The sequence below is a fragment of the Heloderma suspectum genome, chromosome 5 (assembly GCF_057233095.1).
Source record: "Heloderma suspectum isolate Gila_16-S chromosome 5, 16-S_ref, whole genome shotgun sequence".
NCBI lineage: Eukaryota > Metazoa > Chordata > Lepidosauria > Squamata > Helodermatidae > Heloderma > Heloderma suspectum.
This window is the reverse complement of record NC_139462.1, coordinates 123,881,773-124,014,099: the sequence shown is the minus strand read 5'-3', so window position 1 is coordinate 124,014,099 and position 132,327 is coordinate 123,881,773. Positions and strand designations below refer to the sequence as shown.

General features: G+C 44.0%; 2 protein-coding genes and 1 long non-coding RNA gene across 4 annotated transcripts; 2 read left to right on the top strand and 1 right to left on the bottom strand.

Moving 5' to 3' along the window:
• The first annotated feature begins 36,636 nt into the window (after window positions 1-36,636).
• On the top strand, window positions 36,637-103,291 carry FOXM1 (forkhead box M1). Of its 2 annotated transcripts, XM_084857151.1 has the most exons (8): window positions 36,637-36,714; window positions 38,235-38,818; window positions 50,928-51,076; window positions 51,502-51,702; window positions 54,160-54,288; window positions 83,739-83,817; window positions 85,839-86,008; window positions 99,005-103,291. In XM_084857151.1, exons 2-8 carry the CDS (start codon window positions 38,281-38,283, stop codon window positions 100,073-100,075), a joined length of 2,337 nt encoding a protein of 778 aa, XP_084713277.1. In that variant the 5' UTR covers window positions 36,637-36,714; window positions 38,235-38,280; the 3' UTR covers window positions 100,076-103,291. The 2 variants fall into 2 exon arrangements, with proteins under 2 accessions (XP_084713277.1, XP_084713278.1); XM_084857152.1 differs by lacking the exon at window positions 36,637-36,714 and having other exon boundaries at window positions 38,626-39,267; window positions 50,932-51,076.
• LOC146344365 (uncharacterized) lies at window positions 43,576-49,073 on the bottom strand. The gene is made up of 2 exons (XR_014792203.1): window positions 48,756-49,073; window positions 43,576-44,688 (listed from the first exon to the last, which is right to left on the bottom strand). It is a non-coding gene; the product is annotated as an uncharacterized LOC146344365 (long non-coding RNA).
• Window positions 103,292-118,860: 15,569 nt separating the features above from the next.
• Window positions 118,861-125,127, top strand: TEX52 (testis expressed 52). The gene is made up of 2 exons (XM_084859785.1): window positions 118,861-119,378; window positions 124,875-125,127. The coding sequence occupies exons 1-2, from the start codon at window positions 118,861-118,863 to the stop codon at window positions 125,125-125,127; spliced, it is 771 nt and encodes a 256-aa protein (XP_084715911.1).
• The last annotated feature ends 7,200 nt before the right edge of the window (window positions 125,128-132,327 follow it).

Genomic DNA, 132,327 nt, shown 5'->3' with positions numbered 1-132,327 from the left:
AAGGACCAGCTAATCTTTTGCCTTGCCCCCCTGCAACTCCTACATTTCTCTGAATTGCACTTCAAAGGAAGACTTTTCTTCCATTTGGTAACCACAGGCATAAGCCCTGAAACGAAGCCTGAGCCACATACCCACTGTGAGTTAGCTTCCACTTCTTCCTGGCGTTAGCAGCTTTCTTGCCGGTGCCCCCCAGCTACAATGGTAAAAAGTGGATTTCTCCCCGCCACCACTTCGGTCAAACTAAAATGGCCATCCCTGTGCCCCATCTCTACTCTGCACATGTTCAGATGCAAGCATCCCCAATGCATGAATCCAGCCCAGCCCACTGAGCCTCCTTCCTCCTAGGGGTAGCATCTCCCAACCCTTAGGCAAGTTCCACGCTGCACATGGTTGGAGGCACAGCTCCATGGGAAGAACATGGAGTGGTAAACTAACATACTCACACTGTATTCTGGGCATATGTGGTTAAAACTACAAGACAGGAGGGGAGGGAATATGATCATCTTATTCTCTCAGAGTCCCACATTCAGCCTTTATCTTCACAACACAGCTTCCACAGCCTGCCCCCTACAAATTTGTTTGGTTTGGTTTCCTTTTGGCTCTATGAAGTTCACAGGGAAAATAAGGTGTGTTATACTTATTTACACTGATTAACATCCACAAATGTTTCTGCCAACTATGGTTGAAAATACAATCCTATATAGATTCCAGAGGAGCAGGCATGTTAATCAAGTGGCTTGTGGCATATTAAAGACTAATGAATTTATTCTGGCACAAGCTTTCTTAAACACTGTCCACTTCATCAGATACTTTGACATGCATCTGATGACGTGGACAATGCCGCAAGACTCTTTGTTGTTAACCAGTGTTGCAGTGTTACCTAGGACTAAGTCCCATTTGAGAAAATGGGTTTACTTCTGAGTAGCAATGTATAGCCTTGCACTGTAGAAGTGGGAGGGAGGGAGGGAGGGGAAGTGTACTCAAAATCTGAATATTTTTTGTTTAATGGATGGTGTTTGAATAGGGATAACAGCACAGTTCAGGATTTGGGGGGGATCTCTAGTTTGAGGGGAGCATACTGAATGAAGGCATGCATTAACAGTGGTAGTAAACTGAACATTAGAAAAGAGCAGCTGGTGACATCTGGTAGGATAACTTTAAAAAATTGAATTTGTTCTATAGACATAGAGGGGAAGGATGGAATGCTGAAGGAATGAATTATGGGATACCATGCAGGGTTTGGGAGGAGCATATGGGCTTTTCCATACATGATTGTGATTGGTCTTTGGAAAGGAAACATGGCAATAAGTTATTGATCTGACTGCCGAGGCACATATAATTGAGGGAATCACACAAGGGGGATTGATACTGATGAAACTTACAGAAAACACATTTTCCTTATCATTTAGATTACCCCTGATACACAAAACTGTGAAAACCATGAAGAACTCCAATAAGGAAAGGACAGGCAAACATAAGAAACCATGGGAATAGTGTAAAAGCCGGAATGGAACAGACCAGAACAGCCCCTTTATTAAAAAAAAATCATATGAAGTGCTGGAGACACTTGAGAACCCTATTTTAGGACAAAAACTCTTGCAATAGTATACTATTATTGCCCTTAATGCCCAGAGCACATTCGGAACACAACAGAATGGCCTGGAACGGTCAGTTCCAAATGAACTCAACCAAAATTTCCAGTCGCACATAACTACATGGGACTGATGTAATAAGCCAGAAAACGCACACTGAAACCACGTTACTGTAAGAAGATGGCTCCCTCCTACTAACAAACAGGCATGGATCAACTCTAACAATAGAGTAAGGCTCAGATAAGTCAATACAGGACAATATGGGACATCTTTGTTAGTCCCAGACACTCCATCCTCCTTGTGTGCATTTGGGCCTGAAAGACCTAGGAGAAATGTGGATGCATAGAGGGTAAGCTGTAAGCAAGCATAATTCATGACATTGTACATCATCATCAATGAACATGGGGCACATCACTTAACAGACCAGCCTTAGCTTCCACTTAAGCCAACATGAGATAGCCTTCCTGACTGTTAGAGCAATACAACAATGGAACCAATTACCTAGGGAGGTGGTGGGCACACTGCCTCCACACTGGAGGCATTCAAGACGAGGCTGACGGCCATCTGTCAGGGATGCTTTGACTTGGATTCCTGCATTGAGCAGGGGGTTGGACTCGATGGTATTGTAGGACCCCTTCCAACCCTTCTATGATCCTATGATTCTAACTCTGGTCTTAAACCAGCAGGATTTTTTGGATCACTGAATATATATTACACTGGTTTAACAATAGCCAAATTTAATTTGATGATGTTAACATTACTCGGTAGGGCTAAAAGTTAAAGGCACACATCAGTAATTTTTGAGACAGTTTTGATTCTGTAATATTATTATACATTGAAGATGGCTTTTAATTCCAATATTGAATGGTGGTGTTTGCTTATGGGTTATTGCATCACTCCCATCTAGTCATGTGTGACTGGTGAGTTGGGTTAATTTGTCTCACTTGGAAGTTTCCATTCCGTCATTTTACAAAATACAGACTGTTGCCTGAAACCAAAACAATGCCAGAACATGGTTTTATGGCAGTTTTGTTTTGAAGTTTATTTCTTCAATCCCATGCAGTTATGTCTGGCTGATTAATTTAGTTGAGTTGGCTCACTTGGAAGTTGCAGTTCTGGGCCATTTTTCCAGAATATGTAATATGGGTATCCAAACATGGTTTCGGTGGACATTTTGTGCGTTACTGCATCCCTCCCATGTAGTTATGTGTGTGACTGGTGAATTTGGTTGATTTTGCTTATTTTGAAGTTGCCTTTCTGGGCCATTTTCCAGAATTTATTTATTTATGTCATTTCTATACTGCCCGATAGTTATAGCTCTCTGGGCAGTTCACAAAAATTAAAACCACAAAGAGCAGAATAAAACAATATGAAATAGGAAAGCTTGAAACCACAATATAACAGTACAACCAGAATAAAACCTAGCAGCAATGCAGAGGTTTAAAATACAGATTTAAAACATTAGAGCTAAAAGATTAGGAAGTAGAGGGAGCAATCCTATGGCCGCTACACAGTGGCTAGACGGCCATAGGATGTCTGGTTCTCCTGGAACCGACCTCAGAACCTGCACTCCGAGGTCGGTTCCCAGCGAACTGACCGCCCCCACTTCCGCACTGCCTCTGAGGCAGCGCGGAACAGCCCTGTCCTCCGCGTTTGGAAGAGCGCGGAGCGGCCAAAAAGGGGCATTCTGGGGCAGGAAGGGTAGAAATGCCAGTACAACACATCCAGTGTCATACAGCAGCCTCCTCTGCCCTTCCATGGTTAGCCGCAATCGGCTGTCTAGCTGAAAATGCAGGGCAGGAGAAGCGTGGAGGAAACAATCGCCTCTGTGCTTCTCCTGCCCTGCAATGGTTAGGTGGTCACCTCTGAGTTCAGAGGCGGCCACCTATCTGAATAGGTTGGCACCCTTAAATGCTAAAATACTGGGAGACTAAAAAGATCTTCACTTGGCACGGGAAGTACAATGTAAGCACCAGGTGAACCTCTCTAGGGAGTTCATTCCACAGTCAGGGTGCCACACCAGAAAAGGCCCTCTTCCTGGTAGCCACCCACCTCACTAGACTAAAAAATATGGACTTTTGTCCAGAACAGGTATCTGAATGTGGTTTCTGTGGATGCTTTGTAGCTTATGGCATCTGTCCAAATGTATTTTTGTGTGACTGGTGAATTTGGTTGCTTTGGCTCCCCTGGAAGTTGCCGTTCCTGGTCATTTTTCGGGAATATGGACTATTGTGTAGAATGGGTATCAGAATGTATTTTTTGTGGTATTTTTGTGGCTCACTGCATCCCTCCCATACAGTCATGCGTGATGGTGAATTTAGTTGATTTGGAAGTTGCTGTTCATAGAATCATAGAATAGTAGGGTTGGAGGGGGCCTACAAGGCCATCAAGTCCAACCCCCTGCTCAATGCAGGAATCCAAGTCAGAGCATCCCTGACAGATGGCTGTCCAGCCTCGTCTTGAACGCCTCCAGTGTGGGAGAGCCCACCACCTCCCTACGTAATTGGTTCCATTCCTGGTCATTTTTCTGGAATATGGACTATTGCCTAGAATGAGTATCGGGACGTAGTTTTTGTGGATGTTTTGTGGTTCATTACATCCCTCCCATACATGTTTGACTAGTGAAATGGTCACTTGGAAGTGGCCATTTCAGGCCACTTTTCAATAATGTGGACTATTGTCTGGAATGGTTACCCAAACGTGGTTTCTGTGGAAGTTTTGTTACTTACTGCATCAGCCCCATGTAGTTTTGTGTGACTTGTGAATTTTATTGATTTAGCTCATTTGGAAGTGGCCGTTCCAGGCCATTCTATTTTGTCCCGGATGTGTTCTGAGCATTAAGGGGTTAATAATAATGTACTATTGCAAAGGTTTCTGTCCTAAAATATTGTTCTCAGGTGTCTCTAATACATGCCATATTGTTTGGCATTTTTTTTAGAAGGGGACATTCCAACCCAAAACTATGGCAGGGCCAGAAGTTATACCCGCGGCCCCTCAAGTAATGGAGCGTCATCTACTGCTTCGAGAAAGGTCTGGCAGCACAATCCTACACCTGTTTTCTGAGAAGCCGGCTTCAGTGTGCGTCAGCGGCGCCTCCTCCCAGTGAGCCCATTCCCAGCCTCAAGCTGCCCTCCTGTGCGTGCCTATGTTAGAGCGGCCTCGGGGAACCGCGCGAGGCTTTTTCCGGAGCACACGTACGCGGGGCTGTGCTGTTAACCCCACGAAAAGGAAGGAGGCGAACGGAAAGCACAGCTCGGAGCCGGCGCGCGCCCTCAATGCTAGCAACGGGCTCCATCAGGTTCCGCCGAAGATGCGCAGCGACGACGCAGCCCTGCTCCCGCCGGCCTCCCGGCCCACGGTCGGGGCTACACGGCTCGGCTCCTGCAGTCGGGGCTCGGCGGCAGAAGGCGGCGCCGCGGCCTCCTTCCCGCCCCTTCGCCCGTTCCTGGAGCGCCGGCCGCCCCTTCGAGGGCTGCGGGGCTTCCCGGGCCCGTCCTCGGCAGGGAGCGTTCCGCTCCGAAGCCTCGTCCCCATTGGCCACAGCGCAGCCATGTGACGCCGAGCGAGCCTGCTGGGCGCCAAATTCAAACAGCCGGAAAGCAGTGGAAGAAGCCGCCACTGGCCCGAGGGGAGGCCACGGCCGGTTCGGCGGGCAGCGCGGCCCCCCTTCCTCTGCTCCCCCGCAGCTGGGAGCGAGCACGGCTTGTGGCGAGACCTCCACCGGTGCTTCGCCGGGCTGTCGCCGCAGGACGAACCGGTAAGAGGCGCAGAGGGGGCGCCGCGGATAAGCCGTTTGCAAAGGCTACGCTCAAGGGGACGCTGCGTGCGCGCAAGTGTAGCGGGCTAGAGAGGAGACGCGAGTCCTGAAAAAGAGCGAGCCGTCCACCCGGTTTACTTATAAAGCTTCCGATTTTAACCTTTGCAGCTACGTCCTGTGCACAATTAGCAGAGAAGCATTTCCGCACGGACAGCACACCGAGGTGCACATATTGCACTCCGGTAAGCAGCAAGTCCCGCGGGGTGCACAGGGCCTTCCTCTCCACTAGCGTGCGTTAGATTGCCTTATAGGTAGCATGCCATCTGTCTTGGTGCAGTCAAATCATTTTAGACTTGGGGCACCATCCTGTGTGGGTTAAGACAAGAAGACAAGCCTGGCTGGCCACAGAATGCTGGGAGTTGTAGGACTGTTTCCTGTTTAGACCCACACAGGATGGTGCCTTCAGTGGTCGTATGGAGGTCCCTCTTTAGACATCCTTTCAATTGTGAAGCACGGGTAACATTTTTTTCTTTCCCCTCTCCAACCACCGTTCCATGTTTTAAAACTGTTTTTATAGCTTTAAACAAAACTGATTTTAAAAAAAAACAAGACAAAAATAACAGTGTGCGTGCAGATATGCATTTTAAACTCATTTAAATCATAGCACCATCATGGCTACAGGAATAAAATGGAATTTGCTTCTGATACCCTCATCACTTGTTCTCAGTGGTTATTTGGGCTCAGTTGTGTGGCCCTGAACTTTGTCCCAAAGGTCCAGTGCTAGTTGCACTGGAGAGGAGAATGCCCGGCTGCTGATTTGCATAAACTGACTATGCAAATTTAAGTCAATATCCTATTATGTTTGCCTATATGCCTATAACAACACTAAATAAGTATATTGTAGCCTATTAGGAAACCAACCTTGGTCAGTCCTGCTGGGCTCTAAAAGGAAGAATCTGGTGGACGTGGTTGATGGTGAAGCAACAGCACTAGATGCCTAGCACAGGTCACAAAGGGCTATTAAGAATTCTCCTTTGCTAACATTACCCATCCCTAATATGGTGAAACATTGCAATCTAAGCCCCTAGAAAGGAGAGGTTATTTTATCTTCTATATATATATATATATATATATATATATATAAAAGTCAAACGTTGTGTGTGGGTTTGTGTGTTTGTGGCTGGCTGCAGGGTTGTCTGTAACGCAGGGAATAACGGGGAGCTGCCCTGGGTGTAATCACACTGTAGGGGCCCACTGAGCCTGCCATTTAGGCTCTACAGTTGCTGCCCCTTTTACTTCACATTCTCACTTGCCAGAGTGTATGACAGGAGTCACTGGGTTACATTATTACTTTGTTTATACTTTCCCTTACTAACAAGCACACCCTCTCAATCATGGTACAGGCCAGGCTTCTGATTTCAGCTGTCATCCTATTGGCCATCTTTCATTCTCTTGGTCTCTCTCCCATTCACTCTGACTTCCTTCACCTTGGATTGGCTGGCCGTCGTTCGTTCCCTTTACTCATGGTTTCTTTTCTGACTGTGCAGAGCATTTAGTTTCTCTCCCCTCTTCCTGCAATATCCAGCGAGCAAGCAAGTGTTAAATATCTTTACCCCTTTCAGTGCCAGATGTATCTGTTAGTAGTGTGTGATTAACACTAATGTGAAATGTGGTGTGGTGTGTGCTCGCCTGTCTGAGGGGCTGGGATGACACAGTGGAGTGGAGACGTAGGGCTTTATTCATAAAAGAGTGAACTGGGGGGAATTGAGAAGGCAATTGCAAAATGAAGGGCAAAATAGCGGAGTTTTACATGTAGCTGAATTGAAGATTTTTGGGTTTGTGGCTGGCTGCAGGGCCATCTGTAAGACAGGGCATAAGGGGGAGCTGCCCTGGGCCTAATCACACTGCAGGGGCCACTGAGCCTGCCGTTTGGGCCCTAGAGTTCCTGCCGCTTGTAGTTCACATTCTCACTTGCCGGAGTGTATGACAGGAGTCACTGGGTTGCATTATTACTTTGTTTATACTTTCCCTTACTAACAAGTACACCCTCTCAATCATGGTACAGGCCAGGTTTCTGATTTCAGCTACCAGTCATCCTATTGGCCATCTTTCATTCTCTTGGTCTCTCTCCCATTCACTCTGACTTCCTTCACCTTGGATTGGCTGGCTGCCTTTACTCCCCTTTACTCATGGTTTCTTTTCTGACTGTGGGGAGCATTTAGTTTCTCTCCCCTGCTCCTGCAATATCCAGCAAGGAGGCCTCTGTTGAACATTTTAATAGTGGTATGAGATTCAGTGTGGATTATATTGTAGTAGTGCTTACAGATTCAGTCTCTTGCATTTTTAGTAGTGTTTTTTATTCAATCTGCTCATTATTGTTGTGCTTTTTAAATCAAGCCTGGTGGATTCAACTTTTCTCCTTTCTTACCGGGCCTGTCCAAGAAGCGTAAACCTACCTTAATGTGTTTCTAACCAATAGGGCCTATGACAAAGTTACATCCCGGGCAATGCAAGGAATATCAGCTAGTTTGCTTATAAAAGAATATAGGCACCTGGCAAAGCAAGGCACAGGTACTTGCTATTGACCAGTATTTTGAAAGGCAGGAATAGATAGCAGCTTGCCAGAGATGGCATCTGTAGAGGCTTTTATGTATCTCTTAAAGTGGGCAACCCTATTTTGTAGCAGCATGATTGATACAAATTCAGTATCCCTGTAATAAGTACTTCAGTTTTCCTTCTGGCTACTCAGCTGTACTTTATTCCACAAAGAGAAGTACTGGGTCTTAAGCACTTCTGAAACAGTAAGGATAATAAATAAATCACTTTGAGGCGACAATCCTATGCACACTTACTTGGGAGTAAGTCCTACTGAATTTAGTGGGATTTATTTCTGAGCATACATGCATAGGATCAACTGCATGAGTGTTCAATAAGATTCACATGCATTATCTCAGTAAGCCATACAGCATCCATGTAAGGTAGACAAGTAGTTCTCCCTTATCAGAGATGGGAGAGCTGAGAAATGGTCAATTGCCTAAGGCCCCTAAATTAGCTTATATCTGAGGTAAGGGTGAACTGGGGACTCCCCCTGTCATATGATTAGCCACTACTAGAGTTGTGGAGGCTCGAAAAAAAAACCTGGAAAAATTTGGAAAAAAAGTTTTCCCTGTTCTTTTTCTAAGGACCATTTTTGTGTTTTTTTCCAAAAATTTGGAGAAATTGAACAGTTTTGGATTATGAAATATTTTCTTTTAGAATTTAAGACCGGGTGTTTATATACTGTTACCCAGCCTTTACTCCTCCCATAATGATTTCTAAAAACTATGTAATAAGATTTTATACAAAAGACTAGAGATGTACATTTTCTGGAAATAATGAAGCCATGTGGAAAAATATTTTTAATCCTCTCTGTAAGATTCCCAGCATAGTTATTTCTTCCATTCTTTATTAAAGTGATTGATCTAATGTATCTTTTAGTGATAGACAGTTAGGGATACTAAGTCATGCTTAGTCTCCCCAACATGTGAGTAGAGTCGCTATATCATAATATAAAAGAAAATGTGCATTCTTGACCATTTGGGTTTTGTTCTACAGAGTCCTGTGTTTCTGGGCTTGTCCTGGTTAGATGCTGTAGCAGTCAAGTAATGTAGTTCTAGTCTAAAACCCAAATGTGAAAGGAACACTGTAGGATATCCCACCACTGCCATCAGATATGATGGAAAAGCATGTGGGTTCTCCCACCTATGTATCTTTTTTTTTTTTTTTTAATTAACTTGGGTCTATAGAACTCACTGCCACAGTGTTTAATAAAGTTCTCAATTAGGCCTCACCAGTAGGGAATGCTGCCTTACCTATAAAACCTTTTAACTGCTGCTATTAGAAACTACTTAATAGCAGCACTTAAAAAAACCCTCAATAGACTGGTTCCTCTGGTGTAGGCATGGGATTGGCACTACCTCTAGAGACAACTTTTCAAAATGAACAAAAAAATGGAAATAATTGAAAAAAATGAATAAAAAAATCTCATTAGTCAAATAATAGATTGAGACTGGTTAAAGTTTCATAAAATAAATATGAGTGTTTACCATTTCTAAATTGAGTCTTTCCCAGATAAATAAATTCTCAATAGCTTTTCCTTCAGTTCAGATTTCCCTAAGCTCCACTCCACAAACAGGAACAGATTTAGGAAATCCCCAACACTTCCTTATAAACAGGATAGATGGTATACACCAGTCTTTCTCTGCCTTCAATTCTCCCTGCTTTTTCTGGCTTTTCGGATGATTCAGATATTTCAGGGACTACTTGATGAAGTTCCCTTTCATCAGACATAAAACAGGAACCTAAAATATGATATTTGGTTTGCTCATAAAATTATTATTCTAAATTTAAAAATATAGTTTATTCAGACAGTAGTTACAAATTTACTAACAATGGGCAGTATCCAGTTGGGGCCTTGCATGCATGCCCAGCCCTGCCGGGCCCTGGTCTGCACATGGCTGCAATGTCCTGCTTCCAAGGGCAAGCCCCCAAATGTGCATAAATATTCCTTGGTGGAAGGGGTGCAACCTGCGTTTTTGCTCGTTTCAGTGCTTGCCCCCAGAAGCAGTACACTGTGGCCATGCATGGACCCGGTCATTGGGGCTGTCCACATGCACAAGACCCCAAATGGATACTACCCAATGTATACATAATAGAACTGCAGGGACATAAAGCAGCCTTTATGTTCATAAAGCAGCCCTCTCCAACCTGGTGCCCTCCGGATGTTTTGGACTACAGTGCCCAGCATTCCTAACCATTACACATGTTGCCTGAGGCTGATAGGAGTTGAATTCCAAAATATCTGGAGAGCACGAGGTTGGGGAAGGCTGTCTTAAAGCAACAAAGTGACTTTAGATACGTAATGAGCGTTTAAAAAAAAAAAAAGTATAGCTTATTTTTCCGTTTTTACCAAAATTTCTGTTTTTTCCCCCAAAAGAAAAATAGAAAAAAAACTGGCGTTTTTTCATGGCTTCAAATTTTTTGGACATTTTACATCAGAATCCACTACCAGGAAATTACACCATGTTGTAAAAGTCATTCTTCCTAAGACCTGATCATCATTCTGTATAGAGGATGTTTCTCTGCACATGCTAAGAAAAGTTTGGTTGTTATTTCATGTCCCAGGGCTAGGTTCTAGTGCCGAAAATAGATTCTGTGCCTTGCTGGCACAAATTAATACCTCTTTCTTGGCATTTATTCACCTCTAATTTTCAGCCTATTCTATCTATTATCCATTTGCTCTAGGTGATCCTCAGAATATACAGACCTATTTCTACAATGGCGACACATACCTCATTTCTTTTCATCTGTCTTCGCTACTGAAGATATAGGACAGATATCTGTGCCTGAACTGATGTTTTCAGGAAGGGAGTCTGAGGAACTGAGGCAAATAGAAGTAACAAAAGATGAAATTCTCAACCTTATTAATAAATTGAAAGCAAATAAATCACTGGGCCCAGATGGTATCCATCCTAGAGTTCTCAAAGAACTCAAATATGAAATTGCTGATCTTCTAACCAAACTATGCAACATGTCCCTAAGATCAGCCTTTATACCTCTAAACTTAGCAGTCATGGAATAAGAGGACAGGTCTTATCATACTGATCTTATGGATCAGTAAATGGTTAAAGAACAGAAAGCAGAGAGTAGGAATAAATGGTAAAGTCTCCTAATGGAGGGAAGTGGGGTCCCACAGGGATCTGGATTAGGACCAATGCTTTTCAACCTGTTCATAAATGATCCGGAATTAGGAGTGAGTAGTGAAGTGGCCAAGTTTGCTGATGACACCAAATTATTTAGGATGGTTAAAACAAAAAGGGATTGTGAAGAGCTCCAAAAGGATCTCTCCAAACTGGGAGAATGGGCATCTAAATGGCAAATGCAGTTCAATGTAAGCAAGTGTAAAGTGATTCGGGATGTACGAAAATTCCGCCACGGAACTTGGGGAGGCCGAATGCCAGCGCATTCGGCCCCCCGAAATTGGTGGCGGAACGGCCTGCGCTCCCCCCCGGGACGAGACTTACTTTGCGCGGATCTTCCTGGCGGCGGCGGCTCCGGCTGCCAGTCTTCCGACCGGCAGCCACCGCCATTTCCAGTTAAAAAAAAAAAAACGTGATAGGCTACGTAAATGTTTACGTAGCCTATCATGTCTGATTAAAAAAAAAAAATCACGTTTGCGTCCCTGCAGTCAGCCGTGATAGGCTACGTAAATGTTTACGTAGCCTATCATGTCTGATAAAAAAAAAAATCACATTTGCGTCCCTGCAGTCAGCCGTGATAGGCTACGTAAATGTTTACGTAGCTTATTACGGCTGACTGCAGGGACGCAAACGGCGGCGGCTACAGCCGCCGCCATTTGTGTCCCTGCTAGCCAGCAGCCGGATGTCCAGCTGCTGGCGGAGCTGGCCGGCGGCTCCGCAGAATCCCTGCGGAGCACAGCCAGCCAGGATTCTGGGGGGGGAGGAATGGAGCACCTCCCCCCCAGCGAGGATTCCAGGGGGAGGGACGGAACGCCTCCCCCCCAACCATAAACATAATCCACGAAAGGTAAGTGCCTTTCGTACATCCCTAAAAGTGATGCAAACTGGGGCAAAAAATCCCAACTTCAAGTATGGCCTGATGGGATCTGCGCTAGCAGTGACTGACCAGGAAAGAGATGTTGGGGTTGTGGTGGACAGCTCAGTGAAGATGTCAACCCAGTGCACAGCTGCTGTAAAAAAGGCAAACTCCATGTTAGGCATAATTAGAAAAGGAATTGAGAATAAAACTGCCAATATCATACTGCCTTTATACAAATCTACGGTGCAGCCATGCTTAGAATACTGTGTAAAGTTCTGGTCACCACACCTAAAAAATGATATTGTAGAGCTGGAAAAAGTGCAGAAAAGAGCAACTAAAATGATCAAGGGGCCGGAGCATCCTCCCTATGAAGGAAGGTTACAACAGCTGGGCTTGTTTAGCTTGGAAAAAAGGAGGGTAAGGGGAGACACGATAGAGGTGTACAAAATTATGCATGGTGTGAAGAAAGTGGACAGGGAGACATTTTCTCCCTCTCTCAACATGCTAGAACCCGGGGTCATCCCATGAAGTTGATTGGTGGGAGATTCAGGACAGATAAAAGGAAGTACTTCTTCACACAGCGCATAGCTAAACTATGGAATTTGCTACGACAGTATGTAGTGATGGCCACCAATTTGGATGGCTTTATAAGAGGGTTATACAAATTCCTGGAGGAGAAGGCTGTCAATGGCTACTTGTCCTGATGGCTCTGTGCTACCTCCAGTACTTGAGGTGGTGGGCCTAGGTACACCAGTTGCTGGGGGCCATGGGTGGGAGGTGCTGTTGCACTCATGTCCTGCTTGTGGGTCGACAGCTGGTTGGCCACTGTGTGAGTAGAATGCTGGACTGGATGGACCCTTGGTCTGATCCAGCAGGGCTCTTATGTTCTGATTTAGTTCTAAGGAGGCTTGTGGGACTGAGGCACCATGAGGGCCATTTTAGCACATGTGAAGGGTGGGAGGAAATCCACCTTTTACATAGTTGTAGCGGGGGGCACTGACAACAGAGCTGCTAACCCAAATGGGAGGCACAATGGGTGCTTTAGAGAAGTATATCTCTGAACATGTACAGAGTCATAATGGGGCACCTAGATGGCCCCCAAGGAGTTGGAAAATCCACCTTTTCCCCTCTTGTAGCTGAGGGCCACTGACAAAAAAGCTGCACCCAGTTCTACTCCTATACTAACCGATACACCACCTTGGAAAACCATTAATTTCCTATATGTTTTCTTCTTGGTGGTCAAGAGAAAAACAGCTATTGGATCCATCACCCTTATTGATCCCTATTGCTCTGCAGGCTTCACTGATAACAAGACCCAGGGGAAATAAGCCAGCACTGAAACCAAGCCTGAGTCCCATACCTTCCCAGAGTTAGTTCTGTCTCTCCCCTGGTGGTAGCAGCTTTGTTGTTAATTCCCCCCCCCTCCCCCCGTGTGTCCAATGAACTCCACAATGAAATAAATTTTACACTTATGCTGTCTGGCTTCAAAATTAATTATGCCAGTCAAAAGGTAAATTGCTTGCTTTCCAGAAAAAAAGAAAGTAAAGATCACAAGCATACATATGCTTTCTGCTAAGCAGATATTGCTCATAAACGTGGAAGTGGAAGTAGACATTGGTATCTGAAAATGAATGCTAACGGTTCTAATGCTGCTGCTTAGGTACTACGCCCCTACACTGAATGCTGGTAATCCAGAGCCACCTGTATTTCTTTATGAAGTGCTTCCTGGGAAATGGGGTGGGGAGGTTCTGAATAACCAGCTAATCTTCTGCCCACCTCCCCCAAATCCTACAGCCCCCTGAATTGCACTTTAAAAGAGGACTTTTCCTCCATCTGTAACCAATCAAGAGACATGAAAATAAGCCCTGAGACCAAGCTTGAGCCATGTACCCGCCATGGATTAGCTCCCTTTTCCTCCTGGGGTTAGCAGCTTTCTTACCAGCGCCCCCCCAGATTCAACTGGGTAAAAGGTGGATTTCCCACCACCACTTTGATCAAGCTAAAATGGCACCCCAATCCTTCTCGGCTCATGTTCAGAGGTAAGCCTCCCTCAGGCACACATCCAACCTCCCCCATTGACCCTCCCCCTCCCAGGAGTAGCATCCTCTCAGGCAAGCTCCACTCTGCACATGTTCAGAGGCACAACTCCATGGGAAGAACATGGTGTGGTAAACTAATATTCTCACACTCTATTCTGGGCGTATGTGGTTAAAACTACAAGAGAGGAGGAGAGGGAATATGATCTTCTTGTTCTCAAGTCCCCCATTCAGGCTTTATCCATCATGACACAACCTACATAACAGGGGTCCCACTTGTTTTGGACCTGTGGGCACATTTGGGAATTTGAGAAGCTGCTGTAGATGCCACCAGAAAATGGCTCCCATGGAGGATGTGGCTAGTCACATAATGGCTACTGTGTGGGCCTGACAAGATAGAAGAGGTGGTGGGTGGGAGAAATAGCAAGGAAAAGGGGGAGAGGGGAGAAAAAGAGCGAGGCTGGAAGTGGAGAGAAACAGCAATATAGAGGGGGAGTGGGATAGAGCAAAAGCAAGGCTAGGGCTAGGAAGGGAGAGAAGGCAACTAGGGACAGGGAAGGAAAAGAAATGGGGAGGAAAGGTGTTGGGTGGAGAAAAAGAGCAAGGCTAGAGGGCGGGAGCGGAGAGGAAGAGCCAAGGGAAAAGGGCTGTGTGGATGGAAAAGATTGGGTGCAGCCAGGAAGCAACTCTTTCCTTCTCTTCCTGCCCACTGAACAGCTGATCAGTGGCAAGTTCAGAAACAAGAAAGAGAACCTGGTACTCTAACATTTTCCCATTTTTTAAAATTAAAAATATATTTTTGAAGGTGGCAGGGAGAGCTTTGCAGGTGTCGTTGTAGGTCCCTGCAGGTGCTCTGTTGAGGACCCCCGCTCCACGATATATCTCCGCCCTACGGATTTCTTTGGTTTCCTTTTGGGTCTATGAAGTTCATAAGGAAAATAGGATGTGTTATACTTATGCAGATTTAACTTCCAAACATTTCTGTAATTGGAACTACGGTTGAGACAGCAATCCTATACAGATACCAGAGGGATAGTTTTTTCATCTTTTCTTTTGAACTTAATCAAAATACAGATTTCAATTAATCTGAACATTTGAAGGGTTCCTTTACTTTGATGCATTTTTATTCTCGCATGCTCCCCCAATCATTTATCAAAAATAGAATTTATGATCTCCCACTGATCTTTGTGTTTTAGCCATTACTGCTACTACTCGCTGCATAGCTCAAACAATAACATACAGCAATCCCCCTTTTTAGTATTATACCAGTTTACTAATCTATCAAATTTGACATGTCCCTCTCCAAACATCTCTTAATGATAAGATAGCCTTTGCCAATATGAGAAAAATCTATAGGAAAACAAATTTGATCTTTGCCTATATTAGCAGCAAAAATAGTTGTAAGCAGTGGTGAACATCTTTCTGTAAACACCAAGCAAGATACATGTCCTATTACTGCTAAACACTGTTAGCCAATAATACACAGGTTTTTTATGTGTATTTGATGTTAGCATCAAAACTATATTTGGCAGTAGTATCCCTCCAATAGTAATAAGAATAAATTACTCAAAAACTCCACAAAAACTTATTGGGTTTGATCCAGAATTTACTGCTTCTGGACAGAAAGAACCCTTTTGTCCACAGAAAGAATGCTTCTGATCTAGAAGAGGAATTCTGCTGGTGGGGTGAGGGAAAAGGCGAGTTTAGTCTCTTCCCCCTGAAAGTGCTCCAGAGGTTGGGGAGTTGCTCCGAGCAGCTATGAGTTGCAAGGGGAAGGCGGAATCAACAAAAATAATCTTCTCTCTCTCTCCCCACCCTGTCTACTACTCTGAGAATTGTGAGTGAGCTCCACTCAGGGAGTGCTCTCAACCAGGGGAGGAAACCCTGAATCCATTCTACTGACACTAACATAATTCACCAGAAAGTGAAGACAGCTTTGTTGGCCAAAAAAAGAATTCCAAAAGAAAAATAGTAAAATCCATATAAGCGTAATAATTTTATTAGGCCAACTAAAACGTCATAAAATGCTCAAAAACTTGCACAGTGTTTTGTGACCTTTGTTTTGGCCTAATAGACCCTGGTTTGCTTTTTGGACTGACTAGCTGTCAGTGCAGGTGTTAAGTATTTTACTGTTGAAAATGGTCTTCTGGATGAGTTCTTGGTGTTTTTAGGATCTCAACCTTAACTTAAGAAAAAGTTGCTTGTTACTCTTTCATGGCATTTTTGTTGACCAAATTCAGGGTTGTGACTCCCTCAGAAATCCTGTTCACAACATTTGGTAAGATTTTCAGGGAGCAATCCTACCAGGGAGGAGCACGGGGCCATTCCATGCTGCCTACGAGGCAGTGCGGGACAGGGTGAAAGTCAGTTCTCGGAACCAACCTATCCACTGGCCGTCTAGCTGCTGACTAGCAGCCATAGGATTGCACCCTCAAGGTATTTTTGAGGAGGTGGGGGTGGGTTGTACAGCTACAAACCTAAAACCAAACAGTGCAATTTATCAGGAAGTTCTTCTGTCCAAGGCCTGTTGAAATGAATGGGAGCAGCTGCTTCTACCATTTCAATGGGAATTGAATAGGAGGCCTTCTATGGGATTGCAGTCTTATTCCTTAATAATAATATTTTATTATTATTGTTATTTATTTGATTTATACCCTGCTTTTCCACAAGAACAATGGCAGTCAGTGGGTGGGATCCAGACTTTAGAGACAGGCCACTGAAATTACTTGGACATGGAAGATGACTAACTTATGTCCTATTAATTTCAATGGTTCTACTCTATGTATGACTAAGACAGCAATCCTATGATCCCTGGGCAAGTGACCTCAGATTCCCCCTTCCAAGGTTGGAGGTGGCATGCCAACTTTGGAAGGTGGAGTCAGAGATCTGACCCTTATTCTCCGCCCCCTCACAGCCAACATGGAAAGAACTGTGCTGGCTGCCCTCCAAAGTCAGAAAAGCTACCTCAGAGGAGGAGGAAAAGGTATGTTCTGGTAGGCAGGGAGAGAAGAGAGGCCAGGATACGATTTATCCTGAGCCGCCTACCCTCCCCCTCCAAAGCTCCCTTGCTAGATGGGCTTAAAAAAGCCCATCTAGCACAATCTGAAGGGCAGGAGGACAGGGAGGTGAAGATTGCCTCCTCCACTCCTCCTCATTGGATGATCGGATACTTTTGAATTTGGGAGCTTCCGATCACTGAGGGTGCAATCGATAGGAGTGCACCCTAAAACTGCATCCAACCCAATGCCTTCATCATAAATATTTCAATTAAGATTTTCAAACAAACTTTGAAAATCTACAACATTTGTAATTAAATCATGAATGGACAGTTTTGAAAAAATGCTCATGTGTAAATAAACGAATTGGGAATAAAATCCTATGGTGATTACTACCCAGCACTCTTGCTTTCATTACCAAGAGGCCAACGCATAGTCTATGTCAGTAGTAACTGGGGTTTATGAAGCCACCAACTCCTCCCCAATAAATTTCTACAACGTGAGGGAATTATAATGGCTATAATTTTTAAGGGGAAGAGAGTTAGCCAGATTTTGAGGATTGTTCTGTTTGATACTACGGAAACCTGCTGCTGCCCTCCAAGCTAGTGCAGAATGGAGAGTAACTATAACCTCCATGGAATGTTGGGAATTCTTACTAGTTGGCTTCTGTAACGGCCACAGAGAGGCTATAGCTGGACATGTTTATCAGATAGGATCTTGAGATCGGGATTCATCTGTAAGGTTTTTGTTTGTTTTGTCTGGTGAGAGGCCTGCCTGGCTCCAAAAGCGCCAGTTTAAGACCGTCCTCTACTCTAGGCATTTGGCAGCATATGATAAGGTTTTTAGTTTGGGTCCTAAATTTCTTAATGTTGATTGTTAAAATTGTTGGGGGGGGGTATGCTGTCTTTATGTTTGTATGTAAATGGTTTTTATATTATGTACAATATTGTCTTTTTAAGATTTTTAATCTTTGTGAACCACCCAGAGAGTTTTAGCTATTGGGGAGTACAAAAATGTAATAAATGAAATGAGAGAATGATATTACTAATTACCCCATTGTCAGCAACTTGTTGGGCTGACTCCTTTGGGGAATATCTTATTTGGGCCTTATTTCTGTCCTTGGGGACAAGGCAGCCATGGGAGAAAACACTACTGATTTCAAGAGGGAGTTGCACACAGTTTTGAAAAGTGGCCTGTGTTTTCTCTAAAGCCTCAGCTAGGATTCATTGGACTCAGGAAGAGGCCAATCTTCCCCTCCGTAGAATATTTCAAGGTGGATCTCCCCCACTTCCCCCTGTCACACACACACACATTTGTCTGGAGCAATGATTTTCCAACTGTGGTATGGAAAATTCTAGGGTTTGTAAGAAGACCTGTAATGGCTGAATTTTCTACTGCTGGATCTTCCCCTTCCATGTTGTAGTTACAGGAAAGTGTTGGGTGCATTTTGAGGTGCATTCTCAGTTCACATGGGAAAATTGCAAGGCATGATGGGAAAAACTAAAATGGGAAAAACTAAAATGATACACTAGTGAAAATAACTGAATCAGATTTTGAAATTTGGTAATATTTTTGCAGCAAGAAGCCATGCTGTTAACAGTAAAGAAAACGAAAGAGCTGAAGCTGCTGCATTGTATTGTTTTGGTTGCCTCAGAAGAAAACTGAAAATGAACTTCTGAGTTAGCGAATTGTTTATTTAGCAGTGCAAATAATCAGAGCAAAAAAGGGGGAATTCCCAGATTTACTTCAAGTTCCTTTTCTCCTAATCTGGTGGACTGGAGTTGAACTCAAGCAAGTGAAGTTAATAAGTACAGTGAAGCAAGTCAAAGACTTTCTTTTTCAGTGTAAGCAATGATGAGTGAAAGACGTATTTAAAGAGAATTTGTGTATTTTATGTATATATTTATTTATTTTTACTTAAAACCCTGCCCCATCCAAAGGAAATACTCAAAACTTGCACAGTGTTTTGTGACCTTTGTTTTGGCCTAATAAAGATATTGTGCTAATATTATTTAGATTTTTCTTTTGGAATAATTCACCAGCTTGATTCAATGTTTTCCATTATTTAAAATGGGAACTTCCAATCTGGTCAGATTCAGTGCTCACTGTTTTTGATGAAAGCAGTATCACATTAATTAGAATAAACAATAGCCATTGATAAAACATCATGACGGTGCCTTTCCGGTGGCATGCGACTTGGTGTGGATTGTTGCTTTATAAAGTGACCTCAATGCTTCTCAGTCCACCCAGCAAAACATGGCCCCTAGACAGCATCTTGGGGGGCATAGGATATTTCAGATTCCTGGATCTGAGGTCAGAGAGAATGCTCTGACTTTGGACCAGGAATCCATGTTCCCCTCCCCCTTGAAGCTGGTGCAGAGAGAACTGTGTGAGCTGCCTCTGAGGTTGCAAAAGCAACTCTAGGGAGGACGTAAAGGGGGTATTTCCGGGGGGGGGGGGAACTGGAGCGGTTGGTTTGCGTAGTATCCACAGGCCTCTCCAGCTTCCTTCCCTCCCCCTCTGCAGCGCCCCAGCTAGAGTGGCAAAAAGGCCCATCTAACTAAATGTAAAGCAGGAGACATGGTGGAGGTGACGATTGCCTCTGCATGCCTCCCACTCTGCAGTGGTATACAGAAGAGAATTAAATCAGTCTTAAAGGTCATGATGGAGGTGGTCTCATAAGTCCATTTGTCTTTCTTTCTTTCTTTCTTTCTTTCTAGAACGCCTTTCAGGGTGACCCCTTCCAAGGCAGCTCACAACAAATTAAAGCACAAAATTATTAGGACCATAAAATAATAAAATCAGCTGTGGAATTAAAACCGTGGGTCTGAAAAGATGTAAGTAGAAGTCTTGAACCAAGGGCCTTCAGCAGCTAGTCTCCAGTGCCCTACCTCCTGTGCTTCTAGCTCTCTTGGGTCCTCAGGAGGTCAAGCCAATTTGGTCTTAAGGAAAAGGATGCCCTCTAGGATGTCCTTTCAGCCTGAAGAGAGTCAGCTGATGTCCCAATTTGAATATTATTGTCAGCTGACCCTTTGCAACAATCAGGCCAAACCAGGCACCACAAAACCCTTGCAGCCAAACCAGTTTATCAATCTGAACAACTTGTTTTGAGTGTGAGGCCTCTGCCTAATCTCCTGCTGCCTCTTCCTGACTACTGCCTCAAGCTTGTGATGCCTGCCTACCTTTGACCTTCCATCTGTCTCTGGCTCCTTCAGCAATCTATTGCTGCCTTGGAACGCGACCTCTAGTCCATCTGTGACCACATCTGCTGCTCTTATCCTTGTCTGCCTGCACCCAAACTGCAGCCCATCCTGGAGCTAGGGCAATAACAGTGGGCCCCATGAAAGCATCCCTGGGCAGAGCATTCCATAGATGGGACATCACAATGAAAAAGGCCCTTGTTCTTGTTGCCATGTGCCTAATATCCAAAGATGGAGGCACCTGGATCACAGTAAATGTGCAGAAACATTCATGTGGGAATAGGTTGTCCTTCAGATACTCTGGTCTTAAGCTGTAGAGTTTTAAAGGTAAGCATCAGCACTTTGCATTGTTCTTAGAATGGACTGAAGGCCATGATACTATTTAAGATATGTTCCATTTGGCCAAAGCCTATCAACTGTCTACCAGCAATATTTTGCACTAACTAAAATTTCCGAGAAGTCTCGAAGGTAACGCCATGTACAGTGCATTAAAGCAGTCTAATCTGGATTTTACCAGAGCATGGATAACAGTGATTAGGCTGTCTGAGAGGGACTGCAGCTGGTGGTAGGCATTAAATGCCACAGATGCCACTCAGGCATCAAGAGTTAGGGCTGGATCTAACAGTACCCTCAAGCTGTGGACTCAGTCATTTAAGGAGAGTGCAACCCAATCCAGAACAGGTTGAACACCACCTCCTTGAACCACTGACTCACCCACCAAAACTACAGTGCCTTGCATAACTATCCCCCCCCCTTTGACTTTTCTACATTTTGTTTTGTTACAACCTGGAATTAAAATGGATTTAATTAGGAGTTCTTGTCACTGATCTACACACAATAGTGCATAATGTCGAAGTGGGGGGAAAATCTCCATATTTTACAAAATGCTTTACAAATAAAAAACTGAAAAGTCTGGATTTCATAAGTGTTCACCCCCTTTGCTGTGACACCCCCAAATAAGCTCTGGTGCAACCAACTGCCTTCAGAAGACACATAATTAGTTGAATGGAGTCTGGCTGTGTGCAATTCAAGTGTCACATGATCTCAGATTAAATACACCTGTTTCTGGAAGGCCTCAGAGTTTGTTGGGGAGCATATCTAAACAAACAGCATCATGAAGACGAAGGAGCTATCAAAGCAAGTCTGAGATAAAGTTCTGGAAAAGCACCAATCAGGGTTGGGTTATAAAAAATAAATAAATCCCAAACTATGAACATCCCCCAGAGCACCATTAAATCCATTATTACAAAATGGAAAGAATATGGCACAACCGCGACTCTGCCTAGAGAAGGCTGTCCATCAAAACTCAGTGACTGGGTAAGGAGGGCATTAGTCAGAGAAACAACCAAGAAGGCAATGGTAACTCTGAAGGAGCTGGAGAGATCCACAGCTGAGATGGGAGAAACCTTCCATGGGACAACTATCACCTGGATGCTCCACAAAGCTGGGCTTTATGGAAGAGTGGCAAGAAGAAAGCCATTGCTCAAAAAAAAAATCCCACACCATATCAAATCCCATTTGGATTTTGACAAAAGGCATGTGGGAGACACAGCAAACATGTGGGAAAGGGTTCTCTCGTCTGATGAGACCAAAACTGAACTTTTTGGCTTTACTGCAAAATGCTATGTGTGGCACAAAGCCAACAGTGCTCATCACCCTGAGAACACCATCCCCATGGTGAAGCATGGCGGTGCAAGCATCATGTTGATGCTTTTCATTGACAGGGATTGGGAAACTGGTCAGGATTGAGGGAAAGATGGATGGAGCCAAATACAGGGCAATTCTAGAGGAAAACCTGTTTCAGTCTGCAAGGGACCTGGGACTGGAGCAGAGGTTCACCTTCCAGCAGGACAATGGCCCTAAACACTCAGCCAAAGTTACACTGGAGTGGTTTAAAAACCTGAATGTCGTAGAATGGCCCAGTCAAAGCCCAGACCTCAATCCGACAGAGAATCTGCAGCAAGACTTGAAAATTACTGTTCACCAACAATCCCCATCCAACCTGACAGCAATGTTGCCACGAAGAATGGGCAAAAATTGCAGGATCCACATGCGCAAAGCTGGTAGAGAGTTACCCACAAACACTCATAACCTGCCAAAGGTGCTTCTACCAAGTATTGACTGGGGGGGGGGGGGTGAATACTTATACAGCCAACAAATGCCAGTTTGTTTTTGTTTAATTAACTTTTGTGGCACAATAAAAATATTTTGCACCTTCAAAGTGTTAAGTATGTTCTGTAAATCAAATGGTAAAAATGCTAATTAGATCCATTTTAATTCCAGGTTGTAACACAACAAAATGTGGAAAAGTAAAAGGAGAGTTAATACTTATGCAAGGCACTGTATCTCTGTCTTGTCTGGATTGATCGTCAATTTGTTTGCCCCCATTCTGTCCATTACTGACATCAGAACCTGTATTCAGGAAATCTACAAGCCTCATCTGAATCTGATGAAAAGGAGAAATAGATCTTGGTGTTGTTGGCATGCTGATGATCTCATCCAGCAGTTTCATGGAGATGTAAAACACTATAGGAGGCAAAATAGAGGCTTGTGAATCCCCATAGTGCAAATGCCATGAGACAGAACAGTAACCTCCTGCACAACGAGACATCCAGGTAGGAAGAAACCACTGGAGCACAGCATCCCCAATCTCCATCCTAGATAGTAAATCCAGAAAGATACCATGATCCAAGGATTAAAAGCTGGGAGTCCCTGGAGAATTAGTAGTAAGGTCCTTGTTGTTGTTGTTGTAGTTGTTGTTGTTCAGTCGTTAAGTCATGTCCGACTCTTTGTGACCTCATGGACCATAGCACGCCAGGCCTTCCTGCCCTCCGGTCTCTCCCAGTGTGCTCAAGTTCATATTCATTGCATCGGTGATGCTATCTAGCCATCTCATCCTCTGCCGTCCCCTTCTCCTTTTGCCTTCAATCTTTCCTAGCATCGGGGTCTTTTCCAGGGAGTTTTCTCTGGAAAAATATTTTTCTCTGGCCAAAATATTTGAGCTTCAGCTTCAGTATCTGTCCTTCCAATGAGCAGTCAGGGTTGATTTCCTTTAGGATTGACTGATTTGACCTCCTTGCAGTACAGGGGACTCGTAAGAGTTTATTTCTACAAGTTGGAAGAGAGCTTGTTAATTCTTTTTTCCTGGATGCTGCTATTGTTAGCTGTGCTGCTATTCACATAAATGTTGTAATTAATTTTTATTGTGAGTTTTAACAAAACAAGCAAGTAACAAAACCAAAAAATTAAAAATATAAAGCATATTCTAAAATCCTCAGTTTCAAATATTACAGTATTCTAGGGAGAAAAAAAGAGGAAAAGATAGATTGCACATAAACTTCAGTAAAAGCAGACCATATATCCAAATATGAGTCCATTTGCAGTTACACCTATATACCACTCTTTCACATGTTGCTAGTGGAGTTAAGTCTTCAACCCATTGCATTATAAGCAGTGAGCTTTTATCCTTCTAGTATTATAGTATCAGACTTTTAGCAACCAAAAGGACACGGAAGATCCATTTACACCAACCATGTGTTACTTTCCAACAAGCAGGTAAGTAACTTAGCCTCTGCTAAAGAATATCTGTCACATGCAGCAGGACAGAGAGGAGAGCTTTGGTGGGGGCCAGCCAGTGATAAGATTATGCTAATTCCTGATTAAACTAAAGAAATTGCTGATAGGAGACAATTTACCAAGGTGAGAAACCTGGCAAAGCAAATCAATTTGCAATACCACATCAAATATCCTGCCACATTTTGCATTTTTTTGGAAGGCCAGATTAAGTTTTTAACTTGTGACGCTGCAGAATCATTTCTCCCTGGCATGAAAATTAAAACTAAAGATCTGTCTTCCTCAGCTCCCTGAATTTGGACTTCAGCTACATTTTTTTGGTTGCTAGTCAGTATTTTCATGTCTTCTTTGGCTTTGCACTGATACCAAGTCTGGGTGATATGCCAGACCTAACTGCATCACATTCTATTGCTTTTTCCTCCCCGCCTTTTTCTATTCTCCCCCCCTTCTTTTTGCGTATGCATAACCACATATATATAATTTGTGTTCCAGAGAGAGCAATCCTGTGGCCCACTAGACATTGTCTAGTGGGCCATAGAATATGCTCTATTCCAGGAACCGACCTCAGAGACTGTGCTCTGAGGTTGGTTCCCAGAAATCCGACCTCCCCCCTCGTCCATGCTGCCTCCGAGGCAGCACGGAGAAGCCCTGTTCTCCATGCTTGCAAAACAAGCGCAGAGCGACTGAAAGGGGGCAGGGCTGGGGGGCATTCTGGGGAGGGGAAAGCAGAGCTGCACGTACGGCACATCCTATGATGTTTGAAATGGTTAGTTCTAAATGTAAACTAAGGATGTATTTGTCATACCACTTATGTTATACAAATTTAGTTATTTTTTGTAAATCTGGAAAGATGTGTTTGGGTGGAGGGGCACATTTACTTTTGCTTTTTCAATCCGTAATGTGACTTTATGGAACATCAGGGGGCTCCGAAATGTAAACAAGCGGGAAAGAGTTCTTTCTAAGTTAATATAGCTTAATGTTGACATGGCCTTCTTACAAGAAACCCATTTGATGGCTGTAGATGGACAGATGTTGTAAAAAGGACTGGGTTGATGAAGCTTATGTCACAGATACTTCAAGATGGTATAAAGGGGTTGCAATTTTAATTCATAAGCGACTTCCTATTTCAGTTCAACAGGTGATTCTTGACACTGAGGGGCACTTTTTGATTCTGGTAGGGAAGTATACAAGTAAGTTAATTGCTGTGATAGATGTATATGGGCCAAATATTGATTCTTCTGCTATGTCTGGTACTCCAGGCTTACATGATAGAATATGGTTTAACTGATGCTTGGAGAATCTTACATCCTGCCGACAGAGAGTATAATTTTATTTCATCAGTTTACCATAACTGCTTTATATTAGACTATTTTTTGATCTCTACATCTTTAGTATGTCAAATTAAAGACTGCAAGATTGACACATTGGTAGTGTCAGATCACACCCCAGTATGTTTGGAATTGCAATTTTCTGACACTGGGCCCAAAGGACACTCCCACAGGAGTACATCCAGAGGAAGGGTTCATTGTAGGTGGCGCACCCACTCTTGCTCTCGCTTGCGCTCTCACTCCTCCAGTTCCAGGGATGATGGACACAGCAGACCACATTCTAGATAGGGACGCATCTGCACCTCCACTCCTCAGGCCTGCTCCAAGAGAAGCAAACAGAGAGGGAGAGGGGCATTTCCCAGAAGAAGTGCACCAGGTCCCCATCTTTATCCAAAAGAGGAGGCCAAAGAGGTGAAAGGAGGAGGGATGGGAGGTCAGAACTCCTTCATCTCCCGCCTACTGCTCTGATTCCCAGAGCTCTCGATCCCCTTCCCTTAGGGATTTGAGGACATCGGAGATGGAGGAGGAGGAGGAAACCTCGGAAGGAGGCCAACACAGGGAAAAGCCCTCCCAAGGCCACCTTTCCCCCCCCCCAGATGCCTTTACCAAGATGATATCAGACTCAACATTATTTATTTTATTTATTTATTACATTTATATCCCGCCTTTTTTCCTCTTTAAGGAACCTGAGGCGGTGTACATAATCCTCCTCCTCTCCATTTTATCCTCACAACAACAGCCCTGTGAGGTAGGTTGGGCTGGGAGGCAGTGACTAGCCCAAAGTCACCCAGTGAGCTTCCATGGCCGAGTGGGGACTAGAACCCGGATCTCCCTACTCCCAGTCCAGCACTCTAGCCACTACACCACACTGGCTCTTGGAGCTGATGGATCAGGAAGAGACTCTGCCACCCAGCCAGCCTTGAATGAAGAGAGTGGGAATAGCGACGGCCTTCCCAGCAGTCCACCCTTCACATCCAGGTGTACCACTCCTGCTGAGCCTCCAAGAAATCCTTCAGAAGGAATGGTCAAAGCTGGCAAAAATAAAGATGAACCACCACCACTGGGAAAGGTTCTACAGTCTACAGGAGGGCATCATGCAAGACCTGGTCACCCCAAGGGTGGATGACCCTGTCGCCATGCCACTTCTCACTTGAGAACACGATGAGCTCCCTGCGGACCAGCATGACCAGAGGGCCAAGTCAGCACTCTGCAGAGGCTTCAAGGCCACAGCCACGTCCATGTGAGCAGCAACCACATCAGCAATTGTCGCTTGTGGGATCTTCATGAAGGCAAATGGCTTACTTCAAGAAAGATCCTTGGGAAAAGAGGTGCATGAGACCATATAGGAAATAGCCACAGCAGCAGCATTCCTGGCCAATGCCTCATTGGACTCCTTTCAACTGGGGCGAAGAGCCACAGTGGCAAAGATCATGGCAAGAAGAAATATTTGGTACACAGCGTGGGAGTTGATGCCAAGATGAAGTCTAACCTGGCGAGCATTCCGTTCTCAGGAAAGTTCCTGTTTGGGGAGGGCTTGGACAAGATCCTTGTGGAGACAAAGGGTAAGAAGAAGGTATTGCCAAACTCAGTGAAGAAGGAAACAAAGTGTTTCCCGTTAAAGCCCAAGTCCTTTCATTCCTACAGGCCATCCTTCCCCTCCGGTTACATACCCAGAAAGGGCAAACCCAAACGGCAGCAAAATTCCAGGCTCAACCCAGGAAACCACAGAGGGCAACACCAGCAGGCGAAGAACACTTTTCCTGTGGGAGGGCGGCTGTGAGACTTCTCAGATGATTGGAGGCAGGTCTCTGTGGACAGCTGGGTATTGGAGACTGTGGGAAAGGGCTACTCCATACAGTTCCAGCAGACACCCAGCGAACACTTCTTCAGATCTCCCCACCTGGGGAACCTCGCCAAGCATTTGAAGACTCCTTCAACAATTCAACACTTATGACAGATTTGGGCCGTTGAAAACATACCCGGAAGAGAGAGGAGACAGGGTGTCTTCTCTGTCTTCTTCAAAGTCCCAAAGAGGAACGGAGGACCAGACCCATTCGGGATTTTAAAAGACTCAATTGCTGTCTGAGGAAACAGAAGTTCCAAATGGAGACACTCAAATCCACAAAAGAGAGTCTCAGGCAAGGGGACTTCCTAGCATTGGTGGATTTGTCAGAAGCCTACCTATACATCCCCATCCAAACCTCTCACCGCACATTTCTGTGCTTCACTTATAGAACAAAACAGTTGCAGTTTAGGGCCATCTCCTTCGGCCTAGTCTCAGCACCCAGAGTATTCACAAAGATTCTTCTGGCCCCAGTGGCCCATCAGTTGCATTCCAATCTGGACGACATTCTAATTCGTTCCTCATCAAGGGAACAATGCATCCAGGACACCAACGAGACTCTAGCAACCATACGATCCTTGAGATTTGTCACCAACGAGAGAAAGAGCTCCCTTTTACCCTCACGGTCCCTGCTCCACCTGGGAGTGACTCTGGACACCACCAAGGACACCATGACTCCTATCACCAGACAAACAGACTGGTGAGCAGACTGGCAACCCTGATTCAAGGAGGGTCTGTCTCCAGGAGTTGGCAAAACTGATGGGCATGGTGGTAATGCCAAGACTCTGTCCAGTAGGTAAGATTCCATTCAAGGCCTCTACAATCCTTCCTACTGGCCTTCCAGACAGAGATAGCATGCAATCACAACCCATCAGTGAGGCTCCTAATGGAGGTCACTCGCTCCCTGCCCTGGTGGTCCCACCCAGCCAATTTTGCAAGGGGCATCCTCATACAGATGCTGACATTCACCACACTAACTACTGATGCTTGCCTGATGGGATGGGGCATTATCTGCATATCCAGGACCTATGGACCAACGAGGAGTCTCAGCTCAGCATAAGCCTGCTGGAACTGAGGGCAATCTGGCTGGCACTGAGACACCTGGCCCAACAGCTGGAGACACAAGATGTTCTGATGAGAATGGACAGTGTCATGGCCAAGCCCTACATGACTAAACATGGAGTGACACGGTCCAGGACCCAACAGAGAGAGACCATGAAGCTATTCAGGTGGGTGCAAACACATCACGGCTCCAAAAAGGTGGAACATCCCAAAGGTGTGTTAAACGTCTAGGGCGACTGGCTCAGCGTGACCTCCGTGGACCTAAGGGAATGGTCCCTCCACCCAGACTCCTTCAAGTGGCAGACAAGCCAACTAGGCCTGCCCTGCTTAGACCTTTTTGCCTCTCAACACAATGCCAAACTGCCCAGGTTTGCCTCCCGCTATCTCAGGAAAGGCGCCGAGCTCATGGATGCCCCGACCAGCAGGTGGCCCAGGGGGGCTCCTATATACTTCCCCGCCCCTTGCCTCTCATCCCCAAAGTGGTCTGGAGGGCAAAAGACCAGCGGGTGGAACTAATCCTAATAGTGCTCAACTGGCCAAGACAACCGTGGTACACTGACTTAGTAAACCTGTTGACGGCCAGCCCAGTACTTCTCCCTTTTTGGCATGACCTGCTGACCCAGGGTCCGATCATACGCCAAGACCCAGCCTTCCTAAAACTGACCATCTGGAGATTTAGCGGGACCTACTAGATGGCCGAGGCTCCTCGACCAGGGTGGTCTCCACCCTTCTCACCACCAGGAGGACCTCCACTAACAGGTTGTATGAGCACACCTGGAGGGCCTTCCTCAGCTGGGCTCAGTCATCGGGGAGGGATCTGCTATCCACTAACATAGGGGATATCCTGGATTTCCTCCAAGAGGGCCTGTCTGTGGGCCTCAAAGCCAATACCTTGAGTAGACAGGTTTCTGCCCTGGGGTCCATCCTCAGGGAATTGGACAGGGGGCCCATAGGGTCCCACCCCCACGTTAGGAGATTTCTCAGGGCAGCCTCCCTGATCGATCCTCCCCCCGGTCAGAAGGTTCCCCATGTGGCGCCTCAACATCGTCCTCAGGGGATTGACCAAGGCTTCATTCAAACCTCTGGGGGCAGCTACCCTTAAGGTGTTACCCTTCAAAACCGCCTTCCTCCTGGCCATCACCTCCGCCAAGAGGGTCTCCAAGTTGGGGGTTGTGTCCACAGAAAAGGAGCTTTGTGTCTTCCATAGAGACAAAGTGATCCTCTATCTTCATCCCTCCATAGGGCCCAGGAATTAGTCATCCCATCCAACCCTCAAGAAAGGGAGTGGCACACCTTGGATGCCAGGCGGGCTCTCAAGTTCTAACTCAACAGAACCAAGCCCCACAGGCAGCATAGCACCCTGTTTGTGTTCTTTAGACCATTCTCCAAGGGCAAGAATGTTTCTGTAGCCTCCCTTGCCCACTGGTTATGTGAGTGCATCACACTGGCATATTCCTCCAGCAGTTTAACAGTTCCAGAGGGAATATTAACCCACTCACTGAGAGGGATGTCCACCTCAGCGGCCTTCTGGGGGAGGGCCCCTATGGAGAAGTTCTGCAAAGTAGCCACATGGTTTTCAGTGCACACATTCACACAACGCTATAAGATCAACTTATTTGCCTCAGCAGAGGGTGCCTTTGGCAGGTATGTCCTACAGAGAGTGCTACAATCCTAGCAAGAGGCCAGCTAGAGCAGGGATCCCCAACACTTTTCAGCCTGTGGGCGCATTTGGAATCCTGACAAAGTGCCATGGACACCAGTGACAACATGGCTGCCATGCGGGGGGCATAGCCACTCACAAAATGGCCATCATGGAGTGTGTGGCTACTCACAAAATAGCCACTGTGGGGGTGTGGCTACCCACAAATGGGCTGCCATGTGGGGATCAGGTCAGAAAGGAATCAGGTGGGCAAACAAGCAGGGAAAGGCTCTAGCTTCCCCCCTCCCCCATAAAAGGCCTCTGCTGCTGCACACAGCAAAAAACCAAATGGGGCTGTGTGGGGCAGCCAGCAAGCCCTGAAATCTAGCATGCACAATGAACAAAAGTAGCTCAGGGGTGTGAGGAAGCATGTGGCAAAATCCTTAACTTTGCACGTGCTCCTCACATGCACCAAACAACATCCAGAGTGCCATGGCAAGCACAAGGCGGGCAGCCATGGGAGAGAATGGGAAATGCCCCTGCATCACCACCACACCAAACATAAAAGCCTAGAGGTAAAGCAATGCAGGCATATGAATGAACTGGCTGAAAATTCCATTGCTTTACCCACCCACCCCCAACAAACAAACAGAAAGGCACAGAGGACAAGCACCACACCTCCCAACACACAACAATAACAGGTTGGAGACTAAGCACTATCCCCCTCCTCTGCAAAAATGCAGATAGGAGGGTGAGCAAGCAGGCAGATAATGCCCTCCCTTTGCTCCCCTCTCAGATGGAAAAGACCCTAGCCCACTTGGTCCCATCCCATATTGCCAGTTTGCATTCAAGGGGAATACTTTCCTTTCCAACAGTCACCCACCACTCACGCCCACTTGTAACAGGCACAGAATGGGAGTAAGGACACCGGTTTGTAATGTATTACTTTGGCCAATCAGAGAGTAAGGGGGTATATAGAGAAATCAGATCTATAGACTTAAAAATATAGAGCAATCAGGAAGTTAGCACACATGCCTTGCATACATAGGGCTCAATTTAAGGCTTTGAGGGTACACCTGTGCCCTTGGAAGCTCTGTTAGGGACCCCTGGGCTAGAGGGTCTGATGGCCCACCCAGGGATGAATTGCTTTTTTACATCCCCAAGCTCTCTGGCTTCCTGCACTCAAAATTAGTGAGAAATGAGAAATTTGTTTGTTTGTTTGTTTATTTATTTATTTATTTATTGCATTTATACCCCGCCTTTTTTCCTCTTGGAAGGAACCCAAGGCGGCTTACATTCTCCTCCTCCTCTCCATTTTATCCTCACAACAACAACCCTGTGAGGTGGGTTGGGCTGAGAGTCTGTGACTGGCCCAAAGTCACCCAGTGAGCTTCCATGGCCGAGTGGGGCTAGAACCCGGATCTCCCAGCTCCTAGTCCAACACTCTTGCCCAGTGAATTTCTGTTCTACTCAAGTGAAGGAGGCCAGCTAGGCCTACCTGGGCCGGCCTCCTTCTAGGTGACTTACAGGCTAGGCAGGCTTCACTAACTTTTCTTTCACAACCTGATAGTCAATCAAAGTACTGACCGAGAGTTGACAGGACCAGTGGCTACTGATGTGAGGCAGCGGCTGGAAGACTCAACTGGCGAGCCGGGGGAAGGCCCAGACGCCGCCAGAAGACCAAATTCGGAGACTGCCTTCCCGGCTCTGGAGGCGGGACCTTCCCCATGCTAGTTGGCCTCCTTCACTCAAGTAGAACAGAAATTCACCAGTGAGTAAAGAATGTCCTTTTACCAGCAGTGATTTGGGGTGATATATTTACTTCATAGTTCGTCAGCTTTTCTGAACCACATTTTCTTAAGTTCCCCAAACAGGATACCACCTGGTTTTCTTTCTTAAGTTTGATCTATTTCTCACAATATTTTATGTTCACTTATTTATATCATAAATACATGTAAACAGACATGTGGACAATATGGTCCACAATTCACATGGTCTAGTAAGCAGTTACTATTCCTTTTCCAAACTTTTATCCGAAACACATGCCGGCCTTTCATGAGTTCAGCTGGGAAAATATCATCCTTCCCATAGCAGGCTAAGAGGTCAGTAAGAAGTTACAGCATGTCAGCACAAATAAGAAGAGTTATGCTGGATCAGACCAAGGGTCCATCTAGTCCAGTGTTCTGTTTACACAGTGGTCAACCAGCTGTCAACGGGAAACCCACAAACAGGACATGAGTTCAGCATCCTCTATTTGCCCATGTTCCCCAGCAACTGGTATGCATAGGCTTACTGCCTCTGATCCTGGAGGTAGCATTGAGTCATCAGGACTAGTAGCCATTGATAGCCTTCTATTCCAGGAGTTTGTCTAACCACCTTTTAAAGCCATCCAAATTGGTGGCCATCACTATGTCTTGTGTTAACATAGTTTGACTATGCACTGTGAGAAGAAGTGCTTCCTTTTATCTGGCCTGAATCTCCCACCAATCAGCTTCATGGGTGACCCCGGGTTCTAGTATTATGACAGAGAGAGAAAAATGTCTCCCTATCCACTTTCTTCACACCATGCTTAATTTTGTACACTTCTATCATGTCTCCCCTTACTCGCCTTTTTTCCAAGTTAAACAATCCCAGCTGTTGTAACCTTCCCTCATAGGGGAGATGCTCCAGCCCCTTGATTATTTTAGTTGCCCTTTTCTGCACTTTTTCCAGCTCTGCAATCACTTTTTTTAGGTGTGGTGACCAGAACACTACACAGTATTCTTAAGTGTGGTCACACCAGAGATTTATATAAGGGCAGTATGATGTTGGCAGTTTTAATTTCAATTCTTTTCCTAATTATGCCTAATGTGGCGTTTGCCTTTTTTTTTTTTTTTTAAGCAGCCGCATACTAGGTTGAGATTTTTATCAAACTGTCCACCAAGGTCTCTTTCCTGGTCGGTCACCGCTAGCTCAAATCCCATCAGGTTATATCTGAAGCTGGGGTTTTTTTGCCGCACCATGCATTACTTTACACTTGCTTACATTGAACCACATTTGCCCCTTAGGTGCCCATTCTCCCAGTTCGGAGAGATCCTTTTGGAGCTCTTCATAATCCCTTTTTCTTTTAACCACACTAAATAATTTGGTGTCACTGGCAAACCTGGCCACTTCACTGCTCATTCCTAATTAATTTATGAGCAAGTAGGAAAGCATTGGTCCCAATACAGATCCCTATTTACATCCTTCCATTTGGAGACTTTACCATTTATTCCTACTCCCTGCTTTCGGTTCTTTAACCAGTTACTGATCCATAAGAGGACCTGTCCTCTTATTCCATGACTGCTAAATTGCTCCGGAGTCTTTGGTGGGGGACTTTGTCAAAAGCCTTTTGGAAGTACAAGTAAACAACATCTACTGGATCACCCCTGTCTATATGTTTATTGACACTCTCAAAGAATTCTAAATGGTTAGTAAGATGGGACTTAACTTTATGGAAGCTATGTTGATGCTTTTTCAGCAGGACTTTTCGTTATATATGCTTACTAATTTTATCTTTAATAATGCTTTCAACCAATTTACCCGAAACAGTCTTTAAACTAACTGGCTTGTAATTTCCTGGATCCCCCCTGGATCCCTTTTTAAAATGCATATTACATTGGCCATTCTCCAATCCTGTGGTACAGAGGCTGATCTTTGGGACACGTTGCGTATTTTTCTTAGACGATCAGCAGTTTCTTATTTGAGTTCTTTAAAAACTGTAGGATACATACCATCTGGGTCCAGTGATTTATTTAGTTTAAATTTGTCAATAAGGTTGAGAACTTGGTCCTTTGTCAGCACTATTTGCCTCAGTTCCTCAGACCTTCTTCCTGAAAATGTCAGTTCAGGCACAGGTATCTGTCCTATATCTTCTGCAGTGAAGACAGATGAGAAGAATTCGTTCAGTTTTTCTGCACTCTCTTTGTCCTCCTTTAACTCCATTGTCATCCAACGGTCCACCTGCCTCCCTAGCTGGTTTCCTACTTCTCATACATTTAAAGAATTCTTTATTGTTGGCCTTGATGTTGTTAGTGATATGCTCCTCAAAATGTTTTTTTGCATCTCTTATTTGCTTGCATCTCCTTTGTGCAAGCTTGTGCTCCCTTTTGTTTTCTTCGTTTGGGGAAACTTCCATTTTCTGAAGGAAGGCCTCTTTTCTCTAATAGCTTCCTGACATTGTTTGTTAACCATTTTGGTGGACTTGGTACTACCTTTACTAACCTGTGCTATACATTCTACCTGAGCTTTTATTATTTTGGTTTTGAGTAATCTCCAAGCATTTTGAAGGGATTTAACCCTCTTGACTCCCCTTTTTAACTTCCTTTTAACCAGCTCCCTCATTTTAGAGAAGTTCCATCTTTTGAAGTCAAATGTGACTGTGTTGGACTTCCTTGGTAATTTTCCACTTAAATATATATTACATCTGCTAGCACTGTGGTCACTGTTTCCAGTTGGTTCAACAACATTTACATCTTGTACTTGGTCCTAGGCAACATCACTTAGGATTAAACACAGGGTCGCCTCCCCTCTTGTTACTTCCATGACCGACTGTTCTAGGGCACAGTAATTTAAGGCATCAAGAATTTTAACCTCTTTGTCATGACTGGAACATGCATTTATCCAGTCAATCTGGGGATAATTGAAGTCACCTATTATTACAACACTTGGTCATTTCGAGACCTCCCTGATTTTGTTTTCCGTCTCAAAGTCACCCTGAGCCTTCTGGTATGGGGGACAATAGCATGCTCCTAGCATGAAATTAGTTTTGGAGCCTGTTATTGTCACCCACAGTGCTTCTGTGGAAGAGTCTGCCCGTTTTAGGTGTTCTCTCCACACTATGCCCTCTTTGATGTACAAAACAACAGCTCCTCCAGTACACCTTCCTGTAGAGTTTATATCCAGGGATGATGGTATCCTACTGGTTCTCTCCATTCCACCAGGATTCCACAATGCCAACTATATCTAGGTTCTTGTTTAAAACCAGGCACTCCAACTCTCCCATTTTGGCTTGGTGGCTTCTAGCATTTGCATACAAACATGGTGTCCCTCCCCAGATGCCTCTGGCATGTACATCTTTTGCTATGGCACTTAGGCCTCGATTGGGTATTATGTTTCACCATATGATCATGGTCTATTTTCTCCCCTTCTACATTTGGGCAATTGAAAATATTTTTATTTTCATCCCCTATAGATGATTTAACCCGAACCGGATGCTTCCTCAGCAAAGCTTTCGACAAAGTGCCCCATGATATCCTGATGAACGTACTAGCTAAAAGTGGGCTAGATGAAACAACTATCAGGTGGATCCACAATTGGCTACACAAAGAGTGCTTATCAATGGGATCTTCTCCAACTGGGGAGAGGTAACAAGCAGGGTACCACAGGGCTCAGTCCTGGGCCCAGGGCTCTTCAACATTTGTATTAATGACTTGGAGGAGGAGGTGCAGGGAATGCTGATCAAATGTGCAGATGACACAAAATGGGGCGGGATAGCTAATACCTTGGAAGACAGAAACAAAATGCAAAGTGATCTTGATAGGCTGGAGCGCTGGGCTGAAAACAATAGAATGATATTTAATAGGGATAAATGCCAAGTTCTGCACCTAGGAAAAAGAAACCAAATGCACCGTTACAAGATGGGGGATACGTGGCTCAACAATACTACAAGCGAGAAGGATCTTGAAATTGTTGTTGATCACAAGCTGAATATGAGCCAACAAAGTGATGTGGCTTCAAAAAAAGGCCAATGCTATTTTGGGCTGCATTAATAAAAGCATAGATTCCAAATCCCGGGAAGTACTAGTTCCCCTCAGCACTGGTTATGCCTCATCTGGAGTACTGTGTCCAGTTCCGGGCACCACACTTTAAGTAGGATGCAGACCAGCTGGAAAAGGTTCAGAGGAGGGCAACAAAGATGATCAGGTGACTGGAAACAAAGCCCTGTGAGGAGAGACTGAAAGAACTGGGCATGTTTAGCCTTGAGAAGAAAAGACTGAGGGGAGATATGATAGCACTCTTCAAGTACTTGAAAGGCTGTCCCAGAGAGGACAGCCAGGATCTCTTCTCGATCATCCCAGAGTGCAGGACACAGAATAATGAGCTCAAGTTACAGGAAGCCAGATTCCGGCTGAACATCAGAAAAAAACTTCCTGACTGTTAGGGCAGTATGGCAATGGAACCAATTCTGTAGGGAGGTGCTGGGGTCTCCCACACTGGAGGCATTCATGACGAGGATGCTGTGACTTGGATTCCTGCATTGAGCATTGAGTCTTATAGTCCTCTTCCAACCCTACTATTCTATGATTCTGTGATTCTCAGCTCCTGTTGGCTTTTCCCCAGGGTTTAGTTTAAAAGCTGCTGTGCCACCCTTTTTATGTTTAGCGGATGCAGTCTGGTTGCATTTTCATTCAAGTGGAGCCCATCCTTCTTTTACTGGCCTGGGTTTTCCCAAAATGTTGCCCAGTGCCTAACAAATCTGAACCCTCCTCCATGCACAACTGTCTCATCCACACGTTGAGACTGCTCAGCTTCGCCTGTCTAACTGGCCCTGCCCATGGAACAGGTAGCATTTCAGAGAAAGCCACCTTGGTGGTCCTGGATTTCAACTTCCTACATAGCAACCTAAATTTGGCTTCCAGGACTTTAAAACTAAGTTTGCCTACATCATTGGTACCAACGTGGACCATGACCACTGACTCCACCCCAGCGCTATCTGGCTGTCTAGATGGCATGTGATATCCACAACCTTCACATCAGGAGGCAGTTCACCATGCGGTATATATACCCATCGCACACCCAGCTGTCTACATGTCTAATGATCAAATCTCCCACTACCGCAATCCCCCCCTCAACTCCAGAGGCACCTCCTTGGTGTGAGAGGATACTTGCTCGTCTTCTGAGGAATGGATCCCTTGTAAAGGCTCATTTCTCTCCTCAGAAAGATGCCATCCTTCTCCAAAATCCCCATTCTCTGTGACAGTAGAGGAGCTGTCACCCTGGAAGTGGGACACCGCTATTAGGTCCTTGAAGGTCTCATCCACCAACCTTTCTGCATCTCTTTGCTTCTCCAGGTCAGCAACCTTGGCTTCAGGGGAATGAATTTGTTTCCTGAGATCCAGGAGCTCATTACACTAAGCTCATAGCCATGACTTTTGTCCAGCTGGCAGATAGTAATACATGTGGTACTCAGGGCAATACACTGGATAGTCTCCACACCCCTGCTGGTTTTCTACCTTCATAACTGGTGGTTGTGATGATGGTGATGATGATGATGATGATGATGACTATTATTATTGCTATTATTGGGTGTGTTTACCCTGAAAACTAAGTTGTTAGTAGGAGGAGGTGGGGAATTCATAGTTATTTACAGTTACTATGAGTATGGAGAAAAGGGTCAACTGCCCTGGCTTCCTCGCCCTGTTGCTAAGGTCGCAGAGGTGCTTAACTTGCACAGGTTGTGTGCTGGCGCTTTGTCACTGGAGCTCCAGTGATGAAGCGTGGGTCTCAGTGATGAAGTCCTAGTGATGGACCATGGGGCTCAGACACTTCCTCACTGGAGCTCCTCGCACTCGGACAGCTGGCTCATTCACAAGCATGCCTCCTTATATAGATAGGCCCAACTGTTGTTGCAGTGAATCAGAGTGGATAGCCTCATTTGGAAAGCAAGGGAGGCTGTGTGTGTGAAGTCCTGGCCAGCACTAGCTTCCAGTGGCTGGGAATGTAGGTCAACTGCCCCCCACACCTGCTACCCCCAGAATGCAGATTCCTGTTTAGGAAGGAGGACTATAGAGACTAGTGAATGGGAGACCTTTTAAGGGGAGATCCTCTATTCAATCAATTGTCGGATGGGACAGAAGACTACGGGTAGGTGATTTGGGAAGGGATGTGGTTTGCAAGGACTGAGTGTGTTTGTGTTTTTCTCTGTGTGTTTTTTAAAACTAAATGTTAAGCTGAACTCCTAAACTTGGGCCGCGTTCTCTATCCTGTGTGTTTTTTAAAAAACTAAATGATAAGCTGAACTCTCGGACTTGGGATGAATATTTTTCTGTGTGTTACTTAATGAACTGCTCTTTAAGGCCTAAAACCTGAGCCTACACTGATCCCAACCTGAAGCTAGTCTGCACTTTTTTTGGTTTCTAATCAGACTTTTCCACTGGTTAATCCTGTAGAGTGGCTGTTGTCAATATAGAGTTGGGAACTGCTTTTATTGTCCCTTTCTAAGCTTGGGATCAGTTTCAATATGTGGCTTCAACCACTCAGGAATCTCTGTTAGAACAAGACTGCAAGACCTGTTAGTCCTTGCTGGATTCCCCCACTGGGATTTAGCTCCCTTTGCTATGCCTTGTTTTGGCTTCAGCTGATAACTTATGAGTTGTAAATGATTATCTGAGGTAATTTAATATATAATTAAGTAATCACACTTACCTTCTCCTTGCACAGATGTTTAACTTCCTTGTGTGCTGATGCTTTGTCATGGGGCTCCTCACACTCAGAGATGGTATTGGAAACTAAGCTTACTTTCAAGAGGCTCTCTTGCAATATATCATATGTGCTCATAGCTGTAGTGAAATTCTGTTATTTGTGCTTGCAGGATCCTTTATTTTGTCCTCAATGGATATCAACTGCATTGGTCAAGGATGAAGAACAGCCCTCACAGGCCCCTTATTCTCAAGAGACGGAAACTGTCTCTCCCACATAGTGAAGCATTTAACACCCTGGTAAGAAATGAACCAAATGGACAGAGTGCTGGATCTTCTAAGCAGGAACAAGCAAGAACAGATGAGCCTGACACAAACAGAAAGGAACCTGGCATTCAGGAAGTCTCTGCAAGAATTAAGATAATTGACCACCCCACTATACCAAATGCACAGGTGGTGGCTGTTCCTACCAACGCAGACATCCGAAGCATCCTTGAGGTTCTGACAGCCAAAGGCAAAGAATCTGGTAGTAGTGGTCCTAACAAGTTTATTCTCATCAGTAGTGGGAGCAGCTCTTCCAGCATGAAGTCAAGCGCATTTCAGAATCTTTTCAAATCTGAAGATGAGCAAATTATTGCCATTAACAGGGCACAGAAAGAAGAAACATGCATTGGGCAAAGCTCTGGGACAATAGAAGAGTCAACCTTTTGGACCTCAGAGTTGCTGTCTATGGGAAGACAAGAGCAGGAAGAAAACAGTATGTAGATCTTTTCATTATGAAACATGAAAATTTTGCACTTGTGGACAATGGCAAGCACCTTTCCTAGGAGTATCTTTCAGAGCAGAAAACCCCAGTGGTTGAAACCTGAAGTTCTTCAATAGACCATTGCAAAACTCTGATACATGTGACAGGAAACAATTGCTAAACAGTAATTCTTAAACTGTGTGCCTTGGCACACTAGTGTGCGTCAAAAACTGTTAGTGGGCCACAGGAAATAGTTAAATGCTCATGTGAGCCCAAAGCACCCATACACAAAAGGAGCTACCCACTGTGTCTCTGTGTGAATCCACAGGTCTGGGTTTGCCTTCTTCTAACCAGGAGTCATGCCCAAATCAGCATAAGCGTACATGGAGAAACACGGGACAGTCTCCTCCAAGGGCTGGTAATTCTTACCCTTCCACATTCTAAGGACAAGCCTTTTGGGTGTAAGAGTGCATGTGCCTCCTGTTTTAATTTTTAAAAAAGTGTGTCTCAGCTAACAGAAGTTTGGGAAATACTGCTATAGCAACACAGTCGTTGGTCAAAGATGGCACTTCCTGCTTCTACAAGTTGGCATAAGTAGCACAGTGAGGTTTTGGTTTCCCTAAGGGGAGGTTGTTTAAGCTGGAGCCTGAACATAAGCATGTCTACTTGGACATAAGTCCCACTGATTTAAATAGGACTTAATTCCAAGTAAGTAGGCTACATGTAAATATGTAAACTACATATCTTCTGTAGTTTCTGGCTGTACACTTGTATATTGTGTGTGTGTGTAAATGTCAGTTATTAATTGCTTTAATATTCATTTGAGTTTTCTTTTTATGAAGATTCCATTATAAAAAAACATTCCTATGCAACCAGTACAATTTGTATTCCAATAGGAAGTGAAATTATATATTACTTACTTATTTTTTATCTGTTAGTTTCCCATTGTAACAGTGTTGATTTATGGGATCCTGATTTATTAGGTCCCAGTTAATCCCGATTCATATATCCACCAAAGTGAAACAAATCACAAATGGATCAGTTTAACAGTTTATTGATTACAAAACAATGATATATGGAGACAGAAAGATAGCTCACATCCCTTTCAGTTGACAAAACAGGCACCTTTGTTGCAGCTGATAATGTATATCTGAGTCCCCAAGATATATGAGATGTTTTCAAGGTGCTTTCCCAGGACTGACAAAAGTTCTCCAGGCTGGCAGCACTATTCCCCCTTGGAGCGAGACCAAATTGGATTGCTTTGTTCTCCAGCTTATGTAGCCCTCTCCCATATTCTCAAAGGTTCTCAAAGCATCCTAGCCTGGGAAAATGTCTTTCCATAGTGGGAGAGGCCGCAACGTTGCATCCTAGGAGGGAGAGCCTCCCAGCTCATGAGTGAGATAAGACACTACTCCCTATTTCAAATAGGTAAGGTAACCAGGCATATGTACGGTTGTTCACATATGGAGTTGCACTTGGTACCAATTAAAAGTATGTGGGAGGCCCCATCAGGAGCCTACCTTTTGGTTAGCTAAAATCTGCTCACTATGCTAGCCTACACAGGTCTCTGTGCATTTAACACACTCACTATACAGGAGCTCTGTGGGAGCTCACTAAAACTCCTTACCAGCAGTTCTGGTATCAAATCCACTACCATTCTGTGACTGTTGGAGTTGATGTAGATTTCCAGTGCTGGACTAACAGCATCTTAGCTGCTACCAGAAGGTTTAGAAAATTTAATGAACATTTAATTAAATGTAAGTGTTCCAAGGAAATCTAAATTCAAATTACTGAGGGTGCAGTCGAATGACTATATGAGGCAGAAAAAAAAATCTTACCACTCCCAGCATGCTGTGTTGTAGGAGTTTTTCTCTTGTCTAAAATTGCATAGGATTGTACCCTAAGTGCAATAAACACCTTGAAAAATAACTTGAAAAATAGCCTCACTTTTAAGATAGATAGGATTGAATGCGGTGACAACCCAACCACTAATAATTACCAACAATACAAATCTGCATGGTCAGCACATTTCCAGCATTTAAATGTGTTTAATATGAAAAACCTTGTTTAACCTCTCCAGCATCGTGTACCAGCAAAAAATCACTTTCTATTGTGTTTTTCTTAATGAAGAACATAACAATTGTCTAAACACAAAAAATGTGCTCCATCTGAACTACTAATTTCCATTTTCCTGGCCTATAGATACTTTTACATTCTGAAATTATTTTATAAAGTGTAGATAACATCTCTTTCATCTCAGACTTTTTCTCCATCAGTTCTTCTCTTGTCCAGGAAGCCATAATTTCTGCAACACAAAATATAAAGCAGAAGTATTTTGAAAAGCAAAGTTTAGGGATTTTTCAGCTACATATATATCTTTGAAGTCTAATAACTTTTCCTAAATATTCATTTATTCCAACAATCCCTCTTTTAAATTTTCCTTATGTTAGTTTTCTAATTCATGTATTTTCATAAGGATCTCAGTCCTGTTTCTCAGTCTTTGTGAAGGTTATTTATTTATGGTGTGTGCTTTTTATTCATTTAGTACCATGTAATATAACCATATAACTCTTGTAATTGGGTGGACTGAAATATAATTAGTAAACAATATATAAGATTAGATATTCCTATATAGCAACCTCATATATTGGCATTTGCCATGTCCCATGAATTTGCCCATGGTATGTCTTATACACATTTAAGTTGGGAAAGGGATGTCAATTCATGTATTATATATGGGTTTATTTCCACAATTTTTAAAGGAAAATTTCTGGCGTGAAATAAGAGTGGTCATTGTCTTCTGCCAGCAGTCCTATGGCTAAAGTAACTGCAGGGATAAAATATATTTTCTTAATTTTTGCAAGATAATTTACTATGTTTGTCTGGTTTTCCACCTTAGAATGCTTTTGTCTGAGATATGCCAAAGACTTTTCCAGCTTTAAGAGTATCCATTAAATCTAGGGGGGGTATGCTACCACTGGCTAATTATGTTAATTGTAAATGATATGATTTATGCTTCTTTTCTATGGATGCAATCCCATACTTAAACTATGCTGGTTGAGGGGCTGGAAACCCCACTATGCTGGCTCAACACCAGATACATCACCAGCGTCAGATACAACAGTGGCACACCTCAGATAAGCTGGTACTGGTATTGGTACATCAGTGCAGCTTCAGTACTGATGGAAATGCTCTATAGTAGAGATGTGAAGGCCCTAGAAAAATTAGGACAAAAAAAACTTTTTTTTTTCCCTGAGGACTGTTTTCCTCCGCCAAAAAAGGTGAACAGCTTTGAATTATGAAATATTTTCTAATAGAATTTAAGACAAAGTATTTATATATTGTTACCCAGCCTTTATTCCACCCAAAATTATTTCTAAAAACTATGTAATAAGAACACTTTTATAGAAAGACCAGATATATAAAATGTCTGGAAATAATGAAGCCATGGGGGAGAATGTTATTTAATCCTCTCTGTAAGATTCCAAGCATAGTTATTTCATTCCTTATTAAAATTATTGATTGAAAGTATATTTTACTGATAGACATTTATGCTCAGTTTCTCAGCATGTGAGTAGAGTCACCATTGTGCATCCTCAACAGCGTGCGTTTTATTTAGAGTCCTGTGTTTCTGATGCTGTAGGCATCATGTCGTCCTAATCTAGTCAGACAATAATTACAAATGCACTGTGTTTATTTTTAAAAGTTTTAAAATATCATGATAATTTTATGAGCAAATTAAGTTATACATAAAATAACTTTAGGAACAGAAAGGCTGCTTTATGTTCCTAAAGCAGCCCTCCCCAACTTGGTGCCCTCCAGATGTTTTGGACTACAGTGCCCAGCATTCCTGACCATTGTCCATGCTGCCTGAGGCTGATGGCAGTTGAAGTCCAAAACATCTGGAGGGCACAAGGTCTCTGACTCTCTCAGCATTTGGGGTATCAGGTTTTCCTAAGTGCCCAGAGTTGAACGCCAAAAGATCCCTCAGGTATGTGTTTGGTTTACATGTATGTGATATACATGCCCATGTAAATTAAAGCATACTTCGTAACATTATATTAAGTCTGCTAAATAAGTATAATCTGGAGAATAAGTTTAAACATATAATAGAGGCCATAAGCTTAGCCATAAGCCAAGGTCCATCCGAAGCCTCATGTTAAAAGGGATGCACTTTTGCTGTTGCCATGCAGAAAAGGACTTTTGACATACTCTGTATCCAGTCCAGGAACTGGCTTCAGCCCATGATCTAACAAAAGGTATACTTCAACCCCCAGCTAGTCTTTGGTCTATCTGCACCCCCACTTGTGTGTGTGTGTGTATGAATTGGCTCTGTCTTTAATACTGATTTGGTTGGATCCTGGGCCACTTGTGTGCCGCCTGCCCTGGTATTTCAGGGGCAAGGATCAATACTCCTGTTCTCTTTGAACTGGTCCCCATTGTTTCCTCTTCAGACCATTGCCACCAAGACAAATTCTCAGAGAAACTGCCTTCATACACCATGTCTTTTGATCCCCTTCTGCACTACAAATGTTTAGAAGAGGAAACAAGAAGTGTACAAAGCACTTAAGAACAACTGTGTTTACAAGTCCAACTCTGGATAGACTCCTCTTCCCTCCTTTCTAGTCACAGTGGTTGTGTCTCGGTGACCAGCCCGATCACACCCCTGCACCTCAACCTATAAACCCCTTCGCCTGTTCCTTGTTTTTTGATCCCAGTGTTAGAAAAAGTTCTTGCTTCTGGTCAAATGAGAGGCCAGGCAGGCGACAGTGGAGCCAACAAAGTTTTATTGATCGTTTTGCAAAACGGGTGCAGAGCAGTCTGGACCCAGAGTGTGGCACGCCCAACCCTTTTATAGCCACCCATAACGGCTCAGTATTTTTCCATCAGCTCTCTCTCTCTGCGCATGCTCTCGGCTTAAGCTGACTCATTGGTCATGTGGCATGCCTGCGTGACCCAGTCGCTAGCAACTTATGGCATCTTTTCTTTTTTATCTAACACTCCCCCCTTTAAGTCTTTACTCATGGCAATGCGTATCCCCCCAAGTGTTGGGATGATGAAATAGACGCAATGTACAATTAAAGTGCTCAGGGCTGTCCCATCCCAATGGGAAGGGCAACACCTTAGCTATGGAACGGCCAGCTGCACACACAAAACAATCGGATTTATTTAAGGATTTTGCGGTATACTTGACCTCAACGGTATACGGTGAGCCACATATTAGCCACATATTATCTACTTCGGTGCTTACTCTATGCCCGTATCGAGGTTTCTGAGGATGCTTTTTTACTTCAGGAATCTCTACTAGAGGGGGTGAACGGGGTGTGGCATCTTGGCGTTTTATTTTAAAGCTATCAAGCTTAAACTCTTGAGGTATTACCATCCATGTTAATGTGTGTGTGTTTTTAACTAGCATTATTAACATTACCCATAACACCTGCTTTATATTACAAGGGGTTTTTTTGGTCTCTGTTTTTAGACTGTAACAATTCAAACTTGAGCTTTTTCCAGATGTTGAGACTTGTATATTACAGGTGATTGTGGCTCCTGGTTGATCTCTTCACCTGTGTTCCTGACAGCTTCCGGGTGGGTGTCAGGAAGCAGAGGGCTGTTGTCTCTGCCCGTGTCCCCCTGTTCTTTCCGGGCAACAGGAGGAGGCAGGGGTCTCCAGAAAGGTTTTATTTGACTACAGTGAGTCCACTTACTTGATTTTACAAGTTTTATACATGAGTGACTAGTAGGTCCCACTAAGTAAGGCCCTTCCCACCCTTCTTTAGAGCTTCTTTCTTCCACTTTTTCAGCAGCACCTCATCCCCTGGTTGGAATTGGTGGATTGATGCATCGAACGGTAGCCTCTGGAACGGCACAGAGTAAGCTCGTAGCTGCGAGAGAACAGACTGCAGAGTAGTTAATTGCCCTCTCAACATCTGATCAATTTCCATTTAACTTCTTCCCTTCTCCCACAATGCACCCAGGGGGGGGAAACCCAAACATTAATTTAAAGAGAGAAAGTTTATCCCCTTCCTGGGCATTCTTGAACTTTTGTCAGAGCGACAGGCAAGGCCTCAACCCACGTGAGCTTAACCCCTCTCTGGAGCTTAGTTAAAGTTTCCTTGAGGCTACGGTTGGCCCTTTTAACTTGGCCACTCGCCTGGGGTCTCCAGGGGCAATGAGATGCCAATCTATCCCCAGAGCTTGGGCCAACCCTTGGGTAACGGTGGAAGTAAAGTGCGAACCTTGGTCTGACTCAATAGTTTCGGGCAAAGAAAATTGTGGTATTACCTTTTGCAATAATTTGGAGACTACAGTTTTTGCCTGGCAATTTTTACATGGGAATGCCTCTATCCATCCTGTCATTTGACACACAATGACGAGCAGATGTCTGTAACCCCTGCAAGGTGGCATTTCAGCAAAATCAGTCTGGACCCTTTGGAAGGGATAATATGCCTAAGGTCCTCCCCCCCCCCCCTTTGGGAGGAGGAGGCGATCTTGCAGGATTAGTTTTCTGGCAGATTTCACAAGTTGATGCTAGCCGATGGGCACGGACTGTCAAACTTGGGGAAACAAACAGTCTTTCAGAGTACTCAATTATGGCTGAGGCTCTTGGATGTCCGAGGGAGTGATGCACTTGCCTTAAGACGGCCTTCTGCAGGGTCTGTGGTAGGAGTAACTTTTCATCTGTCATCTGGATCTATCCATCGGCCTGAGGATGTACTCCATGTTCTCACGCCATCTGCAGCTCAGAGGAGGAATATGTGGGTGGGTCCTCCTGCTCCGGTAGGACTAGGAACACCCCTTGAGCTCCCTCTTGGGCTGCTCTCTTCGCCGCCTCATCTGCTTTTTGATTACCTTTCCTCCATTTGTCCTCTTTCTCTTTTCTTTGGACTCGGACGTGGATGACGGCTACTTGTAGGGGCAGTTGAAATGCATCAAGGAGATTTACTATTAGGCCCCCGTTGGCCACCAAGGACCCGTTAGCCGTGAGGAAACCTCTTTCCTTTTACAACTGCCCATGGGCGTGTACGATGGCAAAGGCGTTTTTGCTATCAGTGTAGATATTAACTCCCTTCCCTTTTCCAGCTTGAAGCGCTTTTGTTAGGGCCACCAATTCGGTGGATTGGGCGGAGAAATGTGGCGGTAGCTGTTCTTTATGTATGCTCTTGTCTTGAGTGACGACTGCCGCCCCTGTGTACCGTTTTCCGTTTAGCATGTAACTGGACCCGTCAACAAATAAATCCTTAGCTCCTTCGATTGGCTCGTTCATGATCGGGTGGTCCGGGCTTATCTGGGCCCTGGAGTATTGGTAGTAGTGCAGCGATGTTAAAGCTGGAACAAGCTTTAAAAGTGAGGTTCTCATTCAGGAGCAGGCTTATCTAGTATCTGGAGTGCCTGGCAGGGTTGAGGAATTTGCTTCCTCCTCCGGATCCCAGGATTTGCGGCACACCGTGGGGGACCCATATTTCAGTGGGTCCTCTCATCGTCATGGCTGTGGCAGTCACAGCTCCAAGGCAGCTTGGCCAACCCCCCGCTACAACGTCTAGGACCCTGGAACAGCATCCCACGGCCTCTAGGCCGGTGTACATAGGGCCTAAAGGGTCGGTTGGGGTTCGCTATAGCCAGAGTGGGTGGAGTTACAAGGGCAGCTTTGAGACTGAGAAAAGCCATATCTATTTCATTTGTCCATTTCCAGTGGACGATATTTTCCTTTGACAAAGCTCCATACAGGGGCTTCACCTTCTCTTTATAATCAGGTATCTACATTTTATAAAACCCGGTGAGCCCAAGGAGGGCTTGCAACTCTCGAGGGTCTTTAGGCCTCGGTGTCTTCTGTATGATGTCCAACCAAGCAGAGCTCAGGTCTCTGGTTCCCTTTCGAATCAGGTAGCCCAAGAAAGTGACATGGGTCTGGCAAATCCAAGCCTTTTCCTTTTATGGCCACCATCGCCCCCCTCTTCTCTTTTTGCTTTGGGCAGTCTTTTTACTAATGTCCCTTCTCTTTATAGTAAGCACATTCATCACTTTTTAAACACGGCTTTCTCCGAGTTTCAAAATCTTTCTTTAAACCTTTGTCCGCTTAATCAGGGACTTGCCCTGTGACTGCCATTGCAATCAAAGCTGCATTCTGTTTGACCTTCTTATCTACTTCCTTCTTCTCTACTTTCTCACGATTCATAAACACCTTATAAGCAATCTCCATCAACTGAGGCAGAGGCATCGCTGCTGCCCCATCAGTCTTTTGCAACTTTCTCTTAATGTCTGTTGCTGCTTGAGCAATAAACATCATGTTAACTATCCTTAAATACTTTTGAGCGTCAGGGTTAATATCACTATACTGATGGAATGCATCAAACAACCTCTGAAGATATGCACTAGGGTCTTCAGTCAGTCCTTGCTGGACTTTATATAATTTGCTTCTTTTTTTCTGCCTTTTCTGCTTCACAGTATTGAAATCTAACAGCATGACTGAAAAACATTTTTTTCATCGTAGGGCATGGTGGAGCAGATCTAGCAATCATACTGTTCCTCCGGCTGCATAGTTAGGGCCCATCAAGATCAAGGGAAGGGCATTTTTATATATGCAAAAAGTTTCAAGGCACCATTTTTGCATCGGCAACTCCACACTTCATGAATTTTGACAGAGTGTTACGCTTGCCTCTGAGCATATAGAGTGTCTAGACAGTTCAGATTTTGAGAAAGAGCTGGAATACGTGGGGCAGGAACTTTTTCAGGCTTTAGAAGCACAGCTGGGCTTAGAGGCGCCGCAGGAGAAGGGGGGGGGATTTTTCTTTCTCACTTTTTAAGAGAATTTATTGCCCCCCTTTTTTAAATGGAAACTAACTTTTGTAGTTTCTCTTTGAACTTTTTGAAGGCTGTTTCCTTTGTAGTCTGTGAATCTCTAGCAATTTGCATCTGTATGCTTCATTAGGGTAAACAAAATTAAAGCCTTGGAAATACAGCTTTTTATCTGAGTGTTGAAGTTACAAATTAAACTGTGCACTGATCTGATCACAAACACACAATCTACAACAACGGGAGTTTAAGGCTATGACAAGCCTTACAGTACTGTTTCTGGCAAGTCTTTAACAGTCTAAAGTTTTAATCTATGTGCAGAGTGCCTCTTAAAAGTTTAAACAATAATGGATCCAAACAAAAAGGCTTTGGGCAATAAAAACGGGATGCTTTTGGTAAAGGCTTTCTGTCTCTTCATTAGTTCAAAAGGGGAAGGTGTAACCTTACACCTCTTTTAGATTTTTCGACAGATAAGAGCAAGGACTGCTCAGCTTTCTAGCTGTGATGCTTTAACTTGAGCAATTCTTTTGCAAATCTTACTGTTTCTATTAGGTCCTTACAGACATCTTCTAGCAGGGCCAGGCAACCCCCCCCCCCCTTTAGCTCTGCTCTCAGTAGACTGGCAGAGATAAGCTCACCCAGACCCAGACATTGCTGTCTTTGTTCTTTTAATTTTGCCACAGTCTTTAAGACTTCCAACAAATCTCTTTCTTTAGAGTTTACAACTTTTTTTTTTTTTTAGCTGTTCTCCATGGTTATCAACAATCACTTTATTATATATCTTGGACACAACATTTTTTCAGCTTCCCCCAGTTGGCCAGCCAACATGAAATGTCACCCACTCCCCATTACAAAACTTTATGAGCTCGTCTTTTGTCATCTTGACACCATAATCTAACTTAAACTTATTTCAATTGCGCAAACAACATCCCAAGGGTGTCTGAGACTTTTCTTCAGGCCTAGAGTGGGACCCGCCCATGACAGCAGTGGTTTTAGCTAACAATTAGTACGCTTTGCCCTCCTCTGGCCCAGCCTGTCGCTGGGGTAGGGAAATGCAGATCGGGGCTCCTCACTCGCTTCGCCCTGAGGCGTCTCACACAAATCTTGACACACACACACTACTGTCCCGCGAATTCCCCGAATGTAAGTTGTCACTTACCCTGAAGTTTTAGTACTCCACCCGCAGCTGCGTCCAGCTGCCTCATGGATCCACTGTCGGTACCTTAAAAGAGTGCTCTCGGTCTCCCTTACAATGGCGTTGGTCCCCGAGCGTCTCCCCGCCGCCAGGGAGGGGAAGGCAGTATAAGTTAACCGCCTGTGGCCACTTCCCCACCGCAGCCCCTCGGCTTGATGCACGAGAACATGCCGCAGAAGGCACAATCCAAGTCACGGCACCAAATTGTTAGAAAAAGATCTTGCTTCTGGTCAAATGAGAGGCCAGGCAGGCGACAGTGGAGCCAACAAAGTTTTATTGACCCAGAGCGTGGCACGCCCAACCCTTTTATAGCCACCCATAACGGCTCAGTATTTTTCCATCAGCTCTCTCTCTCTCTGCGCATGCTCTTGGCTTAAGCTGACTCATTGGTCAAGTGGCATGCCTGCGTGACCGAGTCGCTAGCTACTTATGGCGTCTTTTCTTTTTTATCTAACACCAGCACTCAACCCTGACCTCTTCCTTTCTCTTTCCTCAGAGTGTTAGAGACTCACAATTTACTTAATCTCCTCCTTCTACTCTCTAATCCCAGCAAACCCTTCCCACAGCAAACTTATACAAATAGCACATGTCTGTGGCCTAGTTTAATCTCTGGAGCAAACCTCCATGAGAACTCAACTAATTTCTCCAATACATCAGTTCTAATTATAGGCTTGAAGGTTCATTATTCTTGTGTTTTTAATTTGAATTGCTCTACCAAGTTAATTTTCCCAAATCACGCAGTGAATTTTAAACTTTTGTCTGTAATCAATAAATGTACCAAGTGGCTTTCTCTTAAGCTTGTGTGTGTATCGGGATCATTTTGAGTGCTCTCCCTCGCTATAGACATCCTATGACCAAAGTCAGAAGGTCCTTTCTGGAACAAATGTGGGTTTCCTGAAACGTGTGCAAGTTTGTACACGTGTTTAGGTGAGCACATTCGGTCACAAGGTTGGAAGTTATTCTGAAAGAGTGCTTTGGGGTGGGTGATTCTCAGAAAAAGTATGTATATATGTGTGTGTGCGTGCATGTGTGTGTGTGTTCAGATGTTAATTCTGGGAGAGGGAGACTTCAGGCAAAATGTCAGGCAGCACCGGGGTGGGCTGGCTAGCAGAGAGAGAAAGAGATTGCCGGAGGGGAAGGGGGAGTAGTTGAGCTGGCTGCCAGAAGGAGAAAGGGGTGTGTGGCAGAAGCAAATGAGTGGATTGAGATTTCAACGAAGAGGAATTGATCTGGGGGCTGATTTTTCTATTAATTTGTGGAAATAAATTTGTGGAAATTTTAGAGGCATTTATTTAGCAGTGATTTGGCCTTCTGTGAAATGGGTGTTTTGTTGTGCTATGTGGGGTCAACTATGTGATATGGTATTTGCAGCTCTGACCCCACTTTTGCCTTGCACTCAGTTTCTCGGGCAAGTTACTTCTCTCTGCCTCACCAGCTTACCTTCTGTGAAAGTATTTTGTTGTGCTATGAATGTTGATTTAGGTTTAAGTTCCATGCAAGAAAAGAAAGGTACTCAGCATCTGGGTCACTAGTGGTACTCCTTTGAAGATATGAACTGTCTGGGCTAGCTTCTTGCAACTAATATCAGCTCTTTCATATATTATTATGTGTTTAATGGTTGGTCCTGTTGATGTTTGTGAAAGGTTTGTGCTGTCCCAAGCCTTGGGATAAGGCAGTTTGGAAACCTTAATTAATTAACATAAAGCTTGGTGTTTTTATAATGACTCAGTTATGATTTGTCAACTCTTTTTACCAGCCCTGCTCTCATGCTTTTAATAAGTGCTTTTCTGACATTCCTAAATAAAGCAGAAGGTTTCCTAGCATGCAAATAAGTAGTAGGACAAGTTTCACCTGCTACATTTCTGTGTATCAGGCTGTTCTTCAAGACATAGGGCCAGTAAAACGTTGGCAACCCTAGCTGTAGTAGGGCTGAGTTGCTTGATAGTATATGAAGCAGTGTTTTGCAATGCTTCTATGTAATTCTATATTTCAAATGATGCTGTCAAAACTATTGTGGGCCTCCATGTCTCCAAGATACTTGATCTATGAACTCTGTTTGCTTAAAGAACAGGCTTGAAGCCTCCCCTTGGGGATCTAGATTTGCAGAATGAGGACTGTGAGTTTGTACTCATCTAGGCAGTGGGGAGACACCAAGCTGTGGCCTGGACAACAGTCTAACTAATATCCAGTGGTTGGGCAAGATGAGCTCCAATGGACTGAGCCCCTGCAGTGTGAAAAAAGGAACAGAGAAGGAGAACCAGACCCCTAAGCTGAAAACAATTAAGGTAAGCAATATGCATGGCCAAACCAAGCCAAAGAGCAGCTAAGGCATGTATGTGCACAGGGGTGCACATTAAGTTCACAGGGGTGCACATTAAAACACTGGACATTAAGTTCACCAGAGACATGGTGACTGGCCCAGGGTTACCCACTTTGCTTCTTGGCCAAACAGGAATTTAAACCTGATTCAAGCCCAGCTCTCAGTTATTATACCACATTGCCTCTGTGGTTTCACAACCACATTCAACAAACCTGTTTTTTTTCTAACTAACATAATCCTCAACATCTCTGCTAAATAAATGCTTTAAATATTTGACTACGCCTACTCAGAGGTTCTCTTTTTAGTTTACTATGATCCAGAAGCCTTTCATGTAACGTTCTACAGGTCCTACACCCTTCATATTGCCTTCTCTTCTTTTCTACTTGCCAGTTTGAGGAAGGCTCTGCACCATCATCCTCTACTACCTCATGGCAGGAGTCCTTCTCTGAACGTCCCCCCTACTCCTATATGGCTATGATCCAGTTTGCTATCAACAGCACTGAGAAGAAGCGCATGATGCTGAAAGACATCTACACCTGGATTGAGAATCATTTCCCTTATTTCAAACATGTAGCCAAGCCAGGCTGGAAGGTAAATAGTCCTTTGGCCCAGAAAGCTTGCATGAAGAAAATCAAGGAGTGAAAGTTTGTTATGCAAATAGTTACCTGTTTCCTCCTTTCAGAGGCTTTCACCTTTCACAGGGTGTTTCAAAATAATTGACCCAATTTCAAAGCAGTATATTTCACGATGGCAACATGTTACAATTACACCAGAAGTTACAAACGAGTTATCGAATTTTATTAACCATTTTATAAATGCTCTATGTGCCCTCCACCTGCTGTACAGACAGTATCGAGACGATAGTTGAATTTGTCCCAAACGCCTCTCAAAGTGTCTTCTTCCACTGAAGTCACAGCTGCCATGATTCTGTTTTTGAGGTCATCCAGATTAGTCACTAATGGTGGCACAAAAACACGTTCTTTGACGTATCCCCACAAGAAAAAGTTGCAGGGTGTAATGTCTGGAGATCTTGGGGGCCGTTGAAATGCACGCTGCACCACAGTTGTGGATTCAGTCTTGCTGATTTGCAGAACGCAAAACACCTTGTGTTGTGGGGTCACCATCTTGTGAATGACTGAGGCTAGGGGCTGTTTGTGCGCTGAGAGAAGCATCCAGAGGTAATCGTTTGAAACTCTATGCCCCACCCTTTCAAGTGGTAAGTTTCATTCATGGGCGGTTCATGGTTGCAGAGATATAGCGATTTCAAATCGGGTCCATCTTTTTGAAACACCCTGTATTGTCAGGACCGTGTACCTGCACTAAAAAAATTAAAATTGTGAAAAATTTAATTCTGCAAATTGGGCATTGACTGTGCAAATTGGGCATATTTATATAATTTATCCGATTTTGCACAGTTCCACTTCTATTATTTTGAATAATTCCTCTGGCTGTGTTTTCATGAAGAGAGGTAGTGAGCTTTGCACTCCTGATTCCTCTGATTTCTAAGATGTCAGAATGCATTGCCCACACATTTGAAGCGATCCTTACAGCCACAAGTGCTAGAAACCTCTGAGTGTTTTTTTGTTCGTTTATGTTTAAGAAAGTTGAGATTCTCAGGAAGTTATGTTCTACAGCTGATTTCTGTGCTTTCTCCCTAATGCAGCAAAATTGCATCATGTGCATATTTCTGCATTTTGTTAATGAAACTAGTATGAAAAATAGATTGTTATAAACAAGCTGTTCTCTTCTTTGGTCACTGCACTGTTTATCTTTGCAAGAGTAGAACATCCTTGATAAGCCTGGTGTCTTCAGTATGCATGTGTGAGTTCACCCTCATGGACTCTTGCTGCACTGTGAGTTTACTATGTTCCCCACCACAAATTCCTGAAGGCGACAGTATGTATACAGTTGCGATTTATGTAAAGCTGTCTTAGATTATTGCAAGAGTAACCCCATGCACTTGAACTTGAGCACACTCCGGGAGAGAGCGGAGGACAGGAAGGCCTGGCGTGCTATGGTCCATGGGGTCATGAAGACTCGGACACGACTTAACGACTGAACAACAACAACAACTCCATGCAATTTTCAGATGCCAAAGGCACACATGCAATGTGCATCATTTAGCATTCAAGGATCCCAGTAGGATGTGTGAGCTGACTCCATTGAAGAGCATTGAATTCAAGGTGACAGAACTTTGCTATAGATGGTACTTCTGATGTTTCATTCACATATGCAAATTGTCCATTGATGAACATGTGTGAACTGGCCCTGCCAGATAGGACAGTGTCAACTACACTGACAAAATAAAAATGTTTGATAAATATTAAATAAGAAATGATTGACAAAATGGTTGGGACTACCCAACAACTCCTCCATCTCAACATACTCCAACTACTTCAGAGTGTTTGGAATGATAGGAATGAATATTATCACTTCCTGTTATCACATGTTATCACTTCCTGATAGCGGTCAAGTGACTGTTTGCATGTGTGAATAAGCCATCAGACAACAATCACAATTGAAAGAACTCTCCTGCCACTAGATGTCACTTCAAATGCAATAATTTTCAATGGACTGAGGTGTGTGATTCAGCTCCCCATCAGTGTTGTTGAATTAAGTGCATGCATGTTTGAATGCGGCTTTAAATGTTAAGAAATGGAGGGTTAGCTTACACAAATAATAGATGAAATGGTGTCACTTCAGACTGCAGGTGAGTGAATTGCATGATTGAAGGCTCATCCATGTTATTTCTTTATTTCTTTGTTGTGTTTATTTTTAAAGACATACAAGTAGAAAAGAGTATGTCAGGAAGAAGGATCCTAGATAAACCTTTTTGTATGTGCAGAGAATTTTTTCCTTGTGTGGATAAGTTCAACTGTGAAATAAAATACTTTAAAATGTTACTGCCTCCATCTGCTGATTATATGAACTAGACCATAAAAGACTGTAAGCCAAGGTCTTTGTGAGTTTCTAGGTTTTCACATGAAGTGTTATGTAAATGTTTACCAGTGTTATGTAAATGAAAACAGTTTCTCCTTTCTCATCCAGAACTCCATACGGCACAATCTTTCCCTTCATGACATGTTTGTTCGGGAGACATCTGCCAATGGCAAAATCTCCTTCTGGACTATTCACCCTGAAGCCAACCGTTATCTGACGCTGGACCAAGTGTTCAAAGTGAGTGCCTTCTGTGCAGGAAATGAGGTTGCCTCCCCAGTTCCTGATCTCTCGAACATGTGGTTGTTTCCAGTCTAAGGAGGGAGGTGAAGACATGCTGGTTTGGAGCTGGTCTTTTGTAGAACTAAGGATAGAACTTATGATTGTGAGAGCATTAATTAAACTTGCAGAAAGCAATTATTGTGGTTATGGAGAAGAGTTTGCATTGCTGCAGGATAGAATATAATGTGCCTTGCTAGATTATCTGTATATAGAGAAGGAGAAAGATGCTCATTCTTCTGGACCTCTCATCAGCTATTGACATAATTAACCATCAAATGTTCTGGACCTCCCAAGATGGATGGGAGTGGGAGGCAGTGGTTCTGCTCCTTTCTTATGGGTCATTGCCATTGGGTATCATGGCAGACTGCTTCTCTGTCCTCTAGGCTTTGTCCTGTGGGGTACTACAAGGTTCTTTCTTGGCTCTAGTGTCTTTAACTTATATCTGTAGCCTTTGGGAGAGATGAGTGAGCAATTTGGAGCAATATTTCAATGATACCCAGCTCTATTTTTCATTCTCAACAAATCCAGGAACAGCGGTTCAGTCCCTGAAGAAATGCCCAAATGCAGTTATGGGCTGGATGAGGGTTGGCAAGATGAAGCGTAATCCATACAGAATAGAGGTTATAATGATGGGTGAACCTGAGTTTGGAAGGTTGTTTGTTCTATTTGTTGTGGATTTATTTATATTTATTTATTTATTTATTATATTTCTATACCACCCAATATCCAAAGCTCTCTGGCTGGTTCGCAATTAAAACCCTAATTATTCTAATACACATAATAGAAAATATAAAATCTTTAGAAGTTTTTAAACAAAATAAAACTAGAGTAAAAACCATCAACAGTTGATCTAAAAACACAATAATGCATTTAAAAACAACTAGGAGTAAAAAGCCTGGGAAAATAACAAGGTCTTCACCTGGCGCTGAAAAGATTACAATGTAGGCACCAGGCAATGTAGGCACCAGGTTATAGAACATCTGGGGAAGATGTTCTATAACTAGGGTACCACCACTGAAAAGGCTCTTTCCTTAGTAGCCACTTGCCTGACCAAGGGGGTTGGTCTTATAGGCCACTTCCAACCCTACTATTCTATGATTCTATGTCCTCCGAAGATGATCTTAGGGTCCAGGCAGATATATAAGGGAGGAGATGATCCTTCAGGGAACCTGGCCCCAAGCTGTTATGTCTTTAAAAGTTAATACCAGCACTTTGAATTGGGCCCAGAAACAGACTGGAAGCCAGTAGATGGATTACTCTCCCCCACAAAGGGTAAGGCATATAGCCTGTTTTGCTTCTAAATTCTCAGGTCATGGTAGTGGTGCCTTTTATGAGCTTCAGCTCTGACAAGGATTTGGCCTCAGTCATCCACATTTTGATAACTTCAGTTGTAATTTTGTACTCACTTACCTAGGAGCAAGCCACATTGAACTCAGTAGGACTTGTGTCTGAGTAGACATGTATAGGGTTGCACTATTTCATGTATTACTGCAGTGTGCTTTATATGGGGTTGCCTTTTGAAGATAGTTCATAAACTGTAGTTTATGCTAATCAGATGGGCCACAGGGATCACATTCCTATTTTGGGTTGACCGTAGTGGCTGCCTTTATGTTTCTGGGCCCAATTCAAATTGCTATGTCTGGGACCTGCATAACCTTGGCAGCACCTCCTTCCTCACTGGTCCCTCAGATCTGCAGTGAGTTGGTGCTCTCTCATTACTTTTACAAAGGGAGGTCATGGAGCGATATCTTCTTTATATTGGAGCTCATGCTTTGGAATATACTCTCATTGGAACCACACTTATCTACCTCTCTAGTGTTTCAAAAGCTAGTTGAACCCTGACTCTTGAGGAAAGCATTTGATGCTGCCTGAAAGCAATTGTACTTATTTATTTCCCCCCCTCCTGTTATTTTTGACATTTGTGTATCTATAGCTGTGTATTTAATGACAGTAAAGTATTTTAAGACTACTTCATTTCTTATGTATGATGTTTTATTATTTCTCCAGAGACTCAGGAGTGCATCCCTTCACCTTGTGTAGCACCGCCCTCTGGAGCATGTAGGCAGGGCCAACTGTTGTTTCTTCATTGGGAGGAGCCGCTCTGTCCTCCCAGACTGGCACTACCTAGTGAGCAATGAGATTGGATGAGCTGGTAGTCTTAAGAGCCCAGTTTTCGTTGCTTTCTTCAGAGTAGTTCTCTTTATTTTATTTTTTTTCACTCATTCTGCCTCCTCCAATGCTGTCTAGATTTTTGTTTCATTTTGAGGAGGATTTTTTTTTCACTTAGAAAAAAAAACCCTAGGAAGGGGTAGAGAACTGCTATCCCATCCCTCCCCCATGGGTTGGTCGGCCAGCTGCAGCCACTGCTATGTGAGCAGTGCAGCTGCCACTTCTTTATCCGCACCTTCTAATTAGGTGCAGAAATTAGCAGCAACTGGCAGGAACAGGCTCCTCCGTGCTTCATTGTGTCCAGAATCCCCCCCCCCCCCCGATTGCCACTGCCAACAAACCTAGCATTGCAGCGAGGCACACAGAGGCCCATATGGCTTCTGAGGCCTTGGAGGAAGGCCATTGAGAAGGTAAAGGGCACCACAACAGCACCATATTCAACAGCAGATACAGTGCCATATTCAGACCGGCACCAGGGAAAGGAGGTGAATCTTGCCCCAACACATACACACCTTCTAGACTTGTCGGGTGAAATGGGACACTTTGCAGCCTGGGTCCAAAGCTTGGTGACTTGTCAGGTGTCAAGGGCAATTCCAGAACCAGGAAGGATTGAATCACATGGCATCCCCAGGATTTCCCCTTCATCCCTAAAAGAAAAAAGGGGGAAAGGAAGAAAGTCTATAGGTCTAGAGGCAGATCCTGCTACCCCCTGCCCTCAGGTGGGGGTGGGGGGAGGAGGAAGAAAGCCAAATTGGTTCCAGAGGGTCCTGATTCACACTAGAATCCCAGTGAAAAAGTGGAGGGGGATCTTTCTGAGGGCAAGACTGAAGCCCCCACTGTCCAGGGTAGACCTTTCTCTCCAGAACTATTTCCAGCCCTTTTGGCAAATATATCCTGCAGACTCCAACTTTCTGGGAAGGCCCCCCAAACACCCAGAGACTGCTGACAGTTTATCCAGGATAACCAGGGGATTAGATATGGGAAAAATCAGCTTTTCCTCAGAAGCCCACTAAGCCCCTGTCAGTCCCCTTCCCAGAATCCTTTGAAGAGGCATGGAAATCAGAATAGGTTAACCTCTCCAAACCAAACCATTATTTTGAAAAATTATTTGGAATGATAACAAAACAAGAGTGGGGTTGGGAACTACAAACAGCAACACCAATAGCAGGAACATAATAAAAAAATCAATTTGAAATAACTATTCACAACACCATTGGTTAAAAAGGGGGATCTGGCACTTTTGTTTCAAGTATATATGTTAATATAAGCAGACCATAAGCATCCAGACAAAATTGATGACTGTACGATACATGTTCAAATGCCTCAAGAGCAGTAAGATCTTCAGAACACTGAATTAGAGATGGTGGGTGGAGAATAAGTTCCTTTGCAACTGTTAGGGCTTTCTGTCCACTTCTGCTGTCTGTCTGTTAACCCCACATCACAAGAATATAATTTAAAAGTGAATGAACATCTGCAATTATCACAGATTTTTCAAGAACAAAATGTATGCGGGCAGTAACTTCCAACCAGAAAGAAGCCATCACAGGACATGCCCACATCATATGCTTTAGCGACACATTGTGCACATTACAATGCCAGCATCTAGCAGAGCTAGCCAGCTTTTTCTTAACCAGCCTCTGTGGTTAAGAAAACATTTTTTTTTAAATCAGCCTCAGTTTTAAATCTACAGAAATAGTACATAGTTGCTAAGGCAATTTTCCATTGATTAGGCTGTATAGAGCATTCCAATTAGCTATTCCATTCCTCTCTAATATACTGAACATCCACTTTATTACATTCCAAAGACTTTTATAAACAACTGTTGTAGGCTTAGCTGTCTGTAAGGATCCACTTAATTCCTCCAACAGTGTAGGAGGTGCTGAGGCACTCACAGCTGATTCCCCTATATATGTCGCAGTATTGAAAATGGTAAACACTCATTGTACAATCCTATTAACTGATCTAAAGTATAAATTTCACTATCAACCCAGTTCCTCCACCAAAAAAGTCTGTTTCTCCATTTTCGAATCAGGATTCCCCCGTTAAGTTAATTTAACATGAGAATAAGGGTCAAACTGCAGCTGACAAGACCTTATGTGCCATGTCTCTCTAGCTGCAGAAATCCGTTCCTTTCTTTTTAATGCACCTAGATCCTAGTGCCTTCCTGCCAAAAAGAGGTACTTTGACTCCAAAACAACTCATGGAGGGGTGGTAAATGAAAAAGATATCTTCCAATCATTGGGATAATAGATAAGCCTTTTGATATAAACTAAGATCTGGAAAATTAAATCCTCTCTCCCTAATTGGCAATTGCATCCTCTTAAGTGAAAACCAGGGATGCACCCTTGGCTAAAATATAAATTTCTAAATTCTGCATAGAGTGTTTGCAAATGAAGGAATACTATACAATATATAAATTATCTGTGGTAAGATATTCATCTTAAGTGTGTTAACCTTACCCAAAGTACTGAAATAAAGTGATTCCCATCTATCCAAATCGAAAGACATTTCTGCCAGCCATACACTTAAATCCAGTTTAATAACTTCAGAAATATCCTAGGTACCTGTATTCCAATATTTGTTATAACTTCTGGACACCAGCGAATTGCCATTTAGAAACTATATTGGCTAACTTAATACTACCTACTGGCATTTATTCAGAAGTTGAGCAATTGATAGTAGAAACTGAAAGTATAACAAGCGTATCATTTAAACTTATTAATTTTGGCATAGAAGAGTCTAACCTACTAATAAATAAGAATAAGTCATCTGCGTATAAAGCTGTTTTATATTTATATTCCACCTGCTCATGCACAAAACCATAAATTTATTTGCTCTGCACATGCCAAGTCTCCTAATAAATGGGGGAAGGGGGGAAAAGAAAAATGTCCAAAAACAGCCTCAAAATGGGAGTCTCAGTTCCAACCAGTAAGAAAGGGCGGGAGGCAGTTCTATAATAATGCGAGGAAAAAGCCTTAAGACTTGAAAAAAATTTAGCCTTCCTCTGCTGGCCTAGAAACTGAGTTCATGCCAAGTAGATAATCCTCAGCAGCTCCAGGTGTTTGAAAAAAGTTGAGACTGGATTGAGCTTTTGAGAATGCCATCTACCCACCACTTTCTTCGTATAATCTGGGGAATTATAAGAGTTCCAATAATCTGGGGAATTATAAGAGTTCCAATAAGAGTTCCTTTTGATCTCGGACTTCAGGAGGCTTCAAATCCAAATGAAATTGCTCCCCAGAACCATCGGGGAAAGTCTCCAATCACTGTTCCACCTTCTCCTTTCCCATAGCTAGCAAAAAAGGAAAGAAACATCTTACCCGCTGCTTGAGTGACCCCTGCTCAGTTCCAGATCAGAGGCATATAATGTACTTCTCCCAGATGTGACTTTTTACCACATGTGATCAGGGTGAGGGGGATAGTTTCCAAAGGGTATGCCCTGGAATTAGTGACTCAATCCAGGGACAAGTTCATAGCCTCTCCAACAAAACACTGATTTTTTAAAACAGGAAATAGATCATCAGGGCCATAGATCCTGTCCTAGAGGTGGACATCCATTCTGGGGTTTATTCCATTTTTTTCTTAGTATCAAAGAAACGTTTTGGACCTGAAATGGCTCAACAAGCAAATGTCCAAGAAGCATTTCAAGATGGTGACCTTCAAGTCGATCATGGAGGCCATTTCTTTAGGCGTTTCTGATGTCCATAGATCTTTCAAAGCTGTATTTATACATCCCCATCAGGGAAACACACTGTCACTACTTGAGGTTTTGCTACAACAGCAAGCATTTTCAGTACCGTGCTCAACCTTTCAGTTCGACTTCAGCCTCTTGAGTATTCACCAAAGTTTTGGTGGTACTCGTCACACATCTCAGAATGTAGGGGGTACAACTTCATCCCTACCTGAATGACATTCTCATTCAGTCACCATCACAATACTTTCAAACCACAATAGATTGTCTCCAGGCACACTGTTTTGTTGTGAACAAGGAGAAGATAATCTCATTCCTACACAACAGCTTACTCATCTAGGTGCAATGCTGGATATGGTGGCTTACAGGATATTTCTCATGAAGGAGTGCCGATCCAAGCTCCAGCTTCTCTTACCCACGATTCTAGCAACAAAATGGGGATATCATGAAGTTAGCCCAACACCTAGGTACCTGGTGCTTTGGTCACACCTCCACACAACGCCACTCCAACACAGGTTACTTCTCTTTCAGGACCAGACAATGAATCAGTCCCACCTCTCAGTGTCTATTCTTCCCACCCAGCTAAAGGAGGAGCTGCTATGGTGGACAGATCCCAAGCAGCTGGGAGCGGGACACTCTTACAGCGCCCTCCAGGAAGTTTGTGACCATGGATGCCAGCCTGTTTGGGTGGGGAGCCCATTTGGGGGTCAGATTCACTCAGGGGACCTGGACAAACTCAGAGAAATATCATAGCATAAACTGGCTAGAACCAAGGGGTTTGTTTCTGGGGCTTAAAACCTTCCAACTTCTCCTGGAAGGCTACCATGGTCAGAATGGACAACACGATGGCCAAGGCATATGTTAACAAACAGGGGGTACCAGATCCTCTTCCCTGAACAAGGACAAACCTGACAGCAGATTGATTGAGCTGAAAGGTTCTCAGGGAGTGTGACTGGGCACTTAATCCTCAAATCTTTCAAGAACTGACTATACGGTTTGACTGGCCAGTGATGGATCTCTTTGTGTCACCAGAAAACATGCAAGTGCCAAAGTTCTTTTCAAGGTTTCATGCCCCACAGCAGTAGGAACAAATGCACTGGATGAAAAATTTTGTTGGGACTCCTTTACGTATTTCCTCCCATTACATTACTTCCAAAAGTAGTCTGCAAGATGAAGTCAACTGTGGTAAAAATAATTATCATAGTTCCACATTGGCCGAGATGTCTTTAGTTCCTGGACATAATTCAGTTATCAGTGCAGGAGCCCTGGCATTTTCCCAGCCAGAGGACTCTCCTGTTACAGGGTCTGGTATGTCATCCTCAGCTGAGAGTGTGAAGGCTGAAAGGAGGTGCTTAGCTAAGTTAGGGTATCCGGAAGAGATTCTTAAAACTCTTTTGGCCTCAAGAAGAATTTGCCCTAATAAATGGGGTTTAAACCTTTTTGGTTTGGTGCAAAAACAACAAAAAAGTTCCTTCGCCGGATGGGATATAGGAAGTTGGGGTTTTTTACCAAATAGGATTGGATAAGGGCTTAAGCACTAATACAATCAAACAATAAGCAGCAGAGCTTAGTGGTGGTATCTTAGTGTACAGGTCCCTTCGCCTGCTCCGTTGTTTCACTGCTCTGCAATGTCCCAAGATGAAGGAATGCCCTCTGTGAGTCTGGAGAAAATGGAAATTGGTCTTACTGTGGATTTCTGTTCCCAGAGCCTCACGGAGGGAATTCCACCCACCCACTTCAGAGACCAGTAGGTTAGCATTTAATCTAACAGGTGGGCGGGTTACGGCTTCAGCTGCCACTGCACATGCAGGGAGGTAGGAAGAGACTCCTGAGTTCACTCCCTTCCTATGGTATTATTCCTGCGCTTAATGTATTGATTTTTCATGTTGCAGTGTTACTTGTTTAAATTCTGTTGTTATGCCCTTGGCATAGTTGGTTGTTTTTGACTTTTCAGCAGAGGGTTCAGAAGTCTGTTATAGTCTCTGCTCTACCAGTGTGGTCTAGGAGGACAGGATGGCTCCTCCCTCTGAAAAAGCAATAGTTGGCCCTGCCTATGTGCTCCAGAGAGAGGTGCTACTCAAGGTGAAGGAATACCCCCATGAGTCTCTGAGAACAGAAGTTCATGGTAAGACCAATTTATGTATTTACACTGTTTCAAGAGAGAACACAATATAGAAATTTTAAAATAAATAATAATGTGGTTATTCAAACATAATGCTCAATCATAGTGAAGTGTTTGGGTTCTTCCAGACAAGGCTAATTCACAGAAATTTATGGGAGATCCTGATGACATGAACTTCTACTCCTGACCCTCCTGTGTTTTCTTACCACATCTTCTGCCTTTTTCCTTAAAGCAGAAAATATTTTAAGGCAACCAGATAGAACAGTGCCTTCTAATTGCTAGCTCTAGCAGCGTCTGTTTTACAAACATGAACCTCGGGCTTCTGTTCTCCCTTAAGTGCGGTGATTAGATACTTCTGATCCTGCTTTAGCAGCAAACCATAGTTTGTCATTTTGTCGAACCCAGGAAACTATGGTTTGCCACTAAACCAGAACAGAAGTATTCAATCACTGCATGTGAGGGGAGGCAGGAGAGAATGAGAACAGTAAGTTTATTTCTATATATGAGTGATTGGGAAACCTAGGGCTAAGCAGGGGCTGTTAGCAAACTTTTAATAGGCACCACTGGCCAGTTCCGTGGTTAATATTGAAAACCTCAGAAATTGCAATTATTGCTTGCCACTGCCCCAGATCGACCTGCTTTTCCTTTGACCCTTTATGCCAGTAATTGTCACCATTTTTCAAGCAGGAGCCACTTTGACTATGGGTAACTCCACCAAGGCCACATAGGTGCCTTTTCTGGGCAGGGGGCAGGGGGGCTCTCTTCTCCTGTCCCCCCATCCGCAGTCAAGAGGCATCACTGTGCACCGGATTCAGCTAGAGGCCTTTTTGTGCCTCTCCTGCTCATCCCCCTCCACACTGACCAAGCAAGGCTTCATCAGTCAGTCACCAAGGCACGCAAATTCCAACAGGCTTATTTGGCTCTTGGATTGTGCTGAATCTTTTTCTCATCATGGAGAGAGTTCTATATTCTATGCGTGCTGAAAATCTCCCAGTGCAGGTCAACATTGCTCTTTTGCCTGTGCATTCAATTTCACCCCCAGTGGCTGCACAGTGCACCACTGCAGCTAGCCAGTCAGATTGCTCTATCTCTTGGGCGCCTCACCACCACAGCTCAGTGGATGATTCCTCCTGCATTCTTCTCTCTCCCACCCCCCTGCCACCTTATTTACCACACCTGAAGCCTCCTTGGATAGCCCACGTCTCAGCAGCTGACCTACTGCTAAAACAAACAAGGTAAAGCTAAAGAGTTTCTTCTGAGAGTGAGGAGCTACTGCAAAAAGAGAGAGTAAGCGAATGAAAGAGAGGTGGAGAACTGAACTTGAGGTGATTGGGAGCCTCCAGTGGTCCTCGGCCCTTGCAATGAAGAACAATACTTCAGGCATTTGGGAGTGCGTCAGTTCTTTACATAAAACCAAAATACCTGACTACCAAACTACCAGTGGTGTATAGTAAGATTCAGATCCAAACGTATATTATGCCGTTCAGAAACATATGATGATTATTGGATCACTTGGAATTCAAAACAGAAGAAGCTCTCTAGCTCATGGGAGTAAGGCACAGAATTGCTTGAGTTACAAAGTCTGTCCATTTTCAGAGCCAGGTTCTAATGCCAGGTAGTCATGCAATTTCTGTGAATGTGAAGGTCCTCCTAAACATAAAATAGAATAGGTTTGACAGGCTTCTCTGGTAAGGGAATTCTAAGCTACAGGTGCTGCTATTGCAATGCATACTTACTCAGTACTAAATAAGGCCTGCCAGTGTAAGACCAGAATTAAAGCTATCTCATGTTGGCTCAAGCTCCACAAAGTCAGGAAACTGGAAGCTACTGCTGATGCCTTAGCAGACATACCCTGTGATCAGTAATAATTAACTAATGGTAATCATGATTTCATTTCCAGGTGCACACTTAGCATTTTTTTAGGTGTACACCTCGAAGGACAAGCCTGAGAAGTAAGCAGGACAATCACTCAGCAGCTTCCTTCTCAGGCCCTGCCCCCTCTCTGGTAGAAAAAAGTTCTTCTCTCCAGTTAGCAGCTGATCAGAGATAAGACCTTTTCGAATGCCTGAACAGGACTAGATTCTCACAGTCATCTGAACAAGCATACATACAGTGTAGACACATGTTCAGTGTAGTATGTGAATAAACCTAGTATGAATCCCGATCCTTGTACATCCTTTTCCCACTATGCAGGAAGGAACAGTTCAAGGCCTTCATGCTTTATTTTTGCTTTCAGAAGGTCCCCAATTTCCTTTTCCCACCAGATGGAAAGGAGCAGCAGGGATTGGTCCCCTTTTGCTGCATTTCTGCTTTATGAAAAGTAGTACGTGGCCCTGATTCTTTTACTTCCCCCATCTGCACATTCCATGCCATGCAATTCCCTGAAGTTCAAACTACATACTTTAAAGATAGCTGTGTTTTTTCATTTTTTACACAAAAGTAAGTTCAGGATGCCTAATATGAATCAGGACCCTGGCATGTGGGAGTTAAGGGATTTAATCCTTTGCCCTCTGCTGTACTTCCTATCTGGATTGGGCCCCTTTGCCTGCAATGACTATTACAACTGGATCATTTTTTAATAAACAAAATTGCTGGCTCAGGGGGCCTAATCTAGTTTGACTTCAGAGGTCACATTCTTTAGCTAGAGGATTTAGCATTGCACATAGAATCCACTAGATTCCTTCTGCCACATAGAATCCCTCGACAAAAACTGGAGTACTGGCAGCATTCTGTCTTCAGAATGAAACTGAGCATGCAGTTGCTGCCATAGCTTTAATGGGTCAGGGAAACCTTAATAATTTTTGAACTACTGCTCAAAACTTCACCAAATAAATGGATTGCTTTCCTTGAGAAGCCTGAATAAAGTACATACGTTGTTTATTCATTCAGTCACTTCCGACTCTTCATGACTTCATGGACCAGCCCACGCCAGAGCTTCCTGTCAGCCATCACCACCCCCAGCTCCCCCAAGGTCGAGTCCATCACCTCCAGAATATCATCCATCCATCTAGCCCTCGGTCGGCCCCTCTTCCTTTTGCCTTCCACTTTCTCTGGCATCAGCATCTTCTCTAGGGTACCCTGTCTTCTCATGATGTGGCCAAAGTACTTCAGTTTTGCCTTTAATATCATTCCCTCAAGTGAGTAGTCTGGCTTTATTTCCTAGAGTATGGACTGGTTTGATCTTCTTGCAGTCCAAGGCACTCTCAGAATTTTCCTCCAGCACCACAGTTCAAATGCATCTATCTTCCTTGGCTCAGCATTCCTTATGGTCCAGCTCTTGCAGCCATAGGTTACTACAGGGAATACCATTGCTTGAACTATGCGGACCTTTGTTGTCAGTGTGATGTCTCTGTTCTTCACTATTTTATCAAGATTTGTCATTGCTGTCCTCCCAAGAAGTAAACGTCTTCTGATTTCCTGGCTGCAGTCAGTGTCTGCAGTAATCTTTGAGCCTAGAAAGACAAAGTCTGTCACTGCCTCCACGTTTTCTCCTTCTATTTGCCAGTTATCAATCAAGCTGGTTGCCATAATCTTGGATTTTTTGAGGTTTAACTGCAACCCAGCTTTTGCACTTTCTTCTTTCACCTTCGTCATGAGGTTCCTCAGCTCAACTCCTCCTCTCCTTCAGCCATCAAAGTGGTATCATCTGCATATCTGGGACTGTTAATGTTTCTTCCAGCGATTTTAAGTCCAGCCTTGGCTTCATCAAGCCCAGCACGTCGCATGATGTGTTCTGCATACAGGTTGAATAGGTAGGGTGAGAGTATACAACCCTGCCATACTCCTTTCAAGTACATAAGTAGTTTCCACCAAAATGTGAGAGAAATAAATGCCTGTTTAAAAATTGGAGTAAAAAGGATACATGTGTCAATTTTCAGTACAACTTAACGTGTGCATGTGGCAATTTTTATCAGAACGGTGAAATCTGGCACAGTCATACACTTCATCAAGTAGATCATATTATTAAATGAAGATATGTCATTTTTATAAACAATAGAATCCTGAGGTTTATAATGGTGGAACTGAAAGTTGGACTTATCATGGAGTAGCCTTCTGATCAGCAGAAAAGCAGGAAAGCATTAACTCCTTCTTCCTTGAAAGGCAGGGCCAAGCAACCTGTCCACTGGAGCGGGGTGAACCCCCTCTGTCACAGGACTTGCAAAAAGCTAAGAACAAATAAACACTAAAAAAGAACTATAGAATCATCTAGGAACAGCAGCAGCAGACTTAGGAAACGGCAGAGAAATAACAGAAAAAAGAACAGAAGGATGCCAGCAGAATGTGCATGAATGTGATGCGTAATCTCTTCTCGCCCTTAAAGGTTTTATAATATGTGAGTGAGACTGCCTGCTCCACTCCTTGCTGACTGGAAGGATACTTTCCAGCTTTCCGTTCTCAATCAGCAAGGGATCGGAGCAGGTAGGAAAGGGATGTTTGAAAGCAGTATCCCTGGATGGGTAGGCCAACCAAACCCTTACAGCACCTGTTGTAGGACCCTCCATTCAAAGGATATTTCCACAGAAGCACATTTATCCAACTTTTAGTGGCAAACAAAGGTGGATGTGTTCACTCAAGTGGCTACTCTACAGTTGTCTTCCAGAGGTTCATTGGTAAACAAAGCCATAGCTGTCACCAAGATGTGGACTGAGTGTGCTGTGATACCCAAGAGAGGGTTGCTTGACAGTGATATACAGTCAGGGCCAGAAATATTGGAACAAGGATAACTGTTTTGGCAGTTGGCCTCTGTACACCACCACACTGAAGTTGAAAGGAAATACACCCAGATGGGAGCGAAGTCAGGACTTTCAGCTGACTTTCAAGGGGTTTGACTAACCATTCAGGAAGGACAGCCAGTGGCATACACACACACCCATCGTTGGTGGCTCATAAGTAATGGAACAAATGGCTGACAAGCAGCTGCATGGCCAGGTGTGGCCTGCTTCCTGGGTGCCCCATGACCAATCAAGCAGATAAAAGGCCTGGAGGTGGTTCTGAGTGTTACATTTGCATTTGGTAGCTGTTCACTGGAACTCCCAACATGAGGTCCAAAGAGGTGTCCATTCGAGTGAAGGAGGCCATCATTAGGATGAGGAAACAAAATAAACCCATCAGAGAGATAGCAAAAACATTGGGAGTGGCCAACACAACAGTTTGGAACATCCTGAAAAAGAAGGAATTAGCTGGCAAGCTCAGCAACAGCAAAAGGCCTGGAAGACCACGGAAGACAACTAAAGTGGATGACCACAGAATTCTGCTCATGGTGAAGAGGAATCCTTTCACAACATGTAGCCAGGGCAAGAATGCTCTTAAGGAGGTAGGCATGTCATTGTCAATATCTACAGTCAAGAGCCGGCTTTATGAATGTAAATACAGAGGCTTCACAACAAGGTGCAAACCACTGGTAACGCTCAAGAACCGAAAGGCCAGATTAGCCTTTGCCAGCAAACACCTAAAAAAGTCTGCCCAATTCTTGAATAAGATTCCTTGGACTGATGAAACCAAGATTAACTTGTACCAGAATGATAGGAAGAGAAAATATGGAGAAGGGAAGGAACAGCTCATGATCCAAAGCATACCACATCATCTGTCAAAAGAGGTAGAAGCAGTGTTATGGCATGGGCATGTATGGCTGCCGATGGAACCGGGTCACTGGTGTTTATTAATGACCTGACTGCTGATAAAAGCAGCAGGATGAATTCTGAAGTGTATAGGGCTATACTTTCTGCTCACATTCAGCCGAATGCTGCCCAACTGAGAGGATGCCGCTTCATATTGCAGATGGATAATGACCCAAATCATACAGCAAAAGCTACCCAAGAGGTTCTCAAGGCAAAGAAGTGGGATGTTCTTCACCGGCCAAGTCAGTCACCTGATCTCAACCCAATAGAGCATGCTTTTCACTTACTGAAAACAAGACTGAAGGCAGAAAGACCCGCAAACAAGCAGCAGCTGAAGGCAGCTGCAGTAAAGGCCTGGCAAAGCATCTCGAGGGAGGAAACTCAGCATTGGGTCATGTCCATGGGTTCCAGACTTCAGGCAGTCATTGACTGCAAAGGATTTTCATCCAGGTATTAAAAGCGATCCTTAAGTCTGAAATGATGTTGGTTTGTTCCATTACTTATGAGCCACCAATGATGGATGTGTGTGTATGCCACTGGTTGTACTTCCTGAATGGTTAGTGCCCCGCTTTTGTCAAACCCCTTGAATTACAGCTGAAAGTCCTGACTTTGCTCCCATCTGGGTGTGTTTCCTTTCAACTTTGATGTGGTGGTGTATAGAGGCCAACTGCCAAAACAGTTATCCTTATTCCAATATTTCTGGCCCTGACTGTATAAACCACTGTGATTCATTTCCAAACCACCTGCTTATGGTGGATCATGATACATCCTGCCCTGATCCCCTTCCTTATAGGACATGAAGAGGGCATCTGATATACACCCTCAAGGTGTATGTACATACATCCACTTCTTTGCCCTGGGATGTGAAGGATTAGGGCAAACATTAGGAAGTGCCGCTTCTTGAGATTGGTGAAACACTAAGTTGACCCAGGGGATGAAACTTGGATCTGACTTTAGGACTACCCACTCTGGGGGAAAGGAACAGAGTTCCTTCCTCACTGTTAACATTCTGAGGTCCCCATCTCTCTGAGCTGACATCAGTGCTACCAGGAAAGTGACCTTCCAGGTCACTTTCCTTGAAACTGATCTTGAAACTGATCACAGGGGCTCAAACAGAGTTATCAACACTCTCAGAATAGGTAGGTCCCACAATGGAAATCTGTGTATGGTTGGAGGGGAGAACTCCCCCACCCCCACTTAACATGGGGATGTTGTGCGAGGGAGCATGGCCTACTGACTCTGAAGATACTGCCGATGGCCACTTCATCGATGGTTTCTTCATCAAAGTGTTAGGGGTCAGACCTGACTGCAAGAAATGGAATACATCTTAAAATTGAGACTTTGACACTGACAACCCTACACCACCTGTGAAACACCTACCATGTGTTGGGAGCTGCCTCCATTCAGTTTCCAGACTCTGAATTATAACCAGTCTGTGTCTGGATGAATTGGGCCCTGTGAGAAGACATCCGGCCTCCCCAGAAACTTCCATGGAGAGTCTGCAGAGGTCTATGAGACTGGAAAACCAGGGCCTCCTAGGCCAATATGGAGCCACCAGAAGAACAGTCGCCCTGTGAGCTCTGACATTACGTAGAGTCCTCTTGATGGGAAGTAGTGGAAGAAGGGCATATAAAAACCCTGGGGGCCACTTGACGGAGAGAGCATCAGTAGCCTTGGTGCTGAGACTGAGGAATTATGAGAAAAACTGCCTTACCTTCCTGTTGCAAACTTGTTGCAAATGGGTCTATCTCTGGAGACCCCCAACATTGGACAATCTCCTGGCACACCTCTGGATGAAGAGTCCATTCCCCTTGGTCTATGCTTTCTCTGATGAGCTAATCTTCCTGAAGGTTTTGGCCCTCTTGAAGGTATTCTGCCAATAGGGATGCCAATTTGGCCTCTGCCCAAGTCATCGGGAGGTTTGATTCCCCTATGAGTTGCTAATGTGTGTGTCCCACCTTGATGGTTGACATGAGCTTTTGCCCTCACAACTGTCTAGAACGTGCTTGTACTGAACCAACCCCTAGAAGGCCATTAGGACAAGATGAATAACTCTTGAGTTCTAAGCAGTTGATTATGTGAGCCACCTCTTCCTTTGACCTTATACTATTCCCATTTGGCAGCGAGCACCCCATCCTGTCAGACTGGTGTCCATAATCAACTGGACATGGAGCTTGCGCTTGAGACACAGATCTGATTGGTAGATCATCCAAGTAAGGGTAGATATGTACCCCCCCCCCCCCGGCCATACCCAGAGTTGCACAAGGGCCACTAAAATCTTTGTGAACACCCTCAGGGCTGATAACAGGCCCAAGGGGAGGACCCTGTACTGGAACTGACACAAGCCATATGTGAACCGAAGAAACTGTGAGTGAGCTGGATGGATAGGCCTCCGTGAGCTCAGTTGAGGCCATGAAATCCCCAGCCTGAAGAATCTCCAAAAACAATTGGGTGTCTCCATCTGGAACTTCCTTTGTTTGATGAAGTGATACAGATACTTCAAATCCAATATTGCCACTCCTGACCATTTTTCTTGGGCCCAACAACAACAAAAATGGGGAATAATTCACAGGACCTCTCAGGGGGAAGAACTGGTTCTATCACATCATTGGACAGGTGTTGAATTGCATCCAAAATTATCTGATGTTTCACAGGAAACCATGTGAATAAATGTATCCGTCCCTGGGAAATAACTTGTGTTTGAGAGCATAGCCCAGACAGACTGTATCTCACACCCATTGGTCTGTGGTGGACTGCTCACAAATGTGACTGAAGAGGTGGAGCCTGCCCCCCCACAGGTGCAGTCCCTAAGACATGCTGAGGCAAAAACCACTATACCACACTGGCACACCTCACAAGCCTCACAATGACATGAAGAGAGACCCTTGAGGCAGAATGGTTGGATCAAGAATTTTGAATTGCCTGCCAGCCTGGTAGTGTGCGGTAAATGTCTTGTCACAAAATGACTGAGGAGTCCTTTTCATAGAATCATAGAGTAGTAGGGCTGGAAGGGACCTATAAGACAATCAAATCCAACCCCGTGCTCAATGCAGGAATTCAAGTCTGGGTGTGAACCGCCCAGAGCTTCAGCTATTGGGCGGTACAGAAATGAAATAAATAAGTCAAATCATCCCTGACAGATTCATCTTGAATGCCTCCAGAGTGGGAGAGCCCACTACCTCCCTAGGTAATTGGTTCCATTGTCATATTGTTCTAACAGTCAGGAAGTTTTTCCTGATATTCAGCCGGAATCTGGCTTCCTGTCACTTGAGCCCATTATTCCGTGTCCTGCACTCTGGGATGATCGAGAAGAGATCCTGGCCTTCCTCTCTGTGACAATCTTTCAAGGACTTGAAGAGCACTATCCTATGTCCCCTCAGTCTTCTCAAGGCTAAATGTGCCCAGTTCTTTCAGTCTCTCCCCATAGGAGAGTTTCAAGTCCCCTGATCATCTTCACTGAACCCTCTCCAGTTTGTCTGCATCCTTCTTCAAGTGTGTGCCCAGAACTGGACACAGTACTCCAGATGAGGCCTAACCAGTGCTGAGTAGAGGGGAACTAATACTTCCCAGGATTTGGAAGCTATACTTCTATTGCAGCCCAAAAGAGCATTGGCCTTTTTTTGCAGCCACAGCACATTCATAGAATCATAGAATAGTAGGTTTGGAAGGGGACTATAAGACTATCAAGTCCAACCCCCTGCTCATTGCAGGAATCTGTCAGAGCATCCCTAACAAGATGGCTGTCCAGCCTCATGTTGAATGGCTCCAGTGTGGGAGAGCCCACTACCTCCCTAGGAAATTGGTTCCATTGTCGTATTGCTCTAACAGTCAGGAAGTTTTTCCGGATGTTCAGCCGGAATCAGGCTTCCTGTAACTTGAGCTCATTATTCTGTGTCCTACACTCTGGGATGATCGACAAGAGATCCTGGCCTTCCTCTCTGTGACAACCTTTCAAGTACTTGAAGAGCGCTATCATCTCTCCCCTCAGTCTTCTCTTCTCAAGGCTAAACATGCCCAGTTCTTTCAGTCTCTCTTCATAGGGCTTTGTTTCCAGTCCCCTGATCATCTTTGTTACCCTCCTCTGAACCCTCTCCAGCTTGTCTGCATCCTACTTAAAGTGTGGTGCCTGGAACTGGACACAGTACTCCAGATGAAGCCTAACCAGTGCTGAGTAGAGGGGAATTAGTACATCCCGGGATTTGGAAGCTATACTTCTATTGCAGCCCAAAAGAGCATTGGCCTTTTTTGCAGCCACATCACATTGTTGGCTCATATTCAGCTTGTGATCGACAACAATTCCGAGATCCTTTTCGCTTGTAGTGTTGTTGAGCCAAGTATCCCCCATCTTGTAACTGTGCATTTAGTTTCTTTTTCCTAGTTGCAGAACTTGGCATTTCTATTATGTTGTTTTTTATTTTTTATTTTATTTATTATTAAATTTATTAATCGCCCATCTGACTGGTCACCCAGCCACTCTGGGCGATGTACAACCCCCATAAAACAATTTAAAACAATAAAATTTTACCATAAATTTTTTTTTTTTAAATACCCTAACCCACCCCAAATGCCTGCCTGAACAACCACGTTTTTAATGCACGACGGAAGCTCATTAAAGAGGGGGCATGACGGAGTTCCCTAGGGAGGGAGTTCCACAGAGTGGGGGCCACCACAGAGAAGGCCCTCTCCCTCGTCCCCACCAGTCTAGCTGTCCTGGCTGATGGGACAGAGAGAAGGCCATCCGAGGCTGATCTTGTTAAGCGGCCTGTCTGGTGTTGCTGGAGGCGCTCCTTAAGATAGGCTGGGCCGGAACCATATAGGGTTTTAAAGGTCAAAACCAACACCTTGAATTTGGCCCGGAAAACAACTGGTAACCAGTGCAACTCCTTCAGCACTGGAGTGATGTGATCTCGCCGGCGGCTGCCTTTAATCAGGCGAGCCGCCGCGTTCTGTACCAGCTGCAGTTTCTGAACCGTCTTCAAGGGTAACCCCACATAGAGCGCATTACAGTAGTCTAAACGAGAGGAGACCAGGGCATGTACTACCAATGGGAGCAGATGGTCGGGAAGGAAGGGGCGCAGCCGCCGTATCAGATGGAGTTGATACAGCGCTGTCCGGCTCACAGCTGACACCTGAGCCTCCATGGACAGCTGGGAGTCCAAAATGACCCCCATGCTGCGGACCTGGTCTCTCAAGGGTAGCCATACCCCATTCAACACCAGGTCAACATCCCCCAGCCTCCTCTTGTCTCCCACCAAAAGTACCTCGGTCTTGTCAGGGTTGAGCTTCAGCTTATTCCTCCCCATCCAGCCACTCACCATCTCCAGACATTTGGACAGGGATTCTACGGCCAACCTTGGTGAAGATTTGAATGAGAGGTAGAGCTGCATGTCATCCGCATATTGATGACACTGCACCCCAAACCTCCTGATGATAGCCCCCAGTGGCTTCACATAGATATTAAATAGCATCGGGGAGAGGATGGAACCCTGTGGCACCCCACAAGTAAGTGGCCACGGGTCCGAAACCTCCTCTCCCAGTGCTACCCTCTGGTACCTGCCGGAGAGGAAGGACCGGAACCACCGCAATACAGTGTCTCCAATGCCCATCCCCTTCAGGCGGTCCAGGAGGATACCGTGGTCAACGGTATCAAAAGCCGCTGAGAGGTCGAGGAGAACAAGGAAGGAGCATTCACCCCTATCCAGAGCCCTCCTCATATCATCCACCAAGGCGACCAAGGCCGTTTCTGTCCCATGCCCAGGCCTGAAGCCCGACTGAAATGGGTCTAGATAATCAGTTTCTTCCAAGTGTGCCTTCAACTGCCACCACCCGCTCAATCACCTTGCCCAAAAATGGCAGATTTGAGACTGGGCGAAAGTTGTTCAGAACTTGAGGATCCAAGGAGGTCTTCTTTAAGAGCGGTCTTATCACTGCCTCCTTGAGGGCTGATGGCATCACTCCCTCCTCAAGGGAGGCGTTCACCACCGCCCTGATCCCTTCACCCAGTCTCTCTCTGCAGCTCATAATGAGCCAAGATGGGCAAGGATCAAGTAAGCAGGTGGTCGGCCTTACAGATGAAAGCACCTTGTCCACTTCATCAGGAGGAAGAAGCTGGAACCGATCCCACAAAACCGGTTTGCCACAGGCCGCCTCTTGCTCACTAACTGTATCCACAGTGTGCAGAGTAACACACCTAATCTGATCAATTTTATCTGCAAAGTGCCTTGCCAAAGCCTCACAGGAGGCCTTAGAATGCTCCAGTGGTTCCGGAGCCACAGGACCGACCAGGCTCCGGACCGCTTGGAACAGCCTCCTGGGGCAGCACTCTGCAGACGCGATGGAGGCAGCATAATATTCCTTTTTTGCTGCCTTCATTGCCACGTGATAGGCTGAAGATATAGCTCTAGCCCGTGTCTGATCGTCTTTGGAGCGAGACTTCCGCCACCGGCGCTCTAGCCGTCTCACCTCCTGTTTCAGAGCTCGTAACCGCGGATTGAACCATGGTGCAGTCCGAGCCCTGTTCAGGGGGAGAGGTCGTTTCGGAGCCACCCAATCTAATGCCCCGGTGATTGCAGCATTCCAGCCACCCACCAGGGTCTCGACCGAGTGGCCGTTGGCATGCCCCAGAGAATCCCCAAGCGCGTTCAGGAATCCATTTGGATCCATAAGACGCCTGGGGCGGACCATTTTAATGGGTCCTCCACCCCTGCGGAGGGGTTGTGGAAACGAGAAGTCCAACATCACCAGATAGTGATCTGACCATGACAAGGGGGTGGTGGATATACCCCCGACTTCCAGATCACTCCCCGCTTCTCCAGAAACAAACACAAGGTCTACTGCATGACCGGCTACATGGGTGGGCCCAGTTAGAATATGGTGCAGCTCCCAGGAGGCCATGGTCTCCATGAAGTCCCGAGGTGCTCCTGTGAGGATGGCCTCCGAATGTACGTTGAAGTCCCCCAACACCAGTAAGTTAGGGGACTGTACACGCACATCAGAGACCACCTCAAGCACCTCGGCCAGGGAGTCAGTCGTGCAGCGGGGTGGAAGGTACACGAGCAGAATCCCCAGACTGCCCTTCGGGCCCAACCTCCAGTACATGCACTCAGCAACCTTGGTCTCCCGGAGAGGGGGTCTGGTGAAGACCAAGGACTCTCGGTAGATAACAGCCACTCCCCCTCCCCGATCCCCAGCCCTCGGCTGCTGTGCATACGAAAATCCAGCTGGACACATGGCTGCAAGGGTTGGAGCAGCAGCCTCTGCCAGCCAGGTCTCCGTAATACATGCCAGGTCTGCACCCTCATCCAGGATCATGTCATGGATGAGGGAGGTTTTCTGGGTAACAGACCTGGCATTGCAGAGCAGCAAACGAAGGCCAGAAGATGGGGTCACGCCTCCCCCAGCCATCCTTTGGCTCTGGACAGGCCCGGAGCAGGGGACAGGTACTACACATCTCTCCCTTGTTCCCCTTACCTGGCATAGCCTGCCCCTAGCGCTCTGCCAGCGCCTGCCGCCCAGCCTCGGTATGTTCTGGCCCCCAACACTCCCCCCACTGCCTCCATCAGGTGGACACATGCCCCGTCGCTCCCGCCTATCAGGCAGGCTACCCACCCCTAAAAACACAACAAAATCCCCCCCAACAAAATAAAACAAACAAACAAAACAATTAAAATCCCCTTAAAAATGCCAGGCAGGAGTCCACAGGGAAGGCCTAGCGGCGGCGGCGGCAGCAGGCCCGGCGGCGGCAAGCACGCCTCTTCCCCGGTGGTGGTGGTGGTGGCTTCTCCTGCAGGCCCTGGTTTTCTGCCCAGCGCTCCAGTCTATCCAGATCACTTTGAATTTTGTTTCTATCTTCCAAAGTATTAGCTATCCTGCCCAATTTTGTGTCATCTGCAGATTTGATCAGCATTCCCTGCACCTCCTGATCCTCAGACTCATTAATAAAAATATTGAAGAGTGCTGGGCCCAGGACTGAGCCCTGCGGTACCCCACTCATTACGTCTCCCCAGTTTGAGAAGATTCCACTGATAAGCACTCTTTGAGTCCGATTCTGTAGCCAACTGTGGATCCACCTGATCATTGTTTTATCTAGCCCACTTTGAGCTAGTTTACTCATCAGGTTATCATGGGACACTTTATCGAAAGCTTTGCTGAAGTCAAGGTATATTATGACCACAGCATTCCCACAGTCCACAAGGGAGGTTACCTGATCAAAAAATGAGATCAGATTCATCTGGCAGGATTTGTTTTTGACAAATCCATGTTGGCTTCGAGTCATCACTGCATTGTTTTCAAGGTGCTTACAGTCTGATTGCTTTATCATCTGCTCCAGAATCTTCCCAGGGATTGATGTCAGACTGACTGGTCTGTAGTTCCCAGGTTCCTCTTTTTTTTGCCCTTTTTGACGATAGGGACCACATTAGCCCTCCTCCAGTCATCTGGCACTTCACCCATCCTCCATGATTTCTCAAAGAGAATAGACAGTGGTTCTGAGAGTTCTTCTGCCAAATCCTTTATTACATTAGGATGCAGTTCATCTGGCCCTGGAGATTTGAACTCATTCAAAGTAATTAGGTGTTCCTTGACGATATACGTATCAATCTCAAGCTGCAGTCCTGCCCCTTCAGACTGTACTTCGCACATATCTGAAGAAAGCCTTTTTGTTGCTTTTAGCATCTCTCGCTTACCTCAGCTCATTCTCAGCTTTAGCCTTCCTGATGCCATCCCTGCAGTTCTTTGCTACCTGCCTGTAGCCTTCCTTTGTAGCTTGGCTTTCCTTCCACTTCCTGTATATGTCATTTTTTGTTTTCAGGTCATCCCTAAGCTTTTTGTGAAGCCACATTGGCTTCTCCTGTTGTCTTCCACCTTTTCTTCTTGTTGGAATTGTTTGTAATTGTGCCTTGAGAATTTCCTTTTTAAAAAACTCCCACCCATTTTGGACTCCTTTTTTCATTACAGTCACTTGCCATGGAGCCTTACTTATTGTTATGATTTTATTAAAATTGGCTTTCTTAAAGTCCAGAGTACGCTTTTGGCTACACTCAGCTTTTGCTTCCCTTAGAACCAAGAACTCAAGTATAACGTGGTCACTTTCCCCCAGAGTTCCCATAACTGCTGCTTTATCCACTAAGTCATCTCTGTTGGTTAGGATTAAGTCAAGGATGGTCAATCCTCTAGTTCCTTCCTTCACTTTCTGTAGGAGGAAGTTATCAGCAGCACAAGTCAGGCATCTCTTGGAGGGGCCATGTTTTACAGAATTTCTTTTCCAACAGATATTGGGAAAATTGAAGTCCCCCATTGCTATGACATCATGCTTCCTTGAAACACTGGCAGTTTGCTTTTCAGAAGTTTCATCCTTGTCTTCTCCTTGACTGGGTGGCCGGTAGTAGACTCTGATCACCATGTTCCTTTTATCCTTTGCTCCATTTATTTTAACCCAGATGCTCTTGATGGGGCTACCAAGCTCATCCTCCTGTATTTTCTTTTATGTGTTGTCTTTGTAGCTGAAGGCAGCACCTTTTTCTCTTTTGTCTCTAATAGAAGCAGAATGAGAGATACCCCAAAATGCTTCCCCTGTTTGAAAAGAGTGATGGATTTGGTAACCTTGGTCTCCACATCCTAGTGTTTAAGCCCAAGATTCCTATGCACCACTATGCCAGAAGCCATCGATCTGGCTGAGTACTGGAAGCAATCTGTAGATGAATCAACCATAAACTCAGCTGCTTGGGCTAGTTCGTTTGGCTCCTCCCTGAGATGTTTGGCCTTGGCAGGCACCTCTGGAAGCACAGCTCATGCCCGCAGGACCAACACCCATCCTAAGGTATAGTTGGAGGTGGCTGCTGTGATAGATAATGCAGTAGCCTCATGAAGATGCTGGAGGACCACATCTCTCTTCTGATCCCTTGAATCTGAGAGTGTCCCTGCCACCTCTCAGGGCAGTACTGCCTTGGAGGAGAGAATTGCCATGGGGGCACCCCGTGAATCTGGATAGACTGGATAGAGAATAAAGTATTTGATGTAAATTTTGTGGGGCCTTGGTCTTGAAAGGATCCTTCCACCCATTCTGTGTGACCTTCAAAAAGAATTTTGGGAAGGGCACAACAAGTAGAGCCAAAGGCACATTCATGGGGAGCATCTCAGACACCCCCTCAAGGTCTGCCCCTGGCGGGGTGGACTCCACTGGGGGCACAATTAGCCTCATTAAGAATTATAGGGAAGGACCCATACTGAACAGCCTACAGTTTGAAGTGCCTAAGTCAGGTGCATCCCCCTCTGTTACTGACTCAGAGACTGAACCCTTAACCTTCTCAGAAAGTGACCCCAAAGTGCTTTAAGGGACTGTAACTGCACATCTGGTTCTGTCACAGCTGGAGGGGAATGAGTCTGGGCATCCGGTTCTATCCTTCCTGGAAACACCATTACAGGTGACATCTGTCTACAGGTCCCCAATCAGAGCGAGGCATGAGGGGAATCCCCTCTGCTTCTGTGACCCTTAGCCCTGTGCTCCTTAGGCTTAGCATGCCTGCGTGATGCCCTTCCTCCACTTAGACTGATCTGGGGAGGGAGAGGGGGAAGGCTCCTCTGAGCATAACACTGGTTTGCTCTTTTTCACTTTGAAGAGTGATGGCCAAGTTGTTTTGTCAAGGAATCCACAGTTTCCTTGATCACCACTTGATTCAGCCTTCTGAGGACATCAGGCTGAGACAATCCCTTCCCAGTGCTGAGCAGGCCAGCCCTTGGTTGTGGGCATTATTCACCACTTCTGCAGAGCTGTAGAGCAGTGGCACCTAGAGAGACTCTGAGCGGCACTCTGGGATGCTGAGTAGGCAGCATGGAGTTTCCCATGCAGGGGCTTGTCACTCCCTCACTGCTGAGGGACATTGTGGCCCACTGCTGAGCACCAGAAAGCCCTTCTGCCCTCCTCTCCAAGATAAAGATGCCCTAAGAAAGGCAATCTCCCATGGGGACAGATAGTATCACGGCAAATGGCCATTGGACTGAAGGTCTCTCCTCTGCCAAAAAAGTGGTAGCCACTGAAGATTTTTTTTTTTTCACGCAGTGGCCATTAAGGAAATGCACAAGGAGGGCTTGGAGCAGTCTCAGCGCTATGCCTGCATAAAACTGAGAACTAGTAAAACCAAAAGACCACTGACACGAAAATCCTATCTATGAGCAGACAGTGGATAGAAGAATCAGATAGGCAATCCTAAGACTGACTTGAACAAATAATGGAAGGTTCCACAGTTACGCTGGGAGCCTCAGCTTAACCCTGCTCTTCACTAGAAGGCAGAGCCAAAAACAGAGGGTTTATCTTTCTGGTGGACAAAGGTTTTTATTGCTTGGTCCTGCCTTCCACGGAAGAGGGAGTTAACCCTTTCCTGCCTGCTCCATTCCCTTGCTGACTGAGAACCTTTTGTGTACCCCTTAAAAAATAAAATAAAAATAAAAGGTTGCTGTGCATGTGGCGCAGAGTGGTAGGCGGCAGTATTGCAACCGAAACTCCCCATGACCTGAGTTCGATCCCAGCAGAAGCTGGGTCTCGGGTAGCGGGCTCAGGTCGACTCAGCCTTCCATCCTTCCGAGGTCGGTAAAATGAGTACCCAGCTTGCTGGGGGAAAGGTAGTCACGACTGGGGAAGGCAATGGCAAACCACCCTGCTATAGTCTGCCATGAAAACACCACCGTAATGCAGGTGTCTCTCTAGGGGTCAGTAATGACCCAGTGCTTGCACAGGAGGAACCTTTCCTTTCCTAAAAATAAAAAGGCTAGAAAACCATCTCACTGTCTAGATATGCCATTTTCTGGTTGACTCTGAGAAGCCATTTTTATGTCTCCCAGGTGAAAGCTGCCCATAGAAATCAATGGAGAAATCCAAGATTTTAACGTAGTTGTGATTGGGCACCAACGTTTCTACCACCAAACAAAAGGTAGGAGGAAAGAGGACTTCATGCTCTATCTCAAGTCTTCAAGTGAATCCCTCCCCCCACAGTTTATCAACATTTAAAAAATAGCCCAACCAACACAGATCCCAAAGGAAATGCAGTTAATTATCCTTTATTGAGGGTGGGCTGGGGGGAGTTGTGGCTATGGAAGAATGGTTTACAACAACCCTGCAATATAGTCCATTGTTAATACTGCAGATTGAGGGTCAAGCTGAGGCTGTCTGGATTCCCAACTCAAACTCTTCTATATGAAACACATCTTGATTTTCAGCAAAGGTCATTCAACTTAAATTGCCTGCCCCTCATTTCCTCCTCCCAGGCCAAATTAATGCTCAATTGCATGTAGTCACTCTTTTGACTTGAATGTAGGCAGGTAGTACTTCTAAATGTTGGAAAACTCAGAATTACTTTTTTTCACAAAAAGAAAGACCTGAGTTAGAAAGAGGAGGAATACTTCTCTTTGCGGGTACCCTTTGGGGGTTTTGTGTGGGAGGGACAAAGGTGTTATCCACTTGGATTTCTCCATTGATTCCTATGGCCAGCCTTCACTTCTGCTCCAGGAGAGAGAAAATAAAAACAGTTCTATGAAACCAGAAACCTACCAGTGGTTTCAGCCCAGTTATTTTACAAGTCTTGTGTTAAAAAGGCCCTGCTCTTTGAGCTCACCAGTCTAGCTTAAGACAGAGATGACCATCTGATCATAGGAGGCTCTGAAAGTTCACTAGAGTAGAGAATTTTCAACAAACCCTCACTGAGAACTGACAAGTTCTGTAACTATTTTCTCTGCCTGAACATTCATTTTTACTCTTGCGACATGGATAATTTCCCTCTTACTACTTTTGTATGCCTGGCCACCACCAGCCATTGTGGGGTCTTGGAATCAGTAAGACCTTCCCCCCCTGGTTGGGGGGTTAGGCTTCTTTCTTTCCTGTTTTGGTTGCTGTGGATACATAGAGGAAGCTTTACCTGTGGAAACTAAGACCATCCCTCAGCTTCCTTTAGTTTCCCTCTCTCCTCAGATGTTCAGTATTCAAGAAAACAGAGAGCCAGGCTTGAGTACCTACTTGGATTAATGGATGGACGCTTAGGTTTATTTACATCATATCAACTTAGGAAATAGTCATTATTGCCAATGAAGTAGTAGGTCAAAAGGTACATAACTTAAGTACATAATTTTTAAATACCTGCAATTACATTTTTTTTAATTTTCATTGGCAAAAATGCCCCCTAATGTATCTTTCTGGAATACGATCAGAGCGAGAGACAGCAAAATCTCTTTTCTCCTGCATCCTGACATCAGCAAAGGTGTGGCAGGATTGACGCGCTCATCTATTTTTTATTTGTTTGTTTATTTATTAAATTCCTTAATCACCCATCTGGCCGGTCACCCAGCCACTCTGGGCGATGTACAACAGTACAGTTTAAAACAGTAAAATTATACATTAAAACGTTATTTAGAAATACCCTAACCCACCCCAAATGCCTGCCTGAAAAACCAAGTTTTCAGTGCGTGGCAGAAACTCATTAAAGAGGGGGCATGGCAGAGTTCCCTAGGGAGGTAGTTCCACAGAGTGGGAGCCACCACAGAGTGGGGGCCACCCCTCTCCCTCATCCCCACCAGTCTAGCTGTCCTGGCTGATGGGACAGAGAGAAGGCCATCCAAGGCTGATCTTGTTAAGCGGCCTGTCTGGTGTTGCTGGAGGCGCTTCTTGAGATAGGCTGGGCCAGAACCGTATAGGGTTTTAAAGGTCAAAACCAACACCTTGAATTTGGCCCGGAAAATACCTGGTAACCAGTGCAACTACTTCAGCACTGACCAGGCTCCGGACCACTTGGAACAGCCTCCTGGGACAGCACTCTGTGGATGCAGTAGAGGCAGCATAGTAGTCCTTTTTTGCTGCCCTCATCGACACGTGATAGGCTGAAGATACAGCTCTAGCTCATGTCCAATCATCTTTGGAGCGAGACTTCCGCCACCAGCGCGCTAGCCGTCTCACCTCTTGTTTCAGGGCTCGTAACTGCGGATTGAACCATGGTGCAGTTCGAACCCCATTCAGGTGGAGAGGGCATTTCAGAGCCACTCAGTCTAATGCCCCAGTCATTGCAGCATTCCAGCCACCCACCAGGGTCTCGACCGAGTGGCCGTTTGCGTGCTCCAGAGAATCCCCAAGCGCGTCCAATAATCCATTCAGATCCATAAGACGCCTGGGGTGGACCATTTTAATGGGTCCTCCACCCCTGCGGAGTTGTGGAATGGAGAAGTCCAACATCACCCGATAGTGATCTGACCATGACCGGGGGGGGGGGGGGATATACCCCCGACTTCCAGATCACTCCCCGCTTCTCCAGAAACGAACACAAGGTCTAGTGCATGACCAACTACGTGGGTGGGCCCAGTTAGAATAGGGCCCAGTTCCCAGGAAGCCATGGTGTCTATGAAGTCCTGAGGTGCCTCCATGAGGATGGCCTCTGAATGTACACTGAAGTCCCCCAACACCAATAAGTTAGGGGACTGCAGATGCACATGAGAGACCACTTCAAGCACCTTGGCCAGGGAGTCAGTCGTGCAGCACGGTGGACGGTACACGAAGAGAATCCCTTCGGGCCCAACCTCCAGTACATGCACTCAGCAACCTTGGTTTCCCAGAGAGGGGGTCTGGTGAAGCCCAAGGACTCCCAGTAGATAACAGCCACTCCCCCTCCCTGATCCCCAGCCCGCGGCTGCTGTGCATACAAAAATCCGGCTGGGCACATGGCCGCCAGAGTTGGAGCAGTCAACTCAGCCAGCCAGGTCTCCGTAATACATGCCAGGTCTGCACCCCCATCCAGGATCATGTCATGGATGAGGGAGGTTTTCTGGGTAACAGACCTGGCATTGCAGAGCAGCAAATGAAGGCCAGAAGATGGGGTCACGCCTCCCCCAGCCATCCTTTGGCTCTGGACAGGCCCAGAACGGGACAGATATTACACATCTCTCCCTTGTTCCCCTTACCTGGCATGGCCTGCCCCTAGTGCTCTGCCAGTGCCTGCCGCCCAGCCTCTGTATAGTCTGGCCCCCAACACTCCCCCCACTGCCTCCATCAGGTGGACACATGCCCCCTTGCTTCCGCCTATCAGGCAGGCTACCCACCCCTGAAAACACAACACACACCCCATTAACCAAAAAATCAAAATATCCCCTTTACCAATACTGGCTCTCCCAAGCCACTTCAGCCAGCCAGCTTATATGGTCCCTCCAGGAGGAACAGGTGGCGACAGTCAGCAACAGCTGGCTCAGTACCTGGTGGCCTGGTCCTGCAGGGAGTGGCCGTCTGCCAGGCAGAAGCCCACAGGAAAAGCGGTGGTGGTGGGGTGGCCACAGCAGCAAGCAGCAGTCACTCCCTCTTCCTGGATGGTGGTACCTAACTGGTAGTAGACCTGCAAGTAGCAAAATAGACTAACTCAGGCTGCTTAGTCCCCTCTACCAACAGCTTGCTCATGCTCTTCTCCCTTTCCACCACTATGCTTAAGCATGTGGAATTTGGCTAGAACAAGATGCTGCATAATTAATCTTCTATATTTCTTCTTAGGCAGTGAGAGATACCAAATACCAAATCCTACCACCCGGCTCCTGCAGAAGAGCTCACAGCTGCTGATGGACTTCTGTCATACCACCTCAGGCTCTGTTGGGCTTTTGGGTGGCAGTCAGCACAATGTGTCTGCTTGCAGCAGGAGGTGACATGTAACACCCAATGGTTTTGTAATTACTGTGCTAGCTACATTCCCTGTTTAGTTTAGCACTGCCCTCTGGATGAACAGAAGGCAATTGGGCAGTGGTGGATTTTCCTCTAACACTTCTTTTCTTGTCTCTCAACCCAAAACTAATGTAGCAGCAAAAACGGCACACTCTGGATCTGCAGAAGAATATGGGAAGCTCTAGTGGCAGCAAAAGTGAGCCACAGACTGCACGTGAGTGTGTATTCTGCATCTCTGTGAAGCCCAAAGAAAAGGCCAGAACTCTCCTCCCTAAAAGAACCAATGGATATAATGGGTAGTGAGACAAAGAAATTGCCTGCACATGTTGGACCTAGTCAGCTGTTCTGCATGTGAGCACTAAATGGACAGGATTGAATGACCAATACAGTGGAGACAAAGACTGCAACGAAGTGCAGGGGGTAAAAGACAGAGCACCTTTAAGGACCAGACAAAATCCTCTTTTGTCTGGATTTCCAGGGGAAAACTGGGTGAGACTGCATTCCCACAGGAGAGCTTCAAACATTCAGCACTACCTGACAGTACCTGCTCAGTCAGAACATGTACATTTATATGCGGAAGGTCCCAGGTCCAATCCCTGCATGTCCAGCTAAAGGATTCCAGGAAGCAGAAAAGACCCCGTCTGGGAGCCTGCACACTGGCTGCCAAAGTAGGCAGTACTAGGCTACCCCAGCAGAAGACAGCTTCATATATTCCTTTCTAAGCTCCCACACCAGCTTCTGTAGGGATGTTACAAATTCCTTTAAATGGGCAAGGACTGGAACTTCCCATATGGCTGGAGAGGATCTGAAGTTTCCCTGGTTTGACATAGAAAGTCTGTGTACAAACTCCTTGAATTGCATTGTTGGTGGCCTGCCTCCCAGCCATAACTGGAAGAGATGTATTTTGAAGAGTGGTGGAGAGATGGAAATGGGTAACAGCCATTATAACAGTAGAGGGTAGAGGAAGATATGGCGGGGGGAGGCAGCTAGGTTGTTATAGGGGAAGGGAGTGCAAAAGAGTGGAATGTCTCTCCATTCACAAAGCCTGAGTGGCATTGCTGACAGTCTGCCTGAGTTGAAGGTACCGCTGTTGAATGCCAGGTTGGTGAATGGGAAAACAACAGCCATCCTGGAAGAGCATGCCAAAGCTAGCTTGTATCATGGAGACCTGATTGAACAAAACAGGTGTAGGGGAGCCGAGTGTGTGTGTGTGTGTGTGTGTGTGTGTGTGTGTGTGTTCAGGACAGAATAGGGATTGTGCTGGTGTACTGCCCACCCTGCTACCCAGTAGTCTCCCTTCCTGAGTGAGCTGGGGTAGTGCTGAAGGGGGGCTTCAACATACATGCTGAGATTGCACTGTCAGGAGTGGCTCAGGACTTCATGGCAACCATGGGTCTATCTCAGTTGGTGTCTAGCCCCACTCATTCAGCAGTACACACTCTGGATCTGGTTTTCTGTGTTGGGTGGCATGATGGTGATCTGGGTGTGGAGGAACTTTCTATAGCTCTATCCAATTCAAACCTTTGTGCTTCCCATTAACTATCACTGGAAATCAAGAAATAGCTATAATTTTGTTTCTACTTTGTGTGATTTGGATGACATTTTCAGGCACTGTAGCCTCTTAAGGGGGAATTATACATGCCAAATTTCAAATAAATAGGTGCAGGGGCTTTTATGCTACACTCCTTTAAATTGCTACTTCTGAGGGGATCAGGCCTGCCAGGTTTCAGGGGGGTTTGTGCAAGAGCAGTGCTTGTGTGTGTAGAGATATAGATAGACCAAACCTTTTTTCTCAACTCATTCTCTCTTCCCATCCCCATGAGATATGAATACCTGACTGAGCAGGTAGTGTCAAACCAATACCTTTTTATCATAACTGTAGCATCAACATAATGATGGCATTGAATAGGGAATTGTGGTTTTCACCAAATTGAGGTCATTCAAGCGTCAATCCTATACCCACTTATGCAGGAGAAAGCTCCATTGAGCTCAGTAGGACTTTCTTCTGAGTAGACATGAATAGGATTGCACTGTGAATAAATATATAGTAAATAAAAATTCATCTTCAGTACTTTGGATGTGCATTGTTTTATTTCCTCACATTCACTGATCCCAATGTCCAAATTAGGTGTGAGAGGGGTTCAAGGCACCAACTTGCTGTTATGGTATATCTGTTAGAACTAAGGAAGCTCACAGTTTCTGGCTGCTGAACTGATAAGTGTTTTTCATTTCTAGGCCGAAAAATGAAGACCTTGCTTCCACGTGTTAATTCCTACTTCGTTCCAATCCAGTTTCCAGTTAGTCAGTCTGTCATTCTTCAGCCTTCTTCAAAGGTGCCACTGCCTATAGCTCAGAGTGCCTCTGAGAACATGCAGAGCAGCAAGCAGGTGCACATTGCTCCAAAGGTCAGTACTCGGGGATACTCTTGTCCCTGTTAAGATTCGCACCTGAATGCCTCAAATAATTAGTGTCAAACTCCAGCCTCTTGTCTGAGAATGAGAAGAAATCTGCAGTCCAGACTGTCCAAACTTGGCAGTTCCCACTTCAGGGTGCCTCCTGCTCCAGTACATCTGTACCTTGTTTATCTGCCCCATTTCAATCAGGTTTTACGACCAGTTTGGGGCTGGAGATTGCCTTGGTCATCCTGTTGGATGACCTTCATTAGGAGGAAGACAGAGGGAGTGCATACCTGCTGGGTCTCCTAGACCTCTTAGTAGCTTTTGATACCATCAGTCATGGTGTCCTCCTGGGGAGGGTGTCTAATTGGGAGTTGGAGTTGCAATGGTTCCACTCCTACTTGGACAGCTGGTTCCCAAAGGTGGTGCTGGAGACTATAGTTTTGCCTTGTGGAGACTCTGTTGTGGCATCTCTCTGGGCTTTTTTTGTCACCCATGCTTTTTGATAGCTACTTGAAACCACTGGGAGAGGTTGTCCAAGGGGATGGAATGAAGTCTCATTAATGTGTAGATGACACTCAACTCTATCTTTCCTTTTCATCAAATACAGGTGAGGCAGTGACTGTCCTGAATTGGTGCTTGGACTCCGTAAAGGGCTGAATGGGGGTCAATAAATTGAAACTCAATCCAGACAAGATAGAGTTTCTGTTAGTACAGGGGTGGGCAGCCTGAGGGCCACATGCAATCCCCACTGTCCCCAAATCGATAAAAAGAAAAAAATGGCATCCACGTTAGCTATGGAGCACCAAAAGAGTCAAAATTAGCTTGTTTGTAACCTGTGTTAGTAGGTGATTCATCCGTCTGGTTAAGTGGTGACCAACCTTTTCTAAATGGAGTTGTACTCCCTCATAAGCAGCAAGTTCATAGTCTAGAGTACTTATAGATACAGTTATGTCACTTGAGGCCCAAGTGGCATGAAGTGCCTTTTATCAGCTGCAGCTGACATACCAACTACAACCGTACCTGGACAGAGACAGCCTGGCTGCAATTATCCATGCACTATTCTCCTCCTCCCTGGATTATTTCAATGCATTATATGTAGGTCTACTTCTGAAGGAAGTCTGGAAACTTCAGCTAGTGCAGAATAGAGCAGCAAGGCTGCTTACTGGGACTGGCCATTTCCAAAATATTACTCCAGTACTGTGTCAACTACACTGGTTGCCCATCAGTTTCTAGGCCTGATTTATGGCGTTCGTGGTGCTGACCTTTAAAACCCTAAATAGCTAAGGGTCAGTCTACCTGAATGAGTGCCTTATTCCATATATTCCTTCTCAGTTGCTAAGACAATCTTCAGAGGCTGGGTGCTGCCACCCACAATAACGCAACAGGTGGCTACCAGGGAAAGATCTTTCTCTGTAGCGGCCTCTGTTTGTGGAATGCCCTTCCCAGAGAGATTCACCTGGCATATTCACTGTGTGTTTAGATGCCAGGTTAAGACCTTCCTTTTCCACCAGGCATTTAATTTCTAATCTGGTCCACAGATTATTTACCGGCTTTTTAATATTTTCTATTTTAATATATATTCATATTTTTATTGCTGTTTTTATTTTGGTTGTATTGTTTTTGGTTTGTAGGGGTTTTTAATGATAATAGATAACCCCATGGTTACTGCCAGTTGAGCAGTATATGAATTTGATTGATTGATTTGATCCTGCTACTTTGTAAAGGATCTTGTACTCACTAAGCATAATCTCAATGACCTGAGCCAAGGATGAGTGCAACGGTTCGGCAGCTTTCTCATTGTGAATTTTTATAAACATACTTACATAAAGAATTTTTTAAAGCTCTCAAGAGAGCTTGCAAAACAAATGAAAACAAATTAAATTAAAACAATGATCTAATGAGAAGATCAGTAGAAGGCAAAACCAGCACATTCTTAAAGATAAGACATTTTCAGTGCGATCTATACATGTCTACTCAAAAGCAATATGGTGTTGGTATTCCTCATGGATTGAAGCCACGCAGTGATCTGTCAGCAGGGTGAATCTTCTTCCCCAGACATACGTACGCGGATTGTTCAATACCCACATGATTGCCAAGCACTCCTTCTGCACTAATGAGTAGTTTCTCTCTCACTGGGATAACTTTCGGTTGTGATAGGCAATAAGATGCTTCACATCTTCTATCTCCTGTAGCAACACAGCTCTGAGGCCTTTATCTGATGCATCTGTAGCAACTTGGAAGGGCTGCTCAAAATCAGGTACAGTCACCACTGGCTTGCTGCTTCGGGCCTGCTTCAACTAGTTAAAGGCTTCTTCCATAAAAACCATCTTCCATTTAACCTGAGCTAGTTTGTCTTTCTTAATCAGTTCATGTAAGGGAGTGGCTAAATCATGAAATCCTGGTATGAATAGCTTGCCGTCCCTATCAATTCTCTGATTTGTCCTTTGGTTTGGGGAATAGGCCAGGATTAGATCACTATCACTTTACTCCACAGTGGGGTAATTTTCCTGCTCCCCAGATGGTGACCTAGATCACCTCAGGCAGTCCAAACTGACACTGGGTAATTTTTATAGTCATTCTTGTCTTCTGTATTGCCCCTAATACATTCCTGAGATGAGTCAGATGTTTCATTAGATTTTTTACTGAATATCGCCACATTGTCAATATAGGCCACTGCATACTGTCCCATCCCTTTTAGAGCCCCACTAAATTGTTTTTCCAGTACATTAGTTTGTAGGTGATAGGCAGTACATTTCGGATTCCACAACTCTTCCACAAACTGCATATCCTCAGATAAGAACAATCTGAAAGTAATTTGTTAGGAAAACCTAGCCTCATAAATATTATTAATAGGGCCTTTGCCACAGCCAAAGCACTGAACGTAAGGCCTCTGCATCAGGATATCTTGTGACAAAATCCACATAGACAAAATCAACACATTGCCCTTTTTGATAGGTCACGTGAAGGAGCCTACTATGTCCATAGCCACTCTATAAAAAGCTTGTCCTATTATCACTTTTTGTCCTCCATTCCCCACCCTCTAGCATACTTCATGTGACTGGCAATATGAGGCCACCTCTCTGGCAATATTGGACCCCAATAGAAATGGGCTAACAACATTTTCTTAGTCTTCCCAGTTCCTAAATGACCTGCACAAGGATTGTCATGAGCTAGTTTAAGTAACTGAGGCCTGAATTTTTGTGGGTTGTGTCACCGGTTCACAGTTTGACTATCTCTCACTAGGTAACCACCACCTGTACAGTACACCTTGCCTCCACACATCAGAAAAGGGGATTTCTTGTGGTAAGACCTGAGCTTATTGATTGTAAACTACTGTCATTCTGCATCTCATTTGCCTCACACAAGTCTTGGATACCATGAGATAACAACTTAGTATCTGCTCCCCTGCCACTTTCCTCTGGTAAATCAGCTGGTTCAACAGTTTCTTTCTGAAACTCAGACTCTGAATCTGGCAGAGCTGCTACATTGTCACCCCGTCTCAGAGTGCCCAAGCCTGTCGCAGAAGTTCTAACCTTTTTGACCTCTGGTGACAATATATATCTTCTCTCCAGCTCCCATAATATATCTTCCAAGTGTGACCAGTTCATCCTGGTCTGAGTTCACTCCCACACTGTATGTCCCTTCTTTTCCCCTCCATGAGATCATCACCTTGGCCACAGGAATCTCATTTGGACCCCCTCTGACTCTTCTTATTTTTACTGACTCATGGGGAATTATATTTGCTGAGATGATGAAATCCTCTCTGATCAGTGTGATTTCAGCACCAGTATCCAAAATTCCCAAATATCTTTTTTCCTCCACCAGAACTTCTCTCAGCCCAGAATCAAAGTTTTGGGCCTTCTCAGATCTGACATGACAGAAATGTACATTCTGTGGAGTGTCTGAATGGTTTTCAACTGTCTTTGCCATTCTGACTGAATATGGTATATGAGATGGCTGTGAGGGCTCAGTACAATTATATTGTAACTGTCCTGACTTCCCACACTTTCATTCATAGAATCATAGGAGGTTTGATTCTTATAGGAGGTTTGTTTAAATTTCCTTGTCACCGCCCCCCTTTTGACTGGGGACTCTGTTTCTTATCTTTTAATTGCCCCCTTTCCAGCCCCATAGAATTATCTCTGTGGTCAGTTGGTTTATAATGGTTTTCTCTGTGGAGTCTGCCTTCCCCTCCCCCTTTGTTCAGGGCTAACCAATCAACAAACTCATGAACATATTGAGGGCCTTTGTCTCTCACCAGCAATCTGATTTTTGCTTCTCCACGTATCAAACAAGGGTGCAATCCTGTGGGGATAGTCTGCTGCCTCTGAACTCAGAGGCGGCCAACTATCCAATGGTGGGCAGGTGGAGCATGGAGAGGATCCTCTCCTCTGCGCTCTGGCTGCCTTGAATTTGAGGCTAGACAGCCAATTTTGGCTGTCTAGCCCCAGGGCTCGTCAGAGTTGGGGGGGGGGCGGATGGTGCATAGGAAGCATCGTAATGGCGCTTCCATGGTCCCCTCCCTGCCCCCAGGAATGCCCCTGTTTCACCTGTTCTGTGCTGCTCACACGAGCGCAGAGCAGGGGATGTGCCACCTAGTGGGGGTGGGGGCAGAGAGTCAGGTTTCTGGGGACCAACCTCAGAGCTCCAAGCTCAGTTCCTAGAAACTGAAAAACCTTATGGCCATCTAGATGCTGTCTAGCGACCATAGGATTGTGCCCTAAGTCAGTAAATTTAGCCCCAACTCCACATATATCCTTACATATATTATATTCTTTATCACCTTTACCCTTTGGTAGCCACGAGCCGTAGGCATGGGATTTTGAAAAGCAGATAAATATTTATTATTTACAGAATTAAAGTGTTAAACAGTAAATAACCTCTTTACTCTCCTCCTGCACATATATAATTTACTCTCACACACATGTGTCAGGAGCGCCCTAGCTGCCTCTTGCAGTCCCCACCAATAGCCAACTCAGGACACAGACGACAAGGAATTCTTTCCAAGACTTTCTTCCTTTATTACTTTATGACTCTTTCAGAATACTAGTCGCTAGCGCCAAAGCAAGGAATAGCACTGGGGAAAGATAGTTGAGTAGCCTAAGCTCCAGGTAAGGCAGTTGGTCCCCGTCTGAAGGAGAATCACGGGAAGGCCCTGAACTTATGGGCTAGGGAGAGATCCTCCCTCTTTCCCTTGGGTCCTCAGGACGCGACCGTTGTTTGCTACACCTCCTTTCTGCGCCCTCCATCTGTTGTCGCTCCCTGCGTCTGTGCTGAGCGTCCAGCAAGCCCCCCTCCAGCGCTCTCTCACTGCCAGGGTCACTGTCAATCCCAGGAATGCTGGCAGGAGGAATCTCTGCCAGCTGCTGTGCTTGTGAGATATGAGCGAGCTCCTCTCGCACGGATTGCTGTTCCTCCTCAGAATCAGAACTGCTCTGGGGCTCTGTTGGCTCAGTTTCCACCCTGACAACATGCAGTCAATCCCCATTCTAATCCTATAAACACAGATCCTAGGCACTATCTATCTCCTCACAAGCCCTATCTATCTCTTCCCTGTCTAAAACTCCACAGGCACTGCTCTCTGTTTACATATTGTACACCATTTGCCCCCGCCCCTGCACTCACTCAGCCAATCATCTCACATATGCAGATACAACATACCTCCTGTTGCTCATACCACTCACTCTCTAGATCTACTTACCAGAAAATACAGAGTCATAACATTAATGCAAACATATACACAGATTCATAACATATATACATGTGACATCACAGCCCCATCGAGTTCAATGGGGCTTACTTTCAAATAAGCATAAAGTCAGCACAAAGGGATCCTAAGTGGCATTAAAAGCTTGACAAAGCACTTTGCCTGGTGCATGAAGGCACCAGGTGAGTAGTCTAGGAAGGAAGTTCTGTAATTTGGGTGCCACCACAGAAAAGGTTCTCTTCCCAGTAGCGACCTGCCTAACCTCAAAAGACAGGAGCACTTGGAAAAGGATCCCTGAAGATGACCACATCTGGCAAATATTTCTATGGGAGAAGACTATCATCATTATATCCCACCTTTTTCCCAATACTGGGACTCAAGGCGGCTTTACAACATTAAAACTTATACAATTAAAATCTGTCATGTAGAGAAAACAGCCATTTAGATATGGCCTAAAGACGCTTCAAAGTTTTAAAAATCAAAAACAGCATTTTGAATTGAGCCTGAAAACAAATTGGTAGCCAGTGAGGATCTTTTAACGCTGGAGTAATATGTTCAGGGTAGTCCATACTGGTTAATACTCTGGCCATGTTCTACACCAGACAGTTTTCAGAGGTAGACCAACATACAATGCATTCCACTAGTCTAGTCTGGGTGTTACTTGAGCACGGATTACTGTGGCCAGGTTATCCCTCTCCAAGAAGGACACAGGTAGCACACCAACAGTAGTTGATGAGAGAAACTGAACCACAGATGCCATTTGTGCATCCATTAGCCATACAGGTTTAATTGGATATCCTGTGGAGCAGGGGTGGGGAATTTCTGGGTGGAGGCAGGATGCTGTCAAGGGGTGTGGCCATACGCATACTATCATCCAATCCCTTACCAAAGTGCAATAGTCAGAAATAACAGGGGGATCCCTCTCTCCACTCCCTCCCCAAGCCCTTGGTAGCCTCCAGGTCAAGGGGCTTGGGGAGGGTGCCAAAACCTCCACAGGCCAGATTAGCTCCTCACCCATGCTGTAGAGCATGACTCTTCCTAGCTTCCTATCTCCACTGGTGAACCTCCCAACTTCTCACTCTGCTTCTGTCAGAGGAGGATTTTTTTCTCTAAGCCTTTAACTGCCGAATATTTTTGTTCTTCAGACTTACTTCCCACCACCACCTCTCCCCTTCACTTTAGAAAGGAGAAAAGGGTTTGGGGAGCTGCAGCAAGTTGGGCAAGCACCACCTTTAAACTCTCCACAGTGGGTTTAAGTGCTGGAGAGTACATGGCTGAGTGCTGGAGAGCAAAACAGGCCACCTCATGGTATTAAAATTTCCCCACCACATTTTATCCATTTTATCCCAATTCCCAATGGGGAAAGAGCGGGATTTCCTCCATCCTACCATCAGAGAATGAGATGAAGTTGAGTCTCTGGCAGGGATTCATCCGTCTGTTCATTGGATCTGGAGAAGCTACTGAATGCACCAGACAGAACAGAGTCATACTCATGCCTATAAGCCCAAACTGCACAATCCACGGAGGCTTTGGCTCTCTCTGCAGGCCCTGGGGATCGGATAATGGGGTAATTCAGTCCTTCACCCAGAAGACGGTCCCCACTTCTTTAGGGTGGTAAACCACACAAGTTGGTTCTATTCAATCCTGTCTACTCACCTTCCCTCGTCACCACCAACTGATGGAGACTTAGTCTACCCGGTAATCTGTATGTGGATATGCAAAGTGATGGTGCACAATTTCTGCACTGTGCATTTCAATAATGTAAGAGAACAAAGTGTTTATGCTCCCTTCTTCCTCCCACAAATTGGCTCATCTAGCTTAGAGCACAGGGACATATAGCAGTGAAAAGACAGAAGATACTAGCTTTGTCCTGTACCCTGGGCTTCATCATAGGAAGTCCTAAATATCTGCCCTCTACCCATCATTCCCTCAACCCCTAAAAGGCCCACAAGGGGTATGGGCCAGTGCAGAAGCCACATCTGTGCCCACTCTGCCTTTTCCTCAGATTAGAGGATGAGGAAGCTGTATCCAGGCAGAGCTTGCAATTCGCTTGAGATATAAGGAGATCCACCAAAGGATCCCAAATCTGATCATGACCCTTTGGAAGATCAATCCTTGAAGACCCCATTCCCATGATCAATCAACTACCAGCTGAGCCAGCCTGTCATGTGCGTCATGCTCCACTCTTATTGAATAATAGAATAAAAGGATTTTCCTCTACTTTCTGATATTCTTTAAATGTCCACATGTCCCCTTAAACCTTTTGAAAAGCTAAATGGACATGGCTTCTTCAGGCTTTGCTTACTTGCCTGTGAGTCCCTTTCTCATGAGAGGTCTTCTCTAGATTATTTTAAAGTATATTAGTATCCTCCTTGAGCGGTGATGACCAGAAATGAACATAATACTCGAAATGAGCATTATATTCTGTGCAGAGTAGAAATAGTACAACTATTTTCCTCCAAATCTTTGATTTAATGCTTGTGTTAATGCAACCACAGCAAACAATGTTGACGTGAGTTGTTTGTTGTTCAGTCGTTAAGTCGTGTCTGACTCTTCGTGACCCCATGGACCATAGCACGCCAGGCCTTCCTGTCCTGCGCTGTCTCCCGGAGTGTGCTCAAGTCCATATTCATTGCATCGGTGATGCTATCTAGCCATCTCATCCTCTGCCGTCCCCTTCTCCTTTTGCCTTCAGTCTTTCCCAGCATCAGGGTCTTTTCCAGGGAGTTTTCTCTTCGCATTAGGTGGCTAAAATATTTGAGCTTCAGCTTCAGTATCTTTCCTTCCAATGAACAGTCAGGGTTGATTTCCTTTAGGATTGACTGATTTGACCTCCTTGCGGTCCAGAGGACTCATAAGAGTCTTCTCCAGCACCACAGTTGGAAAGCATCAATTCCTCAGCACTCAGCCTTCCTTATAGTCCAGCTCTCAAAGCCATACGTTACTACTGGGAAAACCATAGCTTTGATTAGACGGACCTTTGTCGGCAAGGTGATGTCTCTGCTTCTCACTATGCTCTCTAGGTTTGCCATAGCTTTCCTCCCAAGGAGCAAGCGTCTTTTAATTTCATGGATACAGTCACTGTCTGTAGTGATCTTGGAGCCCAAGAAAATAAAATCTGTCACTGCTTCCATTTCTTCCAATTCCATATGCCAAGAAGTGATGGGGCCAGATGCCATGATCTTTTTTTAATGTTGAGTTTCAAACCAGCTTTTGCACTCTTCTCTTTCACCCTCAGCTAGAGGCTCTTGAGATCCTCTTCGCTTTCTGTCATTAGGGTGGTATCATCTGCGTATCTGAGGTTGTTGATAATTCTCCCGGCAATCTTAATTCCGACCTGTGATTCATTCAACCTGGCGTTTCACATGATGTACTCTGCATATAAGTTAAATAAGCAGGGCGGCAATATACAGCCTTGTCGTACTCCTTTCCCAATTTTGAACCAATCGGTTGTTCCATGTCTGGTTCTTATTGTTGCTTCTTGACCCTCGTACAGGTTTCTCAGGAGACAGGTAAGGTGGTCTGGTACTCCCATCTCTTTAAGAATTTGCCACAGTTTGTTGTGATCCACACAATCAAAGGCTTTATCGTAGTCAATGAAGCAGAAATAGACATTTTTCTGGAATTCTCTTGCTTTCTCCATGATCCAGCGAAAGTTGGCGATTTGATCTCTAGTTCCTCTGCCTCTTCGAAACCCAGCTTGTACTTCCGGTAGTTCTCGGTTCGCATACTGCTGAAGCCTAGCTTGTAGGATTTTGAGCATCACCTTGCTGGCATGTGAAATGAGCGCAATTGTGCGGTAGTTTGAACACTGTTTGGCGTTGCCCTTCTTTGGAATTGGAATGTAAACTGACCTTTTCCAGTCTTGTGCCACTGTTGAGTGTTCCAAATTTGTTGGCATATTGAGTGCAGCACTTTAACAGCATCATCTTTTAGGATTTTAAATAGCTCAGCTGGAAGACTGTCATCTCCGCTAGCTTTGTTGTTACTAATGCTTCCTAAGGCCCACTTGACTTCACTCTCTAGGATGTCTGGCTCAAGTTCAGTGACCGCACTATCATGGCTATCAGGGACATTAAGATCTTTCCTGTATAGTTCTTCCATGTATTCTTTCCACCTGTTCTTAATCTCATCTGCTTCTGTTAGGAAGCTGCTTCTGTTAGGTCCCTGCCTTCTTTGTCCTTTATCATGCCCGTCTTTGCACAAAACGTTCCCTTGAGATCTCCGATTTTCTTGAAGAGGTCTCTAGTCTTTCCCATTCTGTTGTTTTCTTCGATTTCTTTGCATTGTTCATTTAAGAAGGCCTTCTTGTCTCTCCTTGCTATTCTCTGGAACTCTGCATTCAGTTGGATATATCTTCCCCTTTCTCCCTTGCTTTTTGCTTCCCTTCTTTCCTCAGCTACTTGTAAAGCCTCCTCAGACAGCCACTTGGCTTTCTTGCATTTCTTTTTCTTTGGGATGGATTTCGTTGCTGCCTCCTGAACAATGTTACGGACCTCCGTCCATAGTTCCTCAGGCACTCCTCAGGTCTAATCCCTTAAATCTGTTCGTCACCTCCACCATATATTCATCAGGGATATGATTTAGGTCATACCTGAATGGTTTAGTGGTTTTCCCTACGCTCTTCAATTTAAGCCGAAATTTTGCAACAAGAAGCTCATGATCTGAGCCACAGTCAGCTCCAGGTCTTGTTTTGACTGACTGTATAGAGCTTCTCCATCTTTGGCTGCAAAGGACATAATCAATCTGATTTCGATATTGACCATCTGGTGATGTCCATGTGTAGAGTCGCCTCTTGTGCTGTTGGAAAAGAGTGTTCGCTATGATCAGCGTGTTCTCTTGGCAAAACTCTATTAGCCTTTGTCCTGCTTCATTTTGTACACCAAGGCCATGCTTGCCTGTTATCCCAGTGATTTCTTGACTTCCTACTTTAGCATTCCAATCCCCTATGATGAAGAGGACATCTTTTTTTGGTGTTAGTTCTAGAAGGTGTTGTAGGTCTTCATAGAACTGATCAACCTCAGCTTCTTCGGCATCAGTGGTTGGGGCATAGACTTTAATTACTGTGATGTTGAATGGTTTGCCTTGGATTCGTACTGAGATCATTCTATCGTTTTTGAGATTGTACCCCAGTACTGCTTTTCCCACCCTTTTATTGTCTATGAGTCAACAAAATTGACTCCATTTCTTCTAAGGGATTCTTGCCCACAGTAGTAGATATGATGGTCACCTGAATTAAATTCGCCCGTGCTTGTCCATTTTAGTTTACTAATTCCCAAGATGTTGATGTTCAATCTTGCCATCTCATGTTTGACCATCTCCAGCTTACCTTGATTCATTGATCTGACATTCCAGGTTCCTAAACAATATTGTTCTTTACAGCATCGGATTTTCTTTTCACCACCAGACACATCCACAGCTGAGTGTCCTTTCGGCTTTGGCCCAGCCGCTTCACTCTTTCTGGTGCTACTTGGAAATATCCTCTGCTCTTCCCCAGTAGCATATTGGACACCTTCCGACCTGAGGGGCTCATCTTCCGGCGTCATATCTTTTAGCCTTGTGATACGTTCCATGGGGTTTTCTTGGCAAGAATACTGGAGTGGGTTGCCATTTCCTTCTCCAGTGGACCACATTTTGTCAGAACTCTCCACCATGACCTGTCCATCTTGGGTGGCCCTGCATGGCATAGCTTATGGCTTCACTGAGTTACGCAAGCCCCTTCGCCACAACAAGGCAGTAATCCATGAAGGGGACTCAGATAATTAGTTTGCTATTATTATGTATAATAACTCTTGGTTCTTCTGGGTTCTAGTCCTCACTTGGCCATGGAAGCTCACTGGGTGACTTTGGGCCAGTCACAGACTCTCAGCCCAACCTACCTCACAGGGTTGTTGTCGTGAGGATAAAATGGAGAGGAGGAGGATTATGTATGCCACCTTGTGCTCCTTGCAAGAGGAAAAAAGGCGGGATATAAATGCAATAAATAAATATTATTTAGATAATTTTGACTTTTTGGCTGACCACCCAGATCTGCATCAGAATCCACTTCTTCATCCAGACTATGAAAGAAAATGTTAATGTTCCATTCCAGTTTGCTACTGAAATACTAATTATTAGGCTGGTGAAATATTGACCCATATATGACAAGTAGTTGTCAAGCAATGGTGACTTGGTAAAACTGTAACAAAAGAAAGATCTGTGCCATTTACAAAAAACAACACATTTAATTGATATTAAATTAAAGTGTAAACCAGGATGATCAGTTATTTACACTTGCATGATATAAACATATTTAAACCACATTCAACATAACCTGATTTTATCCTGAGACCTGAGGGCTTGGTCAGGCAGTTGCAAACAGGGATTCACACAGTTTGGCTGGCCTTGCTCAACAGTTTGGTCAACAGACCCTCTGATTCCCACTACTATGGAATACGGAGCAGGGAAAAGGCAGTAGACACCCATCTCCTGTTGGGCTGGGCTGTTCTCTGAAGACTTAAAAAAAATAGTTATTTTTATTATTATTTAATTGTTAAAATTTATATATCACATTTTTTGAAGAAGCTACCAAGACAATGAACAATTAAAAAAACCTAGAATACTAAAACATCAAATTGTTGCACAATTTAAAAGTCTAGGTTAAAGAGATATCTGGTGGGGTCATTGGTCAACTTGCAACAATCTCTCTTGCTGTTTCTATGTGCCTCTGAAGAAGGGTGGAGGTGAGAGGCTGAGCCTTTTTTTCAGAAGAGGGGCAGAATTGTTTACTCACTTCACACTGGTCTGTTTGGTACTTGGAAGTTGGGGAGAAAGATTCTCACTGCTTCTGAGTGTCCTAGCCTAGCTATACTGCCTCTTCCATAAGGAAAATGATCATACTGGTCTGGGAGGCACTCAAAAGCAGTCATCTAAGTACACCACTGCCTGATGCAAGGCAGGTGAGAAACTCCATTCCACTGTCCAAGGAGTGCCGGAGGGGCAAATTTATCACTCCCACCAAGGAGGTGAGAAAGTGAGACCATTCTGCACAGCATGTTCAAAGCAGCCTCTTGCTTTGTCCTCATTCTCGAATGTGGCTTGCCAGGAAGAGATTCTTTTCAATAACAGCAAACTGGCCTGGTTACCAGTTTTATTTTAAATGATATTTAACAAAGTATACATAGTAACTATAAAAAATATCATTTTAAACAATTTAAAGTAATGCCCTTAACCTTTCTCTGGTACTTCCTGACTTGTGTTTTTTGTACCAACACCTTGCTGTCAACTATAGTGTAGCCTCTCCTTTTCTGTTGTAGGTGTTGCCATCCAGTGAAGAGCCAGTCCTGTTCCCACATGCAATCTCCATAAAGGAGGAGACTTACTGTGGTGAAAAGGCATCTCCATTTACCACCCCTCAATCCATAAAGGAGGATGTCTGTCAGATCAGCAGAGAATCATTCCCTGCAGCACTTTTAAAAGAGGAGGGTGACAACTTTCATTCCAATCAATTGTCATCATCGTTCGTCCCAGCATTGCCTGTAAAGGAAGAACCAGCACAGCTTGGTGAAGTACTTAATTTGTGCCTCCCAGCACCATCTGTAAAGCAGAAGAGACAGTCTACAGTGTTCAAGCCACCACCCCAGAGCATGTTGGACATGCTGGTTATAAAGAGGCAAGAGAAGCATGAAATGGGTAGATCCAGAAGGAAGCAGCACTTAGCCCTGCCTTGCTCAGAAGAACCAGTCCTGCTCCTGCCAAGCAGCAGTAGTTCAGATTCATTCATGCTGAGGCATGACCTTCCCTTTGATCAGGAAATGCCTTCTCTGGGAAACATGTCCTACTTTAGCTGCTTTCAGGGGGAAGGTGGCCCTTTTAAAACTCCAATAAAAGAGATGTTCTGCAAGCTGCCAATTTCTTCCACCCCTAGTAGTAAAGCACCTGTAACTACCCCAACATTCTTGGCAGCTACTGACCCCTGGAGATTAGCACCATTTGTCAAGGAAACTAGCAATCTGGATTTCAGCCCTGTGAGAAACCCTCCATTACCATTATTATCCCTCCAGGAGAACTTAGACCTTTGGGGATTTAGTAGCACTCCCCTAAGCGTGATTCCCCTGTGTGATTCCCCACAGCTGCCATTTCTAAATGCAGAAGCTAATGATATGGTGTCTGGGCCCTTGACAAGTTCTCCTGCACCCAGCAAACAGTCATCCCCAGAGCTTCGGGCCTCTGTTCTTCCAGATAACCGTTCACTCCTAGAAGGCCTAGTCCTAGATACCATGAATGACAGTTTGACCAAAATCCTACTAGATGTCAGTTTTCCTGGCCTTGAGGATGACCTGAGTACTGATTTCAGCTGGTCACAGTTAATTCCTGAGCTGAAATGAACAAAACTGGCTGATATATTCTGAAAACTGCTCGCTGTTAATAAACAAGGGGCACAGATGGTGTTTTCTTAACTAATTCTTAAGTAACACACTAGGATGATTCTATGATATAGCTGGCCATAAAATGGCCCAGGGGCTGCTTGGCATTCCAGTGGATATTGCTCTTAGTTATATAGAGGGTCAAGACACTGTATAAACAATCAAGAAAGCCTAAGTCCATTCCTTATGAAAGCTTTTAGGGAGAATTCCCATTTCCTTTTAATGGTACTCCAGTTTATAGGTTTCGATCTTGTTCGTAGGTTTGGATCCTTGTTAATATTTGTACATTTTACATGCTTTTTAAAGTATAAATTGGGTGACTAAATGCCAAGAAGGACTGAGCTCTTGTACCTTTAATAGTTGCAGAGGGTTCAGCTTGTAATGAGAAAAATTTACCAAAGGTTCCCTCTACTAGACAAGTATTAAGTGTAGGAACTCCGAAATCCTACATAGCCACTCTTAAGTACAAATAATTTTATTCATTTAGGATTGCCATTTTTTTCCTTCCTTGTTCTTGTGGTTTTAACAGGAACTTAACACAAAAGAATTTGGCAGCTGAAGCATTTCCCATCATATGTCATTGCCAGAAAAAGCTTATTCTGCTTAATTCTTCATATCAGGCTCTGTTAAAGGCACAGAAAAAATAAAGATGGTTACTCTACCCAGAAATCATGTAATAGTCTGAAGTGTCTCCTCTACCAATAGTACAAACTCAACAAAATTTGGGTCTTCTTGATATCCCATCACAGGATCCCAGTTGTATACAAAATGCTTTTATCTCAAACATGTATACAAAGATACACAATATATATAAAACCATACATATAGAAAACAGATAGCAATATATTCAAAACTACACTATGGAATACCACATATGTTTCAATAAATAGCCTTTATCAAATTCATATGATTAATTCTAATTCCTTGGGTAAAAAACTTTTCTGTTGGAATCCTGTTGTGTTGTTATCAAGCTGTTCTGTTGTGTTGTTACCAAGATGAAATACTCCCTCTAATCTGGTGATACTTGTGCTCTTCCAGATGTAAAACATCCACCTCATTCTTTCTTTGGGTGAGAGATATCATCTACCCAAGGAAAGGGTGATATCTCCAGAAGAGCCAAGAACAGGAAGAAATTCATTTAGAATTTGGCATAATATAAGTTTGTTCAACACTTTTACAGTTTTTACACTTTGAGATTTTACAGCTGGAAGAGCACAAATATCACTGGATGAGTGGGAGAATTTCAGTGTGATAACAGCACAACTGGATTCCAACAGAAAAGTTTTCCGAAGGTATTTGAGGGTGCAATCCTATGCATTCCCCAGCCAGCCTTGGGAGTTGTAGGCCTTTTCTCTGTCTAAGCATGCATAGGATTGAGCCCTGGATCAATTATATAAACTTGATAAAGGCTATTTGTCAAAATGGTATTTCACAGTCTACTTTCTTGTTGAATATATTATGTGTTTTCTATATTATGAGTATTTTTCTATACATGTTTGAGAGATAAGCATCCTCCTTCAATAGACCACTTCTAACTAAGGACTAGGTGGTATTTGCTGGTCTAGAACCTATTGCCTTTTAAATCTAGCTCTGATGTCAATGTTACTTCCCCATAAATCCCTGACACTTAAATGCCCAGCACAACAATGGACCAGTGCAGAAACTCTGTAGTCCTCAAAGGAGAGTGTTCCTATAGACACAGCAATATAGGCACCCAGCATCGACTTTTGCAAGAATGGTGGTTAAAACACAGGCCACTGCACTCCCTCAAATCACCATCAGGTAGCAACAGCTGTCAGTGTGGTCAGATGCTATTTTCTTCATGGGGACATGCCATGGGAGCTTTTAGAGAGTCTGGGCAGGCACGACATAGCTGCCCAAATTAAGGAAGTAACCTTTATAATCCCTAACAACTGGAGCACTAGTGTAGAACTTCAAAAATGGATCCTCCAATTTTCAGCTGGGGGAGGGGAGCATTCTAAGCAGGTTATCAGACATTTTTCTTCACATTTTAAGGATGCACCAGGGCAAGTTGTTCCGCTTCTCAATATTGATGTTAAAAAGAGGGAACTCTGTGAAGTGTAATGTTTTTTAAAGGCACAGAACAGGAGCCTGGCCTTTTAAAAACAAAAATCACCTGGAACCACACGCAGGTACTTCAACCACAGTCTATGTTTCTGATATAGCCAGCATAGAAGTCTAATTCTGGTAGGTGTATTTCCTTAGAATTATTCATCTCCCTCAGTACTGCTTATTTAAAAGCTTAGGTCAATTGTTTTCCCTATTCCTCTACCATTAGAGTTTACGTTTTCCTTTCTTTGGACCATTCCTATGAGGCTGACCAGGGATTATCATTGGGCCACCCATTTCAGAAGCAGAAACAGTTGATCAAAGAACTCCCATAGATGCTTGTCAGCCTGCCAAGGTTGCAATTACTTTGTTTCCTACTAGTGCTGCAACTTGCAACAGCCCAGCATCTCTCACAAAGGAATCTATCCTGGACAATAATTCTCTTATGACTGTGAGCTATGAGCTGCCTTTTTGTTTTAATCTCAAATCTAAGACACATAATTATGTGTCTTAGATTTGAGCTTAGAGAGCTCTAGAGCTCTCGTTTGCAGTATGAATTCCAAGCTCAGTTAGTGATCTTACAATATGAAATATGATCTTACAATATGGGCTTTGAATTCAAATATCATCTCTGTGTGATGTCCTTCACTTCTGAAAAATGTTTCTCTACTATTGAACATGCAGGAGATACCCCCGTTCCCCCCCCCCCGCCATATACTCTCAAGCGTACACCTAGGCTAACACTTCATATGGTCTCCGCTACTATCGCTGCTGTTTAAACACTGGGTTCGAAATGGCTTTGCAGCGAATAGCAAGTAGCAATGAAAACCAAGATTGTCTCTGGGAGGACCCAGTTCTCACCAGTCTGCCAAAGGTGTATTCTCAGGGGTAACAAGGCACTGAAGTATTTGCCTCTCCCTTCAAGCAACTACTGCTCTACCATAAAAAAAAAAAAGATGTAAGTTTTCCCCCTATTCTGTACTACTTCATGCAGCATGGTGACACTGCTGTTTCTATGTTTTTCATATTGTTTTACTGTTTGAATGTTATTATATTCTGTTTCATGGTGAACGATAGCTCATAAATTCTCTAAATAAATATTATCCTACAATGAAGGTGCTGATTTATTTTGTGGGGTTCTTGGTTTCCTTCTCACCCCCCACACCCCCAATTCCATTGGGTTTTTCTGGACATTGGGATCAGTGAATGTGAGGAAATACAACAATGCACATCCAAAGTACTGAAGAGGAATTTTTATTTATTATATATTTATTCACAATGCAATCCTCTTCACGTCTACTCAGAAGAAAGTCCCATTCAGCTCAATGGAGCTTACTCCTGGATAAGTGGCTGATGCTATGATGACCTCAATTTGGTGAAAATTACATTTCCCTATTCAATGCCATCTTTATGTTGATGTTATTTCATGGAATATCCCTTCCGTGAAATGTTAAATCTGTGTTTAGGAAGCAATGTCTTTCAGGCACCAGTGGGTCAGAAAAATACCAAAAACCTGATCCTATGTGTATTTACTCAGAAGTCTTATTATAAATGGGGCTTACTAGCATAGCATTGCAACCAAACATTTTAAACCATTTTGGGATTTGTTTCAAATGAGAAGCCATATATACATACTGTTAATAAACACTGAAATGTAAAGCCCAGTCACCAATGTGACTTTATGTCTACTAAGGCCACCATCTTCAACAGTTACTTGGAAATAGATTAATAGGGCTTACTTCCAAGTAAACATGGGTGTGTTTAGAATTGCAGCTATTATCCTGACCCTACTCATTCATACTCGGGCACAAATCCCACTACGTTGATTAGAAATTACTGCTAAGTAAGGATTGCAGCCTTAGAGTTAATCATGGCTGATATTAAAGGGACACAGGAGTACCCCTTTAGTTAATGAGTCGCAAAAAACCCATTCCACTATTATACGTCTCAGAATTCTATTGCTTATAGAAATGACACCTGTTGAGCTATGTCATGGGACCAGCTACATCTTGATTGATGTGCGGAAGGGAGACCAAGCCATTTCCTTCCTATTACCTTTCTGCTTTCACCAGTTGGGCTTTATTTTCCCTGGCTGCTTCCACCAAACAGCCTAAGAAACCCCAGGATATCTTGTAAATACTTCTGGTCATGTGGGGCTGCTTTTTCCATGGGATGGTGTGAAATAGGGATTTCAATTTACCCAGCACCACGCAGTTGATCAGGCTGAGAGGTCTGGGATCTTATGAGGTGGAGAAGAACATGCACACAACCAATATAGATGAAAGAAAAGGAAATTTATTGAAATAAGAGAAATAAGTAAAAGTAGAGCCTCCCCAGAGAGTTACACTCTCTCTGAGGCTGAATAGGTCACACACCTCAGGCACAAACTTAATTACAAAGAAATCTCAAAAGAGTTTCATGCTCTCTGAAGCTCAAGACTGAAGCCCAAAACTAACAATCCTCAAGAAGTTGCACTGTTCTCTGAGGCTTAAGAGGTTGCACGCCTCTTAGGTAGAAACTTAGTTACCCAAATGTGGTGCATTAAATTAGTCCCTGTTTGTTGCTCAGCTCCAGATGGGTCCATCATCGCAAATGGCCCACGGAGGCAACGGTGATACAGTGTCAGCCAGGCCCACGCCTAAGCCTGCTGTCATATCCTAAACCCAAACTGTGAGTATGACAGAACAAAGATAGCTGCGTCCTAGCTAAGCCCTGGACAGTAAAATCCCTTTACCCAACACATACCACAACGCTATCAAGTTCTTGGCCAGAGCACTTAATACGTGTCCCGTGGATCAAGGGTACTGCTAGTATGTGCGCATAAAAATGATCCAGATGCAACCACCCCGCCCCTGAACAATGGCAGATTCAGGGGTTTTACACTCTTTTCCCGTTGTTGGGGCTCATGAGATCAAAGAGGGGTTCAGTATGTTCTTTGTTGATAATACATCATGTTCCCAATTCCCAAGACTGACATTTGTTGTACACAGCCTGGCACCTCCTTCCGATTCCCCAACATCTTGGGGTCATAAAGTGCCATCCTTGTTATCAGAACATCTGCAGATACTCCTCTTTTCTCGGCCCATGTCCATCTTCTGTAACTGATACTTTGGCAATCTTCATCACATACCAGAGCACCCTCATCTGGCCCTCCATTCACACCTCCCCTTCCTGACCTAGGCTATTCACATGACATGGACTGGTTTAGATTGTTGACCTTTTTACATTTCATAGTGTTTTAAATTAACAGTCAGATATCATGGGTCACAGGGTCTAAACATTTCAGGATGTTTACAGCTCAGGCTTGTATTCAGGGTCAAACTTTGCATTCTGTTCCTTTTGACACCACATTTGTTACGTTGCAAAAGAGAACAAGAGTACACTGTGGCGCCTGAAGGAGCAGGGAGAGAAGTTATAGAGAGAAGCGATCTTTATTGACAAAAATCAAGTAAAGGTGGATTTAAGAAATAAGATAAATTAATAAAAGCAATAATATAAGATACAAGTGGATATGAGGAGACATTAGAAAGACAACTTGAAGAAAAATAGGAAAAATAAAATCACACTGTATCAATGGCATACCATATATTTCTTTCAAATTTTGGTGAAAACTACTGATGTACTTCGTTCAGGCTTGTCAAGGAAGCATGCCTTTTGTTGGTTTGGTGATGTTATGAGTCTCCCCAGGATAGCCTATGGCAACAGCTGCTGGCAAAGTTATGTCATGCCTGCTCATTTCATTCTGAAGAATGTTGCCAGCAATGAAATCTACTGCATTCTTTGTTCAGTGCCTATTCCTTTAGTTGTGGAATGTGACCTCAGCCTACATGTTACTATGCAGATTTAGACCCTAGTGTGATGCACTAGATCCAGTTGGGAGCAAGGCATCATGCCTGTAATGCACATTGCCAAAAAGGCATCAAAGTGTAATATAAATTGCAGGTGCAGGGGAAAGTGTTAAAGGTTAAAAACCTAATATGGCTCAGCACCCCCAACCCACCACTCTAGGGTCCTGATCTATATTCGGTTCCATGCACTTACTTTTGAGTAAAAAAAAAAGAAAAACGAGATTAGCTATCCCTGTATGTAATCCTACATACAAACCTGTAGTTTGATCCTCAGGGAATTGGGGTGGTGGCAGGGGAATAGTATATAGAGGAAACAACTAGAGGATTGGCTACCTTTGACGTGATCTTAACCAACGGAGATGACTTAGTGGATAAAGTAGCAGTTGATGGAACTCTGGGGAAAAGTGACCATGTTATACTTGAGTTCTTGGTTCTAAAGGAAGCCAAACGCGTACCCTGGATTTTAGGAAAGCCAATTTTAATAAACTCAGGACAATGATAAATAAGGTCCATGGCAAGGGACTCTAACGAGAGAAGGAGTCCAAGATGGGTGGGAATTTTTAAAAAAGGAAATTCTCAAGGCACCATTACAAATTTGTTCGAATTACAAACAATTCAAACAAGAAAAAAGGTGGAAGACAACAGGAGAAGAATGTGGCTTCACAACAAGCTTAGAGATGACCTGAAAACAAAAAAGGACACATATAGGAAATGGAAGGAAGGCCAAGCAACAAAGGAAGAGTACAAGTAGCACAGAATTGCAGGGATTGCACCAGGAAGGCTAAGGCTGAGGACAAGATGAGGTTACCAAGGGATGCTAAAAGAAAGAAGGCTTTCTTCAGATACATGCATACTAAAAGACAAAGATGGCAAAATGATAGATGGCAAACAAAAGGCAGAAGTGCTCAATTCTCACTTTGCCTCAGTCTTCTCTCGAAAGAAGGTGTATGAGCCCCCTGGCAAAGGCGAAGTACAGGCTGAAGGGGCAGGATTGCAGCTTGATAGGCATATCAAGAAACACCTAATTACTTTGAATGAGTTCAAATCTCCAGGGCCAGATGAACTGCATCCTAGAGCAATAAAGGAACTGGCATTATCTTTGAGAAATCATGGAGAATGGGTGAAGTGCCAGATGACTGGAGGGCTAATGTTGTCCATATCTTCAAAAAGGGCAAGAAGGAGGAACCTGGGAACTACAGACCTGTCAGTCTGACATCAATCCCTGGGAAAATTTTGGCGCAGATTTTAACGCAATCCATCTGTAAGCAAATGGTATTTTGGACTGCATGAATAGAGGTATAGCTTCCAAATCCCGGGAAGTACTAGTTCCCCTCTACTCAGCACTGGTTAGGCCTCATCTGGAGTACTGTGTCCACTTCTGGGCACCACACATGAAGAAGGATGCAGACAAACTGGAGAGGGTTCAGAGGAGGGCAACAAAGATGATCAGGTGACTGGAAACAAAGCCCTATGAGGAGAGACTGAACGAACTGGGCATGTTTAGCCTTGAGAAGAGAAGACTGAGGGGAGAGAAGATAGCGCTTTTCAAGTATTTGAAAGGTTGTCACAGAGAGGAGGGCCAGGATCTTTTCTCCATCAACCCACAGTGCAGGTCAAGGAATAATGGGCTCAAGTTACAGGCAGCCAAATTCTGGCTGAACATCAGGAAAAACGTCCTGACTTAGAGCAATACGACAATGGAACCAAATCCCTAGGGAGGTAGTGGGCTCCCCCACACTGGAGGCATTCAAGATGAAGCTGGACAGCCATCTGTCAGGGATGCTCTGACTTGGCTTCCTGTATTAGGCAAGGGGTTGGACTCAACGCTCTAAAAGGCCCCTTCCAACCCATGATTCTATGGGAATCTATAAACGCTTATGTGATTATAGATTATATAATCTTTAATTATATAATTTAATTATTAATTATAATTTAAATATAATTAATTATGTGATTAGTTAAATTGTTTAATAAGGCATCATATCTCAAAAAGAATAGAAATAAGGAAAAATAGTGTATTGAACAAGAAATTTTATTGTTAGAAAAAGAACAAACAACATCTAAAGAAACAGCATACATTATTAAAGTTAAAGGAAACAGAAAGTGCTCAGAAAACGTCATGGTACAAAAGAAAATGGCTTTTTGAGAAGGATGTTAAACAGATAAATTGTCTCACTAGTAAAAAATAAAAGAAAAAAATGTTTCTTTTTATTAAAAAGAGAAATTGAAAATTTGTTGCAAGTGAAGAAGAGTTACTGGTTGAATTTAAGAATTATTATACGAAATTATCATACTCTTCAGATAACCCCAAAGTAAAGGCAGTCATTCCGTCAACATTTAAAGGTACTTGAATTATTAGAAGATAAAGAAATATTGGAGAAACCAAAACAAGAAGAGGAAGTGAGAAAAGTTATATTAAATATTAAGGTGGAAAGACCATCTGATTTAGTGGGTTTCCCTTTTGAATTGTATGAATATTTCTGGAGGAGATCTTAACAAAAGCAATTAATACACATAAGAAATATACCAAATACCTGGAATAAGGCAAATATAGAGATTATTCACTATAAAAGCAGATGAAGATCTCTATTTGCTAGCCTTAATTTCATTGCAAAATAGTGATTATAAAATATTTGCTGCAGTTTTAGCAGGCATGTTAGAATTCATTATGCATAAATTGTCACACCGACCATCAAGGTCAGTTTATTTAAAATAGGAGAATGGGTTATAATTGTAAAATGACTAACTTGAGCATATAATTTGGGGGAAAATAGGACTGCAATCATTTGTAGACAGAGAAAGCTTTTGATAGGGTTGAGTGATCCTACATATTTAGGTTTTGCAGCACCATGTATTTGGACTAAAATTTAGGATTTGAATTAATAGTCTTAACAAAGATCTAAGTTTATTAGTTAGATCTTACATTTTGTTAAAATATGATTAAAAGCTTTGGACGAAACCAAAGGAGATATATTTATTGCTTTCGATGAAACCAAGATAGAGGTATTTATTATAGGAAATCAGGTTGTTATTGCAACCTTATTGACAGCTTGGGGGAAATTGAGTCTATTTTTGTCCCTCAAAATCCCATTGGCATCAGTTTTATTTGAGCCACAATTTAATAAAAGTGGAGTGATTGGTAATTTTATAAAAAGGCAACAGTCTGGAATTGATAAATTTGTTGATTGGATAATCAGGTTAAGCCAATTCCTGAAGACCAGATTACATTCAAAGAAAGGAGAAACTACCTGGAGTAAGACCATCAGATGAAATGTGGGAATATATTCGGGTTAATTTAAATAGATATATGTCTTTAATATAAAATTCAATTAAGCTTCCGACTGAGTGGTTCATTTGGATTCGCATAGCTTTGTCAACAAATTGAAGTTAGATATAGCAATAGGGCAAAATACTGTATGTGAGCTTGCAATACCCTTTGAACGTCCTTCTTTTCACTCACCTAGGAGTTTTCTGATTTCATTTTCAAGATGACCACATTGAAAGAGAGGGACTTCCAATGTAAGGACAAATACGTACCATGGCCAGGGTTTTCTCCAAGACCGATTTCTGAATTAGTTCAGAAATGGAAAAGGTTACTACCAAGCCTTCTTATGCAGCTTATGTGCCACTTGGCCACCTGCCACTTGGCTCCAATGCAAAAATACACAATTAGCCAAAAATGTAGAATTGCCTGCATGCTCAGCCTGCCTTGCATTGGATAGCCATCAGCGTTTGAATTAAGAGGCGCCTAAAAGGAAGCGGCTCAACTTGTGTACTGATAATGGAAGTGAATAAACTGGGAAAGATGTAGAAACACATGTAAGAGCTCAAAGCAACTATGATGTACTGTGGAACATGAGACCCCGCCCTCTCACAGCTGGCACAGAGAGAACAGCACTCATTCTTCCCACCAGAAAATAGAAAACTCGGAATGCGGTGGAAGGCCGAAAGGAAGGGAAAAAGTACCCTTACACAAATGGCCAGACTTATGCCATTAGGTGCTGACTTACCTGACAAATATTGGGGTGAGGCAACAATACCGATCTACAGAATAGATGGCTGTTGTCAAGAATAGGAGAAATGCACCTGCTGACCGTGTTGAAGATCTTTAAACAGGCACTGGAGACTCTGTTCTGGTAGGCCTTCCCTTCTTCCAACTTGTGTTCCTTTTGCTTTTGTATGCTATTTTTAAGCAGCGTTGGGATTTATTGTTGGATTTGTGAAAAAAACGCTTTTCATTCAAAGTTGGTTTTAGTTATTTAGTTTGGAGGGCTGACCTCAGAGCCCGCCCTCTCACAGCTGGCACAGAGAGAACAGCACTCGCCGTCTCCCTGAGGTCGGCAAAGCGACCTCAGAGGAGGAGGACAGGGGGCACTGGCTGGAGAGGTGAAGATTGCCCCCACCGTTCTTCCCCCCAGGAAATAGAAAACTCGGAATGCGGTGGAAGGCCAAAAGGAAGGGAAAAAGTACCCTTACACAAATGGCCAGACGTATGCCATTAGGTGACTTACCTGACAAATATTGGGGTGAGGCAACAATACCTATCTACAGAATAGATGGCTGTTGTCAAGAATAGGAGAAATGCACCTGCTGACCGCATTGAAGGTCTTTAAACAGGCACTGGAGACTCTGCTCTGGCAGGCCTTCCCTTCTTCGAACTTGTGTTCCTTTTGCTTTTGTATGGTATTTTTAAGCAGCGTTGGGTTTTATTATTGGATTTGTGAAAAAAACACTTTTCGTTCAAAGTTGGTTTTAATTATTTAGTTTGGAGGGCTGACCTCAGAGCCCGCCCTCTCACAGCTGGCACAGAGAGAACAGCACTCGCCGTCTCTCTGAGGTCGGCAAAGCGACCTCAGAGGAGGAGGACAGGGGGCACTGGCTGGAGAGGCGAAGATTGCCCCCACCGTTCTTCCCACCAGGAAATAGAAAACTTGGAATGCGGTGGAAGGCCGAAAGGAAGGGAAAAGGTACCCTTACACAAATGGCCAGATGTTTGCCATTAGGTGCTGACTTACCTGACAAATATTGGGGTGAGGCAACAATAGCTATCTACAGAATAGATGGCTGTTGTCAAGAATAGTAGAAAAACAGTATTTGAGCAATGGAATGACAGAGCCACAAAGAACAGGAAAAGGAAGCGGGGAGAGGGGAAGACACCAAATAGGTGCTAAATCAGGGGAAGCAAAATTAGAACAATCAACAGACAGAAAGAAGACAAAAGAAGATTGGAAAGTAGGAAAACAGAAGATATTAAAACCGAAAACGTAAAACAAACGTTACGAAAGGATTACAAAATTCTTGCCCACCACCACCATCCAAGAGCGACCACAGAACAGAAGCAGAGCGGAAAGAACAGCTGGAGAGTACAAAACAGCACAAAGACAAACTCAAAATGGTTAATGGCCACTCTAGCCAAACAGCGGACGTTATCAAGCAACCTCCAACAGCAAAAAACAACAACACGAGATTGCTCAGCCGTCACCCAACAACTTGACCTGAGTCTGACAAGTCCCCTCATAGGGATCATTTAAAGACCTATCGGTGGCAATTGGTTCAGAGAACAGAGCTTTACACGTATCAAACATTACACGTCTGCAAACTTGCGCTCAGCTGAGCTGTTCAGGGCGTTTAGAGAGCCGAGTCATTTAGTTCGCAAACGTCACCTGGCACAAAGTATTGCACCCCGTGGGACACCCCATGGGACACCCCGTGGATACCATAATACCACGGCTTCGAAGTCTTTACCCTGGCTGCCAATTTGTTTCCAAGCAAAATAGAAAGTGCGGGTTCTTCCCTTTCAAGCCTTACATGGTCTAGGTCCAAGGTACCTTAGGGAGTGCCTTCTCCCCTACATCCCACTATACCACCTAAGGTCCTCCAAGGCGATCTACTGCAGCTGCCTAATGTGAGACTGGCAGCCATACGCAACAGGGCCTTTTCCTCTCCCCAACAGTTGTGAAATGACCTGCCCGTTGAAATGCACCTGCTGACCGCGTTGAAAGTCTTTCAACAGAACACTGTTCTGGCAGGCCTTCCCGTCTTCCAACTTGTGTTCCTTATGCTATTTTTAAGCAGCGTTGGGTTTTATTGTTGGATTTGTGAAAAAACTGCTTTTCGTTCAAAGTTGGTTTTAGTTATTTAGTTTGGAGGGCTGACCTCAGAGCCCGCCCTCTCACAGCTGCCACAGAGAGAACAGCACTCGCCGCCTCTCTGAGGTTGGAAAAGCGACCTCAGAGGAAGACAGAGGGCACTGGCTGGAGAGGCGAAGATTTTCCCCACCGTTCTTCCCACCCGGAAATAGAAAACTCGGAATGCGGTGGAAGGCTGGAAGGAAGGGAAAAAGTACCCTTACACAAATGTGTGTAAGGGTTTAAATACCCTTTATAGCCTTACATGGCTTTAAATGTGTTTAAATACCCTTTAAATCCTTACATGGTTTTGGTCCAAGGTACCTTAGGGAGCGCATAAACTATGTCAGCCAGGTTGGAAAAGCGATCTAAGAGGAGGAGGAAAGGGGGATGGTTGCCCCCACCATTCTTCCAACCAGGAAATCGAAAGCTCGGAATGCGGTGGAATGCCTCTACTTATACCAGAAAAAGCCGTGGTGGTGCGGCATTTCCCCCTCACCAATTATCTTCCAATTAAAGAGGACAGATTTCGCTTCTCAGATCTTTCCAGACGGATTTGGCTTTCCAGAGTTGCCTTTATCTCACTTGGGTCTATTTTTCGTCTCTGCTAAATTTTCTTTTCCACTTGGTCAGTTTTGGAATCTTCCTGCTTGAAGCCTCTGTCCAGATGGATGGCATTAGGTTAGCACATTAGAATGGATGGGGTTCTTCCCACAATTCCAGCAGTTAGAGATGAGTGGCATATATAGTCACGTCAATTACAGTTCGAACCATTTTCTCATTCTAAATTGATTTGATGGGGAAATCCAGACTTAAAAATTGGAAAGAAAATATTTTTGTAATGGACTTGAACGGATAAGATGGTTGTTACCTTGGATCAATTACTGGATGCGGACAATGTGTTCTTGTTAGTCTCAACTTGGTGAGACAAATATGCTCTATAGCTATATGCTATAGCTGAATGGTAATACTTGCAACAGTCATTAGTATCTAGATTTGGTCATTTTACAGCTTCAGAGTCCCCAATAATATTGGAAACACCTATTGAAGCCAAAGCAATAAATTTGTTGGATGAATTTGCATGAAATTGTATGAATTTGTTTTCATCCAAAGCAATATATCTCTCTCTTTTGGTTTCATCCAAAGCTTTTAATCATATTTTAACAAAACGTGAGATCTAACTAATAAGCTTAGATCTTTGTTAATACTATTGATCCAAATCCTAAATTTTAGTATAAATACATGGTGCTGTAAAACCTGAAATTGCAGGATCACTCTACCCTATCAAAAGCTTTCTCTGTCTACTATAATGGAATCATAGGATAGTGGGGTTGGAACGGTCCTTTTAGAGCATTGAGTCCTAAGTAATAATTAGTTTATAGTGCAGTTCAATGGAAGACAAGTTTAATTTTTCTTAATTTCATCTATGGAAACTTTAAGAATGGTTAACATGGAAGTAGGCGGAGAATTATTTAGTTATTATGTAATTTTTAGTTCAGTTATCAATAACCTGTTGATTTAAGTCCAGTTAAATCATAATCTTCTCATGTTGGTTTTTACAGTGCCAGGACATTAGAAGCTGAAGCAGATTCCTTAACAGATGTTTTCCATGATCAGTGATGACTCTGTGCAGTGTCACAAATTATGCTTGTTTACATCTTACCCTCAATGTACCCACACTTTCCCTTGCTTTTTCAGGTCTAAATTCAGATGGGGCGGGTGGAGTTCCTGGGACCCGTAAATATGTCCCATGTTGTCTTGCCTTATGAACCCCTGAGCCTTACTGAGGAATTCAGATGAGGGGAATGGGAGCCAGGCTAAAAAAAAGTAAAGTTGCCTCCTCCATGTTTGCACATCTCCCAATATGGGAGATGTAGTAGTCGTTCTCAATATGGGACATGTGCACTTGGTGCTTAGGATCTCGTTGTAATTGTGATTCAGTACTGTTCTGTAGCTTCTACTCAGATAAGCACAGTGTCATAGGAATGAAGTTAAACAATATATCAGCGTATAAAACCTGGAACTGGATGACTCCTGTAACTTGAGCCCATGATTCCATAACTTGCACTCTGGGATGATGGAGAAGAGATCCTGGCCTTCTTCTCTATATCTTTCAAGTACTTGAAGAGCCCTATCATTTCTCCCCTCCTCTTCTGTAGGCTAAACATGCCCAGTTCTTTCAGTCATAGAGGCTTTGTTTCCAAGCCTCCACCATGTTTTATATGCCAAGGAGTCTTTTCTTAATTCCCCCCCATACAATGAAGTCTATGACGTCTCCAAGGATACCATTTTCTTCCATCATGCCTTGGGTGAAATCATAGTTCCTGGTAGATGACATCACAAATAGTTGCTGTGGCAATTTATTAGCTATGTGTGTGACAAAGACAGTTTTGAAAACCAAAGTACATAAGAATCAAACAGAAGAAATAGGAGAAGTGACACATCCAGAATAAAGGCAAGCAGTTCTTCAATGTTTTCTCCATGGAGCAATTTAATGTTCCCTTTCCAATGGCATTATTCAGTCCCCTCAAGGTTTTCATGAAGGCCTACTTTTTTTTAAGGGAATATCTTCCTGGGGAGCCTTGAATTATCCAGGTACATGTACAGCACAGATTGAAACAGTGCTTCCCCCTCCAAGTCCTGGACACTTGCAGTTCTGAAAAGGAGAGCATGGAAACTCTATCTTAGAATTCTCAGCACTTTTTCTTAAACTATACTTATTCTCTGGGGGAAAACTATGACAGCTAAACTGGTGTAAAAGCAATTGAAGTTTGTAGTGCTGATGGGCCCAAAGTGTTTTAATTGCTCATCATCAGAAATCAAAGTCTTAGGAAGATGGGACGATATACAGCACACTAAGGGCGAGATGACATGTTATCCATTATTGGTTCTCCTGGTCATTAAACACTTTAAAAACTGTATATGCAGCTTTGTAGGGGAGGAGGACCTGGCTTCGGGCAGTGAGGCTGTGGGAAACTTACATAATATTAACAGGGTTTTATTGAGATTCTTGACCTTAATAAATTGACCTTAGATAGTTCAATTTATAGAAAGGAGAAACAAATTACCAAATCAATTTTGAACCAAGAATTCAAGTATAACATGGTCACTTTCCACCAGAGTTCCCATAACTCCCATAACTTTAGCCACTAAGTCATCTGGGGGAAAGTGCCAATGTTATACTAATTATACCGAGTGTAGCCAAACGAATGCCCTGGATCTGAGGAAAGCCAATGTTAATAAACTCAATGAAACCAATTACCTAGGGAGGTAGTGGGCTCTCCCACACTGGAGGCATCAAGAAGAAGCTGAACAGCCATCTGTCAGAGATGCTCTGACTTGGATTCCTGCATTGAGCAGGGGGTTGGACTCAGTGCTCTGAAAGGCCCTTTCCAACCCTACTATTCTATGATTCCATGATCCTATGGGAATCTATAAATGCTTAGGAGACGTTAATTAATAAGGCATTGTGTCTGAAAAAGAAAAGAAATAAGGAAAAATAGGGTATTAAACAAGAAATTTAATTAGAACAAACATCTAAGGGAACATAGGATACACTATTACAGTTAAAGGAAACAGTAAGTGCTCAGAAAAAGTCATGGTACAATAAAAAATGGCTTTTTGAGTTAAACAGATACATTGTTGTCAAATTGTTGTAGTAAAAAAGAAAAGAATGTTTCCTTTTATTAAAAAAATAAAATTTTAATAATAAATTCCTTTTATTAAAAAAAATTATTTGCAAGTGAAGAGTTACTGGTTGAATTTAAGAATTATTATACGAAATTATTATACTCTTCAGATAACCCCAAAGTAAAGGCAGTCATTCCATCAACATTTAAAGGTACTTGAATTATTAGAAGATAAAGAAATATTGGAGAAACCAAAACAAGAAGAGGAAGTGAGAAAAGTTATATTAAATATTAAGGTGGAAAGACCATCTGATTTAGTGGGTTTCCCTTTTGAATTGTATGAATATTTCTGGAGGAGATCTTAACAAAAGCAATTAATGCTATTTTACACATAAGAAATATACCAAATACCTGGAATAAGGCAAATATAGTGATTATTCACTATAAAAGCAGATGAAGATCTCTATTTGCTAACTTCTTAATTTCATTGCAAAATAGTGATTATAAAATGTTTGCTGCAGTTTTAGCAGGCATGTCAGATTTCATTATGCATAAATTGTCACACCGACCATCAAGGTCAGTTTATTTAAAATAGGAGAATGGGTTATAATTGTAAAATGACTAACTTGAGCATATAATTTGGGGGAAAATAGGACTGCAATCATTTGTAGACAGAGAAAGCTTTTGATAGGGTTGAGTGATCCTACATATTTACGTTTTTCAGCACCATGTATTTGGATTAAAATTTAGGATTTGAATTAATAGGATTAACAAAGTTCTAAGTTTATTAGTTAGATCTTACGTTTTGTTAAAATATGATTAAAAGCTTTGGACGAAACCAAAGGAGATATATTTATTGCTTTCGATGAAACCAAGATAGAGGTATTTATTATAGGAAATCAGGTTGTTATTGCAACCTTATTGACAGCTTGGGGGAAATTGAGTCTATTTTTGTCCCTCAAAATCACTCCACTTTTATTAAATTGTGGCATCAGTCTTATTTGAGCCACAATTTAATAAAAGTGGAGTGATTGGTAATTTTAGAAAAAGGCAACTGTATGGAACTGATAAATTTGTTGATTGGATAAGCCAATTCCAGAAGACCAGATTACATTCAAAGAGAGGAGGAAATACCTGGAGTAAGACCATCAGATGAAATGTGGGAATATATTTGGGTTAATTTAAATAGATATATGTCTTTAATATAACATTCAATTAAGCTTCTGACTGAGAGGTTCATGACTAAAATCTATGAAAATTGTAAGGATATTTGTTGGATGTGTGGAAAGGGAAAAACAGATCTTATGCATTGTCTATGGAATTGTTCTGAGGCAAGGATAGCCTGGAATGAATTTTTTTTTTACTATTAGTATTACTCAATATACCTTTTGACCCTAGAATCTGTTTATTAACATCTGAAGGATTTTAATAAAATGTTAATATCAAAGAACATCTTTTATATGATATTAGGAGCATGTCATCTTTATGCCAAATATTGGAAAAGAAAGGAAATACCTAGAATGAAAGAGAGGAATATTAAAATGATTTTGCAACCCTAAGCAAAAATACATGGGTTCTTTTGGACAGTACAGGCGAAATAAATGAAATGGGAGCCATTTAGGGGGCAATCCTATCCAGATAGGCAGCCGCCACTGAACTTGGAGGTGGCTGCTATCCAAAGCAGGGGAGCACAGAGGGGATCGTTCACTCCGAGAATCTCCAGCCCTGCTTTTTCACCTAGACAGCTGATTGCGACTGTCTAGCTGCGGGGGGACGGAGTGGGGAACGAGGCTGCATCAGCCCACCCCACCCTGGAACGCCCCCAGCCGTGGCCCTTTTCAGCCGCTCCGCGCTCTCTTGCGAATGTGGAGGATGGGGCTGTTCCACACTGCCTCCGAGGAAGAGCCGAAATGCAGGGAGGTCAGGTCTCCAGGAGGCTCTGACGTCAGTTCCCGGAAAACAACATATCCTCTGCTCTGCTTTGTATCACGCAGAAGCACCTCTGAAATGGCCTACTTCTCGTTAGGCAAAATGGGACAATCCAGTTCCCTACTCCATTCTTGCTTATGATGTGTGTCATATTTACTTACTGATACATATACATATGTACTTATACATATGAATCATGGGTTGATATAACTGATTGACTTCAATAGGTGTTTCCAATATTATTGGGGACTCTGAAGCTGTAAAATGACCAAATCTAGATAGTAACGACTGTTGCAAGTATTAACAGTCAGCTATAGCACATAGAGCATATTTGTCTCACCAAGTCGAGACTAACAAGAACTCATTGTCCTCATCCAGTAATTGATCCAAGGTAACAACCATCATCCGTTCAAGTCCACTACAAAAATATTTTCTTTCCAATTTTTAAGTCTGGATTTCCCCATCAAATCAATTTAGCATGGGAAAATGGTTTAAACTGTAAGTGATGTGACTATATATGCCAAACATCTCTAACTGCTGGAATTGTGGGAGGAACCCCATCCATTCTAATGTGCTAACCTAATGCCATCCGTCTGGACAGAGGCTTCAAGCAGGAAGATTCCAAAACTGACCAAGTGGAAAAGAAAAATTTAGCACAGATCAAAAACAGGCCCAAGTGATGTAAAGCCAACTCTGGAAAGCCAAATCCATCTTCTTTAATTGGAAGTTGCATCCTTTTCAAGGATATTCATGGTGAAGGGGAAATGCCGCCACCACCCCGGTTTTTAGAAATCTTTTTCTGGTATAAGTAGAGGAATTCCACATATAACATATAACATGTATTTTATTATTGTACACCACCTTGGGAGGGCTTCTGCCCTGAAAAGTGGCCAAGACATATTTTAAGGCATTGGCAGATCTGTGAGGAGAGCAGGAAACCGAACCACATTCAGGCAAAATTGTGCAGCCATGACAGCACTCTAATGGAAACTTGTCCACGGCTTACATTTTTCTTCGCTTAGATTTGTCAACAAATTGAAGTTAGATATAGCAATAGGGCAACATACTGTATGGGAGCTTGCAATACCCTTTGAACCTCCTTCTTTTCCCCCACCTAGGAGTTGTCTGATTTCCTTTTCAAGATGACCACATGGAAAGAGAGGCACTTCCTATGTAAGGAGAAATACATACCATGGCCAGGGTTTTCTCCAAGGCCCTACCATAAACTCGCTGTTGAAATGCCACCACACACGGATGCCAAAATCAAGGTTTGCCAGAAAATACGTTGCCCAGTTGAAGAGACTGCCCTTTGGCATGTCTGGGGATACCATACATGGCTAGATGTAGGGAGGTTGCCACCAATCTATCGCCCAAGACCTGACAAGCCTTTTGACAGCAAAACGTGGCGATGGATTACTGCTCCGAGGAAATGTTCAATGGCTGAACCACCAGTCCCACCTCCTTCACACTTGGATGGGAACACCTACATTAAGTTTATTGAAGGGGAAGGATTGTTTGTGGATCAGAGGCATAAAGAACGAGTTCTGACCCAGACCCAGAAAGAAATACACCAGTGTGAAAAACTTAAATTGCGGAGTGAGTGCCGAGCTCCTCCTCTAGACATTCAGGGAAATATTATGCCTTCCAAAGAATTCAAACGGTAAGATATGCTTCTCTCTTCTTTCCACCAACTGATGTAGGTACCCATCAGACATAGCCTCAGCCACATGAGAGCTGCTTTTTATCATTTTATCATATTTGCTTTTATTATGTAGGTCGCCCTGCAAGCTTTGGCTATAAAGTGCCTCATAAATAATTAAGTGCATTTTCCATGAGTGTCTCTCACATGGCTAGTGACGGGTGAGAATTTCATTTTGTTTCAACTTTTGATCGGGCTTTACTGAAATCCTCAGATTTCTTCATATTCAGGCTGGAAATAACTTGAGATTTTTAGACATTGAAAGTGGAAGAAATAAAACTGACAACCAAAGAGCTAGGCTTTGACTGCCTAGATCTTAAAAGTCTGAGTTTGAGTCTCTGTGCATTCAGCCATATAAGTGCTGGATTAGTGGTGCCATCTCTTTTTTTCTGGCAGACTCCTACTCTTTATAGCAGGCAGGTACAACATAGTCCTCTCCACACCGGCACCAGCTGTTCCGTACTGAATTTGGCTGGTGCAGGTGGGTGAGAATTTTGTTTGGTTTATTTTTATAAGAACTTATCAAAGTTCACAAAATTTATATTTCAAATGAAAAGCACTTGCGATTTAAAAAACACAAATGCGGGAGAAAGGAGCACTGGTGGGTTTGTTTCTCTATCCTGGGTGCTGTGTCTGAATGAAAGGGCTTTCCCATGTAATCAACAACTGTGATTGTGGCTGGCTCTATTATGTGGTATGGTGAGGGATGGTGATTTGGGAGTGTCGTTAAAAGGGAGATGATATCATCACAATTTTAGAAGTGCTTAGAGACTGAAATGAATGGGCTTTCAGATTAGGCAGCCTGGATTTGGGTATCTGGCAACCTTATTTCCCCAACCGTTGGTGATCATTGGTGTTCATGCTGTGGTCATCTCTATCCTAGACTACTTCAATTTTCTTCTCTCTTGCTGTCTCTCATCCCTCCGTTAGCTCTATTCAGAATACGGCTGATAAAATCATTTACCTCTTCTGCCATTTATGATATCCCAGTGCAGATCCCTACACAACTTCTCATTTTTGACATCAAGCACAAACTCCTTGCCCTTACCTTTAAAGTTTTCAGCCACCTGTCCGTTAGTATCCCCATGACCTTTGGTCCTCCTTCTCAATTACCTTTACAGCACAATCCTATACTCAAGAGATTGCCAGTGGAACACCACACTGCCAGTGTACCTGTTTGACCATTGAATATATGTTGGTGGAATGACTAGAACGGGTCAGAGTCATGCAGGGGAGGAGCACACATATGCTGTATTGTCGGCTTTCTCCATTCATAGCTATACCTCCACTAATGGCACATCTTTACACTAGCCCCAGACTTGGCACAAATGATTTCCTTCCCAAAGGCTTCACCCCACAATGTTGCCACCACAAAGCATAGGTTATGGGTGTAACTCAACACCCAATTAATACACCATAACTAATATATAAACCTCACATGGGGGGGGGGGGGCTACACCGCAGATAGTATGGTGTGGGACTATATCTCTGAGTAGTTGTTAACCTACTTGTTCTAATCAGGCTTCTCCAGCCCTGCAAGTTCCATGACAGATAGTTCTATGCGACATGGGTGAATGTGTTCCTAACATGGAGCTGGTTCCATAAGGGACAGTGTGCCTGCCACCTTACTATCTGACCACAAGGCACAAGTGCTCTGCTTGCCTGACTACCCAGGCTGCGGGGATCTTGCAGCGTGCATTGTGCCAGAATTACAGTTTTGTATATTCACACTGGTGATGTTCAGCTGGGGTTACCTGCTAGTCTGTTGTGACAGTTTGTCTTTACAGTTAAGCTGATGTCTTGCTAGCTTGGGGCTTACCTTTTTCCTCTCTGTTAAAAGATTCTCGTGTTCATTAGTAAAATTTAATTATTCTGCCTACTTCAACTGTGCAGTGGCAGTACAGAAAATGAAGTTTGGACACACAAAATTTAGGGAGCACCCAGATATGTATAGACAATCAATGTGATTGCAGAGCAGTAAAAAAAAACCCCAAAGCTCCCTGATTTCATGGATGGTAGCTCTCAATTTTTCTGTAGCCAGGTTGAATGGTGGGAACTATCACCTATGTAAATTCAAACTAGGATAATCGCAGAAGGACAAGGAGTGTGGGACAAGAAAAATGGGCAATAGCCACATTGAGCCTTCACGTGGAAGATGATCCATTAAATCACATTGGAAATTATAGGGTTAGGGTTAGCCCAAAGCGTAGGATATGGGTGTAACTCAACACCCAACTAATAACTAGTACACCATAACGAATATATAAACCTCACACAGGGAGGCTACACCTCAGATGATAGGGTATATGGCATGGGACTATATCTCTGAGGATTTGTTAACCTACTTGTTCTAGTCAGGCTTCTCCAGCCTTGCAAGTTCCATGACACATAGTTTTGCGACATGGGTGAATGTGTTCCTAACATGGAGCTGGTTTCATAAGTGACACTGTGCCTTGCCACCTTGCTGTCTGACCAAGGCAGAGGAGTTCTGCTTGGCTGACTACCCATACACGTGTAAGACTTGTAAGCGTAAGACGTGTAAACTTAAATAGGAATTTACCAGCTTATTGGCTTATTGGCTCCACCTCTACATTGATTGAGGCTGTAAAAGTTAAAGAAAGATGGTCTGTCTTAGCAGCCCCAGGCTGCAGCAACACGGACATGGTTGTTCTCCATGGCCCAAGTTCTCAGAGTCTGAGTGTGATGATAGAGCCTCTGGAGCTCTTCTGGAGAACTGGGTTCTGGGGAGATGCCTTTGAGTGTTCTACTGACACACAGAATCATAGAATGGTAGGGTTGGAAGGGGCCTATAAGACCATAGAGTCCAACCCCTTGCTCAGCGCAGGAATCCAAGTCAGAGCATCCCTGACAGATGGCTGTCCAGCCTTGTCTTGAATGCCTCCAGTGTAGGAAAGCCCACCACCTAGCTCATTGGTTCCCTATCTCCCTAGCTCATTGGTTCCATTGTCGTATTGCTCTAACAGTTTTTCCTGATGTTCAGCCGGAATCTCCCGGGTGGGAGGGATGAGAAGAGTGGGATGTGGTTGATAAGGCAAAGCAGAATCGGGTGGGCTGATCACATGGGTTGGGGGGGCATGCAGGAGCCAGGCTGTCCTTTGATTACTTCTCTTGACAAAGAGTTCCATGTCCTGTTTGACTGCTCCAGCAAACCTGAGGGTGGTGTCCATCTTCACCTTTCTCAGATGGGGCTGTTCCGTGGATCACCTGAAGCCCCCTGCATGTAACACAGGGACAGAAAACTTGTGGCCCTGGAGATGCTTTGGCCTGTGAGCCCCATCAGCTCATTGTACCCAGTGGTGAGGAGTGATGGGAGTTGTAGGCCAAGACACCTGAAGAGCCATGATTTTCCTGCCCCTGATGTGAAAAATAAGCTGTTCCTCCTGGCTAAGACTCCTCCGGTATACCCCTGGCATCTGTGGCTGGGTCTTACCGCTGGTGGTTTGGGAAAAGGAAATGCCCCATGATGTGTTTGATTCCACTGCTACTGTGGCTACATCGTTAGTTGACTGCTCTGTGGTATTAACAAGCTTGAATCCAGAGAGCTTCCTCGTGTTCACCCCTGATATTTCTGGTGGCTTTTTAACCAGGGATGAAAAAGGTGACTATTTCTCTCCTTCCCTCTGGCATAGCTTGAAATCCTGTTTCGTGCTTCCTGGCTATTTACTCCTTGTGTCCCTGGTGCAGTTTTCAGGGCTTTTCACAGCCCTGAAAAGATCTCCCAATGCACCCACACTGTCCTTTGCACCCTCCCCAACTCGTTGACCCCCAACTTCCTGTGGGACAGAAAGAAAGCAGCAGCAGAAAATGAACTGCTACCACTGCTAATCTGTAGCTTAGGTGGGAACAGGGAAGGGGAAGGAGCCTAAGTGAAGGAGGGGGTGGTTAAAGGCCCCACAGAGCTGCTTATGCACGGTCTCTGGAAAGCCTTTGTGGGCTTTGACTGTCCATTTCTCAGCAGCAGCACAACTTTGTTTTTTGTGCCTTCCCTTTGTTGCTCTTTCTGCTTTTTCAGCAGGAGGTTTCCTCCTTTCTTTTCCTATGGGGTGGTGTAAAAGCCAAAACAAAACAGGCTGGAACGGCCCCTTTATTAAAAAGAAAAGCATACCAAAAACAATGGCATGTATTAGAGACGCTTGAGAACAAGCATTCCCAAACATGGTTCATGTAGATGTTTTGAGGCCTTTTACATCACTCCCATCCGGTTATGTGTGGCTGGAGAATTTTGTTTGGAAGTTGCCATTCTGGTCCGTTTATCAGAGCTGTTGTCCAGAATTGGAACATGGCTTTTGTGGTGGATTTGTGGCTTATTGCATCCTAGCCATAAAGTTATGCACGGCTGGTGAATTTGGTTATCTTATGCTTACTTGGAAGTTGGTGGTCTGAGCCATTCCCTTTTGTTCTGGGCATTATGGATTAGTAATTAATATTGCAAGGGTTTCAGTCCTTAAATATTGTCTTAGAGTGTCTCTAACATATGCCATTATTTTTTAGCTTTTTTTTTTAAATAAAGGGTCCAGGCCAGCCTGTTCCATTCCAGCCTGCTCCATCTGAGCTTTTACACTTCCCCTTTTCCTTTAATGTTCTCTTCCCTCTTTTTGGGCCCCCCCCCCCCCGCTTCCTGCTGTCCATTTTTTCACTTTGTTTCCTTTCTGGATTTTCTCACCTCCCATTTTCTGCCCCTTTCGTGTTTTCTTCTGGATTTTCTGCCTCCCTCCCAGAACATCTATCCCCCCATTTTCTTTTTTCCTGTTTGGTTTATTCTTTTAGTCGTTATCCCCAGTTAAGTAGTCATCTTGCATAGTCCAGTAGTCCTTCGATAAATTAGTTGTCAAGAAATTATAGAAAGATTCATCAGCTTGAAGAAATAAAACGTTACTGTATCTAGCAATATTGTTTAGAACAGAGCTGGAAGGCCCAAGGCCGCTAGTTTAATGCAGCCCTCAGCTTAATTTCAAAAGCCCTGTACATGGAATCAGTTGAGGCTTGTGCCTTCCCTGGCACCCTACTCGGTAAGAAGAAAGACAGGGAGAGAGAGAGAGAAAGGGGAGGTAGTAAAAGAAAAGGGGCGACCTATCCACTTTGGCTCTGGCCCTTCTCACCCCTGAGTTTAGCCCCAGTCTCCACTTACAATGCAGCACACAACATAACACAAGGGAATGTGGCCCTCAATTGAAAAAAGTTGCCCACTCTAAATTTAGAATGTAATCTGGATTTTCAAATGTAATCTGGATTTTCAAATGTAATCTGGATTTAGATTGTAATTTCTAAATTTAGAATGTATCCTTGGTTCAACTTTCACCTTAGTTTCAAACACAGTAAGAGCCTTACACATGCCACATTATTCTTTCAGTTTCAGTCCCCATCACCAATATGGGGCTATTAATACTGGCTGATGTTGCAGGGTGTTTTTACTATTGTTGTCTTACTTTTGGACAGATATAAGCATCTACTCTCAAAGAAAAGCCCAAATTATGTCCAGTTGCAGCCTGTCACACTCCCTTCTAGAGGATGCTGGGACTGCCCTTGTCCAAGCCTCCAACTCCATTACCAGGAGGCAGCTGTCAAGTTTGCCCTGAAGAATAGCAGTCCAATCTACCAGGAAGTGGTGGAAAAATACCAGGAATTGGCCCTGTCTGGGAGCAAAATAAGGCCTTGTACACCTGTCAATGAAATAAATGGAAGGGGATGAAACCTGAAATTCACAACACAGTATGTTGGACAGTATGTTGGAACCTGTGTAAGTCAAATTGTCATTATAAATGAAATAGAAACTATCACTGCAGCAGCTAGCAGCCAAAACATTGAGCATGGCAACAACAACAAAACTGTAGCAGAAAATCCACATCATGGATTTAAATTGGTTCTACAGTCCTTATTCCAGCAAGAACAATGGTCAGGAATTCTGGAAGTTGGTCAAAACATCCGGAGGGCACCAGGTGGAGGAAAGCTGCTGTAGAGGATTGTGTTTGCCAATGGGCACCAGTGGTGACTTATTTATTTAAAGTGTTTTTATCCTGCTCCACAGTGAAGAAGGTTCCTGAAGTGGTTGATGTATGTTCTGTAAAGCAGGCTTACACAACACACAAGAAAAGGGAATGTGTGTGTGGGGGGGGTGATTTAGTCGTTCCACGGAGTAGGTGGGATGGCACCACTTCACGCCCTCATCTCCCCCAGCTCAGCCTTCTGGAATGGCTGCTGGTGGTGACAGCTGAGGGAGGGAGAGCCTTCAAAGGGTGCTCCACTCATCTTTCTTTAAGAAAGAAAGTAGTAGTCGTTATTTCCTCAAGAAGCATCAGCTCTTTGCTGACATTTGGTCAATATCATTTCATCACGACTTTAAGGACCTCATCAGACCCCATACTTTTATTTTGTCCTCAACAATTTTGTCACAAATATTCTGCGTATATTCACAAATATTCACAGATATTCACAAATATTCCCCAAGCAATTGATGTATCTGAAGACATGGTCTCCAAATACAAAACAAAACAAAAGCCACACAAAAAACATTCATACACATAGAAATCTAGAATGCCAGGGTAAAACCCTTTAACCTGGTATTTCTATGTGCAAGAAGTGTTTATATGGGAGGCATTCAAACATGGAATCCTAATCAATAGAATGAAATGGTATGACACAGGGCAAGCCACACCATGTGAACATGTTACTTGTCTAGTATAGCTCTGAACTCCCTGCCCCACTTCTTCCCCTATACAACTGGAATAGTGCTGCCCCTAGATTGGGGGGGGGTGTGATATTTTTACACGAAAAAATATTCTACCTACAAGAGGATTACTCTTGTAGATTTATGTACCCAATGATTCCAAGAACCAGGCCGATGGTTCTAAATATTTTGTTGTTCAGCTTCCTTGTATTCTACATTCTGCCCCCCCCCCATCAAAGCAGGCACCAAGCAGGTGTTCCACAGGCAAGCATCCTTTCTTGAGTCATTTGCATGTTGCCTCTTGCTGCACGGAGCGCTCTGCGGATTGGGGCACTAATCTAACGCTGATATTATATGAGGAGCAGATCATATAATCTCTTTCTCTTACTCCTCTTCAAACTACACACATGTGGCACCATTAGAGGCAGAAACAGCTCTTCCTATGAATAGGCGTTAAGTGCATTAGTCCTCCCACTCCATCCAACGTGACTCAATTAGGTTCAACATGACTCAATTAGCTATGTCATCCTTCCCCAACCTTGCTCCCTCCAGATGGGTTGGATTACAACTCCAATTATCCCCAGCCAGGATGACAAATAACGATGGGTTATCCAACATAAGTCCTACTCAGAATAGACTTATTGAAATAAATGGGACTTAAGTTAGTCATGATTAACTTGTCCCATTAATTTCAATGGGTCTGCTCTAAGTAGAAGTTATGTTGGATTTTACCCATGGAGTTGTTGTGCAACACCTGTTGTGCAACACCTCTAGAGGGCACGAGGTTGAGGAAGGTATTCACCCCTGGGTCTAGGTTGGAGAGGGGAGGAAGGCTAAATCTGCCTCAGAAATCTAGCCCCCCCCCCTCAAAGAACTTTGTTCTTTCCCACATGAGTCTGCATCCCCCATGAGGGCCTGACCTAAAATTTGACAACTGCTGCACAAGGCAAGACGTTCACTTCAAATATTCAAAATGTCAGCTAATACCAGTGACAAAAATATATAAATGCACTTACTGCATTTTCAGCTTGATACAGCAGCTATATCATTATTTATCTTTGATCAGCCTTTACAGTACAATATGCATGATATTCTTCACATGATAAACAAACAATAGTAGTCCATGGTTTGTTTAACCGTTTTGGTCTGGGGGGCTCATTTGGTACTGTTATAGCATGTTGTGGTCATTCTTGAGGAATGGCTGCCATGGGGGCTTTCCCATTCATGAGATGGCTGCCATGATGGTGTCTGGTCACAAAATACTGGTTTCCTGACAGTTACATTGGTGAGGCTAAAAGAAAAGTAACTTCTCCAAGAATGGAGAGGTAGGCTCTGAAATCCAAAACTCAAAACCACTCTTTTCAACCCATATAGAGTTGATGCTGGAGGGTGGCATTTTGTTTTGGAGTATGTCAGCCTCCCAATTAAAAAAAACACAAACTTTTAAATTTAATTTTTTTTAAACTTTAAGAAAGAAAAACCAGGGTGGTGGACACCAAGAGTGGTGTCCACAGGCACATTGGTGTCCATTAGCACCACACTGAAGACTCCAGATTTAGCCGATCCCACTTGCAGTGGGAGTAATTGAACAGCATGCTCAAGCACACTGGGTGCATTCACATGACACACTAGCTCATGATGGGTGACTCTAGCTCATGTCAAGGGTTGGACCCTCCCCCCCGCAGCCAATTTTCAGCAAGTGATGCTTTTAAATACTAATACAAATCTATGGAGCCGACTAGATTTCCCCCCAAGCTGATTCCCCGCCCCCGAGCTGATTTTTGGCATGCAGTAGTGGTTAAGACATTGAACTGCAGACTGGAAGGTCAGCAGGACAGCAGTTCGAGACCTGAGTGCTGCGTGACGGAGTGAGCTCCGGTCTTCAGTCCCAGCTTCTGCCAACCTAGCAGTTCGAAAGCAAGAAATTGCAAGTAGATAAATAGGTACCGCCTCGGCGGGAAAGGTAACAGCGTTCCTTGCACCTCTGTGTTCAGTCATGCCAGCCACATGACCACGGAAGCGTCTTTGGACAGCGCTGGCTCTTCAGCTTAGAAATGGAGATGAGCACCACACCCTAGAGTTGGACACGACTGGTTGGGGACACCCTTACCTTTACTTTTAAATTAAAAACAAAATTGTGCACATTCCCCAAGCATGGGAAAGGACTGGCAAACAATTTCCCAGTCCTGTTTTTTTGCACACAAACAGGGCCAGTAGAATTTTTTTTAAATTGTAGTCGGAGCCGGAAGATGACAGCCCCTCCAAAATGCCTCTTAGGCATCAAGGGGAAAAGGGCATGGGCAGCAACTTGGTCTTGATTGTGAATGGCAATCGCTGCCCCACTTGGCAAGAGCAGCAGGGGGTTTTGCTGCTCTTTCCAAGCTGCCCAATGCCCTTTACCCGCAATGGATTTCCCTGACATGCCAACCCATCGTGGGTAAAACAACCCCTACTGCAAATCGTACAGGTTGTTTTATCCAGCCCAACCTGATAGAATGGTCCAGGTTCACACAACACACGAATCTGTCATACTCATGATGGCCATGAGTGGACCATGATAGCCAATCAAAGAGGCCTAAATGCCATAGCAAAACATGAACAAGCCAGAGACATCTCAGGAGGGACATCATCATTCTGTGCAAATGCTAGAAGCCTCCAAGCCAAAATGGGAGATTTGGAGTGCCTGGATTTAAAGGGGAACCCAGATATAGTGGGCATTCTGGAAACTTGGTGGAATGGAGAGAACAAGTACAGTCATCTCTGGATATAAACTCCACAGGAAGGACAAGCAAGGGGATACTGGAGGAGGTGTTGGTCCATACATCAAGGAGGGCATAGGGTCTAGCAGACTAGAACAACTAAAAGGGGCAGGCTCTTCTACAGATCAATGGGTGACAATACCAGGCTCCAAAACTAATTTGGTACTAGGAACATACTATCATTCCACCAGAACAGAATGCTCAGGGTAGCCTTGAGATGGAAAACAAAATCAAGGAGGCCTCTGAGGAAGTGTTGTAATGGTGTGTGAGTTCAATTATCTGCAGATTGACTGGCTAAATGCGGTTTATCCTCATGACAAAGAGGTTAAATATCTTGATGCCCTAAACAATTGTGCCTCAGAACGGTGGTCTAGAAGTGGGGTGAGCAACACAATCCACTGGGGTGCACAAGTCACCTGATAATTGAGCAGCCGCCTGCTGCCTTGATGATCTGCCATTGTGTGCAGTGATGGTGGTAGCGGTGTTGGCAGCAGGATGGGACGGGAGCCGAGAAGGAAGCTCCATGGCATTTCTCTCTCGGCTCCAGTCCTGTCTCTCTGAGAGCAATGCGCCAGCCACTGAGAGCAATGCGCCAGTCTCTGCCAAGCATGGGAGAGGAAGGCGCAGTCACTTGCTCGGCCATGGCACTGGAGCAGCCTCCTGCCGAAGGAGAGCAACTTTGCTCCAAATTTGCTGGCCTTTTCCGTGATGACAAGCCATGGTTCGCTACCTGGCAGATATTTTTGGAAAAAAATGAACACACTTAACCTGCCTCTTGAAGATAAAGGTGACGTTTTAACAATGAGTGAGAAAGTAACTGCTTTTCAAAAGAAAGTTGTGCTATGGAGAGAGCAGTTTGAGCCTGGATGTTGGGAAATGTTTCCATCAGTATGTGATTTTGTTGCCAAAAACAATGTGTGTCACCTACAGAAACTCTCATATCTGCACACTTAAAAACATGGGAATGGAATTTCCTAACCTGTTTATAGATCTTCCAAATGAAGAGTTTCAGTGGGTTTTTAACCCATTTGTTAAAACTAAAAATGTAACGCCTTCCAATTAGTTTGCAAGAACTGGTTGACATCAGGGAAGATGGAAGTTTACCAGCTGAATTGCAACACCTTATGGCTGCACTGAAACTAGACGCGATTATGAAAGCAATTATGACTATGATCATTGTGAAATCCCCTGGTCAGGATGGGTTCCCAATTGAGTGATATAAAACATTTTCTAGTATTTTAGCTCCAAAGCTTTATCACCTTTATAGATACATATATTTGAATCGGGTTCTCTTTCCTCATAGAGAAATGATGGTTGTATTAGTTATTCCTAAGCCTGGCAATGACCATCCTTATTGTGCTAGTTATCTGCCTATTTCATTAATAAATGTCGATACTGAAATACTAACCTCAATTTTAGCTGTTTGACTGCAACAAGTTATTTGTCTGACCAGACCAGGTTGGATTAATTAAAAACAGCCAGGAGGCTGATAATTTGAGATTAGTTGTTGATCTGATAGCTTTAAATTCAGAAAGAACTGACTATTGTCTCTTTGGATGCTGAAAAGGCATTTGACAAAATCCATTGGAAATATGTGCTTGCTATACTAATTCAGTAGAATTTGTGAAATGGGTTAACCCATTTCAATCCCAAGAGCTAGCGTTATGACTAAGGGTTTCGGCTTTTTTCCTGCATGGGTGAGGCAGGATGTCCGCATTGATATTTATGTTTGGAACCCCTGACATGTGCGATTAGACAGAATAGTAGCATTTACAGTTTTGTGCATGCTGGTTTAAAATTTAAATTTATTCATTATGCTGATGACCTATTATTATTTCAAAGCTCCAGTCATCTAGTCCAGCTTTGATGAAATTAATATTTTTCATGATCTGTCTGGTTATTCAGTTAATTGGTCAGTCTGAATTGATGCTGATTGGAGATAATACATCTCCTAGTGTGTTGGCTAATAGGCAATTTTGATGGTGCCAATTTTATTTACCTATCTGGGAATACTTATTTCAAGTGACATATCCCAATTGATACTAAATTTGAACAAGTTGATTAATGAGATTGTACAATGGGCATCGTTATGAGTGGGGTAAAGTTAACACAGTAAAAATGAATATCATACCTTGGATTGTTTATGTTGTATGTGGGATTCCTCTACTTATACTTCTATTATATTTCCAAAAACTTAATGCTTTGTTTCCAATTAAAGACGGTCAGTTTGGTTTTCCAGACATTGCTTTACACCACTGGGCCTACTTGTTGACCTGTACTAAATTTTGGTCTTTTCCCATCCAATTAGATTTTCCACCCTGGTCAGTTCTAGAATCCTTCTGTTTGGATCCTCTTTCCAAGAGGATGCTACTAGGTTATCGGCATATTAGAATAGGCAAACACCCTCCCACCCTGTTAGAGAGGAGTGGCATATCACATCAATCACAGTTTGATCCAGTCTTGCATGCTCAACTGACTTTATGGGGAAATCCAGATTTTAAAATGGGAAAGAAAATGTTTTTGTGGCAGACACGGATGGATGATTTTTACCTTGGATCAGTTATTGGGTCTGGACGATGACTTTCTCTCATTCCCTTATCTGTGAGTTAAATATGATCTACCTGCTATGGCTGAATGGCAATACTTGCAACTGCAACACTTGCAATCTAGGTGTGGTTCAGTCGCTTTTACAGCTTCAGAGTCTCCCACAGATTGGAGACACGGATAGCATTGATCGGCCATATTGACTGACGATCCATGTATATAAATACTTATCAGTAAATAAATATGATACCCACAGTCTAAGATAGGAATGGAATACAGAAATTGAAGTGCCCCATTTTGCCTACTCAATGGATCTTCTTTTAGCAGCTGTACTGGAAGTATCTATGGAAATTAAATTATGGTCAGCACAAATTGATTTTCCAAGCCCTCTTGACAGCCAAAAGACTGATATTACAACATTGGAAGGATAAATGTTGACCTCCTATAATGCAATGGATTGAGGATCTAACATTAACAATGTATATAGGCGCCACTCACAAATGGATAAATATATGGATATTTGGTCTGATTATCTTGAAGCTTATGCATAATCTTTTTCTTTCCCCTAGAATGTTGTATTTAATGGGATATTTCTCCCCTTTTTTCTGCATGATTCTTGTTTTGTTAAAATCACAATACAAATGATTAATATCAAATGCCATGGGGTGCCACAGGGCTCTATTTTATTCCCCATGCTGGGGATGATTAACTAGAAAATACGGATTGAGGTGTCCCAACGTGTGGATGACATCCAGTTCTCTCTCCTTTTCATCAGATCCACATGAAATAGTGGGTGTTCTGAATCAGTGCATGGGTGTGGTAATGGACTAAATGAGGGTCAGTTAACTGAGAGATACTGTTAGTGGGTGGTTCTTCTGCTCGTTTGAGTGATGTTCATCCTGTTCTGGAGGGGGCTGCCGTT

What these genes read in the sequence shown, in the direction of transcription:
- FOXM1 (XM_084857151.1), top strand. Translation starts at nt 38,281, where the DNA reads ATGAAGAACAGCCCTCACAGGCCCCTTATTCTCAAGAGACGGAAACTG. An exon ending in TAGCCAAGCCAGGCTGGAAG is followed by an intron (nt 51,703 to 54,159) that starts GTAAATAGTCCT and finishes TTTCTCATCCAG; the next exon opens with AACTCCATACGGCACAATCT. An exon ending in AGGTGCACATTGCTCCAAAG is followed by an intron (nt 86,009 to 99,004) that starts GTCAGTACTCGG and finishes TTTCTGTTGTAG; the next exon opens with GTGTTGCCATCCAGTGAAGA.
- TEX52 (XM_084859785.1), top strand. Translation starts at nt 118,861, where the DNA reads ATGACCACATGGAAAGAGAGGCACTTCCTATGTAAGGAGAAATACATA. An exon ending in CCTTCCAAAGAATTCAAACG is followed by an intron (nt 119,379 to 124,874) that starts GTAAGATATGCT and finishes ACTTTTGGACAG; the next exon opens with ATATAAGCATCTACTCTCAA.